The sequence below is a fragment of the Athene noctua genome, chromosome 6 (assembly GCF_965140245.1).
Source record: "Athene noctua chromosome 6, bAthNoc1.hap1.1, whole genome shotgun sequence".
In the NCBI taxonomy this organism is placed as follows: Eukaryota; Metazoa; Chordata; class Aves; order Strigiformes; family Strigidae; genus Athene; species Athene noctua.
Genome location: NC_134042.1, coordinates 14016391 through 14160569, shown reverse-complemented (window position 1 = coordinate 14160569; position 144179 = coordinate 14016391). Strand labels below are relative to the sequence as shown.

Sequence of the window (144179 nt, the reverse complement as noted above, 5' to 3'; positions counted from 1 at the left end):
TTCAACCAAATCTGACTAAAGGGGCCTCAAAAATAGAAAGGGTCCTGTAAGTTTCACCCACAAAAGCTGCATGGAGAGAGGGGGCATCATTCTCAAGTTTGCCTCTGAGAGTCACCAGTGCTGCAGCATGTGCCAGCCTGCATGTTGCCACCAAAGTACTCTTCCAGAGGAGAGCTGTAAGGCAAAAAGAAGCTGTGTTTTATAGGGATAGGAGGAGATAAGACTGAATTGTACTAGAATATATATATATATATAATATTTGTAGCTCAAAAGCCAGTCAGCCCCCCGAGAGAGCATGCCTGGGCATTTCTGTTTCTCGCCGGGCCGCTCCATTCTGCTTTGGACTCAGCCCAGCCCCCGGCAGCTGGACGGTGCTGGCTGCGTAGGGTCAGGGACTGAGGTCAGGGACAGCCGAACAAGCCCTATGTCTCTGCACAAAGACATCTTAATGGGAGGAGGAGGCAGTGTCCACGATGTCCCCAGATAGTACACTGATCTCCATGATTCATAAGTTGCTCTGCAATCACAAGGCTGAGTCCTGTCCTTTTCCCCAGTGTAATCCTATTAAAGATCACAGGCTGCAGCTCGTTATGAGAGAAGAATTTGACCTACGCTTCCCCCCAAGCTCCCATAATGAGGGCTAGTTTGTGGTGGGAGCTGTTGCTATGCTGAGAGAAAGGCAAATGAGGCAGATGTTTGAGGAAGACATCATGTTTTCTTAGTTTTTAACTGCTAATAAGGCAGTGGAGAACAGCACACTGACTGATTCAGTGTGTCTTGGGGCTGGAAACACCCTCCATTTGCAGCTGCAGAAGCTGCTCAGCTCTGTTAGTCGTCCACCCCAGAAAAAAACAGGACATCAGACGGAGAAATGCAGCTTCTGCATGTTTCCTTTCAAGTAAAATTACAGTGGTGGTCTTGTTCCATGTTGCTTTTGTCCAGCTACAGTTTAAGTGCATTAGAGCCCTCCCCTGGAAGAGGTTGAACTGGAGTTGAAGCAGGAACATTAAGTAGCACAGCAAAAAAATTACACTCTTATGTGTGCTGGCCCATTGCTAGCACAGGCTCCTCTCTTCAAGCACTGTTTTCAAGCAGAGACTCAGGCAGAGAGAGTTTGTGTCGGGGAGGACTGTGCAAATCACAGCGCATCAGTCCATGAACATTAGAGGTCAATTAATATCGAGGGTCATTTTATCCCCAAAGGTCCTCAAGCTCCCTGCCTCGCAGTAAGTTAGATGCCTGCAAGGGTGTCATGCTTCACGGACACTGCCATCTGTGAAACAGAAAAGAAGAGAAATCAGCCAAATGATTTGCAACCACAATAATCTAGAGATGATAAACGATGAACAACAGCAGAGTCATCAGCTTTATCCAAACCAAGCATCAACTGATCCTGTGAGTGCCAACAAAGGAAAAAAGGTAATATTTTATGCTGCCCTGGGACTTTCTGCTTGTACTTTATAAACATTGAATTTTGCTGGATGTCCCTGTGTGAGACAGCTTGTGCTATTGCTAATACACTGCCTGAGAGCCTGGCAGGCAGCATCAAAGTGCTTTGGCTAGGGCTGCGCAGCAAACCTTGGAAAGAAGGGCCCCGGCACAGGGGCTGCGCCCTGGCCCTGTGGCAGCCACATGTCCCCTCCCAGTCACTCGGAAAGGCCACCAGTGCATAGCATTCTCAGGGCGTTTTGAAGAGGTATGAAGCACTTTAAAACATACTTCAACCTGCTAGAGCAGCACAACTCACTGCTACTGGAGAAAAAAAGCTGTGCTCGTAGAAAGCCATAGCTACAGCTAGTCCTGGTAACTGCTTTAGGTGCATTACAAAAAGCCATTAAAAATATTTTACTTTTACCCCTTTTCATATACCTCCCACTCTCCTCAAGAAGTGCTAGTGTTTCAGCTGGATTGAGAACACCTCCCTGGCCTGGCTGTGCAGGCGAATCAAGTGCAGCAGGGAACATGCATGTGCAAAGGGCTGCTTGAAACTTGGGGTTTACTGCTTGTATGAAGCCCTCATTCTTGGTTTTGTTCCAACGCTTAAATGAAAATGCTCTTTTCAGAATTGCCCAGGAAAACAGAAATGACAGGAAATTCATACTGCAAACGTAGCTACTTTTTTTTTTTTCCCTTTGGTGAAACACTCTTCCCAGACCTGGGGCAGCTGCTGCTTTGAAGTGACAGGATCTCTACTGTTACACTGGAGAGGTTTGAGTACAGACACTCAGCTGTAAAGAGCAGTGCAGATGACAGGGACCATGCTGGTTTTGGTCAGCAGTTGTCAAGGACCTCCCGAGTCTGTATCTCCCAGGAAATGCTTTATCAGGGAGTGTAAAAGCCCTGCATTCCCAGCTATTGTATCTCTCTCAGGGAAGGGCTGGGCAAGTGTGGCAAATATTGGTGGGTTCCTGAGGAGCAAGGAAACTTGTGACAAAATCCACGTGTGGTGCTGATGCAATGCTGCTTGCTAAGCAACTTTGGAAACCTTCCTTCATGTTTGAAAATTCATGGAAAATAGGTTGCTTCTGAAAGATATCAGCAATTTAGTATCTTCCCATTGGAAAACATTTTCTGGCAAAATTTACTACAGTTTCTCCTCATGTCTGTAGGGGCTTTATTTGGTGGAAAATGCATTTTGGCCAGTGTTATTTTCAAGTGGTGACAAATAAAGCACACAGGTATCTTCTTCACATGAGTTAAGGTTGAAACCCTGGGTCGCTGTGGGTGCAGATAATTCCTGTTCAGGACAGACCCTTGCACATGGCAGCATTTGCAGACGGAGCAGATGCAGGCTCTCAAGCAGACATCAGCACAGAGGCAAGAGTTATTCTCCTGCTTTGCTACCCAACTTGCTGTCTTACTGAATAACTTGGCTGCAGCTAAACTTGGCTCTGTTACCCAGACTTCTTTTAATAAACTTAAGTCTCCGTCAGAGTGCTCCAGAAAGTTTGATATGACATCACTGCTGAATAAACAGAAACCAATATCGAGTGGATTTGCTGGAGAGTACATTCAAGACCTCAGCTATAATGCCAAAGTTCAGAGTGATTCAAAATACCATAGAACCCTTGTGACTTATAACCATCTAATCAGTGCTTTAAAGCAGTTACGGGCAAGCAGAGAAAGCAAGGGTGACCTACTGCAAGTAAAACTTGCCCATGAGAAAAGAAAGAAACCAAAATGAGCTAGCACCATTCTGGAAGCATTTTGAAGCTCTGTTGTGCCTCTGATTACCTACCTGAAAAGAGACACCCCATAGCCCCAGACTCACGAGGCTGGTGGGGATATTTGTATTCATTTCAATGGGGTGGGCTCCAAAGCAAACGCTCTCCTGCGCAGCCCTTCCTGCAGCACAGAGCAAAGGCAGCACTAAACCTCAGCCAGAACCGGGACAAGCCATCTGTAATTAACTACAGCACTGTTGCTCCTCTTCACCCCTCCACCACCGGCACATGTGCCAGTAAACTCTTACTGACCTCCACTGTTCCTCCAGCTCCACATGGTGTGGTCCATCTGCGTTTGTGTGGTTGCACCAACCGCTTGCAGCAAGAAAACCTGGGTCCCACCGAGGGGGAGGCAAAGCTGGAGGGGGCTGCACTCAGCAGGGGAGGTGTGGAGGAGACAAGTGTCTGGGGAAAGTCACCAGGGAAAAGATCTGAGTGACCGCACAGGCATGTTGGAGGTGCTTACACAAGCAAGCCAAGACTGGTTGTTTAAATGTTTCTAGGCTGTCCACAGGCACAGGGGAAAAGTTAATGGTCATCTGAAAGAGGAAGCTGCATTTTGTGGTTGAAACAGTATTTCCCAACCTTGTGGTTACCAGAGAAGTCCCAAAGGCCCCACAGACCAGAGAAAAAGCGCATGGCAAGTGCAAACTGATAGGGGAAGCTGTGTCTGATGAATATATGCTCCTCCTACTCGGGTGATAGAAGGATCTTTCTTCTCCCTCTGCCTCTAACGTACATAGATACAGGTTTATCACAGCAGACTGCTGCCAAACATCTCCCTGAGACAGCACCATAGATGACTGTCTTTCAAGCTGCATGCATATGGGGAGCATAGGAGAGGGTGCCCCTGGAGGAAATGTCAGAGATGGAGAAATGGAAAGGAACAAGCCGGGGAGGGGGAGGGACCCAGAACGATGAGAAAAAGATGATGGAAGGTCAAAATAAAACGGGAGGGGGGGTTACCAGCTGAGGAAGGTGAAACCCGTGAACACAAGGCACAGACCAAGCAGCCAGAGTTGAGGTGCTCCAACGGGGGTGAGAAATGGGGTGGTACTATAGGCTGATGTGGATGCCTGGGAGATGTAGTTAGTTCCCAGCTTCTGTTTAGACTCCAGTTAGCATGTGTTGGAGCAGTTCACAGAGAGGAGCTTTCACAGAGCTCACCATCAGCCAGCCGTATGGGCGCTGGCTGGGAAGCCCTCTGAGCAATCTGGGAGGCAGCAGCAGAGGGGCAGGTCAGCATTCAGATGCCCAGTCCTGCCACGTCCTGCACTGACACTGTGCCGGGACTGCCAGCAGCTCTGACAACAGCAAGGGCCTCCTTTAGCTCAGGCTTCAACCAGCCACCCTTGTCACATAGCCTCTGCCGGCACCAGTAGCTGGTTCCAGCCCTAGAGCACCTGAACGCTGTGCGACTTCTTGCTCCAGTGAAGCAGAAAAGAGTTAACTCCCCCTCAGTTCTCCTCCAGAAGAGAGAAGATGGAAATGTTTCATACTGTGCTATTTTTAAATCGTTCAAGAAATGTATTACTAACAGAAGAACAGCATAACTGACATTTCCCAGAATCAGCTGATGAAAGTGCACAACACAGCTTCTCTTGGGCAGTCCAGGAAAGGTAGAATAACTTAAAATAGCTTGCAAATAGAAAGAAAAAGCAGGAAACCATTACAGAGCTGTGTAGGCAACACCCCAAAGTCCATTTTAGCTGTTAGCCATTGTACTTAAGGCAATAGAGAGCAATTAAGCAATGAGACCACTGGAAGGTTTGTTTCCCCATTGAATCCTAAAAATATCTCCAGCTCCTTGCTAGTGAAAGGTATCACACTGACAGGGCCAGAGACCAGAGGCATCTGTCCAGATGTTATGTAAACCTCTGTAATGAGGGTCCCCTTTAAAGTGGGAGTCCCCAGCCATTTGGGCTGCAGGATGGACACCTGGGAGTGCCTTGTGGTGCTGACATCTTGACATGTTGACCTGGGCTGAGACTCACCAACTGGCTTCACATGATCTACCAAAAAACATGTTCCTTACGGAGGCAGCGTGTGGCATCAATTAATGTACTTAAAACTCACACAGAAACAGGCACAGGTAGGACAACTCATAATAGCTGCATGTGAGAAGGTCTGAAATGTCTCATATAATCAAATAATTACTGCTACACTCAGCAGAACACTGTCTTTCTGAAGCCTTTTTATTTCTGAGGGCTATTAAAGATAAATTTTGCTGTGATTATTCCAGACTAATTTTCAGGTAGAATAAATTCAGATATGAATGAACTCGGGCTCTTCTGTGGCCTGCATGAAGCTGGAGGTCAGGCGAGGAGATTACCCTGGATTCTTCTGAGTTTATAATGTCGGAAGGAATGCAGCTCCTTGTTAAAACACCCCAGTGAGCGACAGAGCCGGCACTGCTGGGAGGTGCGCTGCAGCCAAAAACAGGGGTCCCGAAGAGTCTGTCAGAAAACACCCTTCCTGTTGGAGTGGATAGTAAAATTTCTACCCAGATCATAAATGTGGCTTCCCCACTTCCCCTTTGTTTTCATTGCAGGCCAGAAAAAACATCCCTTTCTTCCTTGGTTTTGAGGAAGCAGTTCAAAATGCAGTTTCTGTGTTGCAGCTGGTCAGCTTGTCTCGTTGGAGGCAAACTCCAAGGCGAGTGTCTCTTGCCAGCTGAGGAACACCATCCTTTGGCAGCTCAGGATGCCCCAAATTGCTTTTGGTGCTACCTTCAAACGTGGCATGCGCAGCAGTCCCCGGAGCAGCGCCGTGCACTTGATGTCCCAAGCCCAGGCGGGGCTCCCATCGCCCGCCTCCTCTGCTGCTACGATGGGGGACGCTGGAGACAGCATCTCCCAGCCTTCGAAGGGTTTGCAAGAGAGAGCCAGTTAACAAGTCTGCGAGCAGTACAAGCAAATCTAACGCGTGACTTGCTGTGTCTTCCTCACTTAGAAGCCATCATTTGCAAATATTTGTGGTGGTACCCAGCAAGAGATGGGTGAAATGTCCAGAGATGGGGAAACTTTTGCAGTCATAAAGAAGAAACATTAGCAGATACCCGTGGTAGCGTAGACATGCCCTTGGACAAAATACAGACACTAGGAACTGCCTGGGGACCTGGTATGGGTTATATACTGAACAGCTACTGTGCACAAAGACACAGGTATGTTTTGATTCAATCTTTTCGCTGCAGGGCACCTTTTAAATACAAGGAGCCTATCTACTGCAGGGCAAGTACTGCAGGTTAGTTAGAGGTGCTTGTTAAAAGATCACTAACATGCTTTGTTCTCTAGTAGAAACTTCACGTTCATCTTATGAAAGGGATCCAGAAGCCCAGTGGTGGTATTTTCAGTCTGCCTGTGATGACACTGCATCTGGAGAAGAAAATTATTAGTCCTGCAAGAGGGTTTAAGATTTGATGCACTCCTTTCAGGAGGCTTGTCTCTGTACAAAACCCAAGTTTTCTTTCATGGTGAGATTCTCTAAAGTGTCAGGCAGATTTGTAAAAAATGACTGGGTCTGTTTTCCTATGTACTTCCGTCCTCCTACGTGGACTCTGCCAATGCAGGCCAGCGGTGGTTAGTTGGTATGGTCGCAGACCTTTGATGAGGTGGTGGGGTCAGGCTGCTTGCAGTTCTCCAAAAGCAGGGTTCTGAGAGCTGAACAATATCCTATCCAAGGAGGAGATCAGCAGGGCTCTGGCCTGAACAAACTCTTCATTCTCTTCTGTCTGACATCTCCTACCAAAGAACATCTGAGCTGCTCTGTAGACACTTAAGTCAACAAGCAGAAAGATGCGGTGGAAAGACAGTGCTTTTCTCCAGGCCATGTGGATGCAGAAGCTTTCACAAAGAGGGGTTAAGAACTTTGGCCAGAGCTGCAAAACTTCTCTGATCCAATCAGTAGGGTAATCTTCCTTCATGTCGAAGGAGCCCTAGGAAGGACTGCTGAGAAGGAACAAGTGGGAGAAAGAGTGTGCAGGAAAAAAATGAGCACATCCATTTTTATTCTATATTTTGTGTGTGCGAAGGGGAAAGGGGTGGTACAAATTGCCTAGAGGGTGGTTTCCACAACTGGAAATATTTAATTAAGTGAATTATTTTCCTAGTAGTACTTTAAAAGGCATTAGACCTAGCCTGAGCCCCATTTTGATATGCTCAGTGGACTGTGAGGAATTTACTGTCAGCTTAAGAGAGACAAAAAAGGTAAAAGTCAAATCGGTGGCAAAATGCAGTTGCTGGCTCCTTGTCAAAGCACCCGCATGCCTCATTACCTTGGTTTAAAGCCAACAGACTAGCTTAACAGGGCTGTTTATTACTCCCTCCCCTTCTATCTAACCAAAAAAGAGGTTTCAGCGACAAATCCCCTTTCCTAAATTGTACTTTGCTTTTATTTTTTTGGATATATACCCTTTCTTAGACTGCCTTACTCAAGCCCAGGGTTTGCATACAGCTGATAAATGCCACCTGGTGATGATGTCTCTCAGGCCATTTCAAACAATATCCCGTCTCCATACCAGCTGTTTCTGCTGGGAACATTATTGTACTGTGCTGCCAGACTTGGAGCCAAATGATCCTGGGGATGGGGGGAGAGGGTGTTAATGAGATAATAAAAGTATATGCTCACTATTTTCTACTGCAATGTAAATGTGGCTTTTTCTTGACTATAAAGCCTGCTTAGCCATTGGAACGTGGCTCCGTCAAAAAGAAGCGTTGATTCCTTTTTTTATTGCAGCCCTCACAGCATTGCACCACATGAATTGTTGGCATTTTCTTCCTCTCTTTACCAGAAAGCATCTGTCCTGTTTTCCTTCAGGTCCCATGTAGTACAGACTCCCAGCATGGTATTCAATTCCTTTGCACCAACCAACCTGCCATAAAGACACCCCCAGGAGATGGATACAAATGCAGTGCATAAGTGCCCCCACGACAGCAGTATCCCTTACTGCTTAGGGGCTGGGACCAGCTGAGTGTCTCCACAGAAAAACACAGCTTCAGAAAAGGAATTAACTGTAACAAGCACTAAAATTGTCTACCCATCTTAGGTACAGCAAATGCTCAACAGGAAAAACAAAGTCCTGAAGCACAAGTGCCACAGCTGGTGCCTCAGCCATGGCCCCACTCCCATACCCTTCTGGACTGCCAGGGCGGTTCCACACACGGGAAGGGGGCAGAAGATGGGAGCAGGGAAACAAGTGGCTTTTTTTTCATGCTCATTGCTCATTGAGAGTTTGACTCCCACCTCTGAACTGTCCACAGTGCCACTGACCATTGCCCTCTAGGTTTATTTTCAGCCAAGCACTTTGTTCTATGAGGCTGTGCTGGGTCGCCATGGCCAAAGCCTCTCTCTTTCTGTAGGCTCTGCTGAAGAAGAGGCTGCTTAGTTCATATCTATACCCTACTACACCATGTTTTGCAGTGATTCAGCTCCTGGTGTGCCAAGACCATTGCCTGCTGTACTGACAGATACAGTCTCACCACGTCATTACGGTCTCTTTCTTATCTATAATCTTTCTTTTCTTCCTCTTTTATCCTCCATGTGTCAGCTGCTTGCAGGAGGAGCCTTCTTTGTACGTGCCAACCACCTCCATCGGCAAAGGCTCTTGAACCACAAAATACTAAAAGCGATAATGGGAATAATAATCTTGAGGCAAAAATGTCAAAAAAGCCAGAACTAGGACTAATTATGCACACAATTTTGTATTCAGCTACCCTAAACTTTAGCAAATCTTTGGTCTGACCAGTCCTACTATTCCTAGTCTTTCCCTTCCTGAATGGTCATATTCCTCCTTCACACAAATACAAGCAGAGCTCCCAGAGAACCAGCCTGTGAACTTAGTTAATTAGTCAGTGTGCTTGGGGAGAACACAGATTAACACCTGGCTTCATCCCTGCTGATGAGCTGTCTTCAAAAACCTGTTTAGGAGGCAGGGGAGCTCTTCAGGTGAGAGGAGGTTTTAATGAGGTCTCTCGTTAACCCAGAGCAGAGTGGTGAGAACTCTGCTCAGCACCCGTGCTGCAGCTTTGCGTGTAAGTGGGGTTGTGTGGAGTGGGATGGGGCAAGGGGCTCCAGCAGCCTGGTCTGGTGTCGTCTGGCAGAGTGAGCAGGACACAGAGGTTGCTTTTGCATCCTCACCTACTTCCCTTTGGTTTTAATAGGATTTATTGCAGCTGTAAGAGCCACTCCAGTTCTTCTGAAGCATTGTGAAAGAATGTGATGATGTAGCTTTATTATTTTTAGCCTATTTTCCTAAGTGAATTATGCTTACACAACTACATCTCTGCAGCCCTACCCTCCCTGCCCCTCACACGCAAGCACTTACGAGCTATGGCTTTTAAATCCATCAACTAATTTTAAACAAATTTGAGAGGGAGCAGAGGTCTCAGAGCTGTGAAGGATAACTCACAACACTGGCATGTGGGTAGATGAGGCACACGCCCACCCGCGAGCCTGCCGCTGGCAGGTAGGCAGCGACAACCCAACCCGGGTCTGTGCTGCCAGCACGGCCGTCCTCTCCAGCCTGCCCTTGCTGGGACCTGCCCTGGCAGGCGTGAAGGGAGGGAGTGGAAAAGACCAGTAAGGGTCAGGCATGGGACACAGGGGAAATTGTGGGGAAGGCTAAAAGATATAGAATGCGAACCTGTGGCAGATGGACTTCAGCAGTGCTGGCACTGAGGAGCTTCCCGCTTTGTCTCAGAGCAATCGGTGCTTTCGGCACAGGGCTAAAACAGTTTGGCTAGAGTAATTCTCAGTAGGACTAAACTCTGCTTGATCGGATTAAGGAAACAGTGGTGGAACTTGCTCTGGCATGTTTGCTGATTTTTTTTCTAACTTTGACAGGACAAAGGACAACCTGAGCTAAGGAAAAAAACAAGCGGAAAATGAGTGAGGGCATCATTCACTCTGCCTATGAAAAATGAGCCTGAAAATGTAAAAGCAAGCACAAAACCTTAGAGTCCCATGCTTCATCCTTCCAGGTGAAGATCTCTCTTAATGTGCAAAGATTACCAAAGCCGTGAGACATCTTTTAATACAAACAGAAAGCCCCAGTGAGGTGAGAAATCATTTGCATGGCAATTGCAAAAGGGGTTGAGTGAGAGTGTGTGTGAGCTGCTGTCCCGCTGGGTAGGGCACCCCAAGCCCTCCGTAATACTAGACCCACCTGGCAAAGCAGAGATGCTACCATATGTGAGGTACGTCCCGGGAATATCAACAACCTGACTCTGGTTTCTGAGTTTGGCAAGCCAGGGTGAATGGGTGGCGGGACTTTCTGGGTATAAATACAGGGTACGTGAGTACTTGTGTCACTGTTCAGCATAGGATAGGCATCTAATACCTAACATCCACCTGAAGAGTGGTGGTCATTAGATGTAAGATTTATTGTGTACAAAGGATGAGGAGATAAGTAGGTTCAAAGGGCTTATGATGAGTTCATGAGATAAAATATTCAGTATGCATACATGCAGTATGCAACTTTTATTTATTAACCCAATTAACCAATAAGCATCATTATTTTCTCAAAAAAAATGAACAAAATTAGGTATTTATCTTGATGGAAAAACAGAATATAGCATAAATGGGTCTTCGGTAATGCGATCACCACTGTAATCTATTACACTGGGTAGCTGATGGCAGAATTACACCTTGTCTTTGCCTCCTGCTATCAGTGTGGTATTGGCTGTCCAAACAGTCCAAGGCAGCCCTTGTTCTTTCAGTGTGGGCTTCTCTTTTTCAAGCGATGCAGCTGCAGCAGTTTAGCCTTTTATTTCTGCCCCAGCATTGTTCTTCAACATTTTTCCCAGCAGAGCAGTCCTGCTGGAGAATTGTGCTCTCTGAGGGGGGTATTTCTTTGATGGTGCTGGATACAAGCTGATATTTAAAGGCAGAGCCACAGCTAACACTGTCTGTTTGGTGCATTAAAGCCAGTCTAAGCTTTTTTGTCTATTTTATAATTCAGACTTCTTTTTTTTTTTTTAAAGTTACTATGGCCAACAGCCAATCTTTCAACAATTAGGACATTATTTCGCTCCATCAAGCATAAAGCTTAGAGGAAACTCAATTCCACTTGAAGCACCACAGTGTAAGAGAAAGAGACTCTTACCTTGAAACTGGAGCACTGCTGGCTGTCAGGAGACCTGAACTGCCCATGGGGTCAGCCTGCATGTGCCCTGGAGAAAAGCACTGGGATCAAGCTCTTTTCTGAGTAACCTCTCATCTTGGAAGTCTCAGTATTTCTGTGCTTCTCCTGAAGGCTCTGATTTCTATTGTCAAAGTTGCTGACAATTTTCTGCTTCTATTATTCTTGGTTGCTTCCAGAAATATAGCATGTGTATAATCCTTTTATTCTTTCTTTTTAAAAAAATTTTTGGCTACACCAGCTTTGTGTAGTTGTGCTCCTATGACTATTACAGTTGACTTTTATAATCACAAGAAGCTCATAATCAAAGAGAAATGTAAAATTACTAAAATATCAGCTTAGCTATTATTTTTAAACTAAGACAAGCGTTTACATGAGAAACGTACTTGGAAACAGGCAACTTACTCTGACACTGCGATTTCACAGTAGGTCAGATCCAAACCTTATTAGAAATCTATAGAAGATGATGCCTCTGTGACATAAAGCAGAAGTGCCATTTCTCAGTAGCGAAGTAGAGTTCAAAGGCAGCCCTTTCTGCATTCAAAATGCCAAAATATGATAGGAAAATATTTAGACTACTCATCAAAATAAAACAAATCCTCTTTCCCCACCATGACTGCAAGATATAACAAGTCTTTTATATTTATCCCATTTAGATGGTAAACTGCCTAGCACTGGGCAATGCCATTCCAAGGAAGACAAAATAAAAGCCACTAAAATCAAAGCAGTCAGGTCATCAGTGACTCAGGCAGCTAAAATCAAGGAAATAACTGAAAGCACAATAGCTTTTGAATCCATAAACCACTACGATGATCAGTTTCTACCCATTGTAGAGGATGGTAAAGGATGATAAGGAATGTATGTGCCTCCTGCTATCGTTCCTTTGCAAAAGGGGAAATTCTCAAAGCAGCCCAGAAGAGGCTGACCCATGTAAATGGGACCAGCAGGGATCTCTTCAGGCAGCAAAGGGACCAGTGGAAGGCGAGGGGAGCTGCGGAGGAGCAGGCACTTGGCCAAAGCTTGATCCTGCCATAACCCATCCACGCTGGCTGGACATTAAGAAGCCACCTGTGCCAGCTGAGTACTTTCCAGGCATGAACAAAAGGCAAGCTGTGACTGCTGGAGCTGGAGCATTTCTGAGGTCTGTATCTAAAATCTCTGCCTTTTAATATGCAGGAAAAACATAATAGAAAAAGCATGTTCTGCTTGCCCTGATCGGTCTGCCTGTTGCCATGCTCTGTTGAGGCAGCATGGCCAGATCCAGAAACACCACTTCATGTCAGTGAAACATCACCTCTGAGAGGCCCTGTGGCAAGTCCTTTGAACCAGAGTTCAGTTTCCCTGTGGCAAGGAAAAGGGACATATTTCTTACTAATAGGATAACTTCACTGGAATGACATGTACTCTAACTGTGTTTGAATGAAAAATGAGAATATCCCCCCATGGTCCTTCCCCCCTGAGTCCCACATAACAAGTTTGTCTCCCTGTCCCCTCGCAATTATAATCCCACCAGTAAAGGAGCTGTAGGCTCATTACCTAGCTGCATAATGAAGTACATTAGCAGGACAGATGGATAGCTGGCAGTATAGTCTGAAACAGGCTAAAATCCAAAGTGCTCTGAAATATGCCCTTGGGTCTTCTCCAAAGTCTATTTGTTTTTATAAGAGGATTTTTAACATTCAGAAGTTCATAGGAAGCTTGCCTGCTTCCAGAAGGTGTCATCGTCCATGGCATAGAAACCCCAACTGGTGTTTGCATTCAGTGTTTGTGAGCTAACACTGCTAGTCCTTACCCCGCTGCTAAGATTTTAAAGTCGAGTCACCCAGAGAGCAGCACTATTAGTGCAGAGAGCTGCACCCTCTGTGCTACGAGGGGTCCTGGGGACAACTGGCAGGAAACCCCACAGAGACCAACCACCCTTTGGACAGGATCTTCTCAAAATGATCCTGTGGTACTCAGACCTCAAAGTAATATTAATTTTTTTTTTCTCTTTTTTTGCCACTGTTTTGGCAGCCATGCCTATTTCTTTGTCAGGAGGAGAGGAATGTCTGCACTGACAGGTGGCATAGGGCTCTGTACAGACCAGCCAGGGGAGTTGAATCCTGTCATCCTACACATCCGACAGTCTCTATGTGACATTTTCCTATAGCACATACTGATTTCCTTGTATTCTTTCAGGCACAGGAGTTGTCCTTACCAATCCCTTTGCTCACTATATAGTGATGTTTTGCATCACTGCCAAAAAATATACTGCTGTTGGACTATGCAGAAGGTGCCTTGTGCAGAGATGTATGAGACATCCTTCCACTGCCTACAGGGGCAAGGTGTGCTCCATCAGCAGAGCCAGCTTTCTCCACTGTACGTGACAGGCTCGTGCCTTCTGCCAGAAACGGGTCCATCTTGCTGCACCAGTGACCATTTCTGCTGTCCTGAGTAGGAACACTGAAATGCTCTGTTGAATCACAGGAAGCTCAGAGGCTACAGACCACGTCCCCAGAAGATGTCTACAAACCATCATGGAAAAAAAAAAAAAACAACAGGCAAGTAGCAAAGACAAGCTGGTAGCAAAATGAGTGTTACTCAGTTGTGTAATAGAGTTGGATAAGGACAAGCACTACCCCAGCTCCTGAGGTTGTCTGCGCAACCATGGAAGACCCCAGCTTCTCCTTCCAATCTCATGTGCTATGGAGGAGTGGTGTCCTGGGGTGTGGTTCCATCTTTCAGACTCCCACTGCTTAGGCAATCATGGCTGTGCTGGTGTGAGGAACCAGAGGTCGTTTTGTCTCTCATGTTGGAGCCCGCCCCACCATGCTGAGGTGCATAGGCTAGGAAGAGGATTTGTGTTGCAGATGGTGCCAGCATCCTGTACCAATGAAGTGGAACTGACATTTGTCACTGCAGAGAAAGCAGAAAGCCCCATCAGTTGAGGCTACCCATGCATATGTGCTGGCGGTATTGAGAACAGGAAACAAATGTTGCACATGCAACTGTGTACCTTCCACCCAAAGATTTCAAAAAGGTTTACAAATCCTGCATTGCTGAATTAGCCTTCCCTGGTTCTCCTGCAAGACAAGCAAACATGATAGCACCATTCTGCAGATCACTAAAGTAATGGATGCTCACCTGTAACTCACTGAAGCACATCCCATTTGGGGCTGATGATAGATAATCCCAATGACACCACACAGTTCCTTTGTCATCATCTGACCATATGGCTTCTCAAACTTCCTTCATCTTTTACTTCAAAAGCATTTCTCTTTGCAATGTTAACTTGAGCTAGAGCACAGGTGTTGCCCTACTTTCGCTGCCATCTGCACACAAACCCCTTCTGTAGCTTGTATCAGTTGGCTTAGATGGTCAAGCAGGCATACTACACTGCTTTGTAGAGTGACTGCAGGCTACTGCCATAGACCACCCATGGTCTTCCATGGCCTTCCCAAAATTCCTTGCCAAGTGTCCAGAAAGGATGAGCAGGTTCTCCCACAGTGCTACGAAAAGCCCTTATTGTGCATTTCAGCCTACTATGTGGCTGCAATTCATGCTAGTCCGGGTATCGCATGGAAGTAAGCGTAGGGCTGGTATGGACCATGTAGTGTTTCTGCTGTCACAGGTGCCGGGTTCATTCAAAGTCAGTGATATGACCAACTGAAGTTGCCTCCACTGGGAGGACATTGCAAAAATACAGCAGCCAAGAAACAAAAATATCTTCATCAAAGATTTGTGTTACATAACTGGTTTAACAAAAAAAAAAAAAAAAAAAAAGAAGAAATTAAGTAAAATAATTTTTAAAATCACAAAGAGGATTCCTTGAAACTATAACTCTGTAAAGCACTTTATTTATTTAACCCAAGCCTGCAAAGATACTAAATAAAATGAGGGGCTTGGTCTTGGAGTTTTAAGGAATGTCTAGGGTACTTGCCCCTGACAAGTGTTTGAATGAAGTACTGAAATAGTATATCCAGAAAAAAAAGAGAAACTGTGTTTTACTTAGGGAGGAGGGGAGTCAGAGCAATTAATCTGCCAGAGGCAATCCTCTTCATTACAATGAGTGTTTACTGTTCCTGAGTGGGGTACAGGTGACGTGTACTTTACAGCAGACAGAGATTAATTATCTGGAATAGATGGTAGACATTTGAGTTTATTAGGAAGGTGAGGGGTCTCTTCGCTTCATCTGTAACTGATTCTCTTCTGGCCTGTGAATAAGCTGGCCAGCAATTCAATGTCGTGCTACCTAGTCCAAAGACAGATTACATACTTTTACCCCTTACTAAGGTAGTAGTGTAACATTGGATTCAGTGTTGTCAGGAAGACAAGGGTACGGCTCAGGGTTTGGTTTATTCCCCCTTTCTTTGTTTTGATTTGTTTATGAAGTAGGTGGCTGTGTTCCAATCTGCTTGTAATGAACATGCTGATAGCAAGCTAAAAATAATTTTGAGGGAGTATTTTACAGAAGTCTCTATAACAACAAAACATATAGATATGTCACAGTAAACCCTCACTGAACATGCAGTTGTTTATTATCTAGGAAGGGACAGGCAGCAATAAAGAACTGAATGCAGTCCATATTTTTGAAAGCATTGCTTGTTTATAAGGTAGAGGATGTATTGATGCTTATTTTGATCCAAAAGTTTACACTTTCTTCTGTTTCCATTAAATCTGCCACAGAAAATGACTTTATAACAATACAGTTCATAACTGGCCCTTTTCTGTTCAAGATCTACAGTGTCATTAAAGGTTTGATGTGACTTGCAACATAAAACTAGCATCAGGAATGAACTGAAATCATCTTGCTTTTACTTAGAAAAAAAACCCTTAGTCTTTAGCAATGTTACAAACAAATTATATTTTCGGAGACTCTCAGATCGTTTGGATGCCAAAGTTACATTGAACATCAGTAAGATTCAAGCTTCTAAATCACACTGTGTTTCCCAAAGGCTTCAAGGATGAAATCTGTGTCCCTACAGAGGGTCTAGACAAGACTCTTTGTATGCTGTAAGATCTGGGCCCAATCTTAGGACCAAATTGTGAGAGAGAAGTCACAGGGGGATAAAAGGAGGCTCCTATAAGCTACAAATAGGCTGATCATAAGTAGGTTTAGGAGGAGATGGCTGAATCCATCCTTATAATGACAGTTTCTCTTGTAACGAGATGTTTGATGGTTTTGCTTAAAGCTGTAGTTCTGCAGAGAACTGATGCAGTGAGCACCTCAGCTCGATTGCTTGTTTCCAAGTTTGTTTGAATGTGGACAAGAGTGAAGGCAAAAGACAATGGCTCAGACAGCAAAGAACACAATGCTTCTTGTTTTAAGACTCTGATAATTAAGCCATTAAAGATTGCTGGGGTTGGCAATACCGTGTCTACAGGGAGCTAATTACTTGTACAACTGGTAAAATACCATGACAACAACAAAGAACGACATTTTATAGACAAGTAGCAATGACAGGCTCCTGCCCTGCAGCATTCAATTGGAAGGTCCAGGCTGTACCCTCCCAAGTCACTGGGATATCTCCAGTGAGTAAGAGCAATTTAGAACCCACATTTCTGCTGTGAAGGTGATTAGAAAGGATGCAGTAAACTCCAAGATATGTACGGACTAGAGATGTGTCAGTCAGTGAGGATACACTGCAGCTGTACAATCTGCATGGTTAGATACTGCTACAACAGCAGAGCAATGGGCCCAGGGGCTTGCTGATTCACTCCTTCCTGTTTTTCATTTTGCTCCTTCATATAGACTGTGGCTTTGGTCTACAAGTCTCTCCAAGGGCATCTGCTTTGGTGTTCTTTTTTTTTTTTTTTTTTTTCTTTTCTCACCAATACCCCCAAAGGACTTCCACTTACTTCCCTTTCTGTGCAGCAACAGCAGCACAGTGACTCTAATTTGTTTGCTGGAAGCATATTTTTGTGGTGAGAATGGCATGTCTTCCTCTGAGACCTTTCAGAAGAGCCACACCTTGCATAACTGCAAGATTTCAGCTGAGGTCTGACTGCTGAAGGATCCCTTTTTACTCATACCTAATATCGCCTAATATCTTTCCCTAACTATTAAAGCCTTGATTTTTAATTCATGTAGTTTTCCCAGTGAGAACAAAGACTAGTTGAGGTATCTGCTAAAATCTATTAATGTGGCTAGAAGAGAATTAAAAACAAATTTCTGTGAGGTGGACGCTTAAGGAGACTGGCAATAAAATATCCGATTTAATTTACAGGACACCTGTCAAAATTCAGGTAGCCTTGGTTTTGGAAATTATTTATTTGTTGTTAAATTGTTTGTAATTGTTCCAGAAAAACAGAAATTAACATTACATTTGTCCTTTCTGGTGACACTCTCAATGGGCAGACCACTGGCTGGATAGTATGAACATCATACGACACACAGTTTGTTGGGTGTTTTTTTGTTTGTTTTTGTGTGTGGGTTTGTTTTTGTGTGGTTTTTTTTGTTTTGTTTTGGGTTTGGTTTTGTGGGTTTGTTTTTTTTTTTTCAGTGAAACACAAGACATGAGAAGTGCCCCACTGGGTCTGATCAGTGATCCACCTGGCCCAGTGCCTGATCCCTGGCAGTGGCAGGAGATCCTGTTCAGGGCGAGTGTGTGAACCTGGCCACTTTCTGCAGTTCACTCCCCTTCAAACTTTCCCAGCGAACATGGCTGTTATAATTGGGATGCTAGAGGGTATATACCTGCATATACCTTTCGGTATCCATGTGTGAACCTGTTGTCCACGAATTTGTCTCCTACCTTATTGAACCTGCTGACTCTCTCTGACCTCACACCCTCCTGCAGCAAGAAGGACCAGAAGTTCACTACCCTCTGGGTAAAGATGGACATTTAGCAATCTGTTTTAAATGGATCTCCTACTAGATTCATTGAGTGCTCTCACCCTCAACTTCTTGTATTGTGGGGTTTCATGAACCTCTCCATATTCTTGTTTTACCTGCTGTCTCCATGGTTTTATAAACCTTGATCAGATTCAGTCTCAGTCTTCTCTCCAAAGAGGAGAGTACTAGCCTTTTTATTCTATTTTCATAAGACAGTTTTGCCATCCTCTCAGCTGTTTTAGCTGCCCTTCTCTAACTCTACTACATCCTTCCTGAGATGTAGAGACTCGAGTTGCACCCAGCTGCTGCAGGTGCACCAGGATATTATAGAGCAGCAAAAACTGCACTTTTGACTTGATCTCAGTCTTCTTCCTGAAGAGACAGAAGCATCTTCATGGTGTGTGGTGGGTGTCTGGATTGCTATATATATATGTCAGGACTAATAGCACAAAACTGCAGCTGTTTTCCTGACAAAACAGCACGAAATTCCCTGAAAAATCTATCAGGAGATATATGGATGCTCCTGAAGACTGAATTAACTATTTATTCTGGTGAGTGCTGTTTCTCAAACAGGGTAAAGGGGAAAAAAAACCCCTCTAAACTTGAAAACCTGCCTGAAGCTCTTTTATGTGCATTTTTTTCAGTATTGTGAAAAAATAACACTCACCAGGAAAGGCCCAAACCCTGAATCGATGCAAAATTGCTAGGCACAATTTGAAAGGAGGGATTTTTAAGACTCTGAGACCTGGACTTCAGCCACCTTCCTGCAGCTCTCCTTCCTTTTCCTTGCCTCTCTGGGCAGATTAGGGGATCCAGAGAAAGAAAGAAGCTGCAGTGATTTGGGACCTAACTGTGGGCTCCTGTTTGTGGACACCAGCCGGGAATCTGCTTCAAATTAATACAACCTTATTTTTCTTCTTAAAGTAATCCTCCAAAAAGGTAGCAGCCAGAAGCAGAACTCATGACAATTCCACTCTGCTGAAAACCTAGCTGTTGTGCCTCGGGAGAGGAAGAATGGTTCAAAACTGTGAGACAGAAAGCTATTGCAGAAACCACAGTTTTCCTGGCTGTCTCCAATGGATTTTTTCCATTAAAAAAAGGATGCTTTGGCCTAGTAGCGGTAACTTGAGGTTTGGTATGCCCAGCAAAGAGCTCCCTGCACCAGGCTTCCTGTGAGACCCACAGGAGAAGCTGCTCTGTTCCACACGGGCACACGGAGGGAAGGCTTGATAGGACAGAAACGTGGCCAACTGCTACAAGAAACATCCAAGTCGGAGGCACATGCAGTGCCAATTCAGCATCGAATTTCAACCGTGTTGCTAACTAAACTTCCTGTAACTTCAGCAGCCGCACGGCTGAACCTGCATCGGTCCGTTTCAGTCTGGCCTCTCCTTAATGCAGACCCCCGCTTCCCCTCCTCTGCCCTCGATGAGGAGAGTGATGAGCTCCCACAGACTCCCCAGCTCAGGCTGGGTGGACACGGCCAGCCAAGACTGTGAGGTGCTGATTGTGCCTGGTAAGTCTCACGGAGGATGTCTGACTGAGCTATTTCGGAGGGTGCCGTGTGCTCGCTGCCGCGCTGTCTCTCTCACAGCGGTGATGAGCAGGGCTGGCTCAGACAGCCTGTGAAGGCACCTGAAGGCGAGCGCGGTGCCTGCTCCTCACTCCTCCACACTACTCAAAAAGACAGAGTGGGAGCAAGTGACAGCAAGACAAGCCTCTTGCCTCACGGGCCCATGGTCTGTAAGACTGGAAGGGCATTAGCATTTTTCACCCATGTACAAAATCCCTCTGCAGAGGACACAGCTGTGGGAAGGGCTACCTACAGGGCTCTGAATTCTTGCCTTCTGCAGTTACTACCTGCAAAGCCTTGCTTTGCCCTGCCTGAGCCTTTTAACCCTACTCCTCAGTAGTGCTCCCAAGTCTTCTCCCTCTGCTCAATCCCACCTCCATCCTGTGGGAAAGCTTTAATTCCCGAGGCAGGGCTGCCTCTGGGGCCACAGTTTCAAGGTTATCAGCTGTTTCATGCATTATGTGTCAAACACCCTGACCGAACTGTTCTTTCCTTATGCTGACAGCTCCAACCAAATAAATATTTAATACTTTACAGTGGTGGGAAGTCTTCAAAAATTCATGTCTTTGCTAATGTCCCCCAGAGAAAATGAAAAATCTGCCACTCCGAGGATATTAGAAAATCCTGCAAGCACCAGGCTTTCATCTCTGGGCTTGCATGCCGGTGCCTGGGCGCAGTGCATGTAAGCATGCATGTTTTGCTTTTTGCCTAGCTGTGGGGCTAATCTGAGCGCTCCTCACTTTGCAACTTCCCTGACTATATATGAGCTAGTTCTTACAGTCCAGATCTTACATCCCAGGTGTGTATAATGCCTCTGTCTTGTTTACTGCAGGTATAGAATTTGCAAGTGTTCAGAAGGCCTTTCTCCACAAAAAGGATGGGTGGAGGGATGGATGAAGGAAGGGAGGGAGGGAGGGAGTTCCTACTGGTCTGAGTTCTGCATGGCAATCTGCTGGAGACTAGTGAACGAGTCACTCCATACATTAGTTATTCATAGTGAGAATGCATACTAACATCATGAAACCCCTCTGTCTTTGGTGAGTGACCTTCATGCTACACAAGGAAAATAAGAATTGTTTGAGCTCTTTTAATTCTGCAGTTACTTGTGTCTCAAAGCTTCTCCTATTTCGCTTTCCTGATATTTCCCCATTGCTAATAAAGGACTGGATACACTTATTACAGCAAGACTATTTTTGTTGAGCTCTTTGTTTTTCTGTTGGCCAGGAAAGATCAGCAGTGGCTGTTTAACCTTTTTGTTCAATGATACTGTATTTCCACACACAAGCACCTCTCTTGGTGCTTCTCTGCCTCTTAATGTTTGGCTGGTCAAAGGCATTCCCATGTTTCCCTTAGACATTTATAAACATGTGTAAATGTACTTTAGATCAGTTTTTCTCATCCTCTCCTCCTGTCTTCTTTCTATAATTGCCCAAAATGAACAACGCAAGCTTGCAATATCACTTTGTGAGATGCATATGAGCCTTGCACTGTGCATGGGGATGGGAGACTCAGGGTCAGCAGTTTTGAAGCTTGCAGACAGCTGAAGAAAGACGGCCATATGAAAAAGTAATCATATGAAAGAGCATAGAATGCAGTAAAAAGCAACCAGTAATGTTGGAGCTAAAGACTGGAAATTAGCTTTCCAGAAAAAACAGTGAAGAGAATCAAACAGAAATTGAACTCAAACCTCAGGTTTTCTTATTTAAAATCAACTCTTCCTTAGTTTCAAGCTTTTTAACCCAGCACTTAATCAAAGGAAGAGCTTTTCTGCATCTTCTCTTTTCCTATTCAAGTTGAGCATTGCATCTTGACCACCAGCTATTACTGTCACAGTGATTTACCTTTCTGGCATTAGTTGTGGCCTTTGCATCCATTTCCAGCTCACTGGGTGGTTAGTTTAGCCTTCCGGCATTTAGGGGAAAAGTCCAGCGAACAAAAGTTTCAGCAGTGGCAAATCCAAACATGTAAAAAAAGAAGACAAGAAAAAAAAAAAAAGAAAAAAAATAAAAGAGAGACTTTGAAAAGGGAGGGGAATTATCTGCATTTAATTTCTGCATATGAGCTTTTAGAAATCATGTTATGTGGTCTATCCTCACAACTAAGGGTGAAGAATGCAGATTTGATGTTCAACACAACTAAAATCACATGACTCCAAAGCTCACCTTAAAATGACAATGCAAAACAAAACACCAGTTGTTGTTTTCTCTCTGATCTTCAGCTTCCTTCCTGAGGTCTGTATCGGCTTTTAGATGCCCATATCTACTTTATCACTTGGTAACTAACAAAGAGCAGATCATAGTGTTTTGTGGGAGCACTAGTGAGGCACTGCAAACCGCACATAATCCTTTTTTTGTGACCGCCTCTAGCACTGAAGTCCTGAGAGGAATGAACAACTGATGAGCAACCTTCCCACAGCTGAGCAACAGTGATGTGAATATGGTCCAGCCATCTCAATGCCTGATTTTGCAGATGACTAAGCAAACAGGAGAAGTTTCCCAAGAGCCCTGGATGGTTGGAGATCTGCCGAGAGGTGCTGTCCCAGTTGCTTGCTGCCGGCTCCCCATAGCGAGAGCCACAGTACCTGCTGAGGTGGCTGAGGCTGGGAGCTGGGGTCAGCTTGCCCCGGAGTCCCCAGGAGCCTGCGTTGCACAGGCACACAGCTGGTTGGCCTTGAGGCCAACAAGGCTGTAAAAATGTTGGACATCTGGGCCTACCCTTAGAAAGCAAGCATATCGATTGCTGCGGTGTGCAAATGTGTAATTGCACTCTAGTGGCCTGTGGACAGCGGTAGAGCCAGGAGTGTGCAGATGTGATTACAAATACTGTCTACACGGGCAGTTTCGTTTACTCACAAACTCTACCATGCCTTTGAATCCCTATTTTAAGGTCACCAGAGCATGCTGAACTTGAGCTGTGTCCCGCTGGAGTGTGGGGGCAGTGCTCCTGCTTCCTCGTATTCTCTGTGTGTCCTGTGTGCCATAAGGACAGAAGAAAAGGAGCCAAGTACTGAGCTCATGTATTATTATTAATGCCAATCCAAATACTCCGAAAAATCCCAACCTGTTCCACCAATGTCCCTTTGCTCAATCTTATATATGATCAGAAATTCCTAATTTGCTTCCAGAGGCTTCCCAGAGCTCTGCTGGACTTTGCAGTCCATCTTTCCCTAGCTTGTTACTTTTCACTACAGCCTTGTTTTATCCTTCCCTAGCTTTACCTTCGTCATCAACTGTTTTCATTTTATCCACATTTAAAAAAGTGAATCGTATCTGCTTTCAAACACCTTCTTCACATGGACAGACTCCTGATGACAAAAAGCATCATCTTATTCATTCTCATAATCATGAAAGGCCACAGAGGGGATTAAGAAAAGCAGTTTGCTTGCTGAGGGTGTCATGTGTGCTGCAGCATTTGTGCGTTGTCTATGATTTTGAAAGATGCAATATACACAATAAGCGAAGAACAAGCAATAGGAAGGAATGATGTAGTTTTTGTAGACTTAGTCAAAAATAGTCTGCAGAATTAATTACTTCAAATGGTTAGGCAAGCTGACACAATTTAACATCTGTGGATTTTATTTATTTTTTTTGTCTGCGTCTTAGCAGAGATAGCAGTGATTGGCCAGGCTTACCACAGCCATGTGCATGTCAACTAAATGCAGAACAGTTGTTAGCTCTAGATATTTGCTGAGGATAGGCTTTCTGAGCCATAGCAAAATTATGCTGACACAAATGTAGTATGCATGAGAGATGCGCATTCTAAGGACAGGACATCATGCCCATGTACACATATCCAAGGACTTGCCATTAACTGTTTTTTTTAACTTAGCAACTTGAGCCACTGGTCTTTTGCTCCTTTTGGTAAAGAGCTTTGGGATCTCTGTCTACCCATAAAGTGCATTATTCAGAAATAGTTCCTTTGGTTGCCCTTTCCACAGGCAGACACTGGCCTTTTTCCAAAGGCATATTGTATTTGAATTGATCACACTGCTGACTATATGACCTTGTCATTAGGAAAACACGAAACATAAAATATGAGTTACTTGGACTCCTTCTAGCATTATTCATTGTTTTATTTTCTGATCTCTGAAAGAGATTGCAGAGCCAGCAGGAGGTCTGTTTGAGACCCGCTGACACCATGGAATTCATGGTACTTTAATTATCCAAATGATCTAAACAAAAGAAGTTAACAACTGAGTGGTGTATGATTGATTGTTAGCTGTAAACTGCAAAAATGAATTTGGCAGCTGGAACGGTTACATGAAATTTTGGAGGTTGTTCCTCTAACACCCTGACTAGGGCATCAGATTGGATGTGCTGGATGTAAATAAAGCTGGAAGCATTCACAGAAGATTGTTTCTGTACTCGCAACCACCCTTTTTTCTCTGTTACTTTGCTGTAATGAACTATTCAGACATTATGGTGGGCATCCTCATCATTCTCCAGGTCAGTGTCCGGCCAGGAACCGTAATGCTTCTGAGACTGGGAAAGAAAGATCAATATAAGAACACAGGGGAATCAGGATGGAAGAAGACCTGGAGAATGCACAAAGCCAAGAGTCACAGACCAGAAACAACACCGAGAGTTAGTAATTCCCAACACAATGGTGATAGGCCTGGGGCTAGAAGATCCAGGACATCTTGCCTATCTGTTGGTAGCAGAATGTCAGTGACAATACAGAAGAGATGGTGAGTTCATGGTCCCTGCATCCCTCCTCCCTTGATCCTCTGGAGTGTTTACGATTTTGTATTCACTTAACATGCACACCGATGCATCAAACCCAGCCAGTCTGTACGTTCAAAAAGTGCAGAGGGCAGAGCTTTCTCCCAAAGCACATCAGTTTGTGTCTGTAGGTAGTTCTGCTTTGCCCTGGATGCAGAATAATATGCATATTAAAAAACAAAAGGGAAAAAAAAACCACAAAACACAAACAAACCCCAACTTCTTGGCTGTATTTGTGGTAGAAAGGTCTGTCAAGGGCAGTTCAGGTACAGCAAAGTTCAAGAAGTCCTTAAGCTGCTGCTTGCTAGAGCATGTCCTGGGGACAGAATAACCCTATGCTTGCCCTTTGGTAAGCATCCCTTACTGTCTGTGAGAGACTGGCCTTTTCTGGCACTCTGTCTGGCTACTCTCACTTTATTAGGTCTTTACCCTGAAGGTGGAAGAAGGGCTTAGGTCACAAGGACACTTCTTCCCCTTTCACCTCACTACCAGCCTGCTCTTAGGAGCCAAGTCAGGGAGTGTTAGGAAACACAGTTCATCAGGAATCATAAAAACAAATGTAGGTATGTTGTTTTCAGTTTTCAGTAAAGCGCTCTTCTTCCTTGAAACTGTAAGTGTTTAAGGAAAGCCACATAGAACTAATTACTTGAGTGCCTGCAGTGATTTTCCTCACACTCAGAATATGCAGATCCTACTAAAAATCACAGAAAACTGCCATAATGCAGCACTTGCAACAACACCCTGTGACAGAAGTTTATCTCAGGACTTATTTGTGTATTTTTAGCATGTAAAAATATGTTTGTCAAAGTTTGCAGTGCTGCTAGTACATGTGATTCTTAATTCATCTTGCAATACCAAGTATTTTTGTTAGCCAGAATTGCTACAACTGGCTGCTTAGGAGAATCTCCATTTTCTGAAAATAGAAACTAATGGGTGGTCATGAAAATTGAATCAGAGGAGGAGATGGGGAAGAGGACTCTGAAGCTGATTTGGCAAAGACGGTAATTTTTAGAAGCTAGGAGGACAGAGCTTACAAGAAGCCAAGATTCTGAGGCAGAGTTCCCATTGTTTAGGAGACCCAACTAAGAACCCAGCTAGAATGACGAACAAAATTGTACAAGGTGCCCTAAATGGACACCTAAGGGGTTCCCTAAAGGGTACCTGGGCATTATCCAGAACACGGAGGTGAAGCTGACAACAGGAACACACATAAAGTCAGAGGGGAATCTGGGCAAGGAGATGGAGAAGAGGAAGAGCAGAAACAGTTTGAAAAGAAGGGACAGAGGGAAAAAAACTGGGTGGAGAATCTTTTTCTGTAAGTAATCACCTTCCCCCAAGAAAGCCATGATTTCTGTACCTTCCCATTGCTCCACATCACGAGAGTGAAGGATTGTTATTGCAGTCAGTTATTTCCTTGGTCTGAGTAACAGAGGTCTCTGTAGGGGACCTAAGTGTCCCACATGATGGGTATTGGCTTGATGCTACAACATGGAATTTCTACTTTTATAATCTGGATAACCATATGCTGCACTCTCTCTGTCCTCAAAATCAAAAAGATTTCAGTCAGGCCTTTAAAAGTTGGAAAAGCCAGGATTAAGAATGCCTCTGTGTGTGTGTATGTGTGTGTTAAAGGACCACCGTTAATTTTACGATCACATAGCACTCCACAGGACCCTTGCCTCACCCAGTGCACAAGATGGATGGTGCTCACTTAATGAGCAGCTGCTCAGTGTTTTTTCCCTTCGTTGTTCAGAGTGTGTCTCCATGCCTTATTGACTGCATACTATCCACGTTGAAGGCAATTACTTTCCTCATGAGTTTTTCTGTGCTGCTTATTGCTATAGTAACTGTGTGCCTCACAAATACTAACTCATCTGTTTTCTCTCTTCCCCTCAAAGACGGGAGGGCACTACCTGTGTTGCATGAATGCAGAGGCTGTATTTCATGAATGCAGGACTGAGGAATAGAGAGCAGAAGGTGAAGACAAATCACTGGTTTCAAGTGTCCGTATTAGAGTGGGACTTCATGTTTCACAGCACTTGGTGACTCACAGCACTTTGCATGCTCTACCTCCAGCTCGCTTTGCCTTTAGTTCTTCAGTTCCTCCTGCAATTTCAAAGCCTCAACTCAGACACCTAGAAAATAATGAACACATAACTACTGACCACCTCTGGAAAGTCTGAATGACTTAACTAATGTCACATTCAAAATCTGTGACACAGAATGTGACAGTATCTATTTGTCCAGGTTGATGTTCATCTGCCTCTAACCTTGACAACAGCCAGTCCCTCATCTCATTCATCACGTACCATACGTTCTAGGTGCATGCTGTAGATTACAGGGGCAAGGAAAGCATCAGCTAATACAGTAGTACAGTGAACTGAAAAAAAGCATTGTCAACTAATTGTGGCAAACATTACAGAACAAGGCAGTTAGGTATGCATTAGCAGTGTGATCATTCTGCTTGCTTGCACATTTGTCCTTTTCTCTTCTCCATTATGTGTTTTAATTCTTTCTATATTATACCCCCACAGGGTTGGGACTGTCATTTTCTGTATTTGCAAAGCACCCCACATATGCTCAAAAATATTTGAACAGATTGTGAAATAGGTAAATACCACCATTTTAGACAAGGGGAAAGTTAAATATGGGGTCTAATTTAAAAAAAAAAAAAAAAAAAAAAAGGTGAGGGGGTTTATAATGGCTGCACATTTCTTACTTGTATAAGAAAAAGAGGCCATCTGTGAGCACACAGTCCTGCTCCTGAGGCAGGCTGGGCACTCAGCTGAACACAGGAATGGGCTTTTTGGGCACTGATGTGCAGAAGTTGCAAATAACTTAGCATATACCTATTTTGGAGAGTATAGACATATGTGAGTCATTCAAAGTAACTTTGGAAGTCAATCAATCTTGTCATCTAATCAGTATAACAAAGGAAAAATATGTTTCCCTAAAATAGCAAGCAAATAAGTCATGTGAGAGATAATACTTTAAATTTTGCTGAGAGTCTGTAGGTTCCAATAAGCACCAATCTTTCTCACTTAATTAGCCTCCTTAGGGAGCTACATTGCAGGTGTTTTTCATTATTTGCAGCAGAAGTTTAGCAATTTCTCTTCACATTGCCTTTCCTCAGGACAAACCTCTGCTTTCCAGCTGGGGATAGTTTTGTTTCTAAATTGTTTCTGTCTTTATCCCTCCCAGATCATAGAAGTGAAAAGCACTTTCTCCTCTCTGATCCTCTTCATGTATCCTCCTGGAGAAGAAAAAGCAAATGTAGGCTGGGGAAACAGAGCCGCTGACTGAAATCTCATCTATCTGGATGCTTACTGCAAGGACAAATCAATGAAGGAAGGGATCTTTTTTTATTATTAGTAATAGCACAGTCCTGGCCAGATGCAGGGGAAAAATAAGAGTCTCTCATTAGAAGGCTTGACCAACTCCCCGAAAGATTATATTAAGCTGTTTTCAAGGGCTTACGTCTTATTTTAGCAAGTCACACACTCACATGCCCAGCTGCCCCCCACTCACACAACTCAGGGTGGGTCAGATTACTTTACATGCCAAAATGGGAGTGATCTATTGGCCTCAGAAAATATTTGAGAATGTAGTTATGCAGAGCAATCAGTCACAGGCTTTCCACTGGGTGGTTCTTCAGTTCATGGAGCATTCAAATTCTATGGTTGGCTTTGTTTTTGCTATTACATACCTACCTTTAGGGTGGGTCTCAGACACCCATTTTGTGCATCCATTCCTCTCCTCCCAGGATGTTTGGGATTCAAAAACTTACAGTAAGATTTGTTGTAAGAACGAGTTAAAGAAACGAGTGGTTTCCATTGACCTAGCTGGAAATTGGGTGCCTCTGAAAACGTTACTTCACACCCTGTGTTTCTAGGCATGCTGAATAAGTGACCTCTAGAAATTATGGGCCTGAAACTGCAAAACTATTCATGGTAAATTCAAAATATGAACATAATCCCAGCTCTGTAGCTTGGGAGCTTCTTTGAGATCCTTCCCAAGGCAGGTGAAATTGATGGGAGTCCTGAAGGTCTATGGAAGCGGGTGAGTGTGAAACAGATAAAATAACTGCAGTTAACAGTATTAATTTTCCTTCCTGGCAAGGACAATGGTAGAAGGTCTGTTTAGTGAACTCCCCTGGGATCTGTGGCAGGAGGTAGCTTGGAGCAGGGTTTAGCAGCTTTATCTGCAGGCACTCAGTATTTTAACCCACTGACAGGGGAGATTTGTGAACATTATCAGCTGCCTAACTCTGGCCTCAGAGCAGGGCTTGTGCATGTACTGTCCGTTCCTAGCCGGAAAACTCTCCTAGCCCACTGAGTAGTTAGGTCATTTTAATCTACAGAAACATTAAGCCCTGATTTTTAAATTGAAATGCTGCCACTGAAACGTTCTTGCTTCCACCTCCAAGTTTGCTTCTGCCAACATTAAGCATGACATAAACCAGTGGATCTCTGACTAGCCGCCTCTTAGCAGTTGCTTTAATATCTCTGTCCTGGCATGTGGGAGCGGGCAAGAGAAGACGTGTGCCTGGGATGTGAACAGAAACCGAGTGGGCTGACATGTCCTTTCCTTTTTGTTCCCCAAGGTGGGCAGGAGCACAGCTTGCTCCCCTTGGCTACGAGTGACTGTCGCCGCTGGCTCGCGGTGCCCTGACCCTGCCGGGGGTTGTGAACCCTTCCCAGGCAGGGGCACATGGGCAGATCGCACCCTGACGCCACGCTTAGGCCTCTCCAGGGAGCCCCCTGGGCTGGGAACCTGGATGGACCCCAGCAGAGGTAGCCCGTGAAAAAACCATGTACTGCTATAGGTTGTATCTCTCCTATGGTGTTGTGCTGGCTGAGAGCTGTCAAGGCCAAAAGGAAAAATTGCAAGTAGCTTACATCCGCTTTTTTTAAATTGTAAAGCATATCCCTATTGCAATGGAAAGAAATGGTGACTACAGCTTAGTACTTGCCCTTCTTTGACTGTCTGGGAAGACACTTTTCAGCTTCTACCCTACAGAGAAAGATGCAGGTCTAAAGATACAAATTAAGCTGGTAAGTACGCGGTAGCTACTTTGCACAGTGTGTGCACTAACACCTTGTAGAGGTAAGGAAGTGGAGATGCCCTGAGGAGCAGCCGGCAGGAGCTTTTTGCTGACTATCACCATTCACAGGAGCTCATCCCAGCTGGGACCTGTCCCAGAAGTGGTTTGTAGCTCTGCTGTCTCTCTTGGGGAGCCAGAGAATCCCTGATGGAATTGGGAATTAAACTCCAATCTTAATTCCTTAGCTTTTCTTGTCTTAGTCTGAGCCTTAGTTTTCTCACTTCTACATTTTTATTTACGCTGTTATAATACATTTGTTGCTAAAAACCCTTCTGGATATAACATGTCTCTTAAAAAGCATGTAGGCAATGTTCAGGAAATTTCTGTACAGCATTTTCCAGGTCATCTTATGATATTGGTAAGTACAGTGGGGAAATAAACATTGGGTCCCTCTTTGGCACTAGTTGTTCACTATACAAATAATCTAAAGAATGGATACAATATAGGGAGTGTCTGTATGTTCACATGTGTATAAATTAAGACATGCTTATATGTACACATGTTAAACATGTTAAGTTAATTAGCAAAGGAGCGGCAAGATTCACTGTATTTTTCAAGACCTGTTTTATGGGATTTATTTAGGACTGTAGCAGCAGCCAGTCTACAGCAGCTAGCTTCCAGTGCAGCCAAATGAGTCATTCCCACCTACACTAACACATGTCAAAATGGTTCCTACTGTGTGTCTACCTATTAGAAATAAACAGAAAATAACTATATTAGTCTTAACCTCTGCAGCTTCTTGTACCTGAGGGTCTTAAAGCGGTGTAGAAATGGAGACCTTCCAGCCCTGCTGTGGTGGTAAGGTGTATTATGTGCATTGAGGAATGCCACATACATTTTTAGGTGGGGAAACCGAGGCACAAAGTAGTTCATTTGCCTAATGTCACATACCAACTCTGCAAACAGAGTGAAGCTTGACAATGCCTGCTCCCATATTTTGCTGCCTACCCACTGGACAATACTGCCATTAAATCCCAGAAATTTTTATTTTACTTTATTTCCAGCTGGAAGTGATGGAGGTTTTTCCTTTCTGTTGCTTAGCTACCCCCTGACCTTTGGATAGTCTTTCTCATTGGCTGGGTGGGTGTATTTTCCTCCAGCTGCCTGGATGTGGACGTGTCTCAGATCTACCCCTCCAGCAGGATTTCATCAGCTGCCCTGCCTCGACCATGTGTTTCTCTTCCCATCTTGCTGAAAGAAATTTTGTTATTTTGCCTCTAGCATATATCAAATGGTGCTAGAATGAATGCAGAAAAAGACTTCAAGACTGATGTCTATTTTATCGATTAATTGTATTACTTAACAACACCGTTAATTAAAGCTAACCCACTAATTACTGTGATTCTGCTTCTCTGGACTTTTCCATAACCTACAGATCAGTGGGATTTCCTGTTCAAAACAGCTAAAACTAGAAGTTATAACTCTGAACAAACAGGGATCTTAACTTGGCAACTTAAACATGCATCCACTTGACACATGACCTTACTGCTACTAAAAACATCTTACTAGCAGAAACTTGCATGAGAAGTCTATTTGATATAGGGGGCTTTAAATTTTTAATTAAGACATTTGGGAGTGAAACTTTCAGTCTAATGGTATAACGGCATGTCATACTACTATGTCATACTAGGATTTGAATTCTAAACCTATTCTTAGTTTTGACTCCTGAAAAAAAGACAGCTAAAATAATCAGAGATTACTTCTTTTTTTTTAACCTATCGACTTTTACTGGTCACATTAAATAGAAATAAAAGTGTGTTCATTCTTGTCTGGAAATATTTTGCCGATAATCACATTTGCTGGATGTGGAGAAGCAGTGACTGGAACAGAAAATGAAAGAGAAGAAACGTGCCTTGTCAGGCCATTCTGTAACATTTCTTGAATTATTCAATCATGGAGGATGATATCAAATGGACTTCGTAAAATCTAGAGACCTGTGTTAGGCATCAGTGTCCTAAGTACAATGCAAGGACAGAGTTAAATTTCCTTTCTAATGGGACTCGAACAAACCATAGGATGGAGATTCCGATGTTTTGATGAACCGGCCATGAACCAGCTGGGAAATGCTGAGGACATGTGAGCCTTAAATCCAGCTCTCTGGGAGTCTTCCAGGAAGCCTATTCATCTGCTTGGGATCCATTATGTATGGCCTTCTCTTAAAGAGCCGAGAAGAGGTCACCCTTTCATTTTCCAAACTGCCAGAAGCTGAGGTGGGATATCTCCTTTTCCCTACCAGCACACACTGCTGCAGAGAAGACCTTCCCAGAACACGGGGCTCCTGGGGTCAATTCTCACCCCAGTCAAAAGTGCTCAAAACTCTGTCTCTGACCTCTTGGGAAAGTGTCCTTGCTACCAGGGTATTCGGGTATTTGGTATTTTTCAGAAAGAACTCACTGGTGAGAGGCTGTTCTTCATTCACAGAAATTCGTACAAACAACCAAGATCTTCAGATGGAAGGTACTGCAGAACTGCAAATTATTATATTTAATCATAGAGCTCTTGAGACTCTGCCCTTTGAAGCCTAGAGGCATTCATTAGTAACGTCGTCATGTAATGCTGAGCTCTTAGTAGAACATAATGAAGATATCCTCAGGATGAGGGGAAAAAGAAACACCGCATTTCCTCCCATAGGAGGGAGCATAAGAATGAGATGTGCAATCCTAACAGATACTTTCCTTCAGGAGAGATGAGCTTGTGTATTTCTTCCAGTACCAAAATGAATTTACCATTAATTTTAAGACAACCTTGTGCTCCTGCTGATTAGGCTCTCAGGATGTTTTCTTCTTTGTAAGAAAGTGCATCCTGTCTCCCTAATGGACTATGCCAAAATCCCATCTGCAAGAATCTCTAAACACCGTAAGAGTTCAGGTCACATTTAAATTCAGGCTCCCGTGCTAGCATCCATCCTGTGGTGGGAACGTGATGCTGGAAAGCTTTCTTCATGAGGATCTACTTCCCAGCTTTGAACCTGGGGTCCCCCATGTCCCTACATGCTTGCAAACCTGTCTGGTGACAAAAAGGGGCTCATTACTACAGCAGAATCTCATAGCTGTGGTGTACCAGGGGACAAAGAAGGACCCGCAGGCACAGGTTGTGTTCTAACCTTCTCAGGCCAGAAGCCAAGCAGATGGGCAGGGAGCTGGAAGCAATTAGCAGTGCAGAAATGAGAACTAGTCTCACATTTTTGTGTGTACAATTGAAAAACATGGATTTGAAAACACTTTGTTGTGAAGAGCAAAGTGATTATAGAGAGGGTGTACCTAGACCACCATTAGAAGTGCAGGGACAGCATAGGCTAACACAGCAAGTGCTGGTAGCAAAGTAGCTGTAACAGCATAGACTTCAGCAGCCGACATAAACCTGCAAGTTACTTTCTTTTTCCTTAGTATTTGTCACACTTCCACTCATCCAAACAAAAGAAGGCAGCTGGAAAGGACTGTCAGTTGCAGCATGTTTGCAAATTCTCTTCTTATCACCCATCTTATATAAACAATTTCTGTGCATTATTAACATTAAAAATACTATGCACATGGAAAAATCATAACTAAAATGTACTAGTCAGGGAACTGATCCCAAGGACACATAAATATCAGTAACTCCTTTGAAGTTTTAAGATCAGCTGGATAAAAAATTATTGGAGTGGCTACAAGCATTCTCCTGGAAGGAAATCAGCTAGCAGTAGGCCAATGAGGGAGGCTTTGTGAAATTTTTGACCTTGAGGGGGTTCTGGAAAGCAGTGTATTTACTTGGGATTATTTGAGGGGTTTGGCAAATTGAACAGTTGGGGTCTTAGTCATCTTTGTGTGGGAATGGAGTATGCTCTCTGGGTAGCAGCCTTGAAATGAAAAGCCTGCCTGCCTGTCTGCGGAGCAATGGGGCTGCAAGATGATTCAAGATGGAGGCACTGCTCATTCTGGTCCAGATTTGTATTTTATTTTTGAAACAAAGAGATAGACTCAACAGTAAAGTTTGTTACTGTTAAGCAGGTATTCTTTATTAGCAGCACTGGGGTCCCTGGGTGTTCTCCACCATAAGGGCTCCCCCGAGTTAGTAAGGGACATCGGTTTACATCCATAAAAATCACACATATTCGTTAGATTTCCTGGGAAGGGATGTCTTATGATAAGGAGTCCTCAGAATCCATTTACATAAGTTGACACCCCTTTGAGCATGTGTCCTAAGTTCTGTTGGGGGACTTCCATGGTCGAGGGAAGAAGTAAGCAGTCTTCCTCACAGTGTTTGCTAGTTGACCTTTCCAGAGCATGCGCTGTGAAGTAAAGTCCAGGTGTCTTCTTCCTCAATCAGCAAAAAGCAACCTCCTCATTACAGGGTCTCTGTATCCTTTTGTTTGAGTCCCTCCTATCTTAGTTTGCACATTCCAGGAACTGTCCAAGTGTCCATTGAAGGTCTTGAGTCTCAGTTATCAGTGATTTACGTAGGAAGCCTAACAAGCATCTTAATCTTACCTAAACAAAGGGGCCTAGGGAAACAGTTAGGGAGTCTTGGGGAAGAAAAGATAGAAATGAAGCAAAACACAAACAAAGCTTTCATATATCACACTTTAGTCCTAATCAAGGATTGTCATGAATTCATTTGTTTAAGCTCTTTCACTTCTCTCTCTATTCTTTCTTTTTTTGTTAACCTGAAATAAATCATCTGATCTGGAAGTACATGTTTTTCTCTTTGCATTTGGAAGCCATTACTCTAGAGAGCCCTACCTGCAGCACTGAACTACATAAACTGATGTGTGTATGTTTTACAGATTATTACATTTCAGGAGATTATTAATAGAGTTCAAGGATACCTGTAGGCACATTGTCTAAAGAGATAGATGAACTGGCAGTATCTTTACTCAGTCTTTCTAGGTGGAGATTTAGTGAGTTGAGCAAGGACTGGTACCCATGGAGCAGCAGGCAGAGTGCTGACAGCAGGTCTGCCAGCCCCCCGGTGCTGCTCTCCACAGTTCTTCCTCCATCACAATGCTTCTGACACCCCGCTTTAAATCTCAGGGACATATTGGTTTGTCAACCGCAGGAAAATTATTTCAGTGGCATTACAGTGCACCCATGGCTGTATGTCCAACTTAAAACTCTACCTTATCTGGCATTTTCTTTCACACCTCTCTGCAAGGATTTTTTTTTTTCTGAGTGAACAGCAAAAAAGACATCCTTTTATTATTTTTTATTCCTTAAATTGGAATGCCTTGGCTATGTAATTAGTAATATGGAGAGAGCGTGTGTTTATTAATCCAACACATCCTGCTTTATACATCTCCTGCACCTGCTGAAATACACCTATCCAGAATGCAAAGAAGGAAAGGGGTCTCTGCTTCTTTTAACTGGCTGTTTTTCTTTCTTTCTGTTTTGGGGTTTTTTTTGTTGTTTTTTTTTTAAGTTGGTTAAAGTAAGGTAATGGCTCCTGTGATGCCTCTGACACAGGATGATTTACCATGATTGTGTAAGGATTAGCTGAATGGGTGGGTTTGGGTGTTATAAATGGGATGTGAAAGTCTGGATTCCCGGCTGTAAGCTTGGCAAGGTTAACTCGCTTGGGCCTTTGTTCTTGTTAGACAAATAAAATGAGATTCCTCTGAGTGGGTGGTAGAAGGGTGTATTTTGGATGAAGTCTCAAACATGAGGTTCTGTGTGGATGTTTAAATACTCTCTGGCATGTTGTGTGAGAGGAGGGATGGGCGAGAGGAGGAGCAGCACTCTGCGGCTGCGGGAAGCTGTCTAGCCTGGCTGCTGGAAACAGCTTTGGAGACAGCCCACCAGGCAAATATTTGACTGCTGAGAAACGCAGGCCAGTGTGTTATGTCCCTGTACAGTGAAAACAGAGTTGAGTCCTTCTGTGGCTCTGTCCTGCCTTTCTATATGTGAGCAGGGAGGTTAGGGAGAAGATGTCTGAGATTTTCCATGCTCTACAGCCCACCCACAGCAAGGCCAGCTGGGGTTGTGATTAAATATTGTGCTGTTGGAGAGGTGGTAGCTGAGCCTCTCCCTGGCTCAGGAGGGGTTATTCAACTCCCTGCTCATCCTCCATTCCTGCTGGTGTGCAGCAACAGGGACTGGGGATCCTGTGTACTGCTCCCTCCTGGAGCAGCCCCAAGGAAGGTGGCTGGGCGTACTGCCCTCAGGGCCTCTAAACCGCCCTGCACAGCTGAGAGATGAAGGAAGACTCTAGGAACCTCTGCTTGACCACCACAGCTCTACCCTCCTCATTGGTCTAGGCGATGGGGACAGGATTAGAGTAATGGGAACAATGGTCTGGGAACAAGGACTAGAGCTGAGTCTGGTCAGCTTGTAAAATAGTTTCTGTGTAGCACAAATTATTTAAAAAATGGGAACAAGGAGAAATGTGATAAAAATAATATTAACAAGGTGCAAATCTCCCTGCAATGAAAAAAGTAGGAGTGGAGGAGAAGGCCGAGCAGAATTCAACTTTCTAACCTTCATATGTGGGAACTGGAGCCAGAGCTAAACCAGAAATTTCTGGTTTCTTTTCCCAAGGGATCATAAATATTAAAAAAAAAAAAAAAAAGAGCCATCTGAAATCTTATTAAATGTTTTGTAAAGGCTACGATGCTTTTACAACCATTGTAAAGATTCCTCTCACTCCCTGTTCCCAGGTGGTGCTTTATTTAAAGGAACGAGTGACCTCTGCAATCCTGACAAGGTCATGGAAGCCTCCGCCGCCTGCTTGTGAGGAGCTGTACGGAACAGGCATCATGGCACAGTTCAGGCAGGTTGTGGCACTGTGCTTGGAGGATACGAGCTTTCTTTCTGCACTCTGCTATCTCTTCTGAAGAAAGGGGCTCCAGCTCACTTGGCTTACTCAGAGTTGGTGGCTGAGTCAAACTCAGCAGAATGATCCGTGTGAGTCACCGCATCACCAAGTGAGCTACAGGCACAAATGGTTTATGCTGATTACAAGTGAAAGAGCAAGAATTGCTTCCATTGCTCTTCATTGCTCTTAACAGCCTGCTACAGTTCATTACAGAGCATGGGTGGGAAGAAGAGGTACACAGGTAAAAGAGCAGCGTAATGACCGCAGCAACTGAGGAAGGGTCGGATCTTCCAAACTCCTTGCCAGATGCAGTGCTCCTCTGCTTTGCACTGTCGAGGCTTCCTCTCACAACAGCAACAAGCACACAAAGAGTCAGGCATTTCCCATGGCTTTTCTAAAAAGTGCATCCGTATCTATTGAATCTTTGGAGTGTTAAAAAATCGATGCTAAGCCAACTTCCACAGCCTTTCCCAGCAACATCAAATTAAAGGAAGGCATGGTGCCATCATTTCCCATAGCTGTGTATACTGTGTTACAAATAGAAAGCCTACTCGTTATTCATAACCGACCAAATTATAAAATATCTGAGTCTCTCACACATTTTTTTAACATGTAGGTTACCTTTTTTGGCTAGTCCTTTTAAAAGCCAGGCTTTTAAAGCAAGGCTGTAGTGTAAGATGAATGATGATCACTCCTCACTGCACTCGCAATTACTTCACCAATTCCTCTCCAAATGTGTAATATACTAATATGTGGAGATTATATTCAACAGCGAGACAGACTGCATGCTGCAAGGGAAGTAATTACTTTCGAATATCATTTTGCAGACATTATGAAGTCTCTTTTTAAATGAATTTATGAATGTTATCATAGCTGACGTAAGCACATCTGTTACCAACTTTGTCTAACTACATGCAAACTGCTTAGCGACACCACTTATACTGACAAATATTTTAAATCTCTGGAATTTTACAAGATAAGTTTGATCTTGAAGAGGTATCTGTACAGTAATGAACTTTTTCAATAAAAAAGTTAAAGCTACCTATTTTTTAATTGTCCCAATAATTATTGCTCTGTGTGGAAGACAGCAGAATAAAGGGAGTCATACCTTAATAGAAAATGTCTGGGTAGAAGAGCCATAATTATAATTCTCTTGACTGAAAATCTAATTTTAATAAGGGACTTGGGTTTGGCTAAATTTCTTAGAAAAGATGGTACGCTAAGTTAATTGTTTCCCCAAAATTAAAAACCAGCTGAGACTGTTGTTCTGTGGGAACAGAAGCACTTACACAAAGGAGTCACAGAAACATGTAATAAGGTAAGCAATCTTTTGTTTGTGTGTAGTTAGTCATAGCCATATAAAAATGCTGGTATTTACATTTCAATTATTATGCTATAAAAATAATGAAAAATATTTGGTAACAATAAAATGAATTTTTCATCCGTAGCAGCGTGGGTTGTCATCACCCCAAGCTTTAACAAACTAGGTAGGCTGTGGCATGGCTAGTGTTCAGCCTAAAACAGAGATCTTTCAAAGGGTTTGAAATTCGTGAATGAGTTGCCCAGGTGAGGCTCTGAGGGAGCTCCAGGTGTAACCACTCCTCAGTTGACCACTCCAGGAAGGGGATTAAATAATGAGGTGTCTGTGAAACCTGTTGGGCTCTTCTAGTAGCCCCTTCCAGTCTGCTATTCCTGGTTCACTTTTGCCTGCAGTGCCCTGCTTAAGAGGAAAGGCGGTTTGTGGGCAGCCTGACCTTCCTTTGCCTTTGTGAAGGAAGGAGGTAGCTATAGTCCTTACGTTCTCCTGAGCACTTCTGTTTTCCTGATTATGGCTTACATTGGTGGAGGAGGCTGTGAACCAAAGGAGAGGTTGCAACTGGTAAGCTTTTTTTTATGCTAGCCTGCAAAGACGACTATTGTTGCAACTAATAGCTACAGCACCCTGACCAAAGCTGTAGCAACTTCTGCTTTTGTTCCTGGAAGCGTGTGGATCAACTGTTCTCTGTGGTGGCCAAATATCCTTATGTGTCTCCATAAGAAAGCAACCTAAGCCTGTCCTGTAAGGATGTTACCTGAGCACTCTAGATTTCTGCTAAGACCATATTTGCAGCATTAAATTTTGTTTTAGGTTACTTGCTAAGTAATCTGTACTTGCTGTGTTTTTCTGTTTAAACAAAATATATTGAAAGTAATAGGGCTGATTTTTCTAAGGCTTCTAATATTGTTAAGGGCACTGCTTTTTAAAGAAATTTTGAAGAAAGGAAATCTTCAGCCAAGCAGCTGCTTAGGTGGTAGATTTTTGTGCTGGATTCCAGAAGACTTGAACTTGGATTTCATGAGTCATCTGTAATTTGTTGCATGTTGAGGTATAGCTTGCTTTCAGGCTATGGGTTGAAATGTGAGATTTCTAATATAAATAAGCATGTAGGGATTAGCTTTATAACTCACAGGTCTCAGACTGTCACTGGCTTTGGATTATTTCCAAGTGTGACATACTGTCGGGAACTGAATGCTTTTGATAGTGGATGGTATACCAGCACCATAATATTAACAAGCTTCTAAATGCCCACAGTAGTAAATTTGTTACCAGAACTAAGAGGATGTTCTGTCAAAATATCTACAACAGCTTTAGCTCCTCACTGCACTGTCTGCAGTGACACTACTTGGCTTCATTTTTGCTCTTGCCTTTACTCCGCTTCCTCCTTCACTTTGCTCTACAGCACTGGTGTGCAATTATATCCATGATGTCCTCACTCCAGTAATGGAGAGAGAAGCAAGCAGACTTCTGCCTGATACAGGCTGCTGCATGTATCAAGCCAACAAGGGTCTGTAGGCCCTTGGGGAGGGCTGTGTTGGGCAGGTAGGTGATCTAGGAGGAGAGCCTCATCCTGCTGCAGCCTTCTCCAAGGGTTAATGTCCTTCCAAACTTCAGATCAGCTGGAAAAAGACCATCGGGGAGTGGAAAGGGAGAAATTCCCTACCCATATGAACCATCTGTGGAAAGTTCATTGATTGTGTCTGAAAGAGTTAATAACGCTGAGATGGCTAGTGGTATTGTGATACTATGCTTTGACATTTTTACTGGGAAAGAATCAGATGTTATTGCCTGCTATTACTTCTCAGTCTCTGGCAGGCAATGCTCGGCACATGACAGGAAAAAGACCAGTAATTCCAGCATGGAAAATCTCCAGGACTGGTCTTTCCCATAAAAGAAACAGAAATCCTAGCCTGAATGCCTGAGATTACAGTTCCAGACGTTACAAAAGTCAAGAGACTGACAGAAAACATTCTTCTGCGTGAGACATGCTGTTTTCCATGTGGTGATGAACAGCATCTCTTTCCTCATCAAACGCTGGGACATTTTGAGCCGTACCCATCAATGCTGTTCATGGCAAATACAGTGATGCTAAAGCAACAGACTTGTGCATACATTCAGCACTGGAATTTTTTTGGCTATTGCAGCTGCTATGGTTACCAATCACACGGTTGGCCACCTTCTGTAGTGGAAGTACAGAGTGATTGTACTGCACATTGTGTGAAGAAGTCAGATAGACCTTGGGGGTGTGTGGTGGGTGTGAATTTCCTACCCACTGCAGAAGGAGCTGGAATGAAAGTTCTCTGAAAGAAATGCATTTCAATGCTAATCCTGCCTAAGTCTTTGTAAAGTCAACTGTCTTTGACTTTCCTGTTACTTCTGAGGAGGAAAAAGAAAAAACGTAGCAAAGCAGTTATGCCCAATAACCAACTACCCCTGCAATTAATGCAAATTAACTTTGACCTTTTTATGCATTTGATGGTACAGTGATCTCACTGGAGCTGATACTGCATACGTTTGCCCTGTCAGTCAGGCTAAATAAGTAGTTCCTGTAACTGATGGTATCCTCCTATATTAACTAAACACTGGAGGGGAGCAATAGGCATTAGAGTAGGATATCTGCAGACCTATATAATCTTGTTCTTCCTTCATAATCATAAGTTCTTTCCTTCAAAACCAACTTTTTGGTTTGGTCAGCTGTATGTCTCCAAAAGACCTAACTAAAAAGCTTTTGTCATACAGAAAAGGTACTAAGCAGTGTGTCCAAAGGAATTACTTATCTACTGATGGGTGCAGCTGATTCCCAACAATGAGGTGTATAAAATCCGTGGTGTAACAGCCAGCCATCAGTTATCACAGTTACACACAGTAACTGTTTAGCAATAATCAGTTATTCCTTCACTGTAGTGTAGAAGACAATTTTCTGAAGTCAGCGCTACAAGACCTTTGGATACTGGGGTACATACTGCAGGACCAGGAGACCAGTGTTTGGGTCTTCATATGGAAATTGTCCCTTAGAGAAAGGATAAAGTGAATTTCCTCACAATTGTTGGATTTCCTGATATTGCTGTAAGTGCATCGGTACTGCTGGAGGCTCTGGAGCTAGTGCAAAGAGCTTGGGATCTCAGTCCCCAGAGATCTTGGCTGTGATGTGACGCTGCACCGTCATCAGCCATAAGCTGGCGTAGGTGTCTTTCTACCAGTCACTCAACAACTGCCCTTTCAGTTTTTTTCAGCCTGATTGGTGCAAGGCAGCTGGAAGATCTACAGTGTTCCTTATTGGTTCTTCTTGTCTTACATAAACAGCTGACTCTTTGCTTTGCTGACAAAGGTCTGCTGCTTCTCTGGGCAAGGGCACTGCTGCCATCCACCTGACTGTACAGACACGGAAGCTCGCTCAGGACTGCTTGGTGTGTGCCACCAGCCCTGCAGAGGCAGGAGGTGCTGCCTTGCCAGGCACTTCTGCAAAAAGGCAGGGACAGCTTCCACAGTGGCTTCTGGATTGACTGGGCTCTCCTGCCTCTGTACTGCGATGTCCCCTCCCAATTAACCCATGTCTCTCCCCAACTACTTCTGCTGCAGTAGCCAGTCTCAGTTTTATTTATACACTCCTGGGAACTTTCAGAGTTGGACACTGACTAGCTCTACAAGAGACACATGATGAGTTTGAATTACCATCGAGTATGTTATATCCTTTTGGGCAGAGCTTCCTTAAAAATGAGACTGCCTCCAAAGGTGGGTTTTTTACCTCTATAAAGATCAGCTGCAGATTGGTGTTCAGGAAGGAGCTAAGCACTTTTTGCTCAGACATCATAGTTTAAAATAACTGTGTTAATGAAAGAGCTGTTCACTTTGCCTACCCATGGATGTTCTTCCTGACTTTAAGCTAGCAGTATGCAGTTGCTGATAGAAACTTGAATCTCTTCTTGATGAGATTGCAGCTGTTTACAGGAAAGGATGTTGAGCTACCTGGAAGTAGCCTGTCTTTTGTTGCCATGAACAAATGGTCCTGACACTTGTGCAGCTTTGAACTTTCACAAAAGCTGTCACTGCAGATGCCTTTGACTTTTTTCTTTGTTTGTCAGTGATGCCTGCTTGTGGTTTTGCCTCCAGCTTATAGTATTTCCTTTGGTTTCAGTGGCCTCCACCCCAGTCCTACACTTGCCATGACCTAAGTTCAACTGCTGGTGATGGCTTCCATGAGCCCATTGCTGCCAGCAAACCCTCTAAGCCTTCCCATGTTCTTTCCAATCCGCTCTTCCATTTCACATTCCTTTACTGGTACGTTAACTGGGTTAAAATGGCCATATTTATTATACTGCATGACATATGAGATGGCTAGCAGTAATCACCTGAAATCTTAGTCTCCTGCTTTCTTACCCCACACAGGATTTTTCTCTATGCACACATACCCACAAAGACATGATTTTATCTGCACTTCTATAGCTGCCCGATAATCAAGTCAGTCCATGGAAACTTAAGGTATCCTTCTTACCAGTAAGCATGTTACAGAGGCAACAGGGGCCCTATATTCTAAAGGGGATAAAGGCAAAAGTGTAAAGTTATGTCAATAACAACTTGCCAGGCAATGAAATAGCACATAAAATGTTGAGAGGGAAATGGTAATAAATCCAGAAGACTTTTTTTTTCTTTTGTGAAATATTCTCACATATTCATCTTGTCAGTTTTCCCATCTCCATGAGGGTGAGAAAAATCCTTTTTAAAAATTTCACTCTGCAAGTTTATTTTCAAAAAGGCTGCTGGCAGGTTGTCACAGAAGGGGAAGATTATGATTAACTGAAATGTCATCAGCCTGTTATTCTCCACAGAGGCGATATGAATGGGAATTAAGTAATGAACTTCTGCAAACGGATGATAGGAGAATAAGTAACAGGCTGATTTCTCGGTTAATGCAGTGCTTTGCTGAAGGAATGGAAACAGTGAGATTTTCCTTTTAACTTCTTGCACCTCGTCAGCTCCTCTTACCAAAAAAAAGACAAAACTTCAGAAAGAAATCTCCAAGATCATACAGAAAGGGAAAGGTGAATTCCTCTTTATTTAACCAAAAGTCTTGTATTTCGAAGCTTTGTGTTTTCTGTTAATACTACTGTGACATACACGCTGCTGATCTTTTTCCAATGTTGTGTGATTAAATAATTGCAATGGTAACTGATGCATTTTCCTTCGTGGACTAGCAGAATGCTGTTTAATTTTATCCTGTGGGAAGCTCATGCCTGATTCAATCAGGCATTCTTTAACTTTTTTGTTGTTTTATCAAAGGAAAGACAGAGCAGTACATGTTAGTCTATTATGTTACATGTTATAATTTGAGATGAGTTCAAGCCATGGAATCTGGATATGAATTTCAAATGTCCAATACAATGAGAGAGGCCATTTTCATTATGCTGGTCTGGGTATATGTTTGGTGTTTGAAGTGTTGGTGGGGTTTAGAGGTTGTTCTACTGATCGAGGGTGCCAATTAAACTCAGACACCAGAGTGGAAAGAGTAGGCTTATTTTACTGTTAATAATTAAAGGATATAACCAAGTAATACAGAAAATAAGCAATACGAAAAATACAGAATAGTACACTTAATTATTACTACATACAGTTAATTATAGAAAATAAGAACAAGCAAAGCAGTGCACCTAATCATTGCTACCTAATCATCTGGGGAGAATAGTGATTAAGAAAGATACATCACCACTTGCATACGTTACTAACATCCATATCGCAGTCGCTGGGAGCCCTGGTTGCCGCGAGGATTTGGAGAGCCTGTCTCGGCAAGTGGGAAATCCTACGCTATGTGTCCGCCTGTAGGTGAGGCATCCAGAGCGGCTAGAGGGTCCAGCCTTACATATCAAAAATCAGCAAGTCAGAATGACCTGCATTTTTCTTTGAGCAGAAACATCTGGTTTCATCCTCCTCTTGGATTCCACCCAAAGCCTGGTCAGGGCTCGGTGGGGAGAACTAAGGGAGTTTCTAACAAGGCCAAACGCTTGGGTTTTCAGCCTTGAACAAGGCTAAACAAGGGAAGTTGGATACACATTCTCACAACATTTCATCCTCACTACTTATCACATTCTGTCTAAGCTACATCTTTCAATAGTAAGCATACATATTTCATTAATGATCAGATACTAATTATTAAACACTAATGGTAATACAGATTTTACTAATTAGCAGATACTAATAATGGATAATGTTTGGTTGTGAGGTTCATCTAGAAGTTTCAGGGCCTAGCACTACAGAGGTGAAGTCTCCAGGACTGTCTGCCCTTCTGTATTGGAGAAGATATCCAACTTTTCAGATGCTGCAATAGAGGCAGCAATCCAGCGTGTAACGCGCAGTGGGGGAAAATCTCATCTCAAATGGCAATAGAATTGCCTTCTGGCCAGAGGTTAGCATGTCTTTTCAAGTCCTTGTTGATGGGTTAGCTCTTCTGCATGTGAGGGAGCAAACTGCACTTCAACACCCTTTGAAATCCCTGTCCTGTGGCGTGAGGGCTGAGCAGCCCTTTGGTGTGAGACAACCATGGGCCTGGATTCCATCAGCATTCTGCCAGGCAGAGCCGCTTCGCCGTGCTGAAGGAGCCTGTGCTCTGGTTGGGTGTTACGGGTGAAAACCACCTCAGTGTTGCAACAAAGCGCTGGGCTGATGAAAAGGCTGCAAGGCCAATACCATGGGTCAGATTACTTCTCTCATTCCTGTCCTGTTAGAGGCACTTGTTTGAACACACAAGCAGGAGAAACCTCCTGCAAAACCACTGACAGCGTTCTCAGGGAACAGTGGCAGACTTGTAGAGCTGATTCTTGTGACTGTCCCTGTTTTCCTGCCCCTCTCAGGCAGGCGGTGAAGAGGAGGACTGCCTCGTGCACGCTGGGCTCCTGGTGGCATCCTTGCTGGGTTCTGCACCAGGTTAGTGCACAGCCCTTTGGGATCCAGAGTGGATCAGTTTGGTGCAGATCAGCCACGCTGGGCCCGATCTGCACTGAGGAATCAGCTTCTCTTTGCCTTCCTTGTTACTTTTCTTTGTGGCTCCATGGGAAAACCATTTCCCTCACTGCTGGCCAGACCAATTGGTTTTCCATGTTGCTTTTTGTACAACCTCCTTACACTGTACAGGAAGCAAGCAGGTGAGTGACCCACTGCTGCTGTCTCTGCTCCCCTGGAGACACACAGAGCAGCCTGCGGGGACACGAGAAACCCGCCATAGCACAGACCAGGTAGCCCCAGCCTGCAGCACTGCTGGGTTACATCCAGGCTGCTCCGGGTAAGCTGGCAGTGGCAGGCCTTTGTGAGGGGCTCCACATCTCCAGCACGTCCTTGAAGTGACAGCGCTGGTTAAAGCACACATTTCAAAACCTTCAGCACACGGTCCAAGGACATGTTGTGGTTTTGTAATAAGAATGTAATATTTCTTTTCTCCAGTTGAAAGCACACATTTTTCCAAGATCACAAGTGGCCCTGTAGGTCAGAGGTGGTTCAGTGATGACATCTGTTGACACAGCTAAGAGAATTTTGTCCTAATTACTTAACATAAAATACTACCAATATTATTTTGTATAATAAACTCTTATAATAATGCTCTCAAACCTTACTGTATTTAAGAGCCAAGATTCCATAAAAGGTCACTTTTTCTGTTAGTTGCTCTCTTTTCTTCTAAGCCGTGGTAATTAGAATCTAAAGAAACTCTAAGCTGAATAGGGGAATTGAAATCTTACAATTCCTCACAATCACATATCTTACTGCTTTGAATAAGCCAAATCAATTTTTGACAATGTTGTCTTTGTGATCTCTCCAAAATGCCTTCCCATCCTTCCCCCAACCCTAGTGTAACTCTCTTCAAATATTTTCTCTTTTTTTTTGTCTGGTAAGTAATTTTACATTCATTGGCATTGCTTGCATGTAATCAGAGAGCCATTCCAGCAGCCAGCAGATGTTTAGAGACAGTGTCTGCCATTCTTATTTAAACCAGGGAGGGTTTGATCCCAGGAGATGTCCTAGCAAAATCAATGGGACTGTCCGCTGCAAAAGAAACGCCTAGTGGTATAATAGGTAGAACTGAGCTGCGGAGGTTTCAAAGGAATTAAGCAGGTATGCAGAAAGAATTGGCACAAAGCTGATCTTGCAACTAATTCGTTCAGTGATGTTGATACAGGAGAGCATTTCAGATGTGTTGTGGAATAAACTGAGCTACTGGCAACATTCATTGCTGCTTCCATTCTGTATGCTGCAATGAGAGCAAGACTGTTTCTGGACAAAGAGCTCCAGTTTCCTATTTCTGTTGCAGTTCCTGTAATATGACAAAGGACAGTATACTGTAAAGTCATCTACAGCAAGGCCAGGTGGGGAGATTGCCGTAAACAGGGCTGCATCTTTGTAGAAGACTGAGGAGCTCAGTCATTACTTTTATACCTTTATGTGACAGTGAGTTCTGTAACACGGCTCCCACCTTGCTAACAGCTTCATACCTGTGGCTAAAGTTTGTAATGTGCAGCCCATTGCAAAGAGGTGCTTGTGTGATTTGCTTGCTGTTGAAATGCACAACACAGTGGAAGATTTCAAAGATGCCCCCCGTAAACATCTGATGAGGGGTTTTCACTTGCACTAGTTGTGAAGATTCAAACAGCAGAGGAAACAAAATGCTTTCTCCTCCAGAGAACCTGCTGAGGTATATTTAAAGCCTCCACTAATACATTACACAGATGTCTGTTCCAACAGTTTATAAGAATCTTCTGTGGCCAGTGGCACCGCTCTTCAGAATGTAATGCCCACAACATGTTTTCTTCAAGATGAATGAGATTTCTGTTAATCCAACTTGATAGTCTATAATATCTCATTTGCTGGTGGCATAGTACAAGACAAAGATACCAAATGAATAATCACTGGGTAAATTTTACTGTCACCAGGTTGTAATACACTGTTTCAAAATCCTGTTTACTACTTTGATATTTGCTTGTTGACAGCTTTTATTGTGATAACAGACCACCTGCTAGTCTTGCTTCTCCCTTTTGTCCTTTTAGGTCTTACAAAATTTTCAAATCCACTGCTCCCTTTCCTGCTTTCCCTTATGGTTTTAAGCCATGGCATCAAATGCACTTTATGGACATGACCTCTTATAAACACCGAACTGCCCCTTTTACAGCACTCTGGTAATGTCATTTATTCCCACTTTTCAGGCTGTCAGAGCCACAGAGGCATCTTTGTGTAAGCAACAATTGGGCCCCATGAATCCATGCATGAGATCCTCTTGGCTATGGCTGTGTTTTTAGGAGCATGATAACAGGAACAACATTAAACAAAATGAGCAAATACTGGCTCATCTAGTGTCACATCAACAGTACTCTGGGTTGCTCCACAGGATGTTGGGGAGACTGAGTTTAGGAGTGGTGGGAAGCCAGGCTCGTCAGGGAAGGCAAGTGATTTAACACGGCCCTTCATGGTAAATGCCTGCAGCTAGCTGATTGCTAAAGCAGTGTTGAGAGGATCTGTAGAGGAGATTACACAATCAACCAGGCCACCTAGCAAAAAGTCTGCTGTGGTAGCAACAGTCTTCACTGGAAAAGAAGCTGATCCTTGCTAGTAGTCCTCTTAGATCTTTAAAGATCACCTAGAGTAAGCATTACTTGGTTTACCTTGTTTATAAGCCTTTTCAGTTTACTTTTTTTATCTGTCCAAAGAAAGAGGATTATATGAATTGTTGCTCCTTCACATGTCTCTACCAGCGATCCTTAAGGCGAGCCTTCCCATTTCAGCTGCATACAGTGAATTATACACTGAGCACGTGAGTTGTAGGATGAATATTAAATTCTGTGGAACAGCTCAAGATTAAAGTTAAGCATGTGTCTGTTCTCTGGGGAAAAATGATGGGAGAGGATATCCTGTCATGAGAATCAATGTTTGACCAGCCAACAGTGGTAGCTAGAGTAGCTGCTCTTCAGGTAGTATTCTTAAAATTAAATAACTGAAACCAAATTTTGCAGTCGCTGCACAGAATGCTATCTGCAGACCGTGAGGCCAATCCATAAAAGCACAGTGAATGACAATGTTTGATTTTTTTTTTTTTTTCCCCTCAGATGTTATTTTTCAAGCCACCAGACATCAGAGATAATAGTAGTCTCAAAAAATAGTACATTAGTACATAGAGTGTGTCTTGTTCTTGCCTAGTCCTGAGCTTTGATGTTGGAGTGACTGGAAAGCACTAAACCCTGAAGGTCTGCATATAGTTTATACAAAATACCATTACAGAATCAAGATTGGTTTCTGGGTAGGTTCAACAGCGAGTTTACTTGTGTCGTGTAGCTTTACCATGTCACCCAGAAATCCTTCTTCTGCCAATAAGATATTACTGTAAATGGTGAAGGTGTGCCAGTAGCCACAAAGCACTGCACAAACCTGATCCCGTGCCTGCTGGGGCTCAGATGAGTAAGTGACTCCCACTGCTTTGAGATGTCACGTGCATTAACTGTGACAGTTTGTGCATATTGACACAAAAAAAGGCCTAGATCAATATAGCCACTTGCAAAACGAAGGGTATAGACTGATACGGAACTAATATTATACAGTGTAAGAGAGGAATTTGAGTCAAAGACATTAGTGCAAATACTAAGGACCGTCAGAAGCATTATGGCAAGTTTAATATCCACACAGAACATAGCACTACAGTGCTAAAGCTCTCACCTGGAAGATAACATCAGGAATATTTTACTCTCCATGCTTGCATTAATTGTGTGTTTACATTTTTAAAAGGTCAGCAGGGACCTATCTAAAAGCAGACAGAAAAGAACCCTCCACCAGCATTTCTCTGATGTTAGGGCCGAAGTCTGATTTCTACTAAACCAGCATAAATCTCAAAAACACCAATCAATCAAATTTTATGTTGGTGATGGATTTCACTGAACAACTTTTGCCCCTCCATTTCTTAGAAACCATAAAGAGATGAAAAAAATCACTGGAGGATTTGCAGCAAGAAAAACTTGTAAAAGTATTGCATGTGCATTTTCAGTTATGATGATCACATACAATCATAAACTGTTTGATCACTTGCAAAAATATGTGCCATGTTATTTGTTCCTTACATAATTGTTCTACTTGTTTCAAGGCTTAAAATTATTAAGCAATTTTCAAGCAGTGACCCAGTAGAGAAATAATGAATTTTTATTCTATTTGTCAATAAATTAAAATGAAGAGGTCATAAAGATATGAAATAAAGAGGAGAAAGCAAATTAGAAAAAGGGACAAAAAGTATTTGCACACAAAACTCATTTCCTGTAATTTTGAAAGGCCAATCACAGTAAAGGCCATTTAAGTATTTAGGCGAGAAATATAAGCTAGGAAAAACACACTGCTGCATTTACGACTATCGCCTCCAATTTGGAGGGCATTGCCAACAACACCACTTATAAGGAACTTTAATCTGCTTAAGTATAGATTTTCTAATGACTACCCCAGGGCAACCACCACAGAGAATGGCCACATATAGGATGTCTAGACAACTAACGCTTACCTCATTTTTACAATAAGCTTATTTTCTATTGAGTCTAGAGATCACAGGAGGCCAGGACATAAAAGTTGCTAATCCATTAATGTTCCCCATTTGTTTTGTGTGAGGGTTATGAATTGTTGCAGTGTTGAAATACGGTGACTTCAGGGGTTATCAACAGATGTCTCAGATTAATGAGTCATGGTTACTGTGATTCAACTAGGTTATGTTTTTTTAGAGAAAAGAAATTAACTCCACTGCACAAGATCATAGAAGAACAACCCCTGCAAATTTAACTGAAGTATTTGACTAGCAGGGCAAGAATGGATGGTCTCTATATATTCACAGTAGATAAATGAACCACTTATAATTGAAATAGTATGAAAAAAGGCAAAAATTGTAAAACTTGTAAAGAACATGTCAAGTCAGGAAGTCCTGCAATCCATGTGTCTCATAAACAGATCAGCAGACCCATCTGTGTCATTAGGTGACTTAAGGGACACTGAACTGAAATAGTATGTATTATTCTGATAAACGGCCTGTGAAATCCTGGAGGGTTTTTTTTAAAAAAGCTTGAAATTTGGAAAAGAAGGATAATATTTTGTTGGAACTCAAAACACCTATAGAGCCAGTGCTGAAAATATTAGGTGTTTCAGGCTATTCAAAGTGAGGGGAAATGTAAAGTAAGTCTGGAGATGGGGGGGTGCAGTGATGTCACTAGGATGCCCATTAAGACAGACAGGCTTAGATTTTAATCCCGGGAGGGCTTTCAGAAAATCGAGAAAGAAACATAAGGATTTATTCACCAGAAACTGGGACAGGGAATTCTACAGTTATGACAACAGCCTGAAGTACAAGTGTGGCAGCTGCTCTAGACAAGAACTGCTAAGAATATCATGAACTCTTCCTTTGAGTTTTACTTGAGGGGAATATATACATATGTGTAAAATAGCCCCATCAATTTCTGAATAGGCTTTGTACACCAGTTTGTAGGGCTTATAGTTTTTCTTGAATGAAAATTAACGCCAACCTTTTCTTCAGTGTAAAAACCTTCTGACTCTCAAAAGGCATTGTTTTCCAGTTTTTAAAATAGAAAAGATTGAAATACATTTCTTCCCTGCTTTCACCAAATGAAATTCACGTTTTGGCAGCAGGGCTTTGGCTGGCATTCTGAGATATAGTTCATTAGTCCCTTGGCAATTGCAGAAGTTTTTTTTCTTAAAATAGGGTCTCCAGGCAATTTTTTTCTCAGCTCCCTCCCCCAGATAATTGCCAAAGGCCCCATTTTACAAGCTCCTGTGTATTTTTTTTCTGAGGTTCTAATACCACTGGGATTTGATAGTCTTAAAACGTTGTCAGTACCTCAGGCTCTCAAAGCCCCTGCCTGGTATTCATGCTCAACAAGCTCTGTAGACACATCTATCTAAGGTTTACACAAATACACTTGGGCTTCCTCCTGTAAATAATTTTTGTGTGATTGTATAAGCTAATTTAAAAACCATTCAGCAATGAATGAACAGTTGTATCAACAAACCAGATTTCTGTACTCTGAAACCACAATTTACAATTAAAAAAATATTATTCTGCTTGTGTAAATTCTGTGAAACTTGAACAAGGATTATAGGCAAGACTGCACATTCAACCCTTGAGAAGAAAATGTTTAAGTAGGAAGAGGTTCTCTTCAGAGAATATTGTTTTCAGGCCATGGGATACTTTCAAAGCTTCCATGATTCAGCAGACCTGGAGGAGCTCTGTGCTAGGCCAGACCCTTCTGTTTTCTTCCTCAGCAGCAAAAATAAATCTATACTGGTGCAGTTATATTACTGAAAAGTAATGCATCATTCTTACGTGTCCATTGATTTACTTTAAATAACTCCTTAGTTTCTGCAATTATGCTGGCTATAGGTATAGGTTAATATAGATGTTATTACAACATAACTACCTAATAAAAAACCTGCAACGCATATTTGCAACCTTACAGCATGTTGAAGAGTCTTACAGTGAAGAAGTTCTATGGCACAGGGCAAAACTGCAATTCTCCCTCTTTCATGTGTTTTGTATGAAATATAATCTGCAGAAAAGGAAAAAAGAGCTGTGTATACACCTGGCACTTTTCCTTTACAGATCGCTGCACTTGTCCTTTAAAGATTACTTCAATTTCCTACTTGCTCTTAAGTTGAATTCCAATTGGAGTTGTAAGTTGAATTGCAATTGCAGTTCTAATGTGCTTCTTTTTCAATGGAGTCTTCTTTGGCAAAATATCCGAAAGATGTCTTCAAAGCAGCTGAAGCCTGATGAACACACGGCAAGAGGAAAGTGGATACTGAGTTTTGGACTGCACAAAGTGATTTTATGAGATCTTAATTTATCAGTCTCTTTCAGGTAACTTTCTAAATCCTGCAATAAGAAGCAGAAAGGCCAACCAGAACCTAAGGATGCAAGGGTAGTGGCTGAAGCAAAGTCACATGGTTTATGGAAACCCTATGGAATAGATACTGGATGAGAGGAAATTCTGATTTTTTTTTTTCCCCCCATATCTTTTTGTTGGCAGAATGGACACAAGACGGGAAGGTCTTTTCCCAGCAGAAAAGGTAGGATTCAAGCCCAAGATCTAGGGAAAAATCTGGTGACCCATGGTGATCTAGGATGAGCCATGCACGGCTGAATAACCAAAATAGAAGTACAGCTACTTAGCATAACTTGCTTCATTGACTTAATGTACTCTGTGAGTATAAATATACTTCTATAATGTGCATGATAACTATAGGTAGCTTAGCTCTTTCAAAAAAGCATGGAAAACAATTTCACATTTTAGCCATGCTCCAGAATCTTTTTGTCAGTTTTTGAATTTCAAGATTCAGAAAGTGTTTTTCGCTCTTCCTCCTGCTATATGAAATCCTCAAACAAACAACGGAATGACTAACACCCTTTGCTATGGAAAAAATGAAACTGAGTATTCAGAGAGTTGCCAAATGCAGAACAAACAAACTGATATAACAATTTTCCCCTCTCTATCTATTATGGTGATCTCAGTCTGAGTTTCAACATCAGTACAGAAATCCTCAGATGGAACAGATTTCCAAACAGATAACATCTCTTTAAATGTCATATTAGAAGAAGCAACTTACTCTGCTGAAATGTCGAAGCCACTGATACCACAACATTACCCTCCCTTGGTAACAGTACCATCTCCTTCTCTGCAAAGTAATTGTTTCTTCCATAATAATTTAAGCCACAGAAGCCTGCGACTGCAATTTCTGATTCTAAGAGAGTTCTCGGAATATATCCCAGAACTCCTGGTGATTGGCAGCTCTGTAAAAAGCGATAGCTAGCCCAACTATCCATCAAACAAATGAGTGGTAAGTCATTTGGAATTTCTCCCAATGCTATTCAGTTTTCTGTAGAATTTAATTCTGTTGTGTGTAGGAGAGGTTTCCCAAAGGTTAATAACTGTGTCATTTTATATTTTGCTCAGAAAACTGAGAGCTAGAAAACCGTATTTCAGGCTAATTGCGTATAAAATAGTTTAGCAAATAGTCACCTTGAATTATGGACATACAAAAATGAAATGTATCTGAAGGCTTTTTATTTATGTTTTCTTCAGAATGAAACATTCAAGTTTGTTTAAGAATTCTGCTTAAATTTACTAGACATTGATAAGGATATTGGTTTTTGTTTTCCTCTCTTTTTAAATAAGTCTACTATTAAAGTCCAAGGTGAGACTAAGAGATGCTTCTCTTCCTTAGTGTTCAGAGCCTGTAATTCTTTGCTGAAGATAAATGCTTATTAAAAGTAGAAAGGAGAGGTCACTTTCATTTTGAGGTGTTGCCAGCAGAAGGGGTGCTGTTCTTTTCTGCCTGGACAAAACTTGCTCTGAATATAGGGCACTTGTGTTACATTTCTCTTTGGACCAGATGAATCTCCAGCTACCTCTCCCGCTTCCCAGACACGTGCCGTAAGCATGCTTTTGTGAGCTGTTCTTGATGGGAATGTTCTTCATGACTTCTATTGAAATTTTGCCACTTCCTAGAAAGGAAGACAGGATTTCTGGCGCCAGAGAAAGAGTATAAAAATCACTCCTGAAACACTTTCTTTGGACTGTTTCTGAACATCATCCAGAATGTATTCTTCATAAAAGACAGAAACAAGCCTTGGAGCAAGAACCAAAACACATTTCCTCCTTCCAGCTGACTTGTCTTAAATAGTACACTCATTTACAGAATAAAATGGACCTGACCTCCTTCTCTAGAGATAAGCTGCTCAGGAAAGCTATGAAGTCAAATGCCAGTTTAGATGTTACATTTGAACAAAATGTGTGAGTCCATCAGTCAAGAACAGTCCCAGAGGGCACAGAGAAGGAAGACTCAAGGGAAACAGGCAGTTAAGAAAGGAAGAGTTGGGCAGAGTTCAGTAGTTTCGAGGTAAAAGGGCAGCTGAGCTGGAATTGTGTCCTTTCCTCTCCTACTGTGCTCTATGCCAGCTTCTGTGTTTTTCTCTTTAAGTCTAGTCCTTGAACAAAACAAATGTGTTTGTGCCCCCCATGCTGAGGTTCAACAACCACTTCTATCTAGAGCAAGCTGATGCTACTACCATTGAGCAAAGGAATCCTACCTACCTGCCATCCTGGCTCGCTGTTCCTGTATATTGTGTTCTCTCTTGTATCAAGACAAGCATTTATAAGGCCACACTCTAAGCTGGATCAGGAAACTCACCTGGCTGCAAGCTGGTGGTATTTTTCCTGCTGGGTTAGTTTCTGAAGCAGTCCTCTGAGTCAGTTGCCCGCAGAGTCATGTGAACATCTGTGCAGCACAAAGGTTGGGGCAGCACAGGGGCAGGAACAGGCATTCAGGAGGGAGAAGGAGCAGGGTGGGGAGGAGACAGACCTACTTGTTCCATCAGCAGTGCCTGTACATGCTGTCCTTAAGACTTAAGCTGCAGCCTTACTCCAGAGTGCCTGGGGTTTGATTCGCAGAAGCATTCACGATCACAGGTGGATTCCTGGGGAGATGTGCTTCCTTGAAAAGATATCCCTTGGTAACTGTATTGGAAAAACCAGGTGCTATTTGAACGGTAAAATGGGGATAATAAAACCACCTTACAGGAAAGGGATAAAAGGGGATTTGTTGCTGTTTGTGAAACAATCTGTTCTGATGAACGCGTCCTAGATCATTCTAGATCGACCCCAGCGGTAACGCATCCACCTGTCTTCAGAGCTAGGGGACAGCAGTGTGCAGAAAGGAAGGTGTGGAGCTGTGCTCTGATTCCCCAGGCTTCAGAGAAACCGTGGAGAAAGTTGTATAATCATGTAATTGCAATTTGTATTAAAGAGTGTGTGTGCCCTGCCCAAGAAATCTGAAATAAAGGTGTAAGCAGATGGCATTTGGCATTTATTACTTCTGAGTGTTTGACTTTTCACCTCTAATCTTTTAATGCATAGGAGGAGAGTTTTGTGTTAAATAGTCTGCAAAAGCACTTTGGAATTCTGCTTATGTTGTTTTAAAGTACATGCATAGTATGATTTGATGATTGACACTGTATCACATCGCTTAAAAATTTGAAACAAAAGAACCCTTTCTCCACAAACGTCCCTTTTGCATTAGCTTCTTGTCAGACAAGGAAAATGTCTAATTTTCCTTTCACTTTTTCCTAAGCCTGCAGTACTACAACTATTGACACATTATGCTTGCCTAACCAGGTATGTTCTTGTTCTAGGTACTGAATTAAAACCAAAATGTAACACCAAAATAATATTTTTTAAGTATTCTGATGTGTATCCAAAAGAATCGTTGGGGGTTTTTTTGCATTAGTCAAGGTTATTAACTGTGATTTTACTATTGAAAAGCCTTCTTGATTCATACAGTTTATGTGCATTGGTGCCTCTATAAATGCAGGCTTGAAACATGTTCTGAGTGTGCGTTTTGCAATTTATTTTCTGAGGATTATATAGACATCTAGGTACTAAGTGGCTCCCATGAGTATGGTTTCTGGGCCTCTCTTCTCTATCCCAGAAGTTTGGCAGTCCACCGAAATGCAAAAGAATAAATGCAGATCCTTGTAAATTATGAGAAAGAGCCTACTGACTGCAAAGCAGGACAGACAGGCTTGGCAGGAGGAAACTGCAATGTGGATGGCTGCCTCTGTCAGCCCATGTACGGCTGAGAGGTCACAATTCTGACCTGTCAGACTTGACACCGATCATTTCATTTTGTACTTCCTACTTGACAATCCCTTTGCACCAGCCTTCAGGCTCACTCGCACACTTTCTTCCATGCTGCTGCTCTGTTGCAAATGCTCCTGCATCCCTTCTTTCTTTTCAAATCCTTTCTGAGAGAAATCCTTCAGTATTTCTACCAAGTTAAATACACTGAAGTCAGAAACTTTTCTTTGCATTTATTAAAAAATACATTTTCCCCACTGCTAACTAATGTGTATTTCTCATCTTTTAATGTTTTCGTGTTTTAGAGTTTTAATGACTTCAGATACTTTATGCCCAATTAGTAATTACCCATGCCAATTAAATGGAACAGATTTACTTCAGGGTAAATTCTTCTAACCTGCAGAGAGGGTTGCTTTCAAATGCCTGTGGAGTCCCTTAGAGAGTTCAGAGATGACCGCACGAGTTGCACAGAGTTATCACAGGTGAAGTCAGAGAGTGTTTATATCTATTTCATGTCAGAAAAGACCTGTTGGTGAGTGAAAAAAAAAAGCATGGAAGTTATAGTTCACAAGACACTGCCTTTCCTGCCAGAGCTGGCTAAAGAAGTTGCCTCTGATTCCTGCCCCCAGTGCCCCAAAGCAAAACTGGACTTTCCTTATGGTAATATAACTGTTTACGTGCTATTACCTGGAGCACTGAAATGATCTGTATTAAAGACAGTCCTCTAAAACTGCCAAGCCAATAAGCTAGAAAATACTTTAAGACCCTAAAAATTTCCCCACATATACGAACTTCCTGGGACCATGAATGGGAATATCCTGAAAATCACTGATCTTGGGCTGTACCAAATCATCTCTACATGAATTACTTCATCTATTTTTCTGGTACATTGTATATCCGTAATGCTTCTTGGAAGGATGTGCTGTGTACAAACTCTCACATGTTCACTGTTCATCAATGAATAAATTATGCTCTCTGTTTCAGGGTGGTTCAGATTCTTAGTCAAATTTTCCCCGTGCTTCCAGTAGCTCCAGCCAGGCCTAATCAGAAACAGTCCTACTGCTTACCCTTTCATAAAGCCAAACCTTCAGAGAGCAACATAAATGTTAATTAATTTACTTTCACCTCACTCCTCTGAGGTAAATAACTGTATCATTTTCCCTTTCTGTTTAAAGGAGAAGATTAAAACAGAAATGAAGTGACTTGCCTACGGTAACACAGTAAATTAGTGGCAGAAGAAGGGTTGGTGTTCAGAAATTATCGGGGTTCTTGGGGCTTGTCTACACATGGAAACCAGCTGGAATGCTGACTGTGCAGCCTTCATTCTGTAATGGCTAGTCAAGCAGAGGCTGATGTGTGAGCACACTATCAAAGGGATGAGAGACCTTTTGTTCTGGAATTAACTGTGCATTATTGAGGCGAGGTAATTATTTTGGAATAAAACCTCTCTTATCTTTCTTATTCTAGATCAGCTATTCTGATGACTTTCTTATATAGGCAGGAGGTAAACTCTAAATTATCTTCCTCCCCCCCATTAATTATTGCTTAATTATAAAGGCACAAAAATGTTTGTACTTCCACAAGAAGAAAATAAACAGTTTCTGGATATCCTGAGACCTGCAAGAACATGCATTGCTCCCGAGTGTTGTGGCCCCCGCTAACCGCAGCTCTAGACGCCATGCACAGGGAGACCGTGATGAGAGCAGCGGCTCGGCCGTGCCTCATATCAGCAGCCCCCACGCCAGGACTACCAGATGTTGACCTCTTAGACCTAGAATTCAGGGAGAGACTACAGGGGCCTGGGAACAAGAGCCAGCTCTGCTGCTGGGCTGCAGCCAAGGGTGTGTGCCTCCACCGTGGCCTCATCTCAGATAGCATGTAAGCTGGGCTGGTGCTTGGTGTCAGAGCTTCTCCCTCCCACATGACCCTTTTTAATATCTCCCGTGTCTTAGGATCTGACACATCAGCAGTGTATGAAGGAAGATCATAGAAAGAGTTTGGGAATGCGCTAGCCTCATTAACCTCATTAAAGAGCTTGGAAGCTACGGCCTCCCTATCTAAATTCTTCTGATGAAGACAAATTCAGTAATCGTGCACCACAGTTCCTGATGCTGCAGTCACTCACATCCAGCGCTCTGGTGTGTATACACCTGAGGACTGTAAGGCTCTTTGGACTTCCCTTTGTAACGTGGGGTTAGAGATGCCAATAAAAAACTTTTCATTTACATAAAATACACTGAGTTTTTCAGGTGGGTGATATTAGATGTATTTAAATACCAAAAATGTTCCTATTTGTTTTTCTGGATCACCGATTCTTCTCTTTTTTCATGCCAGTGCAGCACTGGGATCAGTTCTTCATCCATTCAGAACATTTCTTCTACTCAGCAAGACGAGATAGGGAGTGTTTTTGTGACCCCCTAACACCTGCAGGAGTCCTGACCTCAAGCTGAGGAACCCATAAGGGAGTGATTGTTCTCTGGAAATCCACCCAAGTGTTTTTGCAGTACTGAACACTGTGCTGTATTAATCGTCAGTACTACAGATCCATTGGGAACATCTTCCGAAGATGGCAAGCCATTTGGATCTCGCTGATCTTTGCTGTCCAGACATTCCTGGAAAGTGAATGGGGGTGAAGCCGACATGTCGGCAGTGGAGCAGCTGCTCACCACAGCTCACTTGCTCTCGCTATCACCATGCTGCATGCTGCTGGAACGTCGCCAGCCCACAACGGAGAAGTTTTCTGGAGTGTCCTAATTTCAGAGACAGCTCAGGGAAAGCTTCACTCAGATTGGTTTAACTGAGATTGTTAATGTTCTGTCAAGCCAAGGACGATAATGACAACCAGCAGAGTATCCAGAATGGGTTACCCAACAGCTGATTTTGTTCAAAATTTTGGCTATTTGGAAATAGTGTTCCTGCAGAAAAAGGAGTGATGTATGCTCTTTTTTTTTTTTTTTCATGTGCCTACCCATGTAATTAATTTGTTATCTATGGTGTATATATGGAGAGAGAATTCAATTTGATTTGTTCTTGCAGTAAAAGAGCTTGATATATACCATCTGTGTAGTACTGGAAGGTTTTGCCTGTGCGTCAACGACTGCAGTGACCTTCTCCCTACAGGTCTCCAGGAGGCTGAAATGTGATATAATGATCAAAAACAAAAAAAAAAGAGGGCATTTTAATGAAAAAAGATTGGAGAGGTGCAACACTGAAGTGTATTGGGCATGCCCCAAGGAGTGTAGTTACCGCGTCTACACATCCAGGTCGCTGTTCCGAGTGACCCGGGCCCTGTACCCCGCCGTGGGCCCCGGGCCGCCTTGAGCCAGCGGGCGGTTCCCTGAGCGCAGCCCCGCCGCCCCCCCTCACCCGCGAGGCTCCCGGATTGACGTTCGCAGCCCCGCGGGTGCGGAGGGGCGGGCCGGGCCCGGCGCGGGGGGCGGCTGGAGCGGGGCGAGCGCGGCGCAGGCCCGGGCCGCCCGCTAGGCCCGGCGCTTGGCCGTTGCCATGGGAACGCGCGCGGGGCGGCTCGCCCCCGCCCCTCGCCGCCGGAGCGCGGGCGGGCGGCGGGGCAGCCCCTCTCGCGAGAGCTGCGGCGGCGGCGGCGGGCGGAGCGGAGCGGGCGGCGGGGTGAGCTCATCCCGGGCGCGGGCGGGGAGCGCCGCGCAGAGCCCAGCCCAGCCGAGCGGAGCCGCCGGCAGCCGCCGCCGCGGCGGCAACTTTGTTGGGTGAGTTGCGAGCGGGAGCGCCGAGCCGGGGCGGGCTGCGCGCCGTCCCCCTCCCTCCTGCCGCGGAGCCGGGCGCGGGCAGCCGCCGTGCCGCTGACCGAGGGTGTGTGTGTGTGTGTGTGTGTGTGTGTGTGTGTGTGTGTGTGCGCGCGGGGGGAGCGGCCCCCTGCCCGGCAGCCGGAATTGGCGAGGGCTGGGGGCCCGGGAGAAAGTGGCCCGCAGAGCGCCCTCGCCGCCCCCAGCCCCGCTCCGCCGTCGGGCGGGAGGCGGCCGCTCCGTGCGCCCCCGGGGCGGCGGGAGCCCGCCGTGCCGGCAGCCCCGGGCCGCGGGCGGGTCGTGCGCGGGTCCCGCCGGAGCGAGCCGAGCCCGGTGCTATTTGCCAGATTTGTGTCTTTTTCTCCTCAGGAAAGGCAGCCCCGAGCGGGAGGGCGGACGGAGGCGGCGGTGAGTGGCGCCGCGCCGTGCCGCGCAGTGCCTCCGCGCCGTGCCGCGCAGTGCCGCTCCGCAGTGGCGGCTGCCCGTCCCCTGCGGAGGCGGCGGAGGGCGCGCAGCCCTGCGGGCCCGGGAGCGGCAGGCTGCTCGCCTTCGAGGCTCGATAAATAACTTGTCTCTTGCTCGGCGCTGTAAGTTGTACTTCAATTTTTTTTTTTTTTTTTTTTTTTTCCCTTTACTTTTTAGAGTCAGCGAGGGTGTAGTCGGGCTGTTTTTTGTTCCGAGCCGGTGCTGAGACCACAGTAATGATAACAATTAGGTAATTTGGAGGCAGTGCCGGTGGGGATGTGCTGAAAGCGCAGCTCCTCGGAGAGGGGGTGGGAGGAACAAAATATTTGCGGATGGTTGATTTCTTCACTAGGAGCCTGGACGAGTGGGAAAGCAGGGAATGCCTTAAACTGGCTCTTACTGGGAGGGGGGAGGAGATGGTTGTGGAGAAGCAGGGAAGGGTAGGAGAGGAGGGGATAACCTTCCTCCGCTGAGTTTGTTTGCTCTTCCCCCGTTCTGTGTTGTATGAAGTCTTGATATTAATGTTCTCATAGTGTATTTAAAAATAACTGTATTATTTGCACTGGGTAACTGATACAGCTGCAGTTCGCTTAATGAGGAATTCACCCATTTGTGTCTGGTAAAACAGTGATACAAAATGGGAATTGCTCAAGTTAATGAAGATCTCCTTGTATAACCTTGGCCACACATCTGCGTGTTTTAGATGGAGGAGGCATCTTTTTTTACCCAAAGAGGAATACAGAGGCATTTTTTGGATAATATTGCTTATAGAATCGCTTTTAAAAAAATTTGCTTGCAAGATCGCTTTTAAATATTTTCGTGATGCTGCTTTAATGAACCCTTTACTGCCTGCTGAATGAAGTGCATCTGTGAGCACGGAGCCTTAGTTGATAATACAATGCAAATTTGTTTTCAGAGTAAAGGTGTCAGATTTCATTAGGTTCCAGACCTGTATGGATGAACCAAGATTGGCATTTTCTTTAGAAAGCAGTCCTTTCATGGTGGAGTTCATTGAGGGTTTTTTTGGCTCGTTAACTATGGGAATTAAGCATTAGTTTTCTTTAATTGAAGGCATAAGCCAGTTTTGTAAAAGGGAAAACAGTCTCTTCCCCCCCCCCGGAGTTTTTGCGTGTTGTCACTGCAAGTACAAACTGGATAATAAGTATCTGTGTTTTCTCTGGTGGAGAGTTTGGTGGTTATTTATTTGGAAGGTATTACTGGGCTAGCCTCCTTTCCCCTTCAGCTGGAGTGGTGGCAGAGACAGATGAAAGTACCAAGGCAGAAGTTTGTGGCAGTTGTAGTGGCAGAGAGTTGTGTTTCGCTGTCAGGGCTTTTGTGCCTTAGGCCATCAGACGCCGTACCAATTAATTATTAATCCAGAAACAGTGTGGGAACTTCAGATATTTTTTTCGTAGTTGTAAAAACACATGTGTTGTCTTTAGTAAAGCTAAAAAGAAAAGTTTAATGATTGAATGTTTTATGTAAATACCGTCTTTCTTTGTTGGTAGGTAACTAGGGACTGAAGATTCTCCCTCCCCCCCCCCCCCCCCCCATTTTAACAGGGTTTATTTGTGGCCGATTGATTAAAGGATGGGTACTTGGTTGCTCAACAGTGTATTAAGGAGGTATTACTGATGCTAATAAAATGCATGGTTTTAACACTGCTACTTGGGATAGGCGCACTTAGCTTTCAGTTGTGGTTCGTATAACCTCTTAGATGGTGAAGTCAGAAGCAAAATGGGATGTCAGCTCTGACTACTGTAGGGCTGCAAAAAGTTGCTTGACTTGACAGGCTAACAAGTGTAGGTACTGACGCAGAACTGTGAAAGGGTGGAGCTGCAGTCAGGAAGAAAAACTTAATTTGGGGACTTCTAATTCATAATCTATTTTTTCTATAATAAAATGTATGATTGTCATTTCACTCATGCATAATTGGCTCTAGATTTGAAGAGCTTTTTCCCCCTTTCATGTTTATCTGAAATGTTACCTTGAGGTTTGGGATTAATTTTTGGATAGCTGTTGTTTTTAAAACGATGTCAAATTATGGCCTCTTAAAACCTCCGTGAAAACCTGGAGGAAATTTTTTTTAATCATGCTTATAAGCGTTCTGCTGCTGTTTCAAGATCGTTTTTTTCTTATGTGGGTCTTTTTTTTTCCTCTCAGTTTTGTACATGTGTCTTAGATATATCCTTTAAAATGTTTATTTCAGAATTACTAATTCTGGTAATATGAACACATTTTTTATTTCTAAGATAGGAGAAAGAAACAATTTTAAGAACATAAAATATTCCTACTGGTTGTTTTGAGTTTTAGTAAGGTCACATCCTACCACTTAAGGAGGGTAATTTTGGAAATATAGTGGGAAGATGAGAGGTAGGCTAGTAAGACAAAGGGTTGAGGCCTGTTTGTATTTCTTTTCTATTCCTCTATCTGTTTTGTCCTATAGCATTGCTCCTTGTTTTCTGCAGTAGACGTTTTCTCCATGTCTTTTAATCCCTTCAGCAAGGGGGTTGCTGCAAGCTATTCGGTTCTTACTGCTACTGCTTAGAAATCCTGGTTACCCTACTGGGGTAAAGAAGCAGAGCTTCTGCCTTCGTCAGAATTTCAGTCACACAAGTTGGTTTCCCTAATGCTGACATTTTTAGAGGTTTAAATTTATTCTCATTGACCCTAGGTGTTGGCTAGTTGGCAAACAGTTTTGATCTGTTATTTCCTTGGCTTTCTTAGCTTCAGGCAGATTCCTTTTATTCCTCGGCAGCTCCTTAATATAAATATTTTAAAAGTCAATAGAGCATGATTTAATTATCTGTTAATATCTTTTTATATCTTTGCTTTGTTTACTTTATTATCCATCTTTTAGATTTTTATTTTATTCATTTATTCTGAAACCCATTTGTTTAACTTCTCGTTAATATGTTATGACAGAAATACAGCAATAATAAGTGAAGTTTCTTATTTCTTTTGTCAGTGTAAATGCATACATTCTAAAACCTGCTAGGTGAGGCTTCATGTAAAATTAATCATATGTTAAGTATCTTCGGGGGGGGGGGGGGGGGGGGGGAAGGTGTTACATTGTTCTGTGTTGTATGTTTCCAGGGAGATAGGATTTCAGTGACTTGATTTCAAGTATATCCCTCTAAATAGCAACTTTTAAATAGTCTGAGCTTTATATTTCACTGAGTTCAGTTTAATGTTGGAATGAGGACTCTCAAACTGGAGGCTTATAAAGTGGGATTTTATGGGTCTGAGAGTTGAGATATTCTCTTATTTAATGAAAAGCAATCAATATTTTATGGGAGTGGAACCTTACCAGCAACGGTTAACTGAAGGCACAGTTGTAAACCCACAGAATATCACCACTGGTGAGGGTGAGTGACTTAATTTTGTGGATTTGACTAACTCTGATTTTTAATCCTTATGCAGCTGGCAGTGCAAGACTAACTGTAGCAGTTTCGGTGTTAGCTTTGGTAGTAGTGCTGCAGCCTGAACTTTGGGAAACCCTTTAGGAGTTACAGAGACACTAGAATTGCTTGGTTGTTTAGCTGTGTTTTTGAACGTGAATCAGCAGATAAAATGGTTTTAGATGTCTGTCTTTGCATATGTAAAGCTACGTTATGTCATTGTCTCAGTCTCTTTAATTTTGAATTCTGTGGCACCAGTTTGCTGGATGGGTTGTTTGATTTAGATTGTGCCACATGTCTTTTATGTTAAGTGTTAAGTGAGACTAAGCGTTTACAAGTCGTTGTTTTCTTTATGGAAGCATGTTTTAAAAAGCATTTCATTTGAATGTGGTGACATAACACTTCTCATAATCTTAATAGTTGGTGAATTATGTGATCAGGTATTCGTCAGTGTTGTTTCAAAGGACTACATGTGTAAGTGGATCCTCGCTTGCAAACCCGTGTTTGATTAGGAAGATCAAAATCAATCTTGGCTTCATCTCTTCATACTACTTAATCTTGTGTTAGATGCTGCAATGCAATAGTAGTAGCTCTTGTTCTCTGCACAGTGGATTGACGTGTGTTTTGAAGAGAGAGATGCAAGTTCTGACAAATGCATGACTGCATAGAATTTCTGAATGTGAGTTATTTAAAACCATAATACAGAAGGAAGAGTTGTTACTGGGAATAGTGGTTCATGCTTAGGCCTGAGAAACACTTTGGTGTTTTAATGCTCTTTTTGCCTTTGGTCTTGAGCTCTGTAGAAAAGAAAGAATGCTTTCTTCAGAGGGATGATATTAAAGATTAGTGAAGTGGTTTTTGAAGACCAAGTTTTATTTCATAAATTGTCAAAATTTAAATAAACTACTGGCATGTAGCATATAGTTGTTCTAAAATTGGATTGTTCTTCAAGATTCGTTATGGTTTACCTTCAGTGCTCAAAACCCTTTTGGCAGTGTTTATTTAAATTTTTGTCTTGTTCGTTTGCCTTTTTGAGGTAACATTTTTTTTTTTAACCTCAAAATACTTATTTAGACCTCGGAGAGACTGGTTTTTACTGCAGCTGTGAGAAACATGCTGATGTTGAACCTGTATGTTAAGGGGCACTTTTATCTTAGTGAAAGCATTTCAAGTTAACCCTGCAATATATCTTACTTTTCTTAATTCGCTGTAGCATCATTGGTTAAAAACCTCAGCTACTAGTCAGAATCTCAGAAAACATGCTCTTACTCCAGACTGTTAGAAATCGTGGGTCAGAAGTTGTGCCCCAGTTAGGGAAAAGTTGCCTGTTAAGTCTGCTTGGGAGACTCAGTTATGTTTAATATGCTTGGCTGGTATTATTTTGTGAGTTTCTTTTCTGGGTGGGGGAAATTGCTGAGCATCTTTCTTTGCTCTGTAGCCTACTTTGCTGCCTCTCTGTGCAGTGGATCGTGGGGTTCCAGGAGGTGGCAAAGGCTGCTTTTTTAGCATGGCTCTGCTCTCTGAATTTCTTGTCACAATGCGTTACAGCACCATCAGCTAAATCAATTGTCTTCTGACCTTTGAATTTAAATGACAGGCTTATTGTATGCTGATGTGATGTGAAATAGGATTAATTCAGAACTTTTTTTAATAGCAGCAGATAATATCTGTAGAGCAACTGCTGTGGTAGCAGAACTTTCTGTTGTTCACTTCAGCAGCTCTGATGCATATTTTGGGTTTTCTTGTTGGTGGTAATACAGACGGCTCTTTCTAAAGAGTTAACAAACATTTTTAAACACATTCATTTGCTGATTTGACCAAAAGTTGCATAGCCCCAAGAACACTTTTACATTGTTCTTGAGACTTTTTGAAATTACCAAAACTTTATTTTCATACTGCCTGTTTTTTTCATCTTATAATAAGCTACTGGTCTGACTTCATGCTCACACAAAATCGTAACTGTACTTCACACTGCCATCTGAAGTATTTGGTGCAGATCCGTGATGACTGGTGTTTTCCAAGGGAGATTATAATTTTCTGGTTTATAACTTCTTTCTCCTTTCTTTCTGGTTCAAAGAGTGCTTCTTTCCTTCCTCTAATTTCAAAATTGCTGTCTGTGTGTGTGGCTTTGTCACTTGGTCTTACGCTAGCAGATAGTTTGGCAGAGTAGAAGTGGATCTCTGGCTGATGGGGGTGGCGAGTCTCCCAGATCGACACTGTTAGTATTTCAGTAATTTTAATGCAGACAGAATTTAGTCTGGTCTCCTGAACTGGATGTTCCCAACACAGATGTGGTTTGTCTCTTTGGACTGCTATGGCCATTGAGGGTTGGGCCACATTTGGTGAACTTCTGGGGAAGGATGTTTAGCTTAGTTTCCTCTAGGAGAGATCCAGTTTATGCACACCAAAGCGGCTACAAAAGTTAAAATAAATCATTATGAGGGTGGTTAAGCATTGAACGGACCACCCCAGAGTGACTGATGAATCTCCATCCTTGGAGACTTTTAAAGCTTGACAGGATAAAGCCATGAGCAACTTGTTGCAATGTGGAAATCAGCCCTGCTCAGAGCAGGAGGTTGAACTCTTGGGTAAAACTGCTCTGGGCTCTGCAAACTGATAGCGAGTGTAGCTCAAAGGGTCCTACTATGTGAAGTCCTGGTGTAGATACAGTTTAAGCAACTTTTTAAAATCAAGACCATGCTTGTAGTGATTTTTTTCTTTTTCTCCCGAACTAGTGTGAAATAGTTTTACTTTGGTATCCAGCCTGTTTCATGTCCTTTGCTTGGGTAGCAGCACACTGCTGGTGTCAGTTTATCACAGCTTCCTAGTTTTGGCTCTTAGGTTGCAAACCTGCCACAGGAAACCTGCTTTCCTTTATCTGGGCATGCAAGAAGCAGGGGGGTGTATGTATTTTCCTTCAAGAGGCAGGTGTAAGAGGAAACATATGCATCTGTATCTTGAATGTTTGTATTTGGAAGGGCCAAAGCACAAATTTGCTCTTGCTGAAGAAACTGTGGCAAAAATTGGACTTTTTTTCCTACATTCCTATAGTGTAATATGACTGTCTACATATTAAAAAAAAAAAAAGAGACAGTGGGTAATGAAACTTAAACTGCAGGCTTAAATGTGTTAAACAAAAGTCATTGGAGTTATTAGTTCTGAACTATTTAAAGATCTCTTTGTTTTCGTGGACAAGGGTTTTCTACTTTCTGAGTTACCAATCTGAATTTAAAAAAAATGTTTTAAAAATAAAATGTTTGATACTATTTTGGGAATATTATTATGATTAGAAGACAATACTAGTCCCCACCAAATCAGTCTTAAGGGGTTTCCCTGCTTCTGCTGGATGCAGTTGAGATTGCTACCACTGTATTTTTTTTCAAATTGGAAGGGCTGAAATTGGATTTCATGCTTTCAGTCCGTGTAGAATGACTGCATAATTGTGCAGAAGAAAGTTATGGTTTAACATTCTCATGCCTTGAAAATAAACATATCTTTATGAATGACATGATACTGGCACTGATCTACTTTGCAAATGTATTTAACAGCTTGTTGCGTGAATCGTAATAAAATAGTTCAGTAGACTGCACTGTATTGATTATACAGCAGCTGGAATAAAGAGTGAAACCTGATGCTTTCCCCCAGTTCTTGCTAAAGCAAACTTTTAGAAGTGAGAAAAGGAGACACTTATGTAAAAACTATGTACGTAATTTGTCCTTTCCTTGCATGTTTTTTTTCTTGACCCCCTTCTTTTGCAGTCTTTGAAGAAGGCAGTGTTGACAGAAAGGCAAGTTTTTTTAACCTTCCCCCTGTTGATTTCTGTATCATCTTGCAGGGTAGTCATTGACTCTACTTGGCATAACTCTGGAAATTCCCATGATGTCCCAAATCTAGTATTGTTTATTACATTGCCATACAGAGAGATGGTAGGATGATCTTTGCTAGAATGCCCTTGTTAACATAAACAAAAGGAAAATGCTAATATAATCTTAAAACACTCCATTCATTCAAAATTGACCAGGCCTTTTTGGGATTTTAAGTTCCATGGGTTTTTAGGGCATGTCTGTTGCAGTGAAGAGAATGGTCGTGGTGCTCTGGAGTGCTGCCTTCCACAGACACTTCTACTCTGCTATTCAAACTGTGGGATAAGCTCTATGGAATAATGTGAGAGCCATAAGTTAATTCTTGTCTTATATAGTACTTTGCCTCCCTATCTAGGCAAAGCCGCAAGATCTGCAGAGCTACATGGGTGTTTTTATCATGTGTTAAAATTGTCACGACTCTTTAATCCTGTACTATTGTACCTCAGTTTTCGCCCAGAAAATTTTTAGGGTTAATTAATATGCTAGGTAACATTTGAGAACAGAGGGGTTATTCTGGCTCCAAACAACAGCATTAGAGTTGAGTGTGAACATGCAGCAGTGTGCTGTATTTTCCAGATTTAATCACTTGTATATATAGTGTTGATGCAGTAAAGACTTTCAAATTTGTTGGTAATTTAAAGCACATCTCCGCTAAAACAAAGGTATGATAATAAGCAGTAATTAAATGTTGTGAAGGGTGTTCATCACTGTTATTTTAACAGAAGTTAGTCATTATCTGCTGATTGCTGGCATCATTAAATCTCAATTTTTTAGTATGTAAGCCAGTGCTTACATACCTGAGCTGCTGAGCTGAGGTTTTTCATTCTTGAATTGCAGAAGTATCTTTTTGTTCTTGGATCTTAAGTGTAATGACTTACCTCAAACTGCCAACAACTTTATGCCTGCCAAGGAGAAGAGTGCAAATGTTGTGAATGTGCTCTTTAACTAAGAGATACAAGGCATCTCTTCTGAAAATTGGGGCAGGGTGAACAGTCAGTTTAATTCAGAACAACTTAGCAGTTGTGCAGAGCTGGCCACATGAAAAATAATGGATGCAAGGTAAACATTGCTTCTTGTAAAAGTACAAAATGTGCAGAGATAGAAAATGTCTGAAGTGCTGGAGGAGGGGAGAGACTTCTGCTGTTCCTTATCTTTTGTAAACCTGCACTTTGCTTAAAAACATAAAAAAGCAAAGCCATTTATAGTAGTTGCTGAATATTCCCAAGTATGATGCAGTCTAATTTCAGGTGACAGGTTACTTCAGGTTCTTGAGACAGGAGGTTAAGTGGCCCAGGACTAAATAAGACAGGCCTCTCAGACTGAACCAAGGAGAGAAATCATGGGCCAGTTGAAGGAATTTATAGATAAAAATCCTCATTTCATTTTTCAGTTATGTGTAATAGAAAGATGTGTAATTATGTGTATTTCTAATTAAATGAATGGGTCAAACTTGAAAAAATGATTGATTGAATGGAGAGCTAGTAGACATTTAAAATAAACAACTGAACAAAGTGCTACTTTGGAACATACTGAAGGTAGTGTGAGCATTAGGGAAGATGGGTAGGGTAATAACAATAAGAATTGTTAGGTTATTGACTATTTAGAAAAAGTTGGGTACAGATGAGGAGGAATTGCAAGTTATTGTAGTGTTTGCCTTAGTTGTCAGTTTTTCTGATGTAGAGGACTAAAAGATTTTTGGCAGAACAATGAGCTTCCATTTGACATGGCATTAAAGCATCCGGAATAAACACGACTGATACATTTTCGTAGATAACAGTACTGAAAATGAATTTTTTGAATTGTGTTTAAATGTTGTAGCTGAAACTGTATGAACAAGTGAATATCTTCTGTTTTTCCCTTTCCCTTCCTCTTTTTCCTGAGTGTTGTAGTTTAGAAAAGAAAGGTCCAAAGATGTATGTGATTTTTCTGGCTTTAAAAGTGAGAGAAGAATTGAAAATCTATTTGAAGGGCGGTAGGAGAGTAATCAGCACAACTCTGTAAAGGTGAAGCTAAATGCTTAAAGTTGTGAATACTGCTTTCCTGCAGAATTACTAGCTTTTTTTCCAGGTATTATCAGAAAACATGGCTAGATTTAATTCTTACTTGAAGCTTAGCTACAAATTAGAAGGTTATTGCTTGTAACAGGTGAGTTCCGTGAGGACAACTGCCTGAAAGGAGGGTGCAGAGAGCTGGGGATGAGTCTCTTTAACCAAGTAACAAGCGATAGGACAAGAGGGAATGGCCTCAAGTTGCTCCAGGGAAGGTTTAGCCTAGATATTAGGAAGAATTTCTTTACAGAACGGGTTGTTAGGTGTTGGAATGGGCTGCCCAGGGAGGTGGTGGAGTCCCCATCCCTGGAGGTGTTTAAGAGTCGGGTCAACACAGCGCTGAGGGATCTGGTGTAGTTGGGAACTGTCAGTGCTAGGTTAATGGTTGGACTAGGTGATCTTCAGGGTCCTTTCCAACCTAGATGATTCTGTGATAGCATAGATGGTGCTACCTGATTATGTGGTATTTCACAGTCACTTTTTTACATGGGGAAAGACAAGGACTTGTGGAACAGTGCTGCTCTATTTCAGTAACATTTTACAGGTGGCAATAAAAACTCTTGGCTCTGTGACAGTATGTGGGTGTTATGTGCTTGCAGGTAAAGTTGTTTAATAGTACTTTTGAAAATGAAGTAATTGCATGCATAGTATAATGCAAAATACCCTTAAATAGTGGTTTCTGCATTACACTGTTTTCTTGTTGCTGATAAGGGAGGTACAAAAACCTTTCCATGTTAGAGGTTCAGAGCAATTGTGCCAAGTATAAATTGTCTTTTCAAAAGGTGGTGGGTTTTTTTCTTTTTGAATCTTGTGTTAGTACTGAGTGACTGTTGTTTGCACAGAGTTTCTGACTTTAAAATGTTAATGTTAGTAACTATCTTGTTTGTTGTAATCCTTCTTTGTTATCACCTTAGTACTTAGCTGAGTTGCCAAAAGCTTTTGAAATGTATGGAAACCTCAGATAGGTTAGTCACTTGAATACTGGTACCCTGGGTCGCAAGGCAAAGTGTTGTATTTTCCCTGTGCTCAAAATTTGGAACTGAAGACTTAGGATACTGTTGAGGTGCCACTGCAGTTGAGTTTATAACCATGTTAATTAGCACTGAATGTCATTAAGATGAACATATGCAATATTAATAAAACTACTTGTGAGATCGAGCTGTTGTCATTATCTAGCTGAATTGTTGTACTAAAAAGTTGCTTGCCTCTTTTCCCCAAGAAAGATAATTGAGAAGGGCTTACAGTGTGTCCCTTGGTAACAGATCACCTGGTTTCAGTGACCTCTTCTGTCTGAGACACTAGATGGTCAGAGACCTGGCTGCAGGGGGAGGGACTTTTAATAGCAGTTTATGGCTTTGAGAGTACTCTCTTCTCAGGGCCTTTCCTTGTCTTGAACAAAACCCAGTTGTCTCATTGTCATGATTACATGTGAGGAGCAGACTGTTGCTTCTGGTAAAGTTAGTATGATTTGATCTGTTCATTTTCTGCATCTGAAAGGCTGCTGGGAAAGAAGGGGTATGTGGGGAAGGTTCTGTAAACTGTTTCTCCTGGTGACATAAACAATTACTTTTGGAATGAAGTTTTATTTCCTTACACCCCCCAAGCTAAGTAGCTAAGTTTTAGACAATACTACCTGACTTGATTGGAAAAAAAAAACCAAAGGCGGGGGGGGGGGGGGGGGGGGGGAGGAATCAAGCAGGATAATTACAACATTGGCAATAGGTAAGTATTTTATACTCGTGTCTGTACTTTGATGGACTGGAAAGGGCCAGAGCCCTAATCTGGCGAAATATGGAATCATCTAAATAGCTAATGTGGTGCAGTGTAGTTGCATGATAATTGTGCTGCTCTGCATTGAGTGCACTCGACTTCACTCGTTTATGGGTACTAATGAGATTGTATTTTGATGTGATATTACTGTAATATCAGCGCCTCGTATTCATTCATTAGTTTACCTCATTGACTTTGATAAATAAGTAAATGTAGATGCCCTTGAGCAAGTCGTTTTAACATGCACATGAGAAATCTGTAATAGTGTTCAGAGCAGAAGCTGCCTTGGGCTTTAGATTTCATCTTACCATAGATGAATTTATTCATAACTAGCTATAAAGCTGTGCTGGAGACTCTTGAGCCAGCTCTGGGGAATCTAGTGGCTCTGTCCCCAGTTGTCGGCAGCCCGCTTTCTGCTCTGAAGAGTGGCTCTGCCCAGCTCAAACCCCTGCTGTTTGCTGGGAGCAGTCCCTCGCCTTGTGGGATCTCCTCTACATCGATGTCTGTTAGTAAACTTGAACAAAACCATGACAGTTATGGATTAGTGCTCAAGCCTGTGCCCTGATCTTATTTTATTTATTATTATAACTGTAGCTCCCAGTGCCTATGTGGCACAATGCAACACTGTGCTGAGCTTGTGGCTTGCATCTGGATAGCATTTAACAGGAGTAGCATAGTGTTACATGTGAGCTAGCTAGCCTTCCTCTGCAGTGGGGCTTACTCAGCTCGGGGACAACATTGTGCTAACGTGGCTGTCATGTTTCTGGTTCTGCTGTCAGTCCAGCAGTTTCAGCTCAGAGGTCAGCGGATTACTGGTGCCAGCATAATAGCTGGCATGCTACAAATTAAAATAATGCTGGAAGAAATTGCCTTGGATTTTAATTGTCTACTAGACATGCCTGTCTTAGTGAACTTGTTGTACACATCTTGACCTGTAGCAACAGAGAATGAGATGGTCTGTAAAATGACAAAAAGAGTAAAACAGACTGCACACAGAACAAGTAAATGAAATGTGTAGAAACTTACAACTCTAAGGCCAGTAAAACATATTTTAAAGTATACCTTTAAATCTGTATTAATGGCTGGTGTGGGCTCTGAAGTAGTGTTCAGAAAGAATTGTGTTCAAAATCCACATGTGAAGTACTGTCTGGCTCTCCTTCAGAGAATGTCCCTGACACCGTGCTCTGTGAGAGCTGGCCAGTATACCCAACATTGTCACTCTTGCAGTTTTTCCATTTTAGTTTTCATCTAGTTCTAGCAAATGTGTGGATAGCATTCTTTAGCTCAGTGCTAGCTTGGGTGTCTGTGCTGCGTGGCAGTCACTGCTGAGATTGCAGTTACTGTAGCCTAGATTTCTGATAACAGGTTTGAGGTAAGGCTGCCCTCAAAGTTTTTGGTTTCCTATGGAAACCAGCTTGTGCAGTTATGCTCTGTGTGTGCCTGCCGGTTTGCTTTTTTCCTCTCTAACACTTCTTCCGTCTCTCCAACCTCCTAATTTTTAATTTGATGGCTTTTGTTCTAGCCCTTTGTGCACACCTAGAGTCAACAGACTTTGTAAAAGCAGACTACTGGATGGTTGCGATTGAGTCCCGGTGGTGATAAGAGCTGCAGCATGCACAAGGGTGGTGTTAGTCACCAGAGCAGCTGTGTGATTAACACAGTTGCATGGGAGAAACTTCAGCTGGAGTGTATGTGTTCTTATATATCAAATCTGGTCAAATATGAGAGAGATTTGAAGGTACCAGGGTCTGTTAGTTCATGTAACTATTTGTTCTGCCAAGTCTTACTTACTTCAAAAAAAAAAAAAAAAAAGCAAAAGACAAAAGATAATGGGAGCCAGTAGTGATATCTGTATTTAGGTTGTTTAATAGTTTCTGCTGTTAAGTGTCCTATGAGCTTGCTTGCCTTTTGTTCTTTTTTAACCCTCTCTCCAGAATTGTTAATACTACCAGTGTATGAGCAGCTTTTGTGTTTTTTTTGGTAGAGGAAATCACTTTGTATCAGGGAAGAGTCTTTTTCTGTTTTCTTCTTTCCTCCTAAAGTTACAACAGTGCTATTGTTGAAAAGTGGAATATTGGTTACCAGAAGCTTTCCTCATACTAGCTTTTCTCAAGGAGGATCTTGTCTGTATACTACTGAGATGTATGTTTTAAGGTAAGGCTCATCCTGCAAACTTCTGCAAACACTCGGGATCCATCAAACAAGAGGAGCACAAACAAGTGGGATCCTGCCCTTTCACTGTCACCAGGTGCTCCTGGCTTCCTCTTGTGTGCCTGGTGCTGACTGGCAAATGTGTTGTAAGGCTTTGTTGAAAGGAGGTGATCTGGTGAGTGTGGAAGATTGTTTTGTTCTTGCTCTTGCTTGTCTGACTAGTGAAAATGTTAGCATTTTTCTTGTTCAAATTCTTCCTGTTCTCTTCGCAAAGCCAAGCAGGTTCATTTGGTACTTAGTCAAGGGATGTAGAGGCTAATTGTTCTGGGTCTCACTGGACAGGTGGTAGGGGAGACCATCCAAGAGGACATCCTGACTTTGAGAAAAGGTTGTATCTTCTGTACTTATAGTGCTTTTGAGTAAAAATAAGGCTGCAGGTAAAGAAGGATTTGTAATGATTTACTTTTAAACTTGGGATCGATTACAAGGTAGGTTTGCAGTGTGAGATCTGTCCCTTTTTAGAGAGGCAAAACAAAGTGTTTATATCCATCTGAGAGGGGAATGTCTTTGAATAAGCTGCATATTGACTTTGGTTGTCTGACATTGGGACCATGTGGAACAGTAACTGGGCCAAACTCCTCTTTTGGCCTCTTGATCTCAGCAACTGCCATATGATGTGCAATCTGGGCTCAGTAAGCTCTCATTTTCCTTCCCAGTGCTCCTGAGAGTGGAGGTCTTTGATTCCTCTTCCCTTCAAGAGTTGAGTGTACTGGTTTCTTCACCAGCATTATTTGCAAGGCCTAATACTAGACCATAATGATTCACAAATCTTCTACAACAACAACTTTTCTGGTGTGTTGGTTTTTCTTGTAATGCGGTGATAACAGTTTTGCAGTTTAGATGACAGTAGTCAAAGTTGGAACCTATTTCAGCCATTCAGCATCAATCAGCACTGGACTCCTGGGCTGTAGAGCTCTGCAACATGGAATGCTTTTAACTTTCCTCTTGGTAAAAAGAAAAGAGAAAAATGGTGGGAAGAGTATGTAAAGAAATACCCAAGCTTAAGGTTACAAAGTTGGAACCCCAAGTTAACAATGCTATGAGCAGGGCTTTAGGGCTCCCAATACTGGGTCCAAAGTATACTGGTCATAGGTTAAGTATCAATTTCATAAATTACTCTGTTTGCTTTAATTAAAGCAAAAATAAAATACATACCAGGTATCAGCATGACTTATTTACATTAAGCATTATTTGTTTAGACCGCAATGGTTTTGTGCTGGATTAGATATTATGCACTTTTTCCTGGCCCTGATACCAATTCAGTATCATGTTGTGGCACACTTGATAAAATTTGATCATGTGCCTGAGTCTCATTTGGGTCAAATATATTGTGGTTGGTGATGTGGTAGTGCAGAGATTTGCTGTTAATAGTTGTGAAACCTGCATTTCATCTTCTGTAACTTCTGACAACTTTATCTCTGCAAATGTTCGAGAAAGCTTACTTTTCAATTTTATTGTAACTAGCAAGTAAATACAATTTTTTTTATTCAGTGTTTGAATGACTAAAGAAGGGATGATCTGTGCATGTGTTGTGTAACCACTGTTGTCTAAAGTTATGGAAGGATGCTTTCAGATGTGGTAAACAATCTTCATTACATTTATTTTCATTTTGTTCATTATCCATTCTTAATATTATGCCAAAACCAAAGCCTATTTATCATTTCGTAAAAGGGAGAAAAAAATTCAGTCCTAGTGAAGCAGATTCTTTCTTGATTAAAGGTAAATCTTTTTGATATATACAAAACCACAAATCTTATTATTTGGAGATTTTTTTTTAAAGGGGGGGAGGCCGTTAGGAAAAGATTTTTATGGGATCATAAATATTCTATTTGGATCTGTCTTATTAAACATGGCTTGGATTGAATCTTCTTCTGAAGGCATTTAGATATTCAATTTTCTCAGTAATTGACCTGATTCTACTGTAAGCTGCTACTTACGTTTCAAGACATGAATTGGTCTTGCCTTTTGAAGGCTTTTGACCTTTATTTTGGAAAGGGGAAAGCATACTATTCTAGGGTCGTGACTAAGGGCATTTTTTTAAAACTCAAAAAAATTTGCAGAGAATGTGGGAACAGTTTTCTATAGAATAGGAGATGCTGAGGTTCAGAGGTATTGTCATGGGTGTGACAGGACATGTCAATCTATGGTGTCAAAAAGTGTAGGGTGAGGAGATTCAACTGTTATAATGGTGAGGAACTTTTGACGCTGTTCAGGACATGGTTTAAGATTATTTTTCTTAGATCTATGGCAGCTTAAAAAAATTTCCAGTTATTTTTGTAGGCATTTCATTTAAATTTTCTTTTATTTTTTTCAATAGTAGCATTTATCAGCAATGCTTAGAGAAATATTGCTGTTAATGTTTTTTTCTTGTTCAATGAAACAGGAGTGTCTTCTGTTTACATTTTCTGCAAGCCGAGCCAGTCTTTCCTTGTCTTGATTATTGGATTTCAATAACTTATGTTTATGGTATGATCATGCCTAGAGGCATCAAACAAAATATGTAAAATACTGTGTAAGTATAGCTTGGATTCTGCATATGATGTGTGTATACAGACCCTCCTGTTTATATGGAGGCTAACCTTCACCAACTCTGCAGATGCAGTTGCCTTAATGATTCTGTGTTTTTAGTTGGCAGGGACCTCTGGGGATCCTCTAGTCCAACCCTGCTGCTCAAAGCATGGTCAGCTAGACCAGGTTGCTTGGGACATTGTCCACTTGAGTTTTGAACATCTCTGAGGATGGAAACTCCACAGTCTCTCTCTGAGTGTTCAGTCGCCCTTAAAGTAAACTTTTATTGATGTTCACAGGATGTTTCTGATTAACATGTTGCAGTTTTAAGTATTACTGAACACTGCTTCAGCACAGTGCTGGTCAGGAGTCAAGGGGAAAGATTCTCTAGGATACTATGCAGAAATTGTGTTTCATCGTTTGATTTCTATTCTGTTTCTGTTTGTGAGCTACATAGCAACTGCAAGCTGGAGCTACTCATTGGATCTGTCCTTTAGATAAGGAACAGAATGTCAAATTCTCTTTAAGATTTGCTAGTCTGATGCAACTCTAATGTGTTAGGCTTTCTGAAAAGCTTTTAAAGCACATCATCCATATCATTAGTGTTTTGCTGGCCTGTAAAAGCAGGTGCCATAGTCCTTCTGCAGGTACACACAGAAATGTCCAATCTTTCTGGAAAGTTGACATGCACATGCTTTAGATCTGAAACTTGCATTTAAAGAGTTAGTTTTGATGCATACATGTGAGTCAGAGCCTGCTGGAGGTCTGTTTTTCCGTTTTCTGGAAGTGAAGCATCTTCTTTCTTATGAAAACGGGGAAAAATGCATAGAAGACAATTTACTGCTTCATCTCTGTACCTCCAGAGACATTTTGTATGCCTTGCTTGTTCATTCTTCTATTTACCACATTTCTAATGGCAGCTAAAGCACAGCTTGGTTTTACAGCAAAATTTACTACTTATGTTTAGGTGATGATTGTTTTGTATCAAATACGATGCTGCACAGGTGGTTTTGGACACCTTACTTGTTCCATGCCAAGTCAGTATTTTGTAGATACCTCTCTCTGCACTGTAGTAATTCAATAACTTGAGTAATCGGCAGCATCAAAAATTGGGATGAAAACTTTGATGGGTGGTCTCAGAGTTGTAGATTGATTTAGGCTGAAAGGGATGTCTGGAGGTCATCTGGTCCGACCCGTCCCACCGAAAGCATGGCTAGTGTAAATTGGTGGTATGCGATGGTAGTGAGTTAAGCTTAGTCTTTGCTATAATCTCCCTTTAGGTAGGTGGAGAAGGCAAGGTGATCCCACAAGCGTTCTCCGGAGTAGCAAACTCAGGCATCTCGGCCTGTTCTTGTCCTCGTGTACTTCAGCCCCCTAACTGCTTGGTGGTCTCTCTGCTGATCTTGCTTTGGTTCATCTTTCTTACACTGGGCAGTCTGAAACGACACACTTGTTCAGCTGAGATCTCACTAGTGCTGAGTAAAAATGAATGTCACTTACTAGGTTTAGACAGAGCACTGCAAGGCAAATACCGTTAATCTTACCAACAGCTTGAAATGGTGCCTTTCTGGAAACACCTATTTTTATTCCAAGACACGAGGGACCTTTGATTAAATCGTTTTTTACCACATCACTGTTTCCAGAAAGGGTTATTTACATTGTCTAGTTTGAAGCAGACTTTCTAATTCATAGCCAAACTTGTTTTACACTGCTGCAGATTTAATCAATATATTTCTCTGCTTTTGGAAGGTTTTTTCCATCTAAATTGAACTGGGTAGTTGCATATCATTTCAGTTATCCTACTGATGTATTTTGCCTTGTATGGCACATTATATTGGTTTATATCATATTTCTTCAAGCCAGTCATCAAGCAAACTGTTGTGGTTGTCTGACTTTGAGTGGAAAAAGTAGTTTTCTGCCTGCTTTATTCTTAGTGTCAGCTTTCAATTTAGAAATTACTGTTTGCTTGATCTGTATGCAGGGATGCGCTTTGCACCATATTTTAATATGTCATAGTTAGAATCAATAGCAGTTATGCCAGAATAATGCTTATAAATGTGAAAGCGGGCATTCTCGGAAACAGTGACTAGAGGAATGAAGTGGTGGCGGGGAACAGAGAAGAGACAGTGAATATGTTTTTTGTCAAGTGTGGATCAATCTTCCACAGGAACCAGTGAAGAAAGACACTTTGCCCTTGCTACTCGGATCTTTTACTGTATTGCTTGTGACATCTAGCAGACTGTACGGTGCTGCCAGAGCAGAAGCTAGCTGAGAGAGAAGCTGTCTTGGTGTGAAGTCCAGGTCATCCAGGATTCAGACCCTTGGCTTAGGTTCAGGCCTCTCCTACCGAACGTTTTCAGTCATATGACTTCGATTTTTGCCAAAGACTAACTTTAGCTAAAACTTGCTGAGACCTGTACAACGTTATTTTTTGGCAACTGCAGCACTTGTGCCATGAACTCTCGGCAGGTTAGATCACTAGCTTTGTTTATAAGATACCATGTAGTGTTTTGGGACATAAGGACAAATGAGCTTGCAGCCTGTGCTTGTCAGAGCTGTCTTGTCTTTCACCTCATGGGAAAAGATTTATTGGGCATAATTATGTCTAATTGAGCCACTCTTGCTATCTTGCCAGTGTTACTTTTTTTCTGTTAATTTGATCAGTGGACGCAGATAAGATAAAAATGTAAGCAGTGCTTATTTGAATGGCTTCATGCTTCTTGGATTATTTAAATGATTCTTTTAATTTGACATGAAATTATGTGGGTTGTCATGTGGAGTTTCAACTAACTCCAGTTTTCTACCTCATTTTATTCTCAAGAGGAAGATTTATTTTATCACCTGTACAGGAAAAACTTACTTTTGTCATGTACCTGCCACTTGGTTTCTGTAGTCAGTCATGAGCTTTCTAAATACAGTTTGCTCTTTTAAAATGACTTATAAATGTGTGCGCTGCCCAGAAGAGACTAGTCTGTGTTAAAAATGCAAAGCCATGTCCAGGCCATTTTTTTTAAACTGTCAAAGTAGTGCAGTTTCATGTTGGCTTCAGGTGAACATTGATTTCCTCTCACCTCCCCTTGCTCTTTTCATGTCACCTAAAGAACATCCACAATGACCATGGTCACAAACTTTTACAAGTTTGAAACTATTAAATGCGTTTCTTACAGAAACTTCAGTGTTATTTTAGGAGTTCCTGAACAATGAAAGTAAAAACGCTTATCAGCTAAGATGTTAGTATAGCTGTTGTGGTACTTTCTGCTTCTCTTTAATGGATTTCATTTTCGTTGCTCAGATTCCTATCCTTACTGTTGAAATAATATTTATAGTAGATGTGGGTCAGCTAAAACTCACTAGGCTTGTAGCAGCCTCCTTTTTGGTTTATACATGTAATTCATGAACACTTGAGGAGAAAGCAAGGCCGCATTTTTGGGGGTGGGGAGTCTCTGCATTAATTTATATGACATAGGCGTGGCTTTTGTATGGGACACTGGAGATGTTATTGTTTCTGGGTGAAAGTCTGTCTGGTGTCCTGGATATCTTGAAATACAAATGGTATTTGTGTTTTGGGGACTGAGGGATAAGGAGATGAAAATAAGAGGAAGGGAAATAAAACTGTTGTTACTTCAGACTTGAGTTTCCTTTACATGTGGACAGTTCTACATGTGGAGTTGCTTGTAGGATGGATAAGCTGAAAAAAACCTGCAGTATGGTGAACTTGAATTAATTTTTTTCTTTGCCACTGAGGGCATTATTAAACTTTTTTTTTTTTTCTGTTAAAAACTGGGTATTCTTAGTGGCAAAATATTATAATGGCTAGAAATATTTATGACTTGTAGCCTAAGTTAATCTTTAGCTGGAGAGGGGAGTTTGCATATGTGCAGGAATTACTATAAAACTCCTTTCTGTCACAGTTTTCTTCAAGGACAGTGGTCTACACAAGATAAACATTTAAGATATGTCTAGATTGGAATATGTGAATTAAGTTGGCTCTTTGCTTTTGCTAAAGATCTTGCTGGCTGTATTTGCATTTTGGTCTATACCAAATGCAGGTTTAATTATGGAAACTAAACCTACTTTAAAGCAACTGCAGCCAAGGTGAATGCAGTCCTGTTTCTCTTCAGTCCGTAGCTTCCCAACTGGTGATTTCAAAGAAGTAATCTGGCAAATGTGTATATGATTTAGTCTTTCCACACCCTCAAAAAAAAAAAAAGGCTCAGAAAACCTGAAATGCCGCCCTCCCTCCCAAAAAGCTGACAGGAAAAAGGAGAAATTCCTGGTAAAATGCCTTCTCGGTCTTGGCAATCGTGCAGAGTGGTAATGTGCCTCTTCCAGTGCCCGTGTGCTTGGAGAAGGTTCAGCATGTCTCACTCTGACAGCAGGTGCAACGCTCTTACCAGGGAGCTGAGACGCGCCTTTCACAAAAGGCGGTGCGTCAGCCTGGGTTGAACTGAATGCCTTCCCTGTACATCACTCGTGAAACTGTAAGGGATGCCTGTGTTTAAAGTTTCTTACACTTGATCATAAATTTGTGTTCTCACTTGCTTGCGGGTTCATCAGAATGATCTAAAATTGCGTGAGCAAACAGGAGAATTGGTTTAACGCTGAGGAGCAGAAGGCAGTAGTGGGGCACTAGTATTATTTTGCAAAGGCAACATAACAGCGTAAGGTTCTGTGGGCAGGTAGTCATCATAGCTGATGTGTTTTTATTTTTAGCTAATGTTTTTGAAAAGTTGTGTAAGAATTGCTTCAATTAAAGAGTTTAATTCTTTTTTGACTCTTCTTCCCTTTTCACTGATGCGAGAATACATGATACAGAGTTCTAGGTTGATTAGTCTTTGTTTTCATGTGGTTTAGTAGATAAAATGGGGACTTCTTAAAAGCTAAATTCCATTTTGCATAATTGCATCCATACTAAGTAAGTAGATCAAACAGTAATTAACTGAACCATTGTCTAAGGACCAGTGGAAGAGGGGAGAAGTTAATGAGCAGGAGGGGTGTGCTGCTGTTGAACTCTAGACCTGTACAAGGTTGTCTTTTGTTTGAGAGGCTTTACTAAAGAAAAATGCTACTGAGTCAGCATACTGCTTTATAGTGTGACTGTACAGATCACTGCATCTCCTGAAAGGTAAGACTTAACTCCAGTGTGCAAAAAGAAGTAGAAACTTATACTAAAACATGTTCCAAGTATAATCACATTTCCATATTTTTAAATTGAGGCTGATAACAAACATTATTAATGCTTGCAATTTTCATAATTTATTGTGATAATGGCTTTCAGTTAAGTTCTGTGTAAGAAGCCTCTTGGTTGTAGACGTTTGCCAGATCATATACATTTAATTTTTAGAATTTACTGATTTGCAGTTCTATTCATGTGTAAAGTAAGAGGAAAATAGAGTTACAAAACCTGAAGTAGCTCTGTACGTATAAGGCTACTGCTGTACCACTGCTCAGAGACTTTAAAGTCACCTTAAGTATTAGAGGACAGTTAATTAGGGGCTGAAAAAACCCAAACCACCAAGCACAAAACCACTAGTTATTTCTGCTAATGAACACATGGATCTGGCAGGTTCTTCTGCCATCTTAAGGTATTTCTTTCTCAAGCAGAACTAAGTGGACCAGAGCCGTGTTACTCCTGTGCTTGTTTCAGTTACTGTTCTTACTGCAGGATATATTATAAATGGGTGATGTTTTCAGGAGGCAAGTGCTCAAACTGATGGTTCAGTTAAAGGATGATCTTGCCAAAAGGACTCTTTGTATTTTGAGCAAGTTGCACAAATTGTTTCTTTTTGTATACCTAAAGGAATATTGAAGCATATGGTGCATCCATAAGCCATGTAGTCTTACTCAGTTTATCTGTTAATTCTTTGAATTGCTTATATGGTTACAACTGAGATTTAAATTTTTTGTGATAAGGTTTTTACAAAAGAAGAGAACAAGTTTAGAATACTTTGGAGGAAAAAGGGATTTTCAGGTTTTTTTTTTTTGTGTGAGTGTCGTGATGCGGTTGTCATAAAATCATATTCCAACTTTTAATATTTTTTTAAGTGACAACCTTTCTTTGGACTTGACCAGACATTCAGTGACAGGAGTGAAAGTCTGAAGATTTTAGAGAACTAACAACTATCTAAAGGAATTGATGAGCAGGGTTAGAATTCGCTTATCTTGCACAAACCTTACTTATGTGGATATTTGGCTCATGTAATACAAAATGTGCCACTTCCTGCTATGTGAGTGGAAATGACAAAGGAAAATATGAAGGGTAAAGACAGCAGTCATACTCAGTCTTTCTCCATTCCAGCATAAGGCAAAACATCATTGTTCTGAATACTTAAACCTGGAAAATGGTAGTGGCAGACGTGAAGTGCTTTCCACAGTATGGATATATGGTGACAGAACATCAAGTTTGTGGAGGGAAAGGAGGTGAATTTTTTGATGTCTGCTTATTTTGAAATGTAAGAATAAAGCAAAGTGAAGTGTTGGCTGTGAAACCTGGGGGAAGCAGTGCATTTTTTTAAACTCGTTTTGGTGTATGGAGGTGATGATTATTACTGAGGAATAACTTCAGGAGTTGCTTTGGGCTTGAAATATCCTAAAATGCATTTTATTTGAATTCGAAAAACTTTTTTTTTCTTTCCCTTGTCAGATATTGAAGTTTTGCCTGATAATTTTTTGGCATGCAATATAAAGCTCACATTGTGGAGAAGCTGGAACAGAAGTGGGCTGAGAACGAAACCTCCTGTTTCTTTTGAAGATCTATTCCACCGTGTATAGTTAAACCATATCTGGATTTTTGTGTGTTATTTCTCTTGACTTTAGCCTCATAGCTATAGCTGATTCATTGTAACAGTTTCTGACCTTTTGTTCATGTGGGCTCTATGTTGTTAATGGACTCAAAAGTAGAATGACTTTCTAAAAAAATACACTGTAGAGATTTAGAAAGGTCTTGATGGACAGGAGAGGATCATTCTGTGGCAAAACTGACTTGGTACAGTGACTGCGCTTTGAAGCTCTGTTATTTCTACAAAAGAAAATGTAATTCCTGCAATGAAATGCTAATGTGAATTTGGCTTAATTTTTCTTTTTAAACATGAAGAGTTTCTGTGCTTGACATGATGGAGCAGGGGAAAGTCATTTGCCTGTGTATGAGTGGATTTTTTTTCATGTTTCCTTAAACAAGGAGAGCTGAGGGAAGAGTAAAGGTGGTTTTAACATACACTGTGGTACAGATAAGCTGACACTAGTTTAGGGCCTATTTGCTCTTTCCAGATTAGAAAATTACTGAAAAAGTTAGTAACTTTTTTCCTTGGTGCCTTCTTTTGAGGAGTACTTAGGCTCTTCAGTGTAATGAGTGCAGTTATTCTTCCCTAAAATGCTTTGTACTGTGTTTTCAAAGGCAGTTTGGGCTGTTTTTGATAGAAGGGGTATTTGTGAATTTTCAAAACGTCTTGGGTAATTGCTACCTGAAGGAAACTATAGGAGATATCCCTTGTTAATCTATTGAGGGCCAAATGCCCCTCCCTTAATGAGCCAATCTCATGTGCCCAATGTGGTTAAAACAGAACATTGGGTTTTTTTCTTCTTTCATTTGGAAGCTCTAAGTTTATATAAGCACCTCAGACTGAAATGTGGTTAAGTGCAGGTTTTGGAGGCTAGGATTTTGCTTGCTCTGCTTTGCAGCTTTGATACTGAGATGCGTCTCCCAAATCTGTCTGTTTGACAGCCTGGGAAGGGGACTTGCAACTTAACATAATATACTTAATGAGAAACTAGGGTGCTTTATGTGTCAGATCTACACCTGAAACTGCATTATGACTGGCCTCTTTTACTGCTAGATATTCTCCCAGGTACGTCACTGCCACACACTGCCATTGAGTCGTTTTGCTCTCTGTCCTCCTCCACCTTGTACCTGCTTGCACAATTGAGAAAGCAGTAGAGAGGCAAGAAGCTGCACCAAAAGATTTGCTCATCAAACCACATCCTAAACATAGTGTGGTAACTTCAGGTGTTTCTGGGTCTTTATATATTGCCTTCTCTGAAGACCAGCAAAGCTAGTAAATTTATTTTTAAAGAGCAGTGAATCAAACAGGAAAAAGAAGTTGCTTATCTGAAAATGGAAATGTATAGTATAACTTTTATTTGTAAAACAAAAAGAGCATAAGTTGCAACAAATGCAACTTTGTGAGTATCGTGCAGCTGCTGTCTCATTCTGAAAGAATTCACAGCCACAATAATTCTTCTGTAATTCTTTTGTTTTGATATCCTGCAATGAGGATGTTAATTGAGGCTGCTGTGGGTCATTTTGGACAATAGAAACTGGAATGAGACAAGATCTCTTTCTTTACACAATATGCAGCTGTTAGATGAGAATAATCTAGTTATGTTTTAAACTGTACTTGAAAACTGTAGGTGCCAGATTCCTTGGTTCTCTTTTTTTAAATTTTTTTTTATTCTTTCTCCAGTTGGGAGTGTGTCACTCATTTATTTGAGTGCAGTCCTGAGGGGGAGGGAACAAGCAACCTAAACAAATATCAGTGATCTGAGGTATTTATGGATTTTCTGTGTGTTCCTGTAATGTAACTTTTCTGCTTTTTTCTCTCCTCTTTCAAATCTATTACAGTGGCAAGGGTATCTGCCAGCTCTGTGCATGGCAGCTTGCTGCTTTGAATGCATTCCAACAGGTGTGTTGTTTTTGTTTTCCTGGAGTCGATTTTGCAATTTAGTATGAACATAATACTTTACATCTGTATTTCAGTCTAGTTTGAACAAGTTTACCTCAAGTAGTGGTTGAGTTGTGGTTTTGATGGAATGATTGTTTGGCAAGCTTTGTCTGTAAACACTTTGGTGCTTTCAGCACATAATATTTTGGGGCAGCCATAATGCAATTGCATAATCTTAAATTATGTGCTTCACAAATAAGAGATGTTTGTAAGGATTGAATGCAAGCCTTGAAGTTGAAAATTTAGTGCATAAAAAAGCATCTAACTTGTCAGTATCCCAGGCTTTATCTTAAAAACTTCTATTTTTTCATAATATGAGTAGTTTAACCTAATATGAATCATCTGAATGATAGAGGAATTTGTGGGATTTGTTTCAGGTTTTATTGGGACTCCTCAATGAAGCATGTTGTTCAACTTTGGTTGCTAGTCTGTAGTTTCAGGTGACTTGCTTGTGACCTTGTGACATTCCACCCCTTCCCCTGCCTGAAATGGTGGCTGAAAAACTTTGATTTAATAAAAGAAAGTTCTGGTAGCATTCAGGAAATGCTGAATATCATATGTACTGAAAAATGAGAGAACAGCACTTCTTTTGATAATCTGAGTGTGACTTAAATGATTATTAATCAAAACTGTTTTACATGTATCAGTTTTGAGGACTCTTAAATTCAAGCATTAAATACTGCTAAAACTGTACCTAACAGTGTGGCCCCCCCCCCCCCCCCTTTTTTTTTTTTTTAAATGTGATGGGACAAATGTAAGAAACAGTATATTACAAACAGTGATTTTTTTTTTTTTTACAGTGTTCTACTAGCTTCAGGACTGCCAGCACTGGAGAACAGATTTGGGGTGTTGTATTAAAAAGTGCCTGATCTTTTCAGTGGTTTCACTTCTGAATCAAACTGTAATTCTGACCTTAATGTTGTCCCATGGTCACAATTATATGTTGTGGGGAAAAAAATTGCTCTTAAACAAGAGTTTAAGATATTTACCTTACTAAAATTTACCATTCCTTTTATACCATGGATAACTATTTCTTGGTTGTGTTCATGATTTTAGCTGTGCCTGTGGTTTTTTTTTTTAATCCCTCCAGGGCCATAATTGTCCAGAATTTTTATTGTATGGAAGTTGTGCTGTATTTCTGATAGTTTCACACTTTTTCTCTTGTCCTTCTATTATCTTTTTGGACAATGTGGGTCTCAAAACAGTGGTCAGGAACAACTGTGGTAGATTGTATGTGGTGATGATTTCTGTTTTTTCTTTCTAAAATATACTAATTCTTTTCAATTGTCCTTTGAATGGTGTAAAGCTGATACTTTCAGTGTGTTGTCCATAGTGACTTCAACTCTTTTTCTGAAGGATTAACTATGAATGTGAAGCCTGTTAATATATAGATTCACTTGAGGTTATTTTTCCCTTCCTATTGCATTTATTGTCAATGGATGTCACCTAGCATTTTATTTCACTGTCAGCCTGTCACTGTGCAAACCTTCTGTAGCTATCCACCGTGACTTTCAGACAAGGTTATTCTGACTAATTCTGAATCTCACAATTTTTAGCTTTGCAAAATTTGCAAATGTTTCTGTCTCTGTTGGTTTACTCCATGTGTATGAGCATAGGTCAAAGTGTAGATCCTTGAGAAAGGTTATCAGTGTATCGTGTTCTTACTTTCTTTTTTTCTCCCTTGGTCACTATTTAAAGAGCTTACTGCTCTGCTTCTCCCACTTCGTATTTGTTGATGGGTTATAATTTCCAGGTAATTTGTTATGTGCTCATCCTATGAGAATTTGATTTCTTTAAGACCCTTCAACGATAGAGGGAGCTTGCTGTTTTCCCAAACTTCCATGTATATTCTTGAACTTTTTGGGTGTGTTACATTGAATAGGTTTTTGTATATTTATTGTTTCCTTTAGCAAATCCTAAATGGTTGGACTTCTCTTTATGGAAATTAGGGTGCTTTACTATATACCTTATTGTAAAGAAATGATTATATTTTTCTTTGAACGGGCAAGAGTAGTAGGATGAATAATAAAGAGTATCTCTAAGCAGAGCCAAAAGGCACACCTTGTAGTTGTGGCAATGGCATGAGATAACTCTGAATGCGTTTTAACCTGTTGCATTATGCTGCCTTAAACCCAAGCTGCTGCACAGTAGAACTGGAAATATTTGAAAGACACTAGTTCCCTGCCAGTTGCGAGGCAACCACACCCTGACTTGTTCGCTACACTTATGAAGGTGCATTTTTAATATATTGTAAACAGTTCCTCATGGTTGCTGTGTAATAAGAAGCTGACTTAATGCAGTTTTTGAAAGGAACTCAAGTACTGTAAATCTCAGCTTTACTTAAGAGGTTCTTTTGTTTGAACACTTTAAACTGTTGAATAAAATGTGCGTCTGCAATTAAGTTTAACCGTGTATGTAGTACTGTCATAGCTGAGGCAGGTCTTTGTGCCTGTTCCCTGTGCTCAGGTGGTGGGGAAGTCACCCAGAGTGTCACCTTCCCTGAACCTTCCTCCTCACCCCTCACCGGCTGGGTAAATCAATATACGCAGGTGTAGTTCAGACCTGTCAGTATCCCAGTAACTGGCTGACAGTCAGAGCTGCAGAGAGGTGGCTAGTGTGTTTTGAGAACCAGTATGGTAATGTGAAGTAATCCTTTGCACTAGATCTTGAGGATATCTGAGAGGCATCATGTTACATTTCAGATAACAAGGGGAAGATGCTTAGAATAGTTCTAGTCCATTTGTCTTTAGAAGTATTTCTCTGAGATGTCTAGACAACATATTAAAAAGGAAATCTCTGTTGGTTGGGATCTGGGGTTGCAAAATACCAAATACAATACTTGTGAATTAATATGTGAATGAAGTTGTTTCTGATAGTGTCTCAAGTGATAAATGTTAATTGTAGAATGATATTCTGAAAAATACCATAGTTTTAATTAATTGGTGTTTCATGAATGATAATGTTTGTGTACATTCATTTTGCTTTTGAAAATTAATTGCAAGTACAGTACGATGCTTTGTGATACTTCTGAGAAGTCTGTTTGTTTGTATTGCAGAAAAAAAAATAAGACTACAAGATAAGCCAAACAAATCCCCCAAAGTTTCATGTTGGTATCCACAAAGGAAAAAATCCTCTTTTGTGACCTGTTCTTGGGCATGAAATCATGGGAATAACAAGGACACTTATTGCTTTTAGTTGTACCCAAAGAATGATTTTCGTTTTTTTTGTCAATGGCTACATTGCTTTCTACCAAAGCACTAGCTACTTTTATAGTTAGAAAATAGCATCTGATGGAGAAAATACCATGTGTTGTTCTCTTTAAGATGTGCTCCCAAACATAATTATTGCTTAGTGGTAGAATAAGGAGATCTTTGTAATATCATAATGCTGCTTCTTTTGATCCGTAGGTTCCTGTGGAATTTTTTACCAGTCCTGTTACACTGAAATGAATCCTTGTATCCCAGGTCATTGTTGCAGATAGTCAGCAAGCATACATTTTTAGTTTTGAATTTCTTTGCTGCTTTAAGGGATCAGTCAAACTTTTTTTGATGGCAGCTCAAGTGCTAGAACACAAAATGGCAGTTTCCATAAAAATGTGCCAGCTTATAGAACTGCTGTGAAGTGACCAAATGTGGTTCTGTCTGAAGCCTGAAGAAGATAGGAAATTGTCTAACTGGACATATTGTTCTTCTGTGCATTCAGATGCATTCAGTTTACCTGCTTTATGTTTTGATTACTGCTTGTCCTTTACTACTTTTGATGTTCCATACCCAGGTAGGTCCTGGGACTCTGCTGTAGTTCCACAGTAGTTCTAAGAATCTGCCTCAGCTTTCATAGGTGGTGGTGGTCTGCAGGTAAATGATATATCTAACTACAATCCTTCAGTATTTTAGTATTGTGAAAGTAGGGAAAAAAATCTCAAAGAACTTCTACAGGTAAATTTCCATAATTAAATACTAGCTCTCTTGTATCTATCTTTTATTTTGAAATTGATGCTTATAAGGTTCTTATATTTATTGCCGCTGACTTGTTCCACTGATGTCAGTTGTTAGTCGTGACAACTTGTGAATAGGGAGGTGGCATGCAAACCGCAGGCTGACCATAAACTGGGAGTTGACCATAAGGAACTGAAAATAATCTGTGAACTAACTACATCAGCCAAGAATTTACTGGGAAGAAAAATGGTCCCTCCAAATTACCTGGCTGCAATTATTTCTTCGAACAGAGTGGCTTTGGGCAATCTGTGAGAATACAAAATTTAGGAAGTTATGTGCTATTCCTGGATTTTGACTAAAGCCCTACTATCATTGATGAATATTTATTTTATTTTCATATGCAAAGCCCCCCACTTCTTGCCTGTTACAAAGAGCAGTATTACTTTCTGCTATTTATTTCTTGAAAAATGTTGGGGGAGGAAGTAGAGAGTGTGATATGACTAATCTACATTGAAAGTAATTAAAATCATAGTTGTGTAGTGGTTCTTCACTGATAATAGAACAACTTAAATGTAATGGTCTTTGTTGTAATTAACTCAAGGTAACTAAATCATTGCACTTCTACAATAATCCAAGTTTTAAAACCAGAAGCAGTATTATGTCAGTATGACATGTTACTATGTGTCATGGGCTACAATAATTCTAATTTTGAAACTATATTCAAGAAGACTTTTCTTAGCATTCGGAGTTTTGTGCTAGTAAAGAAATCCAAGGTATCCCTGACACATTCAAGAAAACAGATAAATGTAATGTATGCACATTTTAATTGTGGATGAGATCAAACCTCACTAGGTACTACAGGATCATAGCAGTTGACGCTGTGGGGTTTAGCACTGGAGTTGGATCTCTGGGCTGTGTGGTGCAGAACAGTGTTTTATTTAATGAATGGTTCTATTTCTGAACTTCCCTTGGCAAGTTGCAGTTGGCTAGTGAGGTTGAAAGATTTAATATAAGGATTTTTGTTTTCTACAAGTACATATTAAATTTTAGGGATAGGTTGTTAGGCTCTGAAATTTGGTAAAATAGAAATAGTGTTTCTTCCTAAAACACTTTTGAAGTAGTGCACTTATGAAAAAAATTAAACGTGTAAAAACCACAAAACTTAAAGCCTGCTAAGCGTACATGGCTCATCTCCACTGATAGTCAGGAACAGGTCTGTTTATTTCAAGGTCTCATCTATATACTGTCCTAAGGCTCTTGACTTCTTAAGAAAAGCAACATTGTGTTCTCAGATTTCTGTAAAGGTTTCATTATCAGATGGATTTAAAAGCAAAAGTTTGTTGCCATGACCAATTAGTGTACGGTGCTATACTGCCAAAGATAATTTCTGTTACTTTTGTAATAGTCCATAACAAATTATGTTGAGACCAGTACTGATAATAAGAATTCCAATTTAGGCTTGTTTCATTTTTCAGACTTTGCATTTATAGGGTTGGTGAGTTTTTTTATTTGAAACTTTGAAATGGTGTTAACAGCCTCACAAAAAGTTTAATTCTGAGGGAGAATTTTCAAAAATATCTTCTAATTTTGAGTGCAAGTAATTGAATGATTTGTTATATTTATTTTTATTTACAATTGTACATTTGGCCTGATTAATGTATTTACTTATATTTGGCAAAATAAAAGTTACTTTATTGTTGCCTTTTGTTAAAAATGGTTTTTCACTACTTTTTAAAACAAATATAACCCATAAGCAGAAAGCAGATCCCACCAAAAAGAGTTGTTTTGACCTTTTAAGTCCACTTGTTGCCACAGCATAAGTGCATGCAAATATACAGATATTTACACAAGGAAGTTTTGAGTTGATGAGGTTTCTAGGTGGATAAGAAGCAGAAGACTGTTTTAGTGTGTCATACGGTCATGGTCACCGCAGTTATATGCTTTGAACTTTTGTTTATAGCCCTAGTTTATAACTGCCTGCTTTACCTTTGTGGGGACCACAGTCCTATATTTTGCATGGTAATTTTTTTTTTACTTTGCAGTGTAGAATAGGGGTAGAAGATCTTTTGGAGCCAACTAGTTTGATGCAGATTCAATTAGCTTATAGGTGTATAAAAACCAGGTATGAATTTAACGCAGCAAAGTTCAGTTAATGAAAAGAATATGTTGTTGTTTTCTACCATTTTCCACAAGAATGATAGGAACAAGAAATAATGCAGGACAATGTGCTAAACGTTATTCCCCAAGACCAGCTTCTACATTAATATAACCATGTATATTATTATAAGCATACATAACACGTATATTTTCATATATGTGTATATACATATTTCAGAGTGCTTAGGGTCTTCATGCTTTAGAAAAGAGTTGCTGCATACTGCACCTGTAAAAGTTAGTTATTTACTCTCATGTCTGGTTAATGAGTCTATTTCATCAAACAAGTCCATTAGTTCCTGAAAATAGTACCTGCTCATAGAAATCTGGGTAGCAAAGTCCATCTAATAGCTTGAGCTACGAAGGGTGCAGCTGTGTGGAAGTACTGGATTTCAGGGAATCAGTTTTCGAGGAATCGGGGAATAGAAGATGGTGTGTCTCTTACTGCGTTTTGTTTAATATTTCTATACCCTGCTACTAATGGTCCTGTCAGAAGTATGTTAACTTGGCAAAAGATAAGCTGAGCTGAAAAACTTTTATCACTCACTATGCATTTATAAGAGTAAAAAATTAATGCACAGACATCTGGTGCTGTTTTTTTATCTTTTTTATGCACCAATCTTTCTTTCTGCTCAAGATACAATTCCTCATCTGTTTCCAATGTCAAAGGATAGACAAAGAGCTTCGAAAGCAATAATTACTTAGAGGCATGTGAGAGAGGAATATCTTGCATTGGAAACATCAGTCTATTTTTGCCCATGCTCTCCATGAGTGGTTTTCCTATTTTCTCCATTCTTTAGTCTCAGCTAAAAATGAAGTGAAGGGTGACACAAACTCTGTACATTTTTTTTGTTGAGTTACAGGGCCTTTAAAGACTTTGTTATTCATCAAGAGAAATTAATTTTCAGAGTATGGATTCTGATGCTTGCATACATTTTACATACTAGACTTCACTTTGGGGTAGTATTTTACTGGCATCAGTCACCATGTAGCACAGAGCTGCTTTGTGAGGAGCACTGATGAATCTGTAGCCTGCCAAAAAGTTTATGTGGGTTGGCGGTATGAATGCCATCCTTTGGATGAAATTTTTTGATGCCAGGATTAAGCCACAAAAAGTGGAAGGAAAAGAGCAACAATACTGAATTTGTTATTAAAAAAAAAAAAGTCTGTCCATATAGAAATGCTGAAAAATAAAAGCCAACATTGCTTGATATTTCTTCAACTTTAGACGCTTTAACCTCTTCTAAAACATTTTGAAATTTGTGAGCAATTTTTTCAAAAATAAAGATTAAAGATTAAGCATGTCAGTAGTGTCCTGAGTAAGCAAGAAATTTTGAATGTAAATATTATCTAGTTCTATGAAGTTATTTTGCTATGAAGTTATTTTGCTCTTTAAGTAGAATTTTAAAGTCACTGGATGATTTGCCGTTCAGTGTTTGGTTTGCTACCTCAAGAGGCAATAATAAATACTAAAGTCATTGTGTTCCTTGACCTGAAGTTTGGTGGTAGTTGTGTAAGGCACTTAGAGTTTGTGAGCACAGAAGACAGGGTGAAGGGCAAATCAGTAAGTTATTTCAAATCCCATAGCATTCATGAAATATCTGAGAATCTAATTATTTCATTAAATATTCCATTTCCTACTACATAGTTTTCTATTATAGATTCTGATTTCCCTAGTGGAAATACATTGTTCTGAAACCATGAACAAAAAAAGTAATTTAGGTAAAATTTGGCAAAGAGTCCTAAAATTAAGTTTAAAAACTATTGAAAATGAGATTTGATCTTTGTGGTAGGTTACAGAACTGCCTGATTCCAGACCTTCTCAAAACGTGCATTGTGTTCGGAAGGCAGCTCCTTCCCACAGTGCGTGCAGTTGGAGAATGTCTTGTGTCGTTTTGGTTTCAGACAAAGGTGAAGTAGGATCACATGTGAGTCTTTGTGATGGAAGCAACCTAACATTTCACTGCTGCTACATAATTTTGCTCTGCAAAGCATTTTACGTATCTTTATTGCAGTAGCACTAGTAGATTGACATATAGACAGTGAATCATATCAGCTTGTGAATCTGCACATACTTTCTTTTTTTTTTTTTTTTTTTTGACTTCTTGGACTATTTTTTTTTTTTTTTCCCCAGCCAGAGCAGCAGTGTTATTCAACTTGCTGGTTACTAGATACTAATGTGGACACAAGGGAGGATTGAGATTGTGGGTTTGAGACACTGCATCTTCTGCCAACCAATGCTGTGTTGGATGGTCCTAATGCGGTTGTGAAGTTTCAGTATTTTACTGCTTATGGTGTCATAGAAATTTGCTTTTGCATGTCTTCTTAATATAGTTAAATAGTCCAGCTATATAAAAATTAAGCCTAATTAGTTTAACTGTGTTCTGAAATCTTTTTAGAATAGTTTCCAATTTCTGAATAGCTCTTTTCCTTCCTTCCTTCATCTCTATAAAAACAATTTGAACTATTTTCTGCGGTTTTGTTGCATCAGCTTCCTTTCTGTATCTGATCATTATTTCCAGAAAGTAGAGAACTATGGTAGGTCGGTGTATTTCTTTAATTTAAAAAAATTCATAAGACAAGAAAGCACTGTATTGGCTGATGAGGCCTGTGCAGTTATAGTAAAAAAAGTAAAAAGTTTTGGTTTTCATTTTAAACTAGTGATAAGCACAGACTATCAGCACTTAAGATCTATTGTTTTGTGCTGATTACAGTCTATTTTTGAGGGAATGTATTCAAGTAGAAGTCATGTAAAAGATTTGTGTCAAAATCGTAATTTCTTTCAAAAGGCATATGGCATTTTCTGTGTATTGAATTAATTATTTTCTTTATATTCCTGTTTGGTATTTTTTGCGTGCTATACCTCCATAAATAATTACTGTATTGCACCTTCACTAAACACTAAATGTTGCTTTTTATAAAATGCATTGTGTAACTTGTTTGTTCCTTCGCTTCCTTATGGAAAGGATGTCCTGTGTTTGTTTACATTTGTGGATTGCCATACTTTCTCATAATTTTTGTGAATGCCATTGCATTTAATAGTTTTATGCTTTTTATCTTATGATAAAAAGATTTGATGATAGTGAGTTATTGGGCTGTTCCTTACTACAGATGGTTTCAAATGAGAGCTAGACTAAAACTAGAAGTAAAGGTGAAGTTAGCAAATATTTCTGAAATGAGTAGTGTGTTAGACTGGGAGGTGTTTAGAATGAACATGCATTGGCTGAGGAAAGAAAAGTGTAAAGCAGATAACAATACTTACATGTTGTGACTTTTCAAGGGAAGGGGGCCTTTGTGTAGGGGCCCTGTGTGACCAGGGCAAGGAGGTGCAACGATGTTGTGGTAATGTTGGATGTGCGTTCTCTTTCTTTCCTATTTGTACCAAAAAGTGATTGGGCTATTCAGGGAAAGCTTGTTTTAGCCACTAAGTATATGCTCATTTGGAAAGTAAGAATGGCAGAATGTCTCAGGGTTTGTGGTAGGTTTCTCTATCCCTTGCTTCCAAGTGGGTGGTTATCAGGAAATCTTATGGTCCTGTGTCTGGTAGAGATAAGAGTAAAGGATGAGTGCAGGGAAACAGTTTAAGTCACTTACGTGAAACTGAACTTGAGATTCTGCCTTAGAAAAAATGGCCATATGCTGAAAAATGTCAACACATGTTCATAGAAATGAGTAATTATGAAGTGGAACTTGACTTAATCTCCCTTAATGTTCATATTCATTTTTAAAAAAACATAAAATTACTTTTTCTAAAGTAAACTGCTGAAGTTTACTTGTCCAGCCCTTTAGATAACCAAATCTTGTGGTTGATACAGAATAGCACATTACTGGGCTGTGAAATAGAAGGGATAGGGTTGATTTCTAAGTGAATATGCTAAAAGTGGTTTTCCAGGGTGTAGACAAGAGTGCTGCTGTGAAGATGGCGCAGATGCTCATAATTGGATTGTTGAACATGATGTATTCTTATCCTATTTTAAAAAATGGCAATGAAATGTGCTCAGTCATTGCTGTTGAACACACTGTTGCATTACGAATGCACAGTTTCGCCTCTCAGTTTAGGAGGATCTAGGGCTTTGGTTTGTCACAGAGCTGAAAAGACTGAAGTGACTTTTGGATGGTGTGGGACAGACAGGGCTGTATCCAGGGTTATCTGATCTCTGTTGGCATGGAAGGGCTGGTTTTTGAGTTTTGTGGTTTGTTTTGGGTTGGTTGGTTTGTGTTTGTTTTTTTTTTTTTTTTTTTTTTTTTTTTTTTCCACCAGAGTATTCATAACAGACAGTTTGCTGTCAAAGCTACTACCTGTTTCAGAACTGGAGGCAAGAGGTTTGCCTTTGCATAGTAGGTCACTCATAATTGAATGTTTGTATTTTCTACAGATATTCTGAGACTCTCCTGCAAATAGATAAGGAAGAGTGGGGAGTGAAATAAAGATTGGATGCTTAGGCTTCTTTTGAGATGCTCGTGTTCATAAACATTTCTTGTTTCCTTGGGTTTCTCATGTCTTACCATGTTTTAACTGCATTTTGATTTATTATAAAAAGTATTTCTACACTCTCAGTTGGCATATTGCACCTTCAGCTGCAATACTAGCTATTTAATAACAGCTTGGACTATAGTGTAATGAAAGTTGTAAATTGTATTATGTGTTTTTTGAAGTTTTATTAATTTGTTCACCTTCTTTGTCAGGTGACCATAAAGAAAAGGGTGTTGCCTTTTAATTCTAAGTTTAATACCTGGTAAATTACTTTTACGCATGTGGTTCTTTTTAAAGTATGAAACATTACAGAACAGTGAAAAAGAGAGTTTGTCTATTCAAAGCTTTATTAGGGACTACTTTCTGCCTGTCTTGAGAAAATTTTATGAAGGTGGGAGGGATGATGTGAAATGGGTTAAAGTGTTGGATATTTACATTAGTGTTACCCTACAATTCTTCATCTTACATCTTTGTGCAGGTGAGAAAGGTGTCTACACTTGTTGGTGCATGCCATCACAATATGATTTCTCAAATTCTCTGAGAAAAACACCATATTGAGACAGACAAAAGGTGTGTTTGAAAAAGGCCCTGTGCTTATCCCACTACCAAAGTTTCCCCTCACTATCTTCCCAATTTCAGCCCCAGGGATTGTGCGAGTGCTGTCCACCCAAGATAGGCTGGCTTGGCTCTTTGCCTAACCTGCCTGACTGATTTTGCCCTTTTTTAAGTTAGGTCTCGTTTGTGTCATCCTTGACTGTAGGCGAGTGGTTTGGGGTATTAATATCTCCAGCTAAACTGAATGTGTACAAAAGAAGTTTGCCTGGAATCTGGATTTTCATGGGGAGGTTAGGTTGGATTTTGACTCTCCTTTTCTGCCTTCAGTAGGTTCTCCTTCAAATGCCTGCTCTGTAGGGTACCACATGACAACCAAGGCTGCTCCTATTATATGCAGAGGTGACAACAGCATGTCTGAGGATGAGGAAGACAGCAAACTGCCTTGTTTTCAAAATACAGCCTTTGTCTTCTGTTTTCACGTGCGGTGAATCGATTTGATGTTCCCAATTGTTCGTTTAATGTAGTGTTAATCATTAATACTAGAGTGGTTCATAGAATTGTTTGGGTTGAAAGGGACCTTTAAAGGTCCCAAATATTCATCAGAATGTTGCTGAAATGGAGCCTGGGTTTATGCTTGTTGTACAGGCATGTTTTCATTGTGGTGGGCTTTCAAGGAAAGGAGGGGGCTGAAGTCTTAACTTTTTTTTTTCAAATTAAGCTAATGTTTTTTGTGGCATGTTCAGTTCCTACAAATCTTTCTTGCGTGTGCATTGCTGGACTCAAGATCTTGTTTTAGCCAGGCTGGTTTTTAGCAGCACTGTTCAGATGTAAATAGAATGGATGGTGTAATATGCTTTGGTCCTAGTACAAAGAAAAACCTGCAGCTTCTTTGAAGAACAGTTCCTCTGCAGATAGATTGGTCTGGTAAATGGTTTTAAACTGTATGTTTAAACGTCTATAGTAAATGTTTTTAGAGCTCTCTGAGGGAGACCAGAAAGAGCACACAGGTGAGTGCGAGGCAGCCCAGCAGTGAGGAATAGATACACAGGTTCTGGTTGAGACATGGCAGCGTCTTGGATCAGGTTCCTGTCTGTGAGTCTTCTTTGGAAAGATGGAAAACTACTTTTTCTTTTATAAGGTCTGACTAGATGTTTGCAAAAAGCTTTGAGAAGCTTTTGATTAACGACTGTATGTAATACATGATTATATCATGCAGAATAATAGAGGGTAGGAGGAGGAAAAATTGGCGATGTAATTCTCACAGCATTGTGAAAACTTAAGGCTTTGTTCTTTTGCAAATGCTGTCTTTACATTTAAACATCACTACTTCTGTTGCTTCCTCTAATCTTTAGCTCCTCCAAAACAATAACAATAAAGAAGCATATCTACCTTTTAAAAAAAGAGGAAGAAACAGTGTAGGGCCATCTGTATGCAGTTTTAGGTAGTTTTTAAAAATATATTTAAACTATTTTTGCCATAATCTGCTTACATTTTCAGCTTGTATATAGTAACTAAGTCCATAAAAAATTGCTGTTTTTTTATTTTTCCTTTTTTAAAGGCACCAGTAACTGGTGAAATTGTTTACAGGCTTTTCAGTACTGGTTGCTTAACTTCATACAACTGTAGAGCAACACTCTGACCCTCTAAGTTTAAAATTGCGTGGATATTGGTTTTGAACCTTAGACAGTGATTCCCCGTGCCCCTCTCTTTTTCTGATCTTCATTTACCATGGTAACCTCTTGGCTGGAGTGTTTTAGTTGTAGTCACATTTGCCTTTAACATGCACACAGATATTTTTTTTTTGCAACTCGAGGGAGTTCCTAAGTAGGCTCATCTGAGGAGGTGTCTCTACTAGCACCTGGGGATGTCACAACCTGGGCTGGGATTTGGTAGGAATTTTCTTGCATGTGTGGTGGAAAGACTGTCTTGGGGGGGGGGGGGGGGCAGGCAAGGGTGCTGCACTGCAGAAGCTTGCTGGCAGAAAAGCATCAGGGAGATAGAGATGGCTGCTCTGCCATCCATCATGTCACACAGGGCAGTGGCTTTGGTAAATGTGCCATCTGACAAAAGAGCACTCGGTGGAATTCTTGAAGAACTTTTATTTCTAATTTTTTGGTATTTAAAAGAGGGAACCCAATAGGTGCAAATAATATGCTGGAGGCAGAAGCCAGTGGGAGAAGTTAGAAACTTAAACTACCAAGGTGCTGACCATAGAGTACTTCCCTCCACAAGAGTTCTGCCAGAGGAATAATATGTGGTTTGTCAGCTGAGAGTGTAGGTGTCCAGCAAGCATTTAATGTGCATGCTAGCATTTATTGTCAGTAGTAATGCTGGAATATACTGAAAAATGCTAATGCTGGAAAACCCTCGCTTCTATGGGAACTAACCTGTGGGAGACTTGTGACAAACAGGAGACTTTCGTCTTCAGAAGTTTTGTCATCAGTGTAGTTTGAGAGAAGGAACAGGTTGCTTTGGTAGAAATATTGATTAATTCCCAAAAGGTCTTGTTTTTAATCTTTTTTAATCCAAAGTTAGTGCCACCAAACAAGGAATCCTTTCTTTCTCCAAGAAACTTGCCTTTGTGTTTTTGAGAAACACACAGCAGTATTACTTTTTGTGCCATATTTAAACAATGCCTTTGTAGTGGGTGAAGAAATGAAGCAGCTCAGGTATGTGAACCTCTTGGAAAAAAAGAAAAAACCAAAACTAAACCCTTCATCTTCTTCCTTAGCACATTAAAATATTCTTTGTCTGAAGTGAAATGCATTTTGGTTGCAGCTCCATTGCAGTGGCACAGTTTCTCGGAGGAGATTTGGTAAGGGTAGAAATCCTGTGTTCTAAACATGTATTGCAGTTGAAGTGGAGGCCAGCAGGTGGTTGTAGATTGTATTTTGGGTTTAGTTCAGAAAAATGTGAATTACAGAATTAGACTTACGTACCTGTATGAAAATGTTTCACTGGCATTTTAGGTTTGTCTGCACTCTTTCTTCAGAGTGTTTATAGCACTTAAAGTTGTTAAAAATTAATATGGTGTGTGAGAGATACCATGTAGCTGGAAGAGACACCATTACACTTTTTTTTCAGAAGACTCCATTGTGTTTTATGTATCTGGCAATACTTTGCAGGCCTTTATGGTATGAAAAAGATGTAAGACAGCCTTCTGCTTGTTTGGAAGATACAAATTCCAGTACATAAAATGTGAAATGAACATTTCTCTTAACAAGGAAAATATGAGTGGTGAAACAAGAATATTCAAGTAACTGTAAAAAATGAAATGGAAAATGGAACAAAAAGGAGGAGTATAAGGAAAGTGGAGGTAAACTAGGCTGTAAAGGCATGGCTTGAACAGCTGTGAAGAAGGCTTGATGTTCAGAATCTCTTTCTTTCAGGGTGTGATAACAGGGCACCAGCAGCGACAGGTTTTTTTCTCTTCAACACCAAACCTTCCTTAAAACCAATCCAGTATATTAGTAACAGAATGCCAAAACCTGCTGCTTCTGCTGTGCTATCATTCTTATTGCTTGCATGGTTATTGGGTGGAGAGGGTTGTAGATTTCTTTCAGGTGGAGGTGTAAAAGGATTCCAGGGTGAATTCATATTTTAATCTATTTAAAATTTGTTCTTTGTTGCAGTAGGACATGCTTTTTCTTAATGATCAGTACATTCAGCTGTGATAAATGTACACTCTACTCCTGGTGGAGCTGAAAAGCAGAGTGCACTCTTGTGAAAAATGTATAGGTTTTCTATAGTCAGGAAATTTTGGCCAGTGGCAGGACAATGTTTACGCTAATTACAGAAAACAAAGAGCATATTCATTCTTGATGAAAGATTTGACTGATATGTTGGAATTGCTGTATATAAAGACCAACAGTAATTACCAACTCACATTTCAAGTCATTGTGTAATTGTCATTGGTGTCAAAGTTCAGGTACTGGTGGCCAGAGACAAGTTTATCACTTACCATTTCATTGGGTTAGCTTCCTACCTTCTTCCTGATGCTATTTTTTAAACTATAACAGTGATAAATTACGTGAAATTAAAATACTTTATCAGCCTATTCATTTACATTGTAATTCTTGGCCTCCTTGCTCCATGCTTTTTTCCTTTTCTGGAAAACAAACAAAAAACAAAAAAAGTTTTCATATAAGCTAGTTAACAGAGATACAGTACTGTAATTTGAGTTTCAGCAATTAACATAATCAATATTGCTTAAGTCTAGCTGATGTTAGCATAACAAAATGATTGTGAACCACATTAAAATGAATTGCAATTATTTTCAGATGGGATAAGTCCAGGTTAAGCAGGAGTAAGACAATGGACAGGAAATACAGTATCACATGAAAATTACGGTGTCTTAGCAACTTTAAGGTAAAATTTGCTTTGGAATACTTGCACTTTTTTCCTCTTCTTGTTCAACATAAGTGATGTATTTGATAAAATGTAGAAGAAAGTTAACTCTGTGTTCATCAGCTACTTGATAAAAGACCACAAACTTCAGTTTGGGCAGTAGTGATGTCTTGGGGCAATGCTGTATGGCCAGGGAACAAAACCAGTAAGATGCAACAGATGGTTTAACACTTGTGTAATGATGAAAAGTCATAAGGTTTTAAAACGGAATTGTTTATATTGAAAAGCATGCTTCCTTGTAAGCTTGAGCAGTTTCATAGGCCAAAATTCATGTGTACCAAATAATGCCAAACAGACTTTTTAAAACTGCAATGTTTGTTTTAGTTTAACAGGGAAAGATTAGCTTTTCTTTGTAAGCAATATGTACAATTGCAATTTTACAATTAATTGTACAATTACAACACGTAACGAGTACAGTATTAGTGTGCCAGTTTTCCTCTCTGCTGTTAGAAACTTTCTTGGGCCCACTTGGAAAATTCATTGCTTCTTTTTATTTTGTCTTGTAGTCTTCTGCCATTTTTTTTAAATTGTAAGGTAATATTAATATTATTATCTTATAAAAAATGAATGTTTTTTTATTAAACTCCAAGCCCCAAGTGCTAGTCAGTTGAAGCAACTATCAAAACAACAGCCTGAGACTCCACGGAATCTGGGAAAAATTTCATTTGTGCCCTTTGAAAGTAAGTCAGAAACCTTCTGATTTTAAAGATGACCTATCAAAAAAACTTGTTGAAGCTGGGCGTGTGCAGTTTTAACTTTCTGCTTGGACAACCATTGCTGCGTGCTTTTTTGTACAGCCTTTTTTTATCCCTGTGTGTTGTGGGCATTGTATGTGTTGGTTCCCTTTTTTTATGGGTTATGTGCTTCGTGGAGTGTGACAGGCTTTACTTGTAAGAGATATCAGAGAGGCCAGTATCTATTATCTATAAGTCACAAAGACCATTATGAGAGAATTAGAAAACCTTCTGTAACTACTTTTCCAGTACCTCATCTTTCCCCATTCCTCCCTTCTCACAATGTTGGCCTCTGTCTGACTCGACACTGCGCAGGTCAACTAAGCTGGTAGAGAGGTAACCCAAAAGGATGGGGTGTGGAGGGGGGAAATAGTCTGTCAGGTTACAGCTTGTGGTGATAGTGAACTGTTAGGTAATATGGCTTGCATTAATCTGACATCAGCCATTTTGTATTTGTGTGAGATGGTATTTCATTCAGATTGGGTTTTTTAATGTCTTCCCCAAGAGAGGGTGGTAGAAACGAGTGCTGAAAACACCGAGAGGAGGGAATTGCACTTCCTGTCATGACAGGAGCTTGAAAACTCAGTGATCTGATGATATCTTTATTTGCTTCAAGGAAACGCCACCTGTCTTCATGGCACCAGGACCAGCAGAGTATTTTGTGTAACTCTTGAGATGGTGTGTGAAAACTGTGCTGCACAGTATAACCATTAAACTATTCCACTGGTACTTTGATTGTCTGTTGTTTCATGTGCTGTCACCTGGCCAGCTGGGTGTTACTTTTGCGTCTTATTTGCCAGGCAGTAGAGATGTACAGAGGGGCACTGTGTGGGAGATGGTGACGAGGAGGGGAAGTCTTTTTGGAGGTGAAATATCTTTAAAAGTTCAAAGAATCACCCTTTGTATGTGTAGCCTAATACGTTTTTTTTCCTGGAGGGTAACCTGAGTTTCTCTAGTTAAGTGGAATTAGTCAACAAAACAATATGAAAGTTATGTAGCTCTTTTTAAAGGTTATTTTTGGATGCTTATCTTAAACTGTGGAAGCACATAGTCTGGTTGGTTTCTTTTTTTTGGAGCCTCTTAAAAATACATTCTCCCACTTCTGTCAAAGTTTGTGTGTAAACAGTCCCAGTGTGGAGTAAAAAGCCTGAAAGATAAATAGGACAGCTGCTACTTATAGCAGAAGGGAAAAAATGTGCTTTATAGTTCTTGCATACATTTAAAAATCGGTTCACTGGGATTTTTCACTAATTAATTTTATAAAGTAATTTGGCCCTTGGGATAGTTTTAGGGGGTTGTAAATACTCAGGGTATTGGAGTTGAAAGAGCATTTTTCATGTGTTTGCAGAACTAATTCATTAAAAGTTCTCCTGACAGTTAATTTTTCACATTGTGAATGGTAGTCATAATCAATATCTTGCCTTTCACAGGTACTCTGCTGCACTCTTCTTGGGGTGAAAAAATGTAAACCTGAGCTGGAATAATAGAGTTGAAATGAGGAAGCCTTGTTGAGAAATTACATACCAATTGGTGGGAAAGATTTTTTTTTTCTTTTTTGCCTTTTGAAGAAAAAAAATAGTTCTGTTAATTGGCTGGATGATGAAAGAATCCCTTTCTTGAAAAAAACGCTCAAATTTTGAGTATTAGAACAGAGTTTGATTAGATCTGTTGTAACTCATTTAAAGGTGAGATATTTGCATATATATAAAACTTTAGCAACATCTGTTTTGCTAGGGAGTTTAGAAGGAGTCTGTGGTGCTCGAGTGTGCTTCCCAACAACAAAGCAGAATCTGAACTTTTTATGTATTTCTTGTTCCTGTTTTTTTCCAACTACATACGTAGAGATAGGTGCAGTCACTTGATAGAACTGTTTGGTTGTATTGAATGTATTGTGGTCCTGCTGCATCTTTTCTGGGGAAATGTCAGCTTTTAAGAAATTCACCTTCGGCAGCATGAGGACTTGCATGGCATTTGACTGTGAATTGATTTTTTTTTTTCTCTCTTCCCTTTTTCTTCTACATGCCCCCCCCCCCCCCAGCTCATTAACTTTAGGTATGGTTAAAGAGACATTACAGAATCATCTAGGTTGGAAAGGACCTTGAAGATCACCTAGTCCAACCATTAACCTAGCACTGACAGTTCCAAACTACACCAGATCCCTCAGCGCTGTGTCCACCTGACTCTTAAACCCCTCCAGGGATGGGGACTCCACCACCTCCCTGGGCAGCCCATTCCAACACCCAACAACCCGTTCTGTAAAGAAAAACTTACTAATACTCAGTCTAAACCTTCCCTAGTGCAACTTGAGGCCATTCCCTCTTGTCCTATCGCTTATTACTTGGTTAAAGAGGCTCATCCCCAGCTCTCTGCACCTTCCTTTCAGGGAGCTGTAGAGGGCGATGAGGTCTCCCCTCAGCCTCCTCTTCTCCAGACTAAACACCCCCAGTTCCCTCAGCCGCTCCTCGTACGACCTGTGCTCCAGACCCTGCACCAGCTCCGTTGCCCTTCTCTGGACACGCTCGAGTCATTCCATGTCCTTTTTGTAGTGAGGGGCCCAAAACTGAACACAGGAATCGAGGTGTGGCCTCACCAGTGCCGAATACAGGGGTGAGATCCCTTCCCTGTCCCTGCTGGCCACGCTATTGCTGACACAAGCCAGGATGCCATTGGCCTTCTTGGCCACCTTAAGGGCATTAAGGACTTGAATGTTCAGGCTTTGTGTTAGCATACATATTTGTCAGTATTTATCCAAGTGGTTGCCCTTGAGGGGAAGATAAGGTCAGTGACTGCAGCTGGTGTGGGAACTGGGCTATGAGCTGGAGCTGCCCTGGTAATTAACAGTCAGGCACAGGACAGCACTGTCCTGCAGCATGGTCAGTTCAGGCAGTGGTGGTTGAGGACCACCAGGTCGCAGTGTGGTGGGGTAGCTCTCAGGGATGCCTCGAGTTAGCCCCAGGTAACTCCCTTTGTAACACTGCTATTGCTGTGCTTACAAAGTTGGGTTGGTTTGGTTTTTACCATCAAGCAAAGATGGGTGTAGTAGTTTGGCTTAACTTGGTGGAAAACCCTCCACTCCAGGAATGTACAGAAGTGGACTTAAAAGCCTGAGGCTGTGAATTTAGTTGTTTGGAGCAGGTTTCCTTCACTGGAAGGTAAGGTATTTTTAAAGTCACTTCCAGAAATTGCTTTTGCCTGCCTATGTTGCAGTGCCTGAATCTGAGCCTTTTCTGGATCAGGTGTGTGTTACTAGGGAGACGATGAATTCCTGTGCTCTGACTGCAACAGTTTAAACCAACTGAAACCTAGGGATTTGCGTACTGCATAACTGAATGATAACTTTACAGAATTTATGCAGATAGGATAGAAACAAGCAATCCAAACAGGGCATTGCACAATAGAAAATGAACTTGTACATCCTTAACTATATGGCATCTTTCCCTCTGGCGGAAACAGCACAGTTCCAATATTAACTGCCTAATGCTCATGGTACTGACAAGTAGTTTAGGTAATTATCTCAGGAACTCGCTTTGGTTTTGTTGCACCTAATATAAAGTAGGCCTCAGTTTGATTTAGTTTGTTATGCACTGTGGTAATAGAAGTATTTAAGAGTGTTTAATTCTTACTGTGTGTGCTTTAAAATCACAATCACAAGGAAACTTCATGTCTTTTGAGGAACGTTTTAGTACTCTTACTCCAGAAAGCTAAGTACTGTGTTACACAATAAAATACCTTCATGCTACACCCTGTATTACATGTAGCTGCTGTTCCTGAGCATGGTGTTCACATTCCTTAATTGCTCTGTGACTATTCAGGCATAACTCTTGTATGTTTTGCTGTCTAAATCAGATCCTTGAGGGTGGTGGGTTTTTTTGTGGAAATCCGTATAGTATGGCATGTCAGAGCATTAATTTACCATCTGACTGGCTGAAGACAGCCTTACACAGTCAGGTGGCATAACTTGTTACATGAGAGATTTTGTAGCTCCCCAGAAGGGCAAATCGTGATGTGGTGTTTTTATGCATGTGCACATCCTTCTGCCCGTGTTTGCCGCTGTGATTATACAATGTATTTCTTGGGTTTCATCAGCACATCAAGGGGGAGTTGGGCACTTCCTTGAGGCTGGATGGATTTTGAGTAATAGCCAAGCCTCTCTCCAGGAGGGACCTGCAAGCTAAGCTGCTCAAAGTTGAAAGCAAATCTTTCTTCTTACTTCTGAACTGACGTCTGAAAGAAATAAGATTAGCTGGCTCTTCAGCCCTGTTTCGTGGATTTTTTAAAAATAGAATGCGTGAAGGAAATCCCTTCTTGAATCACAAGCTCTATAAAAAGTTTCTTTGCAAAATACATGTTATCCTTGCTCTTTCTATTCTGTGCTTTAACAGTCAAGATGAAGGTAGAAATGCTGGATGAAATGGCCATTTAATGTATTTTTCTCTTATACCCATGGGAACAAGAGTTTATACAGTAAAATTTAACTTTTTTCAAATAAGAGTTTTCAGTTTTCAAGAATTTTCAAATAAAAATACTAATTCATTTGAAATTGGAAAATAAATATTTTTGGAAAGTATATATTTTTAAAGGGGGAACTGCTCACATTAATTTGGTGCTCAAAGAAGTGATATCATACTTAAAGGCATAATATAAACATTTTTCCCATGAGCCTTTATCACAAGTGCCTTTTAAATACATACATGCCCAACATTCAGGCCATAAATGGTTATGCCATAGAATGGGAGAGAGGTGATAATTAGACACAAAAGCTGTGATACATGAAATGGAAGGTGAAGTTCCATGCTGCTCCTGATGGCTGGAAATATCAATTATGCTATGGATGTTGTGCTTTAGGATGGCTGTGCTATTCTCTGGGTATATAGGAGGACTCCTAATAGAGTGCTTTTTACTTCTGTTTTGTAAAGCCCGGAGAGCCTAGTTCTCAGGCTATCTGTTGTGAAGAGACACTAGAAATAAGGCATGCCACCAGCCTAATGTACTAGGAATTGCAGATGGGGGAACATTTTTTCTTCAGAGTGTCTCCAAAATCCCCCATGTACCTTCCCACTTCTGAAACAGTTTTTATTCCTGAATCTTTATTATGTCGGTCCTGTCTCTTCTGGTCTTCCTTTCCTGCTTAGAGAAAGAACATCATAATTGTGCTCTTAAGGTCCTCAGAATAGATACTCTTGAAAATCTCACACAGCTTCATTTTCTGTTGTTTTCTTTTTAGAGGTCAGGATACGTTTGCCTACCTTAAAAGCCTTGCCTACCTCAGCCTGTATTTGGTGTTATAGTGAGTAAAGCTTTGATTCTGAGGGTAGGAGGATACTTTTTTTTTTCTTCCTTGAGAGATACATATATATGCACACATACTTGATTATTATGATATATATTATGAAAGTAAAATAAATCAGAAATTACGCATATTTCCGTCAATCATGCAACTACCTAGATAGAGATGAGTTATGCTAGTACAGGTTTCATTAATGCAGTGATTGTTTAAAAGGCTAGGTCTGTCTTGGTTTATAAGCAGCTATGCTTGATTTTAAGTGTAAAACTCAAAGTAATGATACAGCTTTTGTGAAACAGTGCATGGGCCTTCTCAGTAGTACTAAAGTTAAATTAAAATTTTAATTGCTTGGAGGATACGTACACAAGGTGGAGTACGGACAGTGTTCATTCCTGTTGCTAGGAGTAGGGAAACAAACTGGTCAGCTCTCTCCTCCTGCTGTAAGATTGTTTCAAGTCTGATAGCAGCCAAATTGGTTCAATCTAAGAGGAAGAGCAAGTACTGACAAAACATCTTTTCCTTCTGGGATGGGCTGTTCCCATGAATTTGCAGTTTGAACGTCATTTTGTATGGCTTAAAGCTGAAGCTTATCGTCATAGTAAATAAGAGACCTGAAGGCAAAGAGGGTTATTCATACTTGCATCTTGAAATAGTATTGTGATTTGTCACTGCAGTGAAGTACATGTTTGGCGTACAACTTAAGTGCATAAGTCATATTTCCAGAATTTCTTTGGTCCTTTTCTTTTTTGGATGTTAAAAAATACATGCTTCGTTGGTAACAAAAAAATATAATACAGTGAATGTGGAGAAAATTAATTAAGGATGGTCGCTTTTCTAATTAGTTATAATAGAAATCAGAAGACTTGAGCTTGAAAATTAAGTGTTGGATCTAGATTTTCTTGTCTGTTCATCTTTTGTCCAACATTTCATATTAATATAAGTCAGATCTAATATTGCTTTTGCCTTTCTCATGTATACTGGTGCTATCCAATGAATAAAGTATCTGTTAGTAATGCGGTAAGTTTAAACTAGGAAAATCCATTGATATGGTAAGACTTGTAACTCATAATGATTGTAGCGATAAACTCAGGACTCTTTTGGTGTTTGTAGTATAATTTGCATTTTTTTAAAGTGTTAACATAGTGTTGAAAAAACATAGTGGATTATTAAATGCAGTTACATATGAGTTTACTAATACTCTGGCTGGTATAAAGAAAAATTTGGGTTGTTGGAAATATATTTCTATCATGTGGACATTCAAAATTGACTTTAAGATGTTAAAACAATAATGGTTTGAAGGGACCATGAGAAGTCAATGCCAGGATGAAGTTATTCCAGGTTGCTCAAGACATTTTCTGGATGAGTGTTGACTGTTTCCAGGATGGAGTTCCTACAAATTCTAAGCAGCCTGTAGTAGGATGTTCAGTGTTCCTGTCCTGTCCAGTGAGCAAGTTGCTCTGTATTCATTTTTGCATTATGTTTCTGTGTGAGTAATGAAGGCTTCTGGATTCTTGGGGTCTCTAAGAATTCACTAGCACTGGACGTCTGTGGTATCTCTTGTTGGGATGCAGGTTTGGGAGACCTTTGGATCCACTCTAGTTGTGGACAAGGTAGCTGGGATCAAACTTCACTGGTTTCCTCGGTGCTGGTAATAAAAGTCACAGCAGATGCTTTGTCTACAAAGCAATGCACAGGTGGAAAGACTCAATGAAGAACGGAAATAAGTAATCGACTTTTGATTAACTGTGGAATGATGTATCAAGGCTAAGCGTTAGTTGTGCTTTAGCATTCTTTCCACTCCACCAGAAACACTCATTTCACTTTTTATGGCTTCATATTGTCTTTACTTTTGGTAAGGTAAGACATATGTGATATTTATTACATGAAAATGTAGGCTGCATGTTTTGTTTTATTCATAGTTAACCGATTTACTACTTCTCTTTCCCCCTTTACTTTGACACTTAACACCTGACTATATCTAGAAACTTTCCTGGATGCTTGGCATTATTACTAAGATAGATGGAGCAGCTAGTCAAAATGAAGACTGCTTATGTCAAAAATCATATGCTTAATTATTCACTAAATTTTTTCTCAGCTTTGGTCTAAACATACTTAGCTGGAAAGTGGCATTGTCCTAATACCATGCTACTCCTTGGATGGCAGTTCCCAGCATTTGGTAATTTATTGCAGGAGGGCAGGAATGCTTACTATTTAAAGTAATAAAAAGAAAAAAAGAAAATCTGTTTCTGTCGTGATTTAGTAGTAGTATGCTTCCCTTTATTTAAAAATAAAAGGGGCTCTTGAGCAATAGTAAGTTGCTAAGTTTGTGTTCTGGTTTGGTGGTCTGGGCATGCTTGTACATTGCCCAGGACCATGACCATGGAAAACCATAGCACTCTAGCTGTCCCAGTATCTGGCTTTCTTCTTGTGTCCCAGCAAAGTGCTTTGTTTAGATGAATTTCAGTAGGATGTGCTTTTTCTCTTGTTTGTACTTTGTTCTTGAATGACGAGACTGGATGTTCCTGCTCGTCTGGGATTGTCTGTTTGTTAGAAAAAGGACTTGTAATAAACTGTAGAATCCTACTTGACATGCATCCAACTGCATGATTTTTATCAGATTGAGACTGCCCCATCAAAAAGCCATTCTTAACCTTAGCCTAATGCCACAACTCTCATCTGAATCTTTGATTTACACTGCTGTCTAGTGTGTAAACTGGCCTTGCTCTTCTTACCCTTTTCAGCAGAGGTGTGTAGTGAAGACTATCTAGTTTCCAGAGGTGTGTAAATGTGACTGTAACTGCAAGAGATAGTCCAAGAGAAAGGAAGCTGTTAAGCTGGAGAATAATATTTAATTTGGCGGTAAATTTTATGTTGGTATTTTTACAGCGCTATTAGCTAATATTATGGGGGGAAAAAGTTGTTCAGAAGACCCGTGGAGTTCTGAAACTTCGAAATTTAATAAGAAAGAGCACATTCCCTGTGTGACCAGATGTGTGTGTCCAACCCTGGATTCAGACCTTGGTTACAAGATGAAAGAACCTGTCTGTCTAACTGAGAAGGTTTAATCATAACTTTACATCATTTCTGGAACCTGTCTTTTACAGGTGACTGAGGCAAAGCTCTAAAGTGTTCTGTTTAACTTGGGTATTGCAAAAGTTTCCATAATTCAGATTTTATAGATTTGTGGATACATGTTAAGCTTGTAATACTGGACTTTGTGTTCCCATCTATTCATATAACTTTGGAAGCCAGAGATGAGGACAATAATTTTAGAGAGTTTTTGCTTGTAATGAAATTTTTAAGTGTTATTTCATCAGTAGTCAGTAAAATTGTCTGTTTCATACAATGCATCTTTTAATAAAAATGGGATGTCTGATATTTTAAATACTCGCAGTTTTCTTTTTTCCTTCTTTAAGAGGTGTTTTCTTTCATTTTCCAAATGTGACAGTTCTCAGACTGTTGATTCATCCCTCTTTTTTCAGTGAGGTTTTTACTGTCAAGACTTCTTGCAGTCCTTCATGTTAGTGTCAGATATGCCATTGAAAAAAAAATGTGCAAATTTTAATTTTTTTTTCCCCTTAAGAAAATGTGTGTTAGTTTCAGGGTGTTCTTGTCAGTTTTTCCATTGAGATGCACCTTAAAATAAAGCCATTGCATTGGATTTCCCATTTTGGCAAAACTTCTTTCTAGGAAATATTCAGAAATCTTCAGGCTCTGAAGTGCCAGTGGAAGCAATTGTAAATAAAAATTTTAAGGTCTCTTGTGAGGGTCTACCCTGGGGTATCCTTGTTACAGAATGTCCCTGTCTCTCGTGGAGACACATGCTTGTGCAGTTGAATTTCAAAATTTTCTGCCTTGTTTTTGTTATGGATAGGTTGTATGTTTGGTCTGCAGATTATTTATTTGTGGTCTAAAGCTTGGTTGACAATACTTAAAACACTCAAACATTTAGAGATGTACTGGGGTTGGGGTCTAGACTGACCTGTTGGTTCAGGGACGGTTTTATGAAGTATCTGATTAAACACCATATGGCTTTAGTTGTTTGAGGGTCTTCAAGACCAAAACAGGAAAACTCCACCCCTTTTCTTTAGTATCTCCAAACTCAGTTTGTCTATATGCCTTAGAAGTCTTTATTGTAGCTCGTTTTCTAAATGAGTTCAGTCACATTTAAGCACTTTGTGATTCTTTTCAGTGAAGGACATATTTTGTTGCTGTTTCCTCTGCGGTCTACATGTTCTTTTTTCCCCAGGTATGTGTTCTTTCTTACTGTCCGTTATAAGGGATAGAACAATGCAATAGCATAGGTGGGAATAGAGACTGTTCTGTAAGACTTCTTCAGAGGGCTTCAGAAATGCATGCAGAAGGCAGCAAGCTACAATAGTATGGCAGAATGGTCATAGTACTGTATGAACAAAATAAGGTCCCATTTTGGGTTATTCCTAATTGGAGAAGAGCAGGATTTCTTGGGATTAGGGACAAAATTCTAAGTGATACCAGAGTTAAAATCATCCATGGTATGGTGGTGCATGGAAAAAAATCTGCAGTTGGTAGAGGCTTCAAGCTAGTTTTCTGCACTAATGAGCCCACTTTTTGAGTTATCGCAATCCGAATCTATTGTCTTATTTCCATTACCTGCATTTTTGTAGTTTAATAACTAGAAATCCTATGTAGATACTGATTTAAGTACTTTGATGTAAAGGATGTTAGAAGGACATCCTTTAGCAGTCATCTTTTAACATGTATTTAGATCTCCATTGTGAGAGAGATCTGTTTCCTTTTTAAAAGGAGAGTGAAATACAGACACCTGATAGCTGGGCATGGGTTGGTTTGTAGTCGAACTGTTATATTTATTCATCTCTCTTACCTGTTTGCTTTTTATAATGAACAGGAAGGGAATTTGAAATGCACGACAATCTCAAGGAACATGATGATTTCAGTGACTCATGTGTTTACTCTAAAACATACTGTGAATAGGTTTCATGCTACCTGACAGGGTATGACTTGAATGAAATTCTGGCTATTTGAAAAACCAAGGCCTGAATACACAAAAACAATAATATGAGATCTGTCTGAGCGTGCCTTATGTCTTCCATTTGTGGGACATACCAGAGGGAACTTCCCCTGGTGCAGTTAGGAGCACTCCTGCACACTTCCTACAGCTCTGTCATGGCTCCAAAATCTTCTAAGGGTGAGGTGAGAAAAATGAATATGGCAGTCTCTGTTGCCTTGTTTTTGTCCAATCAGAACAATTTTGCTCTTGAATTTCAGATCAGAACTGCAACCGTGGGGAGTGCCAAGTCTGACTGATGTGATGAACACACCCAGGGTGTATGCTGAAGGAGTATCCAGGGGTTTATAACTCCTACTCATGATGTTTCATTAGTTTATCTTAGAATAGAAGAATATCTCCTAGCTCATCTGTTTTTACCCTTAGCTGCCTGGACCATAGCATGCAAAAGGAAACTGCAGTTATCTTCCACAAATGCAAAATCTGGAATCAAGTATTGGGGTGGGGGGGTGGGGGCATGGCAAACCCAAACCTGAAATACAGTGGCATTCAGCTGAATCTTATTTATACAGGGCTGGGTGTAGCTGCCAGCTGAGAGAGAAGAGGGAGAGGTGCAGCTGTGCATACATGAGCCAGAGCAAATAGTTGCCCTGGTGATCCCAGTGGGGCTGTGTTAGCCCTTCTTACGCCACACTAGTGGACCTATACTTATCTCTGAGCGTACACCTGGGACCTAAAGTGGCATGGCATCATTGAAAACGAGCTTTTTACTGATAAATTTAATCTTAGTTGAGAGGCATGTGAAAGTTGTTTTCAAGCAACAAAGAGTGCTGCTCATTTGACCTGGTACAGCTAGTGGATTTCTCAGGTCAGCCAGGAGAGATTTGGATGGGGGATATGAAGAGATGTTCCTTGCTTCATTTGTCAGTTAACAGTTATAAAAGAGCTCTTTTATATTGGCAAAACAAGTTAGAGGGCTTCAGCCTCTCATGAAAGACCTACCATACACTGGTTTTTAGACAGGGTGATATTTTCCTTGGACTGCATTTTGAACTTTTTGTTTGCAATTTGTTTGCTTACTAATATTTTTTCCCAAAAACTTCATTCTTATTAAGGAAAAACTGGGCAACATGCCCAAGATTTTACTTTGTTTTGTGTGTTTTTTTAATTAAGAAGTAGGATTGGGACAGGATTTTCCACCAGTGCTTTATTTGAAGTAGCTAAAATCAGTGTATTGCGTTTCTCCTTTAGCATTTCAAATTTGGAGGCAGATTATATTGAAAATACACTTTCAAGTAAAAACAGACTTTGCATTCCTCCTCTAGGTTTAAAGAAACAGTGTAAAAAAAAAAAAAAAAAGGAAAGGTTACGCGCAAAGTATCTTCTTACAGATGATGTTTTTCTGATAGATTCACCAGTTTGAATCCTACTACAGAAAATGTATACACAACTTGTGCAATCTCTGCCTGTGTACAGAAACAGGACACCCTGGGAATATTTTTAAACTATTTTATAGAGTTCATTAGCGCTGAACAATGGGCGATTGTATATTCCATGATAGTGGTTATGCAGAAGCAACATTGCAGTGCAATTGCTGATAAATATATTTCTTTTATTTCTTGCATACTCCTGTTTATGCATTGCTGTTTACCTGAAATAGTTAATTTTGTGGATGTGACTTTCTCTGTCTTGCAAATACCCTTTTGGCTGCATCTCTGATACTACTTCTTGTCAAGTAAATACCATTATGTTAGTAACAAAGCAGTGTTGGAGAAAAGAGGAAAAACTTTCACTTGAAAGTATGTAATTTCTAGCTATAAAATAGCAATGATTTTTCTTTGAGAATAGGCAGAATTTCCTGAGCTAGAGTATCTGGAAGTTGTTCTAAATTCCTAATTTTCTATAATATTCTAATTATTTAGGGCTGACCCAAACCAAAGATGCTTTCCTTTGGTGAAATAGGAAAAAAAAAACCACCTCTTTGTTTTAAAGTGTTTTCCATTTTATACAGTTTAGCAGAAATTTTATCTTAAGAGTCAACAGCAAAGCTTAACTAGAATTAAAAGCAAGAAATAGCTAGTACAATATGTTAGGAATGAATGAATGTGTTAAAGGTATGCCAGACAACATCTGTGACCAGGTTTGCAAAATAAAACTTCATGAGAGTTTTCTCAAGTCAGGTATACATCTTTTCGCTTATTGTCTATTGATTTACAAGTTTTTTTGGGGAGGGGTTTGGGCTTTTTTTTACTTAAGGCATGCTAAGGTGTTCAAATCCTGATATGATAATTTTATGGTCACCTTTAAGATTTGCTTAGAATGAATGAGCAAGACAAATGGATGAGTAGATGAATATTGCAAGAATTTGTTCCATTTTTGATTTTTTTTTTGTGTGTGTGTCTTTCCCCAACTGATTAAGTAACTTCTCCAGGATCTTAAAATGAAAGTTCGTTTTTCTATCAAAGAAAAGGTATCTCCCTTGAGGATAGTGTTCCTGATTGTAACAACATGAGGGCACTTAATTTGTTAATTTCAGCAAGAATATTCCTGTAAGTGAAATTACAAGCATTGCAGGGGTCTGTTGTTTTTTGGGGTTGTTTTGTTTTTGCTTCCTTTTTTAATTTAGTTTTATTATGTTTTAAAGTAGTAATTGGTCAAAGGTTAAGTAGCGTTGTTACCTAAGGTTTCAGAGGTAAAAGATAACCTGAATTTGTCTTATTTCTAGAAGCCAGTTTGAGTACTGAGTACCCTGTGTTCTCTTCTGGTTTTTAGACATTACTGATAATAAGAAAACTGTCAAGCCTCTTGGGGCACTGGCTTCCCTCATTGCAAAGCAGGAGTGATCTGTACCTGAAGCTTTTATTTAGTTTTAATCTGGCATAAGCTGAGTGACCAGTTCTTCCAGCCACAAAAGCCAAAAACCTGCAACAGCCTTTAATTTATATTCACACATGAATGCTGTGTAATTCTTGTTGTTGTTTGTCTATTTCAGAAGTTCAGTGCAAAGCTTCTTCCCTTACCCTTTCTCATGAGATCTGGAAATCTAACCTTTTATAAAGGTCACATGTTAAAAAAGCGGTGATTGTTTCTCGGGGTGTACCTCTTATGAGCACTTTCTTAAAAGCAGGAGGACTTACCTACGATTTAGTCTTCACACTTACGTAGCAAGAAGCTGTCTCCATGTTTCACAACTTGTTCCAATTTAACCTGCTTTTTTCAGGCTTGTCCTCTTTTCTTTGAGCTCAGAGTACTTCTTAAGGTGACAGCATGTATAAGTTGGAGGGAAAGAAAGATCAGACACTTAGATCAAAAGAATGGTATTTATAGAAACATTACAATGTACACATACATCATCTCTAAACTCTAGCATTCCCCTTGAGACTGGATAAGATTCTTTTTCCTTGAGCTTGCTTTGCAGAATTGTTTCTATGCACTTCTTGTCTCTTTCCTCTGTTACATGTTTAAGTTGGTGTTCCCAAATTCCTGCTTGGCTTGCAATGAATTATTCCTGCCAGTGGATTGGTTGGTAATGGCAAGATCAGCATGTGGTAGGCATAAAGCTTGAGAGACATGATTGTCAGTGTTATACAACTAGAAGTAATTTTGGTAAATGCAGCCTTTGCCTTGCTGCAGATGTATGAAGCCAGGCAGGGTGGTAATGCCTGGTAACGTGGGATTCTGGTTATGTTGAGTAAAGTATATGTGTGGTTGCTTGTAACTTTATATTTTAACTACTGTTGTCTACTGGAATTCCCCGATTATCTCTGCATCATTACAAACAATACATTGTTTGCTTTCTTTGTCCAATTCCTTCAGGTTTTAACGTATTCATACCTTATACAGTTCCTGTAGTCTGAATCTGACATCAAACTGTGGCACTTGCAAAGTCCACCAAATTTGCTGCTATGATTCTAATATTTTGCTTTAGTTCTAGGATTTTTCTGCTTAGCCTGTGGGAGAAAAGACCATAATTACCCACTACTTTAATGCCTTTTTGTTTGGAGCTTGGAGTTAGGAATATTATCTGTTGTATCTGCATGGCAGAAGGATGCATTTTCTATTGGTACAATTTTTATATTTCTGATTAAAGGTAACAATGACACTATCAGCCTGATGCTAAAATAACGTTGTGTGACTTAACTTTTTGTTGATAGCCTTTCTCCTTACTGTGAGAGTAATGCCTGTGTTAACGCGTATTTGAGTAAAATTGATTGTATTGCATAAGAATTCAAATAATTATTTCCCTTTTTTAATCTCCCCCAAAGGAAAAAGTCATTATAAATGAGCTGCAGCAGTGTCCTGCAATACCCTCCAAAAATCAGTCACTGATGGAATGTTTCTATTTTATTCTGTAGATAAAAAGGAAGATGGCAGTGTGCATTTTATTTACATTTGAGGAAATCTGGTAAAGCTAGAAATGAGCATAGATTTAAGTCAGTGTAATATCAATTTTTAAAAATATATATATATATAAAAGACCCTTTATTTATAATTTCTTTGGATGTGAGAAGTAGAATAATGTAGAAAGAAACTTGATTTTGTCATTGTTGAACTGATAGTTGACCAACCCACAGTTTGAAAGGTGGTGAGGAAAGCTTGGTTACTATAAATGGCTTGGGCAGCAGTAGCCACATGGGATGCAGTAGGGTGCAAATGAGAGCTCTGAATGAAATGTCTAGGGCAGCTGAAATGCAAATATCCACCACTTCTGGACTGACTTATCAGCATCTTGTGTGTGAACATATTTATTTCTGGGCTTACAAATGTAAGCAAAAGCTATCTAAAAGAAACATCATTGTTCCAGAACAGTGAAATTAGTGCTTTTCCTACAAGATGTGCTGAGCGCTTCACCTCCAGCAAGAACTGAGACCACAGCTGACCTGCTCGCCATGAAGGCCAAGCATTCTTCTTGCCAACAGCCTACAACTAGAAGATCAGATGTGGATCTCTTTGACATAGTTTGTATTTGAGTTTACAGAGTTCATCTGGTATCTTCTTGCAGTCTGTACAGGTCCTTAATATAACTCCCTGCATTTGTTGCCCTTAGAACAAAGCAAATGCTGTTTCATCATCAGGCACTGGATATGGAACATTTGGAAAAAGGTGTTAAAGTATAAGCGACAAAATAAGAAAAACAGAAAAACTTAAAGATTTGAGGGTAAATTTGGTTTATATATGTTAGTCTTTGCACCCAAAAGACTTTTTTTTCTTGATCACTCTGGATTAGTAACTTTATCACAATGGTGAGATATTTTTAAAGTATCTTTAATGCCCTGTTTCTACACAGATCACTACTACTTTAAAGGAGCTCTTATGTTAATATGCCCCAAAGCGCCCCCTTTGTCGAAATGATGTGCAATCCCTGCCTGTTTCCTGGAATCCAGGCCTCTGTTCTGGCCAGACCTGCTGGAATGCAATGCTCTGAGCACACTACATTGGAGTAAGGTAGTGCAGGAGTCTGAAGGGTTTTTCTGAGGCCTCTTAGCTTGCATGATAACTTATTCTTTGGAAGGCTCTTCTCCACATAAGCCACACTTCCAGGTCTTGCTCTGTGACTTCATCTAGTTAACAAATACGGCATTTTCTTCACATGCATAGTGTTTGTGGTGTCCTGGTATGTCTTTTGTTCTTCCGTAGCACCCATAATTCACTTAACTAAACTCATCGTACTCTGTTTTGGTGCATGACAGTCAGGTTCCTTCAAATACATGTCACTTCTCAAGTATAAGTAATGGTTTTGCTGATGTGAGCCCTCTTATTAAGTGTACTTACAGAATGTTTTCTGTGAAACTCAATCCTGTACTGGTATAACTTTGAAATATGCAAATGTTGCTTTTTTTGCATACCTGCTTTTGTCTTTCATATGTTGTTCTCTTTAGGAGCACAGATGAGTATAGAACTGTACAGGTATCTGTGTATGTATTTTGATCTGTGGAACGGATTTCAGATTTCTGGTTCCCTGGTAAAGTGTATCTGTTGCTTATGTGGCCTTCTGTATCATCGTACTGCAGCAGCTGTGCTCTCAGTTCTTTATATTGCAGGGCTTGAAGCTTACTTCCCTTTCTAAAGCCAAGTTACTCTTTAAAAGATTTAACTTGCTGTCACTACTCAGAGCTAATGATGTCTTCTAGATACTAGGGCGTTGACATGATGTGGCTTGCATGGAAGCTTTCTTTTAAGATATTGACATGGGAGTCTGCAAGTCATTTACCTGTTTCATCTGTCTATTAGCAGAGAAGTTGGTGATAGCATACTGTTCAGAAGCAAATTGCAATTTGTTGAGATCATGTGTATTCTTTTTCCGTGTTCCTCCTCCCCCCATACAGTATCAAGTCACTGCATACCATTATTAATTTATGACCTCTTCAGGGCATACTAGGCATTTGATAAGATCTGCTTTGGTCTACAGGGAAATTACTGGTATTTCAATCAGTAAGAATGATACCCAGTGCGAAGTATACTAGTTATCCTTGCTAGGTCACAGACAATTAACAATCCTTAATACTCTTTTGATTTCCCTTGTTTTAAAAACATGAATTTGTTCCCTAGAGCAAAATATATTAGATATTTACAATTAGTATGCTGTATACATGTGGCAATTATAATCTAATCTGAAAGTTGCTGAACACAACACCATTATTTCATGGCTTTCCATCTGTGGTATTTTTCTTTTAGAAGTATCTTAGGTTTAGAAGTTATTTAGAAATTTCTTTTTAGATTTATATTAATTTAATTCATGTACATAGATATTTTATAAATTAATACTGGAGTGTTTTTAGGAGCTAAATTACAGTTTAACATCTTTTAAAGGTCAAAGTCTTTAGACAGTTTTGTGAGCAGTCACTTTGTGGATGGTCCAGTTCAATGCACAGAAAGACTTAGTTTATATGTTACAGGACTTGGATCCTACTGATTTAAAGAAAAATAAGTACATGTGGTATAAGTATACTTATACATATATGTATAAGTATATATATACTTATATATGTATAAGTGTATATATATATAAAAATATATATAAGTATATGTGCTCATAGTCCCCTTGATCTGTGTGAGACATACTTTTATGAGGCTCTGGTTTAATGGCTGTGTTTTGGATGTGCTGAATTAGACTGCTGTACCTGGTGGTGTGATGGAAGAGACTCTTGTTTGAAAACCAGATCCAATTTCCTGGTTTACGTGTTGTTGGGCAGAAGATACTGAAAATTCTCAACAGGAGTAGAAGCCTTGGAAGATGACTTGTGGAATTGTAGATGATTAATATTGTAGTTCCCCTGTAGATGATTAATATAGTAGCTCCCCAGGCAATTTTAATCCAGCCTGAATTGACTCAGTTACTGTGAAAAACTGTGGTTGTGTACTGCTCTGCACTTTCCCATGTAGCCTTTTGCTAGCATGGGCATTCTGGTAACTATTCAGCAAACTCAACTGGAAATTGCTTTTTGTTAAAGCTAACCTGCTGAAGAAGACATTTCAGGTTCCGTTTGAGCTGGCTCTTTTGATCTGGTTCACCACGTCAGCAGCTGGCTGTTGGTGACAGCATGTGAAAAGGCTGAGAGGGTGGGAAAAGCCAGAAATCCTGTCCTCTGTAGCTCCCTCTTCCTCAAGAATGACATAAGCATTGCGTTACCCTCTGACAGTTTAACCCTGAAGGGCAAAAGTAGGATTTTGCGTGTCACTTGGATGTGTGTGTTCAAGTGCTGTGTTAAACAAGTCTGTCATTTTGGGCAGTCAAACAGTGTGTGGTGGGTTGGTTCAGGGGTTTTGGGTTGGTTTGTGTTTGTTTTAAAAGATGATCCCTTTCCAGTAATAAGTAATTGGAGGACTGGCTGAAATCTTGTTAAAATGCAGAAGCACGAAATGGCATATGATTCCATAGTGGTGACAACTAACTCTCATGTGTGGAAGTGTATGGCCCAGGGCTGTGGGTTGGCTGTCTTGAGGGGTCCCTGAGGGGTGGCTGAGTGTGTCTGAGACACCTTCTGACCCTCAGCCTGCCTACCCTGGTTATGTCTCTCTGAAATAGCATAATTCTTGTTTCACAAAAGGGCCATAAGGAGGAATGCTTGAAGTAAGGAAGTTATACATAGAATATGGATTAGTCCTGACCTGTAACAAACAATGTCTTCTGTAACCCATGCAAATCCAGTATGCTAGTATAGCTCTTAGCATGGTAGTTTATGCAAGTCTGACTGTGACCTGGTTAATCAGTTTACCAAACTTTCACTTTCTGTCTTCAAAAGGAAAAGGATGTTTAATTAAAATTGCAATATGAAGAAAACAAAGAATTTTAAAGTATTTCATTCTCAATCCTGTAAGACACTGGGGACTGTTTACACCATGAGTGTTGTTGAGACTTACTCTGGATTAAAGTAATGCTTAAATATGACAGAGGTTGAGTGAAGGTTGCATTTTGGGGGTTTAGATCCATGTAGATGTGAGAAGGCAGCTTTGGAGATGTGAGTTCAGGATTAGTATTTTCCAAGTGTTTTTTAACAATTATTTGAATGCATCACACATTCAGTACTTTGATTGCTAAAAGGCATTGTCGAATGTTTTCATTAAGGCACCAGCCTCTTTAACCTGTGAAGGTTGGTTGATAAACATCCTCTATTACTATAAACATCCTCTTGACCATCTGCCATCTAAGGCCTGAAAGGAAGGAGAAAGAAGGTACAACCTTTTACTTCAGAGCATGTTTTAAGGCAGATATCCCATTATGTATGTGCTTTCTGAGAAACAGATGTCTTGTGAAATGAACCTAAAAAAATACAGCTGCAAAAAAAAAATTCCCTTTGTGAGTCCTGCAGTGTGGTATTTGTGCTGTGAATATAAGCATGACTAAGAAAATAATAACAACTGTAGTTAAAGGTATATTGTTTGAAAGCCCTAGGTTTTATTTCTCAAATATCAGGACACTTAGAAACATTTTGAAGTCCACAAGTAGTTTATAAAAACACTGGCTTTAGCCAGTAATTTCTTCAAGTAAGGAGTTTGGCATCTTGCTGTTCTCCCATTTCTTCCACTTTCCTTCCAGATCTAGGCACAACTGTTGGCAAATTCATGAATAAGAATCAGAATTTTAATTGGTACAAAATTAAGTGTAAACACAGCACACACCTGCTGGTGGACAGTTTCGAAGAGGAGAGTTCCTATCATATTCTCTTAGTAGCTAGATTTATTTTGTGTTCATTACCGAATAGCCAAATTAGTCTGCCATTACACTAAGCATGTTTTTTCTTGGTATGAATGGCTGTGGAATGGAGTTTACCTTGGTTTTACGTAGATAAGATCACCCCAGGACCTCACTGGTGTCTCTGGTGCTTCTTCTCTCTGCCTGCGGCAGGGCAGAAGGGTTTCAGGAGTCGTGTTGCATGGTGACACCACTCATCTGAAGGGTTTTTTTGTTGTTTTAAGTTACCTTTATTTTGAGAGGGTACTTAGTTACATTTATTTATGCCTGATGTCGATAATTAGAGCTATTTATTTTTCCTGAAATTGTTCTTCTGTATGGGCTCTAACAGTTTTCCTTTAATTACCACGCGCAGTTAGTTAAGATTTGATTTGCAACATATAACACAAAACTAAGTGATATGCTTGAGTGAGAAGAGCAGCAAAGCACCGAATCTGTGAGCACGCACGATCCTGGCTGGTGGCATGGTTTGGTGAAGGTAGTTTTCCTTTGGAGCCTTGTGCAGTGTTGATATTCCTGTCCTCTCCTTAGTGGAACTGTGTTTGCAGCCTGCTGCCCAGTGCAGGGATTGCAAGGAACATTCTGGGTAAAAGCAAACACATCCCTGGGGAAGGGCACTCAAGTAACAGGTGAGTTTTTGCGTGAGGTTGGTGATAGGAGAGTTTTTCGTGTGTTGAATCTGGATGGGAGGAAAGGAACCTTTACTTGTGCTTCACTGATACCAAAATATTTCAGAAAGCAGGGAACTGTGAGGAATATTTATGATCAAGATATCTTTGCGTTTGAAAGTAACCTGAGTCCATAAATCAAGACCCTGTTGCGCTATAAAGAAAGAACTGAGTGAGTAGCGTGATAGGAGTTCCTTCTCCTCTGGCTTTTCTAGGGTGTCTTACCAGCTATTTTGGCTATGCAGTGTGCAACCTATCTGTCTGAAGATAATGTTTTACAATTCTTAGAAATGTGTTAAAAATCTGTGTATCTTAAGAGTGCTGTTATGAACATGGTGATTGCAATCCTGTGCTGAGTATGGGTTTGCTGTGTAGTGTTTTCCCTGTGCAATGGAGTGCTGTTTCCTTAACACTTTGGCTTTATGTGGCTGTGGTCGTTGAGACCCTAGTGATGGGGAAGTCCTCTCGCAAAGCATGTGGTACCCTCTCAAATAGCATAAAAATACATGCCCTTAGATTTGGAAACATTCCTTTGTCAAGAAAAGACCTTTACCAAATCAAAGCTGCCAAACACTGAAGTGATACATGGGATGGTAGATCTCTGTATTCTGGATTTTAAACCCCTTTTGGTGTAACATGCCAGTAATGCTGTGTTCTCTGAGTATTTGAAACTGGGCAGCAAATTGTTGTATGTAATTGCTAGATAACCATTTATGACCTTTCTTAAAAATTAGTTCAGCAGAGCAGTTTTACATTTTGAATTATGAGATTACTTGCCACAGGTCAGGAGAAGATCCATTAACAGAGTGCTCCAGTCTGAGCTTATTTGATTTGTCTCCTATTGATGGGACATCAGGACTGTGGAAGCTCATCTTCAATTCCCCTTACATCAGTCATGCTAAAAAAGGAAACTGTGCCATGTGTGGTAACTACATCTGCTGCATTTTTTTTTCAAATGATTCTGCTGCATCTCTTGGAATAAGCGTCAAACTACATCTGAACCTACCTTTGGAGTGTATTGATAGATTTAAAGCTTGCTTGTACCTGCTAAAATTAGTATTTTAGCTAAAATTCAGGTGTGTTTTTTCTTTAAAATGATGAATAATTGTCTGATGTAATTAGTAAAGCTAGTGGGATGAGATTTTTCATTTGGGTGTTTCAGAGCTCAGCCATCTCTCTTGAAAATTGCTGTTGTAGCGGTGTGGGATCTGTATTTTCCTAGCAGAACCGATAATCTTTCTCCTTGGAAGCTCAGGGTGCAGAGATGCAGCCACACCAGCTGGCACAGGCCTGTGCAGCCCTTGGAAGGGTTCATCTCGCTCTTGTCCTCCCTCTGCTCCTTTCTACCTCCTCCATTTACAGATGTGTGCAGCTGCAGGGTGGACTGAAGCGAGGGATCAAACTTGCCAAGACCCAACACTTCCAAAGAACGGGGGAAGGGACCTCTCCCCCACCAGCATCACATACATGCTTTATAGTGGGTTTGACTGGCCTTGTACTGCCTTAATAGGTTGTTTCTGAGATCAGCTGCTGCTTATAGTATGGCTGTTTTCGTTGTGTGGGTTTTTTTTTTTTTTTTTGTTTTTTTTTTTTTTTTTTTGTTTTTTTTTTTTTTTTTGTTTTTTTTGTTTTTTTTGTTAAGGATGACTTGTTAAAGTTGTGCTTGTGCCCCATGTTCCTGCTCTAGATTGTTTGAATTCCATGTGATGCATTACTAAGGTTTTCTTTCCCATGCTTTTCCTAATCCCAGTTGGAAGCTAACCATTCCGCATGTGTAGCAATGACGCTGTCGTATTGTTAGGATTGAATAAAATTAATTTAACGCCTGCTTTAGGCTCCTTGTAGACACTGTCAGTGACATAACCCTACAGATTTTTAAATCTGCTGTTAGGTAATTAAAATAGCCACAATATAGCTGAGATAGTATTTTCTGTGAAGTATTTTTCTATTTGTGAAACAGTTTGCACCTTTGTCTATGTGTTCTCAAGACAGTGAGTTTTAAAGCTAGCCTTGAAGCTGAAAAATTTTAAATCAGGCTTGATGGGTTTCACTGGAGGCATTCATGCAAGTTTTTTTAGATAGTGATAATGTGGACAGTATCTCAGAATGATTACTCGTCACCAGATTTGTTTGTTCTTATATAATGTAAGAGAATAACCCTTTTTTTCTTGCTAAGACATGTCATTCCTTTGAATATGCAGATATAGGAACATGTCATGTGGAGTCCATAACTTCTACCTAATAGTGCTGATTTCTAGCTCTCCTGTTAGTATAGCTCACTGAGCTGTGCAACATTTTGTTTATCTCATACAAATGGACAGATGTTTTCATGACTAACTAAAGAACAATGTGTTAATTTTTTCCCCCTCCAGATTTATATTCACAATTTATTTTTACATTCAACTGGTGAAAGTAAACCTTTACTGGCATGTTTGTTTGAATGAATCACTGGAACAGGCTTTTCTCAAGGCTTTTATTGAGGAGAGTAGTCATGTTCTGCCCTAAAGGATATAGGGAAGCAGGTGAAGAATTGATTTGTTCCTGTGTATTCTTGACTGTGATGGACAATGACTCAAATGGACTAAAGCAGAAGATGCTATTTGGATTGTGAAATTTGCTTAAAAAGAAATGTTGGTTTGCAGTGTGTACAGGTCTTGCGCTTCTGTTACTGATTCTCCTTTTACACTTGAACGTAAGAATTGGCAACTTTCGCCTCTTTAATAGGAATCTCTGGTGTACAGAATGTATTTGATTAAGAAACACATGTGGATAGTGGGTGCTTCTGTGTGGTAGGTGAGTTGGGTGCTTCTGCTGTGACCGTAGTTGAGCTGCCAAAAACACCATGGCTGCCTTCTGGAGGAGTGCTGCAGCTGGCAGAGGTGTTGTGCCTCCTCCACTGTGGTTCTGTGGCTTGAGGGGGGAAAAAAAAAACAACAACAACATTATTTACTGTCCTCTGTAATTGCCAGTGTTATGCCCACCACACAACCTTTTTAGTTTTACATACTTTGACATCTGTAGCTTCTGCAACTTGTGTAATTGATTTTGGATTACATTGGCCTGGTGCTGCAGGTTTGCAGTTACTAACATTAGTGAACCTTTCTGTAAAGAATATCTTTTGCAAGATAGAAGTAAGCTCAGTTTTCTGTATCTAAATAAACAAAACCACCCCCAACAAAACCTGTGTTATCACATTTTATGATACGGCATTATATTAAGTCACTTTTTTCTGCTCTGGTACTTCTAAGTTGTGTTTTTCCCCAATGCTAATGAATACTTACTGAAGTATAGAATCTCAGTTTGTGGCAACATGGAGATGTTTCATATATTTCATTAAGAATGGATAACCTTGCTGTTTTGTTTCTTCATAATATATTTTCCCATATTAACAATTTTCTTACTTTAGTTTCTTTCCTAGAACTGCAGTTTCTTTAGGAACAAGTGTGTCTAGCTTTTTGGTATTCCTATTAAAATCACAAGTTGTCCAACAGTGTATTATTCTCTGTAACCAAGGCTGTTAGTTACAAAATGTTTTAACTGTAGCATTTGCAGATACACAAATATGTTATTTTAGCCTCCCCCTCTGCTGAAAATAAGAGCAAAAAACATCCCTGACTTCTTATATCTCCATGTCCTAATTTGGATTTCAATCTTGTATCTTGTAATTACTCGTTTGCCTTCAGACCCTGGTACTTTTAAAGGTGATGTATCTAGTGTCAGAGTCAGTGTCAATGTGGTACGTATTGTACAATGTGCTGCCCACCAAAGCATCAGATACTTGCTCCCAGAAAGATAATTTTTCTTAAGACTCTTTACTCTCTATTGAACATACTCCAGAAATTAATTCAAAATACCCAAAGTAATCTACCTGGAGTAGTCTAGTTTCTCAGTGCTGCTTGTACTAAAAAAAGCAGGGAAAGTATGTATTTGTGAATTCATACTTCTGTATTTTTACTGATAAATAAGGGCATCTTCTGCTGAGAGCCAGACATTCAAAATCACTTTATTTTTAACAAAAGAAGAAAAGGTGTGGACCAGGTTCTCAGCTATAGCTGGTCAGTCTGAGTACAAATGGTTCTGTAATAGTGAGACCACGTTAGGAACAGCGTTTGAATAATTATGTAGTGCACTGATGTGGACCAGGTAATTTTTCTGGCCTCATTGAACAGTTGAAGCCGGGAATAGACTTTCGTGAGTCCTTAATAGTTAGCTATATTAATAGTCTCTGGATTCATGAGGTACTTCCTTACATTTCTCTTTTGGTTTGAGTTTATTAAAAGTGGTATGTTCAGAGTGTTCTGTGACTCTCTTCCCTTTCTTCCCACGAATAAATGAGCACCCGGAGTTCTCAAAATGTTACATCTTATTTTGTTAGTGATATTACAGCAACTTTGGAATGGATAAGAATCAAGGCAGATTCCAAAACTTGTCTGTTCAGATAAAAAATCTGGTGTTGAAGAGTCTGCTACTGTTCATGGCTGGGCATATAGTTTCAGAGAAATTATATTGACATTGAATTTTCTTTATTGTGTGTAATTTTGCTAATATTTTTGGAAGTGCAAAAGTAGCTGGTTCTGCCGCAACTCAAATATTTTCTCATTTGAAAATTAATATAAAATCTAATTTGTTTTTTCTTCACCCTCTCTCCTTAGAGATCTATCAAATTACCCTCTGTTTCAGATTCAAGCTTTTCATGGAAATTAATCGTTCTGACCCCTGTGAAGTAAATATTGTTTTCATTAATGGGAAAATTGCAGAACAGACAAGTAAAATTGCTTGTTTGAATTATGCAGAGCTCTTACATGTGGTCAAATTGCTAGACTGTGCCTGTTTTCAATAAATTCTTTACAAAACTTTTTTTATACAAGCTGTAATAATATTGATGCTAAGCAGACAGAAAAATGCTTTTTTTGTTTCCTGAAGAATTACATGACCAAGAGGATGACTGTGAAACATTGTTCATAGAATAGAATAACTTGAAATGTGGATAAATAAGCTATCTACTGAGAAGACTACAAAACAGTTTGTAATTTTCCTGGGGAAACAGGCAAAGATCCCTTTAAAATTTTATCTTAACCTGGCAAAGAGCCAGAAGGTCCTTGAATGGATAGAGAAACCCCCACTGATGGAAATTGCCAGGTCTGCTGAGCAAATCAGATGGAGATGTAAGGTGCTTGTGTTTTATGGAATAACAGATTATTGGTTCCCCAGAAGTGCAAGTGTAATAGAGGCTTCTCCACTGAAAATGGAAGCCTTGGGTGCAGCAGGAGAAAATATCTTGAATTACTTTTGTCTCTTTCAATAGAATGGAAATAATGAGTTCTGCTTTATCTCAAAAGGTGGTGTAGCTGAAATTTTTCTTTTCCTTAAAGGAAGGATTGCAACATAGGAGAGAAAAAGTCTCGTTAAATACGCAAAGAACTTCTGGCTGAAGAATTGTCTTTTTATTGTAGTTGAATTTTGAATTAGGGGTAGAAGAAGATATGATTTATGGAGTGTGAAACTTCGTAGAGATTACTAGGATTTTCAGTTTGACACAGTTTCAAAACTTTTGAAATCTGAATAAATGCTGGTCCACAGAGTGGAATTTTTATTATTCTCTTGGATATTTTGAAATTATAGTGATGTAGTTTAATGCCTCTTTTAAATGAATTTTAGGGGCAGTATACATCTATACAGCTTTCATTGTGAAGCTTCCTTCTGTGGCAGATGTATGGTGTATGTTTCTGGTGTGGCTGTGAAAGGGACTGGAGCCTTACAGAAGTGGTGCTCACAGCACACATGCAGTTAACCAAAATCTACATTTGGCTATTCCTGTCTTAAACGCTTTTTGTGGTTAAAGGGTAAAGTAGTGAAGTTTCTGCAGTATGCTGGTGTATCGTCAAAGAGTGAGGAAATGTGATTTCATGTTTTGTTTGTTGGCAGTGGAAACCCACTGGTTGATCGGTGTGTGCAGATGTAGTTCACTAATGGCTTTTCATGGCTTTTAGTTTGCTCACTGTTAAGCAGTTCTCCCTCTGCTTGTTATGGGCGTCTAACTGGTCTAGCTAATGTATTGTTGCTTACATTATGTGTATTATCAGTTCATCAAAGTGCTGATGAAAGCCTTCATATAAAGAGGAGTCGTTATGGTCCTTTGCCATGGGTGCTAGAAGTTGGAAGGCTAGTATTTCTGACTGCCACTTCTAACTGCCACTGCTGGATGACCTTGAGCAACTCCTTTTCTTTCTCTTGCTTTGATTTCCCTTTCTTTCTGTTTGGTTTAATGATATTTACCTTATGTGCAAAGCTCTTTGAACCCTTATCAGTGGAAAGCTTCTTAACAGCAGCATATTCTCTGTGGTGCTTCCTCTTGTTTTCATTGACAAACAGCTTTAAAATTCCAAATACACAAGTCAGTTAAGATGCCAGCTCAGTCTTTCATTTCTTTTAACAGCAGTCAAATGGATGGAAATTACTGATGAAGGAAGAAGGGGACAAAATAGGAAAGTAATGAGCTTTCAAATTTGCCAATTATTTGCTGAATTTGCCCTTTATCCTTGCACCTCCACTATTTTCTGCCATAGATTATATATGCTTGGCAGCAACTGTTTCTACAGTGGAAAATCCTGTCCCCTTATAGCTTAGCTATGATAGAAAGCTAAGGTGAAAAACGAGCAATATGACAACTTTTCTGAAGAGAAAACCTAACTTTTAAGGAAAGAATATTGGACAGCAAAAAAGTTGGGTCACTGCTTCATGTAAGGGGAAAAAACGTGGACTTTGTACTTGCTGGTTTCCTCCATTTCAAACATAAGTATTTGCATTTTTTATTTTAAAGTGCTTACTGTTGCCAGGAGTAATTCCAAAGTTCACGTTTTTCATGGTGGTTTCACTTCGGTTAGTTCAGGACTGGTCAAAAGCACTAGTTCATAGATGAGAAGCTCTTTCAACTCATCAGTATTTTCTTGGTATAGGTATTTTACTTGTAGGATGTACAATTATATTCAAGGTAGACAGAACTATTTATATGCTATTACAGTCATACACCATGTGGCTAGAAAAAACCGGCCTCAGCGCGAAAGTGTGTAAGCCACAGTGGTTGTGAAAAACCAGGAAAAGTTATGGCATACTGCACTGAAAGGATGTTGGGAACATGAGAAGAAGCCTTTCCAGGTTAAACGAAGTTCCATTACCCCTTTTGAGAAAAATGCTAAGAATTACGGTAATTGACTCCTGTTGACAGGGCAGCAAATTAGTTAATTAAATGCAATGTTATTAATTTTGATTGATACTGTATAATTATGATGTCAAAGGTATTTGAATTTGTATTAGGCTGTAAATCTGCATCAGGCTTCTAGTTTACTGTTGATGAGAGGAAAAAAACAACACACAAAATGAAAAAACCCAGACATGCCTCCATCCTGAGCTGAATCTTCCTTCATTCAAAAATCAAAATTGAATTATATTTCCAATGTCTTCCTATACTTCTATTTTACAAAAAGGTATGAGAAGGTAAATAAGTTTCACTAATTCAGCCTTCTTCCTTCTTAGTAGCATATCTGAGAAATTCCTGAAGGTCTTGGCATCTGAAAAACAAAAGGTAAATATTCTTCCTGAATTTTGGTGTCAACAGCAGCTGAGAATCTTGACAGCCCTCTGTCTCTTCTAGAGTTTTTTATTTCCTTAGTAACCTGTGTCCAACTGGAGATCTTAGAGCCTGAAGGTAAAAGGCAGCCTTCTAAACTGCCTTGAGTTGTTCTGTTCTCACTAAGAAGCAATAAAACTTTATTTTACCTAAAAGTGAAATTCATGGAAGAATGAGATCATATTATCTTGGCAGTGACTCGTGAAGCAAATTTCTTTAGCTTGACAAGCCAAGCATAAAAAGATATGCTTTATTAGGATGTAAATTCTATGTATGTGATTCATTTGTTGTGTAATGTTTTAATGCATTTTTGGTTTATTAGAATTACATGTGTATTAGTATGTAGAGAGGCTTCATTAATGCATCAGAAATAGTATTTCAGTATTCAACAGGGTGAAAGTCAAGAGGGCTATAATTTCAAAGTTCAGTAGGAGTTTATATGCCTTCTTTTGTAATACACAACTCCATTTTTTCTAGAATAAGGGATTTTAATTCTTAACGCTTTTTATACACCTTTATTTTTTGCTGCTTGTTTCTACATCATCTTCTTTTCTTGCTTATGTGGTTTTTTTCACCATTTCATATTGTTTCAGATCCTTTTTTTTTCCTGTAGGTTCTACTGCTGCTGAACTTTATACCTCCCTTTGATACTTCATCCCTGCCTGCCTTTTTGACCCAGAATATGTGCCTCAGTGAGCTTCAGGAGCTTGTGTTTTAAGAGTAATTTTAAGAGCTTAGCTGTGACTTCTAAGTGTTGTGCTTCTACTTGCCATATGGGTTTGTGCAAGTCATCAGGCTTGGTGCTTTTCAAAATCCTGTTTTAGCTGTGTTTCTGATGGGTGTGAGTAATAGCCATTAGTGCTTAACAATCATATAGTTGAAAAGATGTATGAAAATGGAGTCTACTTTGTAGTAATGTTGTTTATCAGTTTCTGGCATTCAGCATCTTCAGTGACAGCATATGTTTGGCTGGAGATGAAACTTAGAGTCCTGTGAAAGCTTTGACTGGAGATGGCCTTTCAGGAGTACTGCTCTTTAGGCTGTTCTCTGTTGTGGCAGAGTGCTGTGAGTGCCAGCATTCAGTCATCTACTAGGCACAGGGCTTTGGAAATACCAGCCTGTGTAAACACTCCAGGGAGTTAGGTGCTGAAGTCCTGTCTCCTTGTGACTGGGGTTCACAAAACAGGTTGCAGGCTGGTGTCCAGTGCCAGCAGCATCTTTTCGCTGCAGTGCATCATTTCGTGTTTGTTGAAGTTCATTGGTGAAACTTGTCCTGTGTGTCTTCATTTCTCTGGTAGTAATTACAGTAATAATCAGCTAACGTGTGTCAAAAGCCTTTTGTTTTTATTATGAAGGATAAAACAGATCTATTAAAAATATTTTCATAGGTTAATGATGGCATGAGTGCACTTTATGTAGACTTCTTTATTTAGAAATTATAATGTGTATAGGTGGTGCCTTCCTAAAGAAAAGTGGGAAGGATATTTTCCATTGACACTTGTTCCTCCTTCTGAAAACTTGGATTAGTTAATAGGACATCCTGAAAGGCCTGCTCACTTTTTTTTCTTGGGAGATGCATGGACTGAAGGCTGCATAATCTAGGGAGGAAAGTGGTTTTTTTTAAAGTGTCTATGACAAAGAAGTATCTGAACTTCTTGTAGCTGTTTTTTCAGCAGTTTCAAATACTGTTAGATTCTGCTGACAATAAATGCTACTTATACTTAGTGTTTCTAATAGAGACCACTCCCCCCCCCCCCTTTTTTTTTTTTTTTTTTTTGAAAAGGCCATGGCTACAATTTCAATACTTCCTCATGTTAATTATATAAGGCCTCTAAAGCTTTGATCTGCTGTTCTGCAGGTAACTTGCTGCTCTGTGCAAACAACTTTTGCAGGATGTGGCAGAGCAGTGGGGGAAGTGAAGCATTCCTTGGGTAGGTGGCAGATTCTGAAACCAGGGAAATGAATCTTCAAGGATTCCTCATCTTCTCATCTTGTGGTGCTGCATATTGACATCTGGAACATAGCAAACAATCCTTTAAATTCTCTTCAAGTAACACATTTTAGTTCTTTTGAGGGTGATGTAAGAAAATAGCCTTTTTCAGTAGAACCAAGTTCTTTCTTCCCTCCCTCCTTATGCACGCCTACACCAATGTTTTTTCAGCTCTGCAAGTGTGTTTTTTCTCACTCTCTCTGCTGTGTAGGCGGCCTTCCCAATCACAATTGAGCTTCACAGGCAATCTTTTACAAAAAAAATAGAAAAAAGTTGTCTTTACGCAGCAGGTCTATAATTTAACACCAAAGAAAATGGAGAGTTCTTGGTTAGAATCATGATGCATGTTAGTAATGCTTGAATAGGTGAAGAATTTCACCCTAAAGAAAACAAGGAAGATTTTTCTTGACCAGAAGGCAACCACTTGTAGAAATTATTTACCTGCTGCCCAAATGACTTGCCAAAATGTCAGCAGCAATCACAAGCAGGTAGATTTTAAACCTTTTACTTCCTTCATTACATTGAGTTATAATTGAACTTTTCTACCCCAGAATTAGAATATGATTCTACTTGAGGCTCAGTTTGGCAATATGAAAATTAAAATGCAATTCTTCCTGGAATGCTACCGTATTTTAAACATGAGCTTAGCTTTCTCTACCTTTTGGAAACTGCTTTTGGTGCATTAGATGATAAATCTTTTGTGTACTGCAACTCTTTTGATGATTCTTCTCATTTTTCCAAGGTCTTAATTTCACACAATATTTTGTAAATAAGCCTAAACTTGCAATTAAAAAAAACCCAACCAACCAAACACCCACCCACCCCCCCCCAACAACAACAACTCTGAAAGCTATATTTTTAATTGCCTAAAGGAAGATAGCAACAAGTACATTTTTGAGCTCTGTTGGTAATGCTGTCTGACACTTCTTTAAGAACTTTGGTTGATGCTTATGTTCTTGCCACCAAGTATTCAAACCTTATTCAACTCTGTCTAGAAATGTTATTGGGAGAGTAGCAATTGGTGACTTAAAATTATTTGCTTATTGACATACCAAAGTTCAGAGTTCATTATAACAAAATAAATAGTGCTTGTAACATGGTTTTATGTGCAGCTTATGCTGGCATTGCAGCTGAAAGCATCCGTCCTCGTCTGTTCATCCTGTCCTGTGCCTTTTCTGCCTCATGTCAGCACAAGTGCTTCTGTAGTCTTGAAGTGAACTGGATTGGGGAAAACCAGGTTGGAGAAGAGATCTAGGTCTTCTCCTCCAGTCTCCTCAGTTAGAGTTGTTTTTTAATCTGTCTCTTTTATATGATTCACTGCACATCTCAAACGCGTGAGCTTGGTGGGAGTAGAGGAGGACAAAAATTCGTTGGTGGTATGTGCTCTACCTTCATCTTGTGCCTCTGCAGAGTTCTCGGGACTGCAGCATAAATCTCCATGGTTACATCTGTTTGCCCAGTCTAATTTTAGAGAGCTCCTATCAACTACAGATGCAAGCCTTTTGTAGCAATACACAGAGGTCAGATGTTAAGGCTAATGCTGAAACAATGCAGATTTTATTACAGCACCTGGTAAATAGAAAGGACCAGCTTTTGAAACTTTTTTTCCTTGCTTCTCTTGGGAGACTTCTTAGAGGACTACAGCTGGTGACTTACAGAAACTCACTCCTGCTCTTCCTTGTGTTTGACATGTGTTAAGCTTTGTGTTGAGTAGTGAGGCAAAATGTGGGCCACAGTGCTGCTAAATGTCCCCCCTTTCAGGTGTGACCAAAAGTTTAATCTCCAAATGCCTGGCAAAATGTGTTCTGGAATGAAATAACTTTGTTCAGAGAAAGGGTGCTAAAAGAAAGGTTGGAATTGTTATAGTGAAACAGTTCTCATGCAGCCTTTCTCAGATGAGTAAGTTAACTGCAAGATCTTAATAGCTTCTGGGTTTTATAAGTCTTCATTGTTGCTTCTGGACGCTTAAAAACACAATTTCTGCAATACCCTTTACCTTGTGTAAAAGATTTCGTTTCCCATTCAAATTTTGTTCATACCCACGTTTTTTCTGCTTCTAGGTTTCACCGTGCTATGATTCATCTGAAGCTGGACATGACAGCCAGTAGGAGTTTTTGATAAAGCTGTGTGTGCCTGCCTTCTCAGGAATTTGGATAGGTAAGAGTGCATGCTCCACTTGCTTCTGTGCCATCTGACAGTCACCCTTTGGGGTGGTGCTAGTTGCCACAAAATCAGTGTAGGCTTTGTGACTGCTGGTAGCATGTAGCATTTCATACAATACAGAAGGGGTGGTCTCCAGCAGGATGGCTTACCCGAGTAGGCTGCCTGCCGCCAAGTGCCAGACTGTATCCCAGTCTGTTGCTGAATGCATCCTCTATACGTGAGAGCTTTTTTCCGGAGGGAGATGCAAGGGGACTCAATGGCTACTCCCTCCCCCTTTTCTCCTAGGTATTTGTAGAAGTGTTTGTAAAAGCAGGTTGGACTCTGTTCAGGCTGTGACAGAATGCCTGGTTTTGTCACATTTTCTAAAACACAGTAGTTCTTGTAGGTGGTTTCTTTTAATCTACTTGTGAAACTAAACTCGTGTTGTGAGGAAGAAAGGGATGATTAATCAGAATATTCCTGTGTCTTGAAAAGGACTGGCTTTCAGTACATGATCATCCTTCCACGGAGAAATATAATACATCTTTAAGGAGTTTGTGGAAAGATAAAAAAGGATCCTGCAAGTGTGAGATGCAGAGTTTTGCCCATGCAGCCCTGCCCTCAATCTTGTATCAAATACAAGTCTGTCACAGGTGTGTAATGACCTGCCTCGAGAAGGCATACTGGGAAGGCTGGAAAACTGCAGAGCATGGTTTTGGGAGTGGGAGAGGAGGGATGGGGAGTAGTGATGTTGGTTTTGCAAAGATAGGCAGGGGTGGATTTGTTTTCAGATGGATCAGCTTCCTGAATTAACTCAATGTGTTGGGCAATCCGTAGTGCTGCCTGAAGGGAGGTGACTGGAATACTTGCAGGGAGAACAACAGCGCTAGGATCTGGACTTAGATCAGTTTAAGCTGATTTGCAACCAGGCGGTAAAAGCACAGCCCCTTCCACTTGAACAGATTTGAATGATCTGTTTATGAAGAAATGTTGAAAGCTCTAGGTATAGGATATACAAAGGAAGTCCAGTCTGGAAGTGACAAGCAGTGTAATAAACAGTGCTACTAAAGAAAAACCCCTCCCTTTAACATCATCAGTCTGTGGGATGGCTATAGAAACAAATAGGTTTCTTATTTGAGAGAATCTGCCCTGTAGTTGTTGTTGCAGTAGTTTCCGACAATGCTGTTGTATTGAAAGTGTCAATTTAAATCTGTTTTTCCAAAATAGTGTCAGCAAAGCTGCATTGTGTTACCAGAGGACTGCTTAGCCTCTGAGGTTTGATTTATTGTAGCAACAAAACCTTCCCTTCAGAGGACATACATTGGAAACAAACATGTTTGTTGGCAGATCTGGAGGAGCCCTTGGAAAAGGCTGTGGTTTTAATTACCTTGTCTTTCCCCTTGAATCATCTTACCTTTTCACTTGGCACCATCTTTAGTGATTTTTACATGCAGTCATTATTCTGGTTTTCTTTGTGTAGATATCAAAGTTACAGACAGAGGAGAAAATGTTGTGTCCATCTTTTTCCTACCACACTATATGAAAGTTTGTTTTGTTTTGTTTCATAAGTTTGTTGTCCCAAGAGACATGTTTTGATCCTCAACACTGTGTAGTGGGGCACAGACAGTGAAAAAGGACTCTCTTGAGTGATGAAGTAAAACCAGTCTTAGTTATTAATTTAACTTACTAATGGAAAGTAAATGAATGGTTTTTCCCCCCTGCTATATTTAGATTCCAAGATTGGTTTTTATCATATATTTTCTATAAAGAATGTTCAAGTAATTAAACAATTTTTCCATTGATGGATGTCACCATATAATACCACTGAAATACTTACTGAAGGTGGTAAGTTCCTTTTTATTATACACTTGCAATTTTTGTTCACTAATGGAAATTGTTTCCCAGTGGGATTTTTTAAATCGTTACATTCCAGCTCGTAGCAAATCTTACCTATACAAATTTGTATTAAAAACTTAATTTGTTTCACTAGTAACAGTTCTGGTAGTTTGTGAGCTCATAAGCTTATGGCCCTATAGACCTAGTCTTGTTTACTGAAATTCATGAAAAGGTTTTACAATTGGGAGTTAAATGTTTTAGTAAAGCATATCCATGTTAACAGGTAGCTTTTTTAGAAATAGTAATGTGCTCCAATAAAGCTATTTTTTGCTTATGTTTCAAATACGGAATCGAATTGGATTTGTAAAGATGGATGCTGTGCCTAAGTGGCTGATGTTGACCTTAAGTTATATTTTGCAGGATAGCATTTAAAGCTGCTGGTTTTGTCTGTCCTGTTCTTTTCCTGTTGACAGGTTGAAGCCCTGAGGCTTCATTTATCACTTGTAATAAGGCCTGGTTGCATGAGGTGGGCTTGGGGTGGGAGAGGTTTTGCCTCAGTGACCTTTGCTCTTTCACAGGGGTGTGTTTAAGAGTACATAGTGCTGTGTTCCCTGTAATGGGAGATGGCAGCTGTATGGGTACCGTTTCTCTGAATGGCCAGGAGGAGTTGTACAGAGTTGTGTTCCTTTCTTACATTTTGCAGGTTCTCATTTCTTTCAGAAATTTCCCCAAGGCTTAGTTGGTGATTGTACAAAGGATTTGTGTTATTGGGATTGTGTAGGTCTGTACCTCAAGTTGTTTCTCCAAGGAGCCTGAAGAAAGTTAGGAAAACCCCCTGCAATTAGTACTTACAGTCTTGGCTTTCTTGGAAAGAAAGGAAGGCTGTTTCTTGAGGAGTGCATACGTACATTTCATCTGCATGCATGTACCTGTGCACACATACACCCGAGACACAAAAGGATTAGGGGTATTAGATGCTCTCATTGATGCATGTATGTTCCCAAGTTAGCAACTACCTTCTGTAATGTTTTTGTGCTGTGTTATTGCAACGATAACTACAGTTATTATCTTTAAATGAAAAATAAATAGAAAGTGCTTAGCATATTTTTACCTCCTTTTACGTTTAAAAACAGTGTGGTGGATTACCAGAAGTTGGCATGTGATAGCTGGGAGATTTTTTTACGTACTCTAGAACTGGAGAGTTGCAATTGGACCATTCAACAAAACTAAATATGCTAAATAAGTCCGTTATAAAGGAAAATGGGCGTTCATGAGGAAAGTATCACCTTCATCATGTATGAGACTGAAAGAATTGCATATTCAGAAACTACAAGTATGTGAGTGAACAAAAAGAGAGAATCCTGGATCACATGAATTTTTGGCTACCCATAAACTGATGAAGGTTTTATGCTTTGATCGGTGTTTTCTTAGTCCAGAATGACTGAAGACTTAGTGGTATGGATTGTAATGACCCACGCACTTTTCTGTTATGGGCACCTGTTGACTAGGCAGGCCAAGAGCAAGGGTACATATGCTATGTCTGCAAACTTCCCGATTTCAAAGTGGTTAGGCACAGCCAAGTTAGCTTTAATCTAGCTAACCTGGATTAAAAAAAGATTGCAAGGATTTAACAGCATGGATTTTAGCATAGCGTGCTTGAGGCTGTCACGGAGTCTGTGTGCTTAATCACTGCAATCCTATGCCCTGGAAACTGAGTGGGTTTTGTAAAACCCGTGTTATTGAGTTCTGTAGCTTGCATAAATAGGGAGAGCTTTTGGTAGATTAAAGACATACATTATTATGTGTATGATTTTTTTCTAGTTTTACCTTTAAAACGTGGAATGTAGTATAATTTAGAACTGGTAACTATGTGCTTAGTACTATGTATGTCTAAAAATGTACACTGATCAACAAACAAGACGCTTTCTGTAGTTGGTCCTGCTATATTAACATTTTGTGGGACTGGCTGGTGAAGAATGAGCAACCCTGCTATTTTGATCTTCTGCATCGCTCAGCTTGCATATTGCTAAAGTACAGTGTGCTGTGCTTCTTAAACTTCAATAGCAATGGATTTTTGCAGTTACAATATTTTTCATTGTTGCAGGTTAGTAATAAAAATTGGCAATTAAATCCAAGATACTGAACAGAAGTGGAATCTGTGAAGCAGGAAAAAAAAGTAAGTTCAAGGGATGAATTAAAAAACCCCAAATAATACCAAACACGAAGAACTAAACTGAAACAAACCAACAAAAAACACCACCATTATCATCCCCCCAAAACCCACCCCCCCACAAACCTGGACCCCCAAACTCCCCAAAAACCCAACAGAAGGGACCATGGGGTATCAAAACTGGAATTAGGAACTGTGAACTCTATTCCTGTGCTGCTCTTGACCGTTAGTGTTATTTCTCTGCTTTTTTACCTGTAGAGCGAAAACACTTGGTTCCTTCATAAAGTGTTTTGGGAACATAGGCAACTGCTACTACTACAACTGCATTGACCATTAGATTTCCTAAATTTGTGTTTCAGAACAGATACACCAAGGTGAAATAAAGCATTTATTTGGAAAGCATCCAGTTTCAATAAAAACACTTCTGGGAACTTGGAAATGAGCAATTCTTAAACAATTTCATCTATCTGAAAACAAAAGAAGCCTCATTTCTAGCCTGCATTTGTTCAGGTGTAGTTTCCATTCACTGGTGGTTCTTTTATATACCTGCTTGATGAGAGATCAAATTCCTTCCTTCTCTTTGCTCTGTGTTCTTCCTACAGGCATTTTAATTTTTTTTTCCTCTAGGTTTTCAGCATCCTTCTTGAACTGTAAAATCAAGAGCTAATTACAGTTTCTCTGTGCCAAACAAAATAACATAACTGCTTTGCTCTCTTATTTTCTATTCTTGCTTGTTTAAACATTAGTGGATTGCATAAGATTAGCCACAACTACGTGTTGTGAGTTTTCTATTGCGTACACTGATTCAAGGAAGTAACTAGTAAATTGGAGTAATGCATAGAGCTGTCACCTGTGAAGATCAGAGTTTATACTTTCCACTTGAGATCAAAGAAGATCAACTTGCTTTTCAGTATAATTGTATTCGCTGCTTATGCATAATGCAAGACCACAACTTAACCCTGCTCCATTTGATGAAAGATAAAGATCAGTGTCTACTAGGTGGTGTGATGCTAGTTTTAGAGAGCTCATCAGCATGAGGCATTAGTCATGTTGGTTTATGAATATAACATAGCATACATGTATATACACATAATGTGAATGATGCTGTATAGCCTTTGCATTATCATAGAATCATAGACTACCAGGTTGGAAGGGACCTCAAGGATCATCTGGTCCAACCTTTCTTGGCAAAAGCATGGTCTAGACAAGATGAACCAGCACCCTGTCCATCTGAATCTTAGACGTGTCCAGTGTTGGGGAACCACCACTTCCCTGTGGAGGTAATTCCACTGGCTGGTTGTTCTCGTTGCAAAAAATTTTCCTCTTGTGTCCAATTGGAATCTCCCCAGGAGTAACTTGTACACATTACCACTTGTCTTTTCCAGTGACACCTTGTAAAAAGGAGTCTCCATCTTCTTTGTAGCATTAGGAGTAATGCAATTAATAAACAGTGCTTCCTGTTAACCTTAATTTGAATGCTTTTTTTACCATGTTGGTCTCTTTAGACTTATTCCTGGTATACGTTGTTAGATGAATTTATGTCAACAGTCATTCATTCCACGTTTCCATATATGCAGGTTTGGTACTAATATACAGTTCTTCAATACCTTGAAGCTATGCTATTTATTATATTGACCTTTAATACCATAATATTTCATTTCACTGAGTCTTTTTCAGCTTACATAAATATTCATACATTTATAAACAAAGGAAGTTTATAATTGGTAGAAGTTGCAAACAATTTTTTAACTGATCAGGATAGTTGAAAACGCAGCTTTGGCTTTATGGTATTTTTATGGAAGTAATCCAAATGTTTTAATGTATTTGAGCTGCAACATCTTCCATGCCTGTCCATCTCCAGTAGAAGTAGAAAGTGGGAGGAGCAAGATTTATCATTTAATCTCAGTAAGTTAAATGTTTGCGTCTGTGTATATTGGAAAATACACAAGAGGAGAATTTTCTCTAAACTGGGAAGTCCAGGGTGGCAAAGTCTTTTGAAGTTGAGAAGTTGGCTGGGTATAATTAAATTGGCATGTAGTATGCTGGGTTTCTTGGTTTTATTGCTGTTGCCTGTTTAGCGTGTGTGCAGACCTTCCCAGATCATGTGAAGATGGTCCTCGCTTTCATCCACTTCAGTGTCCTGGTTTTTTGTGAGGCTGAGTATATGGACGTGGGAGCTGCTCTAGGCTGCCTCAAGAGCGATGCTGGCCTGGCCAGCCTGCAGTACCTCTAGTTCCCCCACTCCCTATGCACGCAAAATAAAGGCAGGAAATCTGCTTCCTCATCTGGTGGTTGGGCCAACCTGTTTACTTGGTCCTACACACTTGGAATTGTTTGGAAGCTTCTGGTTGCATAGCTGTGACACAAGAAATGCTGGAGAAGATAACATCTTTTTAAATTCTTTAAGTTTTTTTTAAACCAGCTTTTTCAGTAGTGGTATACAATGGCTCCTGAAGACCCCTGTACCTTAGGGGAGCAGCCACTCCTGTTCTTGCTTCCTCATGCAGCTGTGCTCTTGGTAATGTGTTTGTAAAGCTCATAGCCCAGAGGTGCAGTGTGTGCATGCATGTGTAGTAGTACAAATAGGATTTTTCAGGATATGAGGAAGCACTGAAAAATAATTGTTTAAAACAATTTTAATTTCTTTTTTGTTTGCACTCTTACTTTCTTACTCTGTTCTTTCTTCCTTTATTTTCTCTCCTGCTTTAAGTGCATTTATTTTCTTCAGCATAACTTTATTGCTCTTTTCCTCTCTTCTAACACCTGTTGAGAACCAGTGCACCCTTTCTTTGTCTGAGAAGGGGCAACTTCTGCTTTAGCCTCTCTTCTCTGAAAACAAGTGGCTGTTGGGAGGGAGGTTGTTTGGAAAGAGGATGAGCTGCAAAATGTCTGGGGCCTGTGTGCCCTCTCAGCTGGGATTAATTTAGAATCAGAAGTTTATAGCATTCTTTAAACATTTACATGCTGGGCTGTGAGGGAATGAAGGGGGACAGATGTGTGTTCCTTGCAAATCTTTGCTCCTTGCATCTGTCCTTGACTATAAAAGGGAACCAGAGGTAGATCTGGCAAGACTGAAAATTTGAGAGAAGATCAGGTAAAGGCAGTGGCTATTTAATATTTTTGCTGTGGAATTAAGTTGTGGGCAATGTGCTCTCTTAGATTATTCTGCAAAGCATTTGTCATTTTGTTATTAGTAAAATCTAATCTGGGGTTTTTAGCTTTGCTTTTATTAAAATAGCTTGGATGTAGAAAGGACTGTTGAGGCTCATGACCATCTTTATAGATGCTAGAGAGATATTCAGAAGAGCAGGTTAAATATTTGGACAAGTTGTATGCATTTTGTCATACTTTCAAGTCTTAACTGTTGTCTGTCATCTGGAAATCCAGTGTTAGTTGGTTTACTGTATTTCGTCAAATCTAAGTTCCCTCTAGCCTAGTGGTGCTCCTGCTGACAAAGCACAGCAATAGCAGTAAATGGAGGAATACAGGACAGGAAATTGCGTTTGGTACGGAAGGCAGAAATTTTATATGGTGGTATGATAAAGGACCAGTGTTCTTTTCAGAATAATTCCTGATGCTGTCTATGGGTGGGTGGTGGTGATGTTGGGCTTTTTTTTTTTTGTGTGAGTGTTGGGAGTATAAATTGATGGCTACAGATAATATTCATAGTCTTTACTGTAACGTATTTGGTAAGGAATTGAGAAATATAGTATTAGTAATGGATCTGTTTATCATATTTGATTATCTTTTTGGTACTGTCACCTAAAAGTGGGTGCTTTAGAGCTGTGAATCATTGCAGCATGTAAAATTTTCCAGAATTTGAGCCCCTGTGTTCATGCTTAGGGTTTAAACTTTTCTGTGCTTACCCCAGGTGGATAATACTTCTGCTGACATGTCCAAAGGCAGACCTACTGCATGTTTATTATCTATTTTTACTGTTACTCCATGTTCACCAAGTAATAGGTCTCTATTTTTCTAGGATAGCCATGTATTTACATACCTGCAATCTGTAGGGGTCCCTAGACAATGAACAAAACTGTCTCAGTGCTGTAAGGATACTTTGGAGTTGTTCATCTACAGAGCAAAGAGGATTGTGGCTGACCTTCTAACATTTTTATATAATCAGGATTTAAGCTGTTTTCTAATTTTGCCTATTAAATGAAAATGGAGATTTAGCCTTTCCCTTGAATGAGTGGATTCTGAAGCAAATCAATGTAAGAAACCTTTTGAGACCCTTAGAGCTTTACTGTATGTGTGGGAAATTCCAAGAGTGTATTAATACATACTTTGAAATTCTGGTGTGGAAGGTGTCAAGAAACATCACCATTAGACAAAATGTTAAGATGCTACAAAAACTGCTTTAGTCTTTTATAACCAAAGGACTACAGTTACTGGTTCAGTTTTTTCCCGACAGACTTTTTTTGGCCATCATGGCAAAAATATAAGAAGTTTTCTTCTGTGTCCTACGGTAAGCTGTAGAGAACTGACACCTTTCTCTTCCCTTTTTCAAACAGAACCAACCCTTGAGGCTGACGTTTGGGTTTGGTGCTCCAGCCTTATAGAGACTGCTGCCTCTTCTGTCATCTCATCTGCAAATATAATTTACCTATAAAACAATTTTAGTCTGTGTTAATACCTATGCGGTGATTATACTCCAGTTCTAAATCGACCAGTGAGGCCTTGAAACAGTACCTCTTCCTTGGCATTTGGATTGTCAGTGCAGCTCAGGATCATCCTAATCATGGCCAATATGAATTTAAAAATACCCTTTCATGCTTTTTTCAGCTGATCTGTCTAGGCATAAAATACAGTTTTCGTCTTACTGTTATTTAATCTGTATTTGCTTGCTTTTATATGGTTCAGCTTTGTGGCTTACAGCATTAGTTTATTTTTAGCACAAGTGCACCAGACCTGCAATTTCAGATTTAGTGTTTGAAAAATACGGTTTCTATAGCAAGTACTTCTGACATGGAATTGTAGAACTATATTGAAATGTTTTTAGTAGTGTTAGCAAAAATCAAACAGCAATGTCAGAATGTTTTTGCACTTTGTGGTACAGGAACACATATGAGTACATAGGGTTTCTTTTCAGTTTTATAGTACCGAAATGTAGAATATATTAAAACATAGATGGCACAGAGATGTTACCTTGTATCTTGTGTAATACAAAAGATAGTCTTTTACACAAGAAGGTGGTTTTTGTGGAAGTCTTGTTCCTGGTTTGAGCAGCTGATAAGCTCATTCATGTCTCTTAATTCCCTCCCACCAACACTTTTTAAATTCTATTTTTTTTTTTTTGCTGCTCCAAAGTAGGGGAACCTCCTAACACTTTAAAATAATGATGGAAACACTGGAGGTAACGTACTGTTAGGTAAGTTGAAGCTTGTTTATTTAAAGTTTTTATTGCAGATTTTGAGCGTGGAGCTTTTTTTCCTGTGGTGGTTCTTTTGTTATTTGTTTGTTTGTGTTTTTCTTGTTTTGTTTTTTTCCTGAACTGTTTTATTTTTAACCAAGAATTCCTTTGACAAGGCAGTGTTTCTGAAAGGGGGAGGTTGGGATAAAAAGGGCATCTATTTTAACTGGGAAAAAAAGTTACAGGGATTTGTTTTACGAGGTGCTGCTTAAAAAGGAACATGGCAGGTGTCACGTTTTGTGGTGGTGATGTCTTCAGTGTTGGTTACAGTGCCATAGCACAGGCGTACAGTGTTTGTGGAAATCTGTACTGCTGTTAGTACTTCTTTGCTGATGCAGTTCAGTTACTGCCATGCACAGCTTGCCCTTTCAGTCTTTGCTTTTGCAGAATGATAAATGTTGCATGCTGTCTCATAGTTTTACAGTAGCTCTTCATTTGTATGGTCAGGGAAACAATAACCTCACATTGCCGCATTTTTCCATGTGGCTCTATAATGAAAGTATTAATGAGAAAGTAATTCTGTAAAATGTTTTTTTCCTGTAAAGCAGTTGATTGTATAAATAAAATTGTATCTGTGTTCTAGTGTATGTTCGGGATGAATGTGCAGTATGTGTTATTTGACTTTGGAAATACAGACAATTCAAACCTAAAGAAAAAAATAATTGGAAGATACCTCCTTTTGTAGCTTCATCAGTCAGGAGTACATTGTCACAAAGGAGAACAAATCAGTTATCTTACTTGGTTGAGATATTTTTGATAGGGGAATTGTAAAACAAACAACCAAACTAATTTTCATGGTGGATAGAAATACTCTTAGTTTGTATGTATGTGCTATTTTTTAAGCCTGCCTTAATATTTTCTAGACTTTCCTAACAGCTTTTGAACCTGCTGATTTCCATCAGTTTGATGGATAGATACAAGTCTCAATGCACAAACCGTTTGGAACTTAATATCAGAATGGTAGCTTGACAGGAGAGAAATCGAGTGTAATGCTCTGATGGGGTGTGCAGTGTGAGCAGTTCTCAGGGAATGGAGCTACAGGTATTAAGTTGTGGAGATGGCAGACGCTTTGGAGCATAGGGCACAAATCGATAAGAAACTTGAGTTTTGCTAGTCTTTGTTAGTCATGACAGACTCATTTTTATTGCCTTGTTTTTACTTTTACCCCACGTTCACCAAATAATTTGGCTCTGCTTGTAATCTGGCATTGTTCTAGGATAGTTGTGTAATTAGTATTTTGATTGGTGGCAAATCTGCATCTGGATGATCTTGGAGATGCTTTGGTTATACAGGATACTCTTTAAAAACAGATCAAGTTTCCTCAAATTTTAGGGAGAAGAGTCGGAATGGATGTCAATTTGAATAAAAAGACATTAAAAACATTGCAAATTACACTGAAGATGCAGGGACTATAGACTTGTCAGGTAGTAGGGAAATGTAGAGAATGTTTAGAAAGATATTTATAAGATATTTATATCCACTTCTCTGTGTTATGCAGATCTGGTGCCTTTTAAACAAAAGAAACAGTTTTACTTGTCATCTTTAACACTGTGTTGTGAGTTCACATGAATCAAAGATGACCCTGATGTTAGATAGCACTGTAAATCCCTTTGCTAGAGAAAGTATTTTGTATTATTAACTAAATTTAATAAATGTTAAGTCCCTCTTATAAATCTGAGAGTTTTTTCAGTGTCTTTGTGTATGAATTATATTGATAAGAATATACAGGATGATAGATCCGTCACAAGCAAGAACAGAAGAAACCTCAGCATCTTTTACCCTTATCGTAACAGTATGATCAATATAAAATGTAACACATAGGCCAATACTTTGATGTGGTTTTCATATAAACCAGATAATGCTTCCTTGTATTTGCACAGGTACAGACTTCAAAATCCAGTAATAAACTGACTTCTAATTTTTGAATGGAGTCTAATGTAAAATCATCTCTATTCTGCCAAAATAGTTTGATAAATAAACTTAACTACCCCTGTCCCCATCCTCAAAACAAAAAGCAAACCCTAGGCCTATGGAGTTTCACTGATGATACTGAGAGGCCTCTGGCTAATCTTTTCAAGACTGAAATCCCTCACAATGATGTAGGATTGCTTTTCTGGACTTCAGTATATGTGTAGACAGCTATTTATTCTCTAATGCAATATTTTTCTCATTTTCTTAGTATTTTGTTGTTAAGAGGGTTGATTGTTAAAGATTTACCTGATATGTAGAAAAACTGTTGTCTAAAAATGGAAATGTTGGACCAGGAGCCATGAGCTTGAAATTTTACTGCTGGTTTGCCCCACATTAATAATACTACTGTCTCTTTTAATCATCAGTCTCTCCATATACAGTGGTTTTTTGCCTTTTAGAGTCATTGAGGCTTCACAGGTTTCTTTCTCATACTTGGTAGTTGGTTGTAAAGACTTGTTGCTGAGTAAGATTGGTGTTGCGATACTTCTGAGCTCACTGTTGTTGGTTCAGTCTCACAAGTTCTCAAAATGTAGGAGACATACTTTGAAAATTGTTTTC

At 40.3% G+C, this 144179-nt stretch overlaps 1 long non-coding RNA gene across 2 annotated transcripts; it reads left to right on the top strand.

Annotated features, from left to right (window-relative positions):
* Positions 1–58937: 58937 nt before the first annotated feature.
* LOC141962027 (uncharacterized) lies at positions 58938–132241 on the top strand. Of its 2 annotated transcripts, none has more exons than XR_012633848.1 (3): positions 58938–59041; positions 59447–59664; positions 132150–132241. It is a non-coding gene; the product is annotated as an uncharacterized LOC141962027 (long non-coding RNA). The 2 variants fall into 2 exon arrangements; XR_012633849.1 differs by lacking the exon at positions 132150–132241 and adding an exon at positions 109796–109853.
* The last annotated feature ends 11938 nt before the right edge of the window (positions 132242–144179 follow it).